This window comes from Spermophilus citellus (assembly GCF_964194105.1).
Source record: "Spermophilus citellus genome assembly, chromosome: 1".
NCBI classification, from domain to species: domain Eukaryota; kingdom Metazoa; phylum Chordata; class Mammalia; order Rodentia; family Sciuridae; genus Spermophilus; species Spermophilus citellus.
In genome coordinates, this window is record NC_138182.1 from 245,140,253 (window position 1) to 245,284,431 (window position 144,179).

The window sequence follows — 144,179 nt, forward strand, 5'->3', positions numbered from 1 at the left end:
GGGGGCTGAGACTTGGTCCGTGGAGCCCTCCCATCCATCAGAGAGAACCCACCCTGTTTGTGCTCTGGATGAAGTTCACGGCTCCTTCTGTTGGTGTCCAGTGAGGGCATAGCTCTTACCAAGGAATCACCAACGAGGTGATGAAGCAAGGCCTGAGCCAGGCCCCCAGCGTGCCAAGCTCTCTAGTGAAAATGGTCTCTTTCCCTAGGATACTCACAAGCTCACAGACAATGGGGGGACTAGACATGTAGTGAAGGTGCTGCTGGTGAGGAAGGACCCACGTGTGTACTTGATGGGACAAACTGAACAAACCTGAGAAGCTACATGTCCTGATATCCTCAGATGCTGCCCTTCTCTGCTCAGAGCTCCATCCTCCTCTTGTTATCCTTGGAGCTGGAAGCTGCCTCCTAAGGAGGTAAGAAGAGCTGGAAGCTACCAGGTTTTCATGTCCTCCTTCAGTCCAGGCCTCTCATCCCATCTCCAAATGACACCCTCCTTGAAGTCCAGCTTAAAAACCAAAAGAGAGGCTCTTGCTCTCTTCCTGATCATCACGTATGGACTTTAGTTCCAGGTGAGGCCCTTTCAGTGGGGTTCTGTTTCTTGCAAGCAAACTAATGTGGTGAAGTAATATTTTTAAGTGAAACATACCCCCGTCTCTCCCCACACCCAACGATTCCCTTTCCTTCTTGGTCTTGGCATGTCTTTCAGTGATAATCTTCAAGGAACTACTATCTTACTTTGCTTAAAGGCAACAGTAGGTTAATAGTCAAAATGCTGGCTACTGTCATGGGTTAAGCATATTCTATAGGTGATCTTATTTAGCCATGCAATGCCCCTGTGGAGGGAAATACTTACACTATGCCTGTTTTTCAGATGATGAAACTGAGGCACAAAAGTGAAGCAACTTGCCTTGCCCAGTGGTGGAGCTGGGATTTGAATCTCCCACCATTCACACAATCAGGGCTTATAGAGCTTCCATGAAAAAGTGCATCCTTAAATAATGCGGCTATTACCCCAACTGCTCTCCAGCTGCATTAGTCCCTCCTCCTTGCAGTTTTTAAACTTGGTCTTGGGAACTTTCTGGTCTCAGAGGAAAAAGGAGGGCTGTATGTGCTCAGGTTTCTGCCCTTTCTTTATTGACTTACCAGGAGAATGAAAGCCTCCCAAGGTATTCTTTCAAAAACTGATATTTCTTTTTTTTAAAATTTTTTATTGATGCATTATAATTATACATACTAGTGGGATTCATGATTCATACATGCACATAACATAATTTGGCCAATTTTGTTCCCCAGTACTCCCCCCTTTTCCTCCCTCCTCCTTCCCCTGGTTACCTTGTGTTATGGTTCTCACATGAGGCCCGGGCCCCAAAGCTCCTGTTCTTGCAGGAATGTTCAAAGGTGAAGTGATTGGATTGTGAGATCTGAGACCTAATCAGTGCATCTAACTTTGAATGGACGAGCTGAGTGGTAACAGAAGATGGGTGGGTCACTGAGGACCTGCCCTGGGAGTCCTGTTCTTCCCTGCAGCCCCTTTCTCTGGGTCCTGGCAGGCCAGGAGCAGAGCAGTGCTTCTCCACCCTGCCCTTCTGTCTGTGATGTCCTGCCTTACCTCGCACCCAGAGCAATGGAATCAGTCATCCCAGGACTGGACCTCTGCTCCCATGAATCAAAATTAACTTTTCCTCCTCTAAGTTGTCTTGGTCACAGTGACAAAAGCTCACTAAAACATCTTCCTCGACTCTATTGGTCTGCCTTCTATTTTCATGAGAAATCTACTCCCTCCCCCCTTTCTTTGAGAGAAAACACTAGACCTTTGACTTTCTGAATTGGCTTATTTTGTGTAACATAAAGTTCATTCTCAAGTTTCACTCGTTTCCTTGCAAATGACATGTTAGCTCTTCCTTATGACTGACTAAAACTCCACTGTACACATACACCACATTTTCCTTATCCATTCATCTATTGATGGCAGCTAGACTAGTTCCATAATTGTGAATTGTGCTGTTATAAACATGGGTATGTTTGAATTGCTGTAGTAGGCTGACTTTAATTTTTCTGGATAAATGCTGAGAAGCAGTATTTTGGGGTCATATGGTGATCCCATTCCTAGTTTTTTGAGGAAGCCCCATACTCACCTCCATAATGGTTGTGCTAATTTACAATCCCACCAATAGTGTATAAGTGTTTTTTTCTTTCTTCACCAACATTCATTATTATTTGTATTCTTGATGATTGCCATTCTAACTGGAGTAGTTTGTGTTGTTTTAATTTTCATTTTCCTGTTTGCTAAAGATATTGAACATTATTTTCATGTATTTGCTGTCCATTTGGATTTCTTCTTTGGAGAAATATCTGTTTAGTTCAACTGCCCATTTATTGATTGGATTATTTATTGTTTGGTGGTATTTTTTTGCATCATTTAAAAATATATTTTGGTTATTAATCTTCTGGTAGAAGAGTAGCTGGGAAAAGATTTTCTCCTATTCTGTAGGTTCTCCATTCTCTCTTTTTTAAATTTTTTTTTAGATTGTTTTCCTTTTGTTGTAGATGAACACAATGACTTTACTTTATTTATTTATTTTTATTTGGTGCTGAGGATCAAACCCAGTGCCTTACACATGCTAGGTGAGCTCTCTATTGCTGAGCCACAACCCCAGCCCTCTCCATTCTCTTTTAAAAATTTTTGGTTTGTTCTTTTTAGTTTACACATGACAGTAGAATGTATTTTGACACATTAGATATACATGGAGTATAACTTCCCATTTTTGTGGTTGCACATGATATGGAGTATCATATGGTTGTTAATTCATATATGAATATAAGAAAGTTATATCCAATTTATTCTACTCTTTCCCATTTAGATCCTTCCTCCATTCCCCTATCCAATCTAGTGAACCTCCCCCACAACCATCCCCACCCAACACCACCCCACCTACTGTGAGTTAGCATTCATATATCAGAGAGAACATTCAGACTTTGGTTTTTGGGATTGGCATATGTCACTTAGCATGATAGTCTCTAGTTCCATCCATTTATCTGTGCATGCCATAGTTTCATTCTTCTTTATGGCTGAGTAATACTCCATTGTGTATATATACCACATTTTCTTTATCTATTCATCTGTTAAGGGAACCTACATTGGTTCCATAGCTTAGCTATTGTGAATTGAGCTGCTAACACTGATGTGGCTATATCATTATAATATGCTGATTTTAAGTCCTTTGGGTATATATTGAGGAGTGGGATAACTGGGTCAAATGGTGGTTCTATTTCAAGTTTTCTGAAATAATGCTTTCCAGAGCAGTTGCACCAATTTGCAGTCCCACCAGCAATGTATGAATGAATATTTTTTTCCCACATCCTTGCCAACATTTATTGTTACTTGTATTCTTGATAATTTTCATTCTGACTAGGTTCTCCATTCTTTTAATCATTTTCTTTGCTCTGCAGAAGCTTTTTAATTTAATGCTATCTATTTATTAATTATTGGTATTATTGCTTGAGGAGTAAGACTGGTATTTCTGACTTCTGACAGTTCATCTCATTTTTCATTGAGCTCACAGCCATTGACTCAAAGACATTGGCTCCAACTCAAACATTTGTTAATGAGTCTGGGAGTAGGGTAGGGAGAATTCTTAGCATTTCTGGACAGACCTCTTACCATGGCGAATACAAATCCCCATCCATAACTCAGATCTATGTGAATGATAACATTATTTTTCAACAATCAATCTGATGACTCTATGCCTTGCTCTGCTGAGTGTCTACAACTTCATCTTGGTCTCTTCAGTGTTTCCCCTTCTCATCTTCCAACAGGCTGAAAAGTAAAGGATTTCCTGTTTTGGGGGACAGGACAACTTGGGGGAAGTGGGTTCAACGATGACAGGCTCTAAAAAAAGTCGGAGCTCATGAAAGTATTCCAAATGCCCACATCCAGATTAATGAGCTCCAGGAAGACAGTAAGACCCAGAAGAGAAAACACCTCTGTGGTGAGTGTTGGTATCCAGGCTCAGAGAGTGTTCCCATGTTGGGGTGGGATTCAAAGGTTAGGGTTAGAGTTAGCATTTAAAGTGGTTTGGGAGAAGTGGAAAAGGTTGCTGGCATCTGAGGGGTCACTCAGAGAGAGATGAGGCATGGACAGACTCTCAAAGACCAAATGGGCGAGAGATATCTCATTGGATACCTGAGGGTGAATGTGTCCTACAGCAGAGAATTGGCGCATCCCTTCTCCAGTCCCCCCTATTGTCTTGACACCACCTAAATTCCACTGAATTTCAACATAACTTGGCAGAGGGGATGCAGGAGAGAAACCCTCAGTTTACTGGCATGTAGATTTGTATTCATAGCAGATTTAGAGAAATCAAGTTGAGTTTTGGAAAAACAGAGAAAGTCATACTTTGTGCACACCTGAATCTGTACACTAGAGTTGCATACTAACTCTAGTAAAGTGTGGTTATTGAAAGAACCCAGAAGAATCTCAAGGAAACAAATTTGTAAGGTGCATCTGAGAAAGAGAGCCAACAAGAAGCTCCTGTCTGCTGCTCTGTCTCTTGCAATCAGTTTTTCTCTCAGATGTGATGCCAATCTCCTCCTGCTAAAGGCCGAGACAGTAGCCAGTAGATTTCTTTGCTGATGCATGGTCCTTGGTGGACATGGGTCTCAGCTGGTGCTCATGAAGGGGTCATCTCCACCTCACTTATTGGTCCTGTGACTACCACCAAATAATGCCATTCCTTGGTTTTTGGTTGAAAGTTTTGAGAAGGGATCAACTTTGACACTCTTGATCTGCAGAGTCATGCTCCTTTAGATCTAGAATCCACATTGGCCTGATCATGTAGGACCAGAGAGTGGGAGGTCATGTAAATCTGATGTGATTGCTCAAGTTCGTGACATTCATCAATGTACATGTTTTGGATAGTTCCGTGACAGAGTTTTGGGCTTAAAGACATGACTTGATTTCTAAATCACCTTTGGTAAAATTACTCTTGTACCTGGCTTATACTCCTCTACATATTGTAATTCTTTGAAAGCAGAGGATTTAATTGATCTCTGTATGCACTGTGACATCTTTTGTGTACCTTTTGCATTTAGAATAGTTCAATGAGAATTTGTGGAATAATGAACATCCTTATTTTGTTCTGTGTTCTCACCATTTCTGGGGTGAACAGTAATTCAGGCCAGTAGCTAAACAGAATAATTGCTGTTGTTAGTGCCAGTCAAAATGACTAGAGTGTGATCATTATGTGGGTGGGTTTCCTGACCAGACATTATAATAAAAAGCCTTGAAGTCACCATGAACAAAGGATTTTCTTAACAAGTGAGCATCTTAATTTCTCATTTATTCTACGGTCATCTTAAATGCCATGGAAAATGGCCAGAGACCACATTCAATCTTTGAAGCATTTACATGATAAATTAGAAGTAATTTTAAAAAAAGGAGAAAATGGTGCTCCACAGGGCAATAATTCCTAGTCTTCTCTTTTTGACACTTTGAACTATTTTTCTAATTAAAAACTTCAAGTATATTAGCAATCACTGCCTTGGTTTATGTAAAGAAATCCAAACATTTAAAATCTCTCTATGTGCTAATTAAAAGGGCACTTTTAAAATGGGGGAGTTATCCTGATACCAATGATAATTAAAATCATAAAATGTTGAGTCTGAAATGAATTTATGCATCATCTTATCCACCCCTTTCATTTTACAGGGCAAAAAACAGGCTAGTGCAGGGTGTGTAACTCATACATCTAGGACCAGAACAACAGCTCCCTCCTAGCTCTAACCCCAGAAAACCAATACTACTGTGGGCAGCTGGAGGATGCTACAGATTACTAACACGGATAACTTGGTAAGTTTCAGTAGGTATGGCTAAGTCCATGAAAGGAAAATAAAACAGTTCTTCTCTGTCCTTCAGGATAGAGAAGAACCTGTCCACTGGCTTTGCATCTCAGACATACCTCAGTGTCTGAGGTGAGGTCAAATCCCTTAGCTTCTCTGGGCCTCAATACCATGCCTGCTGCATAATTTCTTTTCTTTTTTTTTTTTTTTTTCAAAATGGACATAATGACGGCTCCATCCTCAAAGGTTGGGGGGGTTAGTTAAGATTTTTTTGAATGGAGCCCAAAAGATAACCAAAAGGGTACAGAAACTTCATTTTTAGAAGTGTGTGTCTAAGGATGTCTAGGGTGTCTAGGGAAGCTGAGAGGCTGGCAGAGGATCCCCATAGGCCTGTCAGGGCTCTCAGGTACAATAGTGCCCAGAACATTCTTTCCATGAGTCAGGTACCATGTTCAATACTTAATCCTCATGAGTTTGCTAAACCACATAACCCACATTATGAAGTTAGCACAATTTTCTTCATTCTATGCATAGAGAATAATTGGGACATTTAAGTGATATGTGCAAGGTCATATACCAGTGTCACTTGTTAGGATCTGCACTAGGATCTGAGATAGGATTTGCACTAGGTTTTTAGGACACTAAGCCCATTTTCTTAGCCCTAGATGATATTTGAATAGAAGCCCCTTTGGGAGACATTGGTGACAGGCTGGGCCTCTCCAGGAATCTTGTTCTATGTTGCCTGTGCTTTTAGATTTATGTGGACACCTGATCTTGCCAGGAGGAATTCCTCATGCCTAGATCAGCATGAGCTGAACTGGCCTCTTTTCCCTGGGCTGACCTTATCACAATCTGTACCTCCAGTGATTGGTAGGACAGAGTCAGCCTGGGGTGGGGCCAGCTTCTGTGCTTAATTCTAAATATAAACTTTAAAATGCTAAAACTGGAAGGACTCTAGAGATCTGGTGTGATCACTATGTTTTAAGAAGGAAGAAACAGAAGCTCAGTTTGTGTTTGCTCTATGTTGAGCTATAAATGGTGGGAAACCACAGTAGCTAAGAGTAACAGATTTGCATGGAGCCTGGAAAATCTAATTTGTCTTGCGTGGTGGTTCTCCTTTTAACTGCTTATTGGCCAGCTGATTACTCATTTCTTGCCTTTTGGTCAAGAAATGAGTAATCAGCTGGCCAATAAGATGACACTGATAAAGTACACAACCTTTGGAGGTAGGGGAAAGGACTCAAAGGAATTAGAAGACAACAGCGAGCATGGGAAGGATAGGGTAGAATTCCAGCTGTCCTGAAAATGTTAAGGATTCTTGCCAGGGGTCTAGGGACCCCTAGGTAGATTCTTTAATAAAGTTACTCTGAAATCCTGTTATACTTTGGTTTGAAGCTCTTTAGCTGCTATGACTGTCCTTGAAACCCAGAGAAGAAAAAGGAGTTATATAATTTGAGGGAGCTGGACTTACCTACATTAGACACAAAATCATCAAAGATCTTAATAGGATTTCTCTACCTTTTTGGCTCCATTCAAAAAAATCTAACTAACCCTCACAACTTTTGAGGAAAGAGCCATCATTATGTCCATTTTGAAAAAAGAAAAGAAATCTTGTGGTAAGCATGGTATTGAGGCCCAGAGAAGCCAAGGGACTTGACCTCACCTTAGGAACTGAGTATGTGTGGGATGCAAAGCCAGGGGCCAGGTTCTTAATCACCACACTGCTGCTTCCAGATCAGTCCCAGAGGCTCCTTCCAAACCCAATGGTTTCTGGTTTGTTAACTGAGTAAGGAAGTGATTCCGCTAGGCACCCACATTGATAAGCAGATTACTGCTATGGGCAATTAGAGCTCCATCCTCTAAGAGACTGTTTAGAACCCGCTTTGGAGTTGTCCAATCCCAGGGTGAGGAAGCTTAGATATTTATGCATCAACTCTCTTCACTGGTAGTCAGGGGCTGCTCCTGTATTTATTTCTGCTATGCATTGGGTATATATGGGTCAAGCAAGCCTTGCAGGGAACTGAAGTTGCTTGCAGGAGAAAGTAAACAACATGTAAGTGCCACAGGGGTCTGGACTAGGGATACAGTGTCCACAACATGCACGCTAGAGTCTTCAGATTTGACATCTGTTCCTTTGTTTCAGGGCTTGCAAATGTGTGGCCTGCAGAACACAAACCAGAGTGAGCAAACTTTAAATCATGCTTGGATTAAAGTTGAGAGGGTTCTTTGGAGACACATAGGGAACCCAATCTGAATTAGCTTAAGTTAAGAGGTAACTTGACTGACTCATGTAAACAATCCCAGAAAAGATGAGGGTACATGGGGTCTCTGGGATGAATGGAGATGATAGATCCCAGGACAGCACTGCAAACTTGTATTTCTGCTCTCTTCTAATTGTGTGTTAACTTCTTTGAAAAGGCAGAGAGCTTGCATACTATAGCTTCCCTGCACCTTCTCCAGACAGGAGTGGATCCTATTCCCTTAGAAGCCTTTTCTGAAATTCTTCAGGTTGGAACTGACTGGCCCTGCTTGGGTCAATTGTATACTCCCTGACCCACCACTGTGACTGGAAAGGTCATGAAGGAGGATGCCAGCCTCCATTTCCCCCTTATGATGGGGTTGGGAGTGTTTCCTAAAAGAGGAAGGGTGAGGTTCCCATGAGAATAGAGGGCTGCTGGGTAGAAAAAAACACATCTGCTCAGAACTAAAACAGTGGTTTGCAGATTATCTGCAGGGCAAAAGTTGAATATATGACTATGTGCTTAAAGAGCACTTTATTACAGAACTGAAAAAAGAAATGAAGGGAAATGAAGTCAACACTTATTTTATTAGGAACTAAGTACCACTAGCAGTGATTGTCTTGGTAGCATATTAATTGATATTTTGACTAAGACCAAAGTTGCAGAGAATAGAGCTGAAGAAATGCAGCTGGGAAGATAGTTTTAGACAGTCTTGAGTTTCTCTTCTTAAAACTACCTCTTTAGGCCCTGCTTAAGTCAGTTTTTACCAGAAGTCCAGGATATGGATAAAGGCTTTTCTTCTCCATGATCTGTGGTCATGCATCCAAAAGCAGGAGGTGACAACCACCACCCTTTGATTCTTAGGACTTGATTAATTCTTCCCATACATAGTTCAAAAACTCAGTGATCTAATTTTTAGGGACTGTATTTTTTTTAAAAAAGTTTCACATTTAAGAAGGAATGATTAGGTTGCCCTCTTCTCTCTCCCATTCTCATTCATCTAACACATTTACAAACGTTTGTGTACAAGGCATACCTGGGGAAAACAGCAAACAGAAAAGCCACCCTCTCTCCTCCTGTAGCACAACCTGCTCAAGGAAACCAGCTCCTTCAAGCCTGGGCTAGGATCCCACCTCCTGCAGGAATCCTTCTCCCTCCCACTAACTCCTCCAGCTGGCGCCTCCTCCTCACTCTGTCACCTGTTGACACAAGCACACTTAACTCCGTGGCAGAACCGCGGGCTGGGCGAGGGGCCACCTACTCTCTGCCCCCTTTGCCATGGATCCCACCCAGCCGCGTTAGATTTAACCAATCGTGGAGGGGGAAGGACCCCGCCCGGCCCGCAGAGCCTGGAGTTGGGGCCCGCGCGCTGATGGGGCTCAGCGGCTGCGGGTGGCAGGAGGCTCTCCCCGCCCCCGTCCAGCCCCCGCGCGGTAGGAGGCGGGTCCCCAAGCCAGGCTCCGCTCGCAGGGGCCGGCGGGGAGGGGTCGTGCAGGTAGCTTGGCCTCTGCCTGGGAGTGAGCGCCGGCCGCCGCGGCGGGATGGGGCGGCTCCGGGCCCGCCGCCTTGTCCTGCTCGCCGCCTGCCTGGGGCTCTGCGGGGCGCACGGGGCACTCGGAGGTACGCGCCCCCACTTCCCTTCCCGCTGCGCGCGTGAGCCCGTGCGGAGAGGGTGGCGGAGCAGGGGGCGGCGCGGGGCAGAGAGCCCGCTGCGGTGCTCGGGAGCCCCGGGAAGCGCCGGGCCGCAATGTCCCTCAGCAACCCCGACTTCGACTCTCGGGCCGCATTCCAGAGCTGGGCGGCTCGGGGAGGAGACTGCTGGGCCCCGCTTTGTGGCCTCGGCGCCACCGCGGAAAACTTTCAGCTCCGCGGCCCTCACTGCTGGGCCGGTTCAGGGCGATCCCAGTCGGGGTCTGTTCCTCACCTCCCCGAGGTCGACCCCTAGGATTTGGGTTTTAGAGTGGGCCTCCGGGTGCACTTGAACAAGCAGAATGAGCAACTCCTGCAGTCCTCCCTTCTGATCCTTTTTAGTTCTGCCCTTCTCCAGCGCTGGCCAGAGTGACTGGGCTGCACGTGACCCTCGGGGCTTTGTGGGCCTTGAAACTTCCCAGAATTCTTTGTTCACTGGGTCATTGTCCCAGAAGCCCCCCCATATAGAGCTTAAACTTTGGGGGCCAATGAGGCAGACCGGCCTTATATTTCTATGGCGCTTCTAATAAGAACATATTTAATTTTTTTTTTTTTTAATGTGATTGCGCCTCTGTACTTGGGCCTTCTTGCCCTCCACTAATCTTTGAAATCGAATTCAGTTCAACTAAAGACCCTGGACTTTTTATTTAAAGAGAACACTTTCAAAAAAAAAAAAAAAAAAAAAAAAAAGACTTGTATCTCTGTAGTATTTGGATTAAAACCTGAAGACTTACACTGTATTTTAGGCTTAGCCAAATAGTATCCTTGCTGCCCACAATTGCTTGATAGTTTTCTAAGTAGCTTTAGAGAAGTGTTCCAGCCATGACCCAAGTAGAGGACTCCTCACCCTTCTTGTTGAGGGACGATTCTTTCCCCAGTTCTGCTCCTTCCTTTCCAGGTCTCCTTTTCCCCTTCTTCTGCTCTTTCCTGCCTGGTTCCCAGGGTAGATAGGCCAAGGGACTTGGAGCTGATGTGACTGTGGCTTTGGTGGGAAAGATTTGGTTATAGGAAATCCCATAGGAGATCCTGGAGGGCAGTTAGTGACCTCTGGGGACAGATTGGTGGGTGGGGAGTGTAGGGTGATGGGAAGGCCATGGTGTTGGAGTCACATGGTCTTGGATTTTAATCCTGGTGTTGTCTTATATTTTTGGTGACTTTGGGCGAGTTACTGTACTTCTCCAGGTCTTGATTTTGCCTCTATAAAATTGAGATGATAATAGCTTCTTGAGAGAGGCTTGAATATAATACTATGAAAGATGGACTGACAGCCTGAGAACATTCAATAAACACTCATTTCCATTCTTTCTTACTCATTAGCCTCCATTCCTGCCTTTCCATGCACTTAAACTGAGGAAGAGCCAATAGGTTAGAGATCCAGTTAGAGGGAAAGAATGTAGATTAGGAGCTTTACTGAATAAAGAATTTGACAGTATAAACTTTAGCATATATGTTCTTCATCTATGGCTCTGATCACATGACAAATATATGCCAAAGTCTTACCAACATCTGCTTTGGGGTACTTGGAAGAATATTTTCTTGAGTAGGCAGATGTGTGGTCTGAATTTAGTTTTCTTGCTTATTCCATAGCTTTGATGAGCTCTGCTGTCAGTCTTTGAAGGACACAAACTGCTCTATCTTCAGCTTGGCAAGTCTCTACGTCAGGAAGCCACCTGTCTGGCAAATAGATGTCTCAGTAAAAATATCTGTATCACAAACCCACTGTATGTCTGTTTGTAAATCAATACATCGTCACTAGCCACTTTCTGAAGGTACAGTATACACAGAGTGCTGGATCCATATTACCAGTAGTTCAGTAATTTCTGATTTTGACTACTTTCCTATCAGATCTCATTAGGATATTACTACTTTTGCTTTGTAACAGGCTGAAAAGTATTTTGACCAGGAAGAAACTGCCAGTACTGCCCATTCTTTTGCATTACTGTTCCTTATGTTATTTGAATATAAAGATTTGTATGCAGGAATTTTAAAAGCACCTTGTATTAGTCTGTTTTTGCTATAACAGAATATACAAGGCTGGATACTTTATAAAGAAAAGAGATTTGTTTAGCTCATAGTTTTGGAGGCTGAAATTTCAAAGATTGTGGTGCTGACTCTGATGAGGGCTTCATGGCAGTTGGCATCATGGGAGAGCATGTCCGAGAGTAAGAGATTATATGGTAAGAGAGGAAATCAGAGAGAAATTGGTGAGGGGCCTGTCTTGTTCTTTCATAACAATTCTCTCTCCACAACTAACTGGGGTCCCACAAAGACTACCTTTATCTCTTCTGATGGTCATGCCTTAAATGACCTAATGACCTCTTTTTAGGCCCCACTTCTGAGGACACAGCTTCTAAACCATGAAACCTTGGGGACAAATACACCCAGACCATAGCAAACCTGAGCATTTTTGTGCAGAGTGGTTTAGTCACAGGGAGATAATGTAGTTGTGAGTCCCAGGTAACCAGGCAAGCATGCAGGTTTTGTGTCACCTTGCTTTGTGGAGCTCCGTCTTCCCTTGGGAGACTTGCATTACTGCAGGTGAGACAGATGGTCACTTCACATGCCAGACTAGCTGGGACACTAATTTGTTTGTAAATTAGAGATTTAAAAAAACTTAAGTTCTTGGTTATTTATTTATTTATTGAACTCAGAGGCACTTTATAACTGAGCTACATCCCCAGCCCTTTTTAATTTATTTTTATTTTTTTATTTTTATTTTTATTTATTTATTTTTTTTGAGTCAGGGTCTCTTCTAGTTGCTGAAGATCTCACTAAGTTGCTGAAGCTGGCCTTGAACTTGTGATCCTTCTACCTCAGCCTCCTGAGCTACTGGGATGACAGATGTGCACCACTGTGCCTGGCCAAGTTCTTGTGTGTGTTAGTTGTTTGTTTGTTTTTTAATGATAACCACCCTAGAAGTCCTAATGATTTCTTTTGGCTCTGAAGTAAATATATCGTCACCTCCTTTATCATCTGTGCCCTAAAGCTGTGAGTGCCCAAATCCAAATGCTTGCAGGAGCCAGTGAGTTATAGTGAGCATGTGAGCTGGTGTGGCAGAGGTGACACAGAGGGGTGGGGACTTGTGGTTAGAGCATCCACAGCACATTTGTGGCTGCTGTGCCTTGAAGCTTAATGAGTCCTAGAGTGGCCTGACTGATTTTTCTAGCCAAAATGTTCAGATTTTTATTTTAAATATGGTTTAATTATTTTCCTTTTAAACAGGGTTGTATAGGGCATACAAAACAGAAAACCCCACAACCTTTGGTCCTGTGGCCCTTTACCAACACTCCTGCCCTACTGATATCTGTATTCCCAGCACTTACTCCAGTAACCTACAAAAAATAGTGACCTCAATAAAATAGGTGACTGGCAGAATGCCTCTAGGGAGTGTGGGAGGCCCAAACCTCCCTGCCCTGCCACAGATGTTCATTTCCTAATTCCCAAAGTGTGTGAATGTGCTGTATTATGTGGCAAAGGGACTTTGCGTATGTAAATGAAACACAGATTCTGAGATGGAGAGATTTTCGTAGGATTATCTGGAAGGGACTTAAATGTAATTAGAGGAGTGGAGACAAGGAAAGCGGAGGTTGGAGGTTGGAGTGGTGTGATTGCTAATGGGAGACTGCAAACCAAGACATGCAGGTGCCTTCTAGGAGCTGGAAAAGAGGAAACAACAGATTCTCCTCAAGAGCTTTCAGAAGGAAGGCAGACTGTGTGCTGTTAGCTTAGTGAGACCTATCCCAGACTTTAGGACCTTGTACAATTGTAAATGTGTACTTTTTAAAAAACTTTTATTTATTTATTTATTTATTTATTTTTATGTGGTGCTGAGGCTTGAATGCAGCACCTTGCGCATGCTAGGCAAGCGCTCTACTGCTGAGCCACAACCCCAGCCCCATAAATGTGTATTCTTTTGAATTACTAAATTTGCAGTTATTTATTATAGCAATAGGAAACTTACTCAGGGAGTTTTTGTACTAGTCAAAGATAATATAGGGGCCATGTAACTCTGACAGGGGCCTACGATGGCAGTTGCCATCAGAAATGAATCAGGGGTGGGAAGATTTGTCAGCTTCAGTCTGAGTACTTCAGGGAAGTTTCTCTCCCTAAAGAGTCTGGCTCCAGCACTGACATCCATGCTTGAGCCTGGAACCTGAAAAACTCCCATCCTATCAGGGGAATCAACATAGAGACATACAAACACTGCACATGGAGCATCCAGGATAGGACACTGGCTCTGCAGCTCTAAGGGAGAAGTTCAAGCAGGATAGGCTGGGCACCAGGACTGCTTCCCTGACAACCCCAGCGGGTGCTGCTAGCATCAGACTATAGGAATAGTGCCCCCTGGAGTTGTGCTGGGAACAGTCTGCATGGCCATTCACAGTGCGCTGGGGAATCCTCCATTGAGAGAGGGTAAGGAATGGGTGACTGCTACCTTTACAACCTGAGGTCCTAACCCAGAGCAGTTGGGTGGAGGTTTTTATTTGGATAATGAAGGGATAATTGAGAGCCTGGTGGGTTGTTCTTTAGTAGCAGGACGTCCAGGGCTATAGATTGCTCTGGTTCTATCTGGAAACTCAAGATTTGCATCCTCAAAGTGGGCCTTGGCCTGCTATCCTCCACATTCTGCCCTCCTTCAGTAAAGGGATGTGGTGCCAGAGCTGCCCCTCACTCCAGCCCACTGAACCTCTGGCCAACTACTTGCCCTGTGGCCATGGAGCAAATACATCTTGGTTCACTGACTTTCTACCCTGACTTAAATGTAAAGGACCCAAGTTTTGGGGCAAGGACTTTAAGAAATTTTCTTTTTGCAGTTAACTTTTGATGAATAAAGGAGGGTGAGTCTCCCAGAGCATATTGAATGTTTGTGCTAAGTTATTTCTTCCATGTAGGTTTCTGCTTTCTTGGAGGTTCAGGATAATGTTAATAATCTCTTGAGTAAATACTCAACTTCAGTTGGTTAGCATACAATCCTGACACCATAATAAAACACTCTGCCAGTTGTGAATCTCAACTGCTTGTGTGAGAGCTGTTTTCTAAGTAAGTTCTCCTCTTAAGACTTTGCATAATGCAAATAGTGTAGCAGAGAAGTTTTGTTCTTGTTCTTTTTTATTTTAAAAGTAAGCTTTTATACTTGTAATATCCCTATAACATATTTGGAAGATTGAGAATGCATAAAGAGGCACAATATAAATTTTATAATATAAATATTATATTATCTTTTTCCATGAAAGCAAATTGTTCTGAAATATTTTTCAAAAAAAACTTCCTGAATTGTTTTCTTCCCACTCCTTTTTTTCCCCCTTGAGCAACCACCAGACAGATTTTTCTAAAACCTACAACTGACTTGTCTCTCTCCAGTTGAAAGCTATTTAATGCTTTCAGTTATGTGCATAGCAGGATTCAGCCTCCTTAAGGCCCTCTGTGAGTAGCCCTCTGCCCATAGGAATCTTGTTGGTGAATGAGTAGGTAGTTTCCCAAACTTTCATTGAGAATTTCTTGTCATATATGCATTGAAAATCAAATAAAAACAGAACCAAAGCTTCTCTTCCCAGCTTCCCCATCTTGTAAGTGGATATCAAGCCTGAAATTTGGAAATCAGTTTGGATTGCCCCCTTTCCCTCCTCTACAGTCCTACTTTCTACATATCTCTTGATCTTACCCTGTTCTGCTCTGTTTCCTTGCAACCTGTCACTCCTTTGAGTCTGGTTTTAGCCACAGTCATCTCCTAACTTGTGATCTGATTGTGGCATTTACCTATTGGTTCCTTCCTGGACCTCTTTGCAGAGTCCACACTCTTTCACCTAATTTCCAAGGCCATATTTATTGACATGTGCAGAACACTGTTTTAGATAGAGAATTAAGTGGTGACCAAGACTGGCGAGATCCTGCCGACCTCGGGATCTTACATTCACTTTGGGGTGAGGTGGTACTGAGGCTGGATATTAAACAAGAAAGCCAATAAAGAAAACAGGGATTATAAGGGCTGTGAATTGAGTAGCCAGCTGCTGCATTTGTGTGTGTGTGTGTGTGTGTGTGTATGTGTGTGTGTGTAAGCGCCCCCTCCTCATACTGTGTTCTGTGGACCAGACCTTCATTCAGTTCCTCCTGTTCACCTGTCTCTCTTCTCTCTTTTCTCTCTCCTCTCCTATCTGCTCCACCCACCTAGGTCTTCTCAGTAGCCACTGTCCTGCTGACATCCCCTCATTCCACCCCCCTTGACTAGGTAGGCCTAGTACTTCTGCTGCTGTCTACATTTCCCAATTAATTACCAAGCAGCTGTAATTGCTGGATTAACAGTCTCTTGTGTTCACTTTTAAACCCTTAGTACAAACTGCTCAGCCTCATTTGTGGACAGAATAACCTGTACCTGGGAGGGAGTACTTCAGCCTGCCTGGGAGAGCTGCTAGACATTTCCATTGCTCCTTGCCTGATACCCTAGCTGGCCCCAAATGAGCTCCTCTTATCAACTCCCTGACTTTACTTAGGTGCAACTCTTCTTTCTGAGCAGCGTTCTCTGATAGAAAGCAAGCCTCTTTGTTTGATTAATTCTGTACCTGAGTTCCTGACAATACCTACACATAGTAAGTGCTCAATGAATAGTAAATCAAAAGCCAAAACAAATGTAAAACTTGAACCAAACAAAAACCCAGAGAGATCTAGTTTGGAAGAAGGAATGAGAAGCAATTCTAAGGTGAATATAATGAACAAAAGAACCACCCTCCTGGGAGAAACTGCAGGTCAATATGAACGTTCACCTTCCTGTAAAAGTATTTTACCTACCTTGCTACAAACTCTAGTTTCCATCCAGCCATTCCACCTTTTGTTTCAGCACAGTACCAGGATGCCATCTCTGATTTCTGTTCAGCCTGATTTGTTCCACTGGTACTGAAGCTACACTCTTTCCTTCATTGGAGGTGGGGATCACCTTTCTTTTCCCAGGAGCCAATTTCACCTGTGTTTGTATTTCTCCTTTATTATTTTGAGATACATATTAGAGGCTGCAAATTAGGGTCAACTTGGAAGTATTGTGAGTGGAGTGACTTCAGGCTGTCAAACCAGAAGTTTTTAATCTACTTCCTTGTTTTTCTCCTGAAGCAATGGAAATTTCTGGCCACCAGCTGGGACTGGAATTGATTTAGTGCCAGAGAGGTGAAACGTGGGAAAATATAGGGATATTGTTTATTAATGTTACTTATTCGTTCTCAGCAGTAGGTTTTATGATTTAGAAAACATTTCCTGGTTTTGAACACTTAACAATACAGCCTCTAAGCATGTCAAACATTGAGGTGGGGAGATTTGCTATGGGAAGGCCAAGAGGATAAACTCAGATGGTGGGTTTGTAATTGCTTGCTTTTTTCTTTAATGATCTTAGCTTTTCATTCTAACTTTAATGAGCTTAATCATTAATGGTTTTATTTATTTATTTAAGATTGACTTTTAAATTTTTGTTGACTATTCTAGGTTAATTGCACATTAATAGGGTTCAATATATTTTAATACATGCATACAGCATACACTGATGAAATTCAGCCTCCTTCATCCACCCTCCTCCCCTCTTCTGAGTGTCTAGTCATCATTATTCTACATTCAGGTTGACTTTTTTTTTTTTAACTTCTATATATGAGAGAGAACATGTGATACTTATCTTTCTGTGTCTTCCTTCACATGATGTCCTCCAATTTCACCCATTTTGCTGCAAAATAATATTCCATCCTTTCTGTCTGAATAATATTTCACATTTTTCTTTATCCATCTGTTGATGAGCACCTAGGTTGATTCCATATCTTAGCTATTGTGAACAATGCTGCAATAAACGTGGATGTGCAGGTATCTCTTTGGTGTGCCCATTTCGTTTTCTTTCTATATAAGTGGGATAGTTGGATAACATGGTAGATCTATTTTTAGTTTTTTTGAGAAATTTCATACTGTTCTTCATAATGGTTGTACTAATTTATATCCCCACTAACAGTCCTCACCAGCATTTGTTAGTTTTTGATAATAACCTTTCCAACGGGGATGAGATGAGGTATATCATTGTAATTTTGATTTGCATTTCCCTGTTGGCTAATGATTTTGAGAATTTTTTCATCTATTTATTGGCCATTTGTATTTCTTCTGAATAATAGAATAAAGTGTCTATTCAGATCATTTGCTCATTTTTTGATTGGGTTACTAGTTGTTTCGTTGCTAAGGTTTTTGAGTTTCTTGTATTCTAGATAGTAATTCTTGGTCAGATTGCCAAATAGTTGGCAAATATTTTTTTCCCAATCTGTGGATTGTCTCTTCCCTCTGTTAATTGTTTCCTTTGTACAGAAGCTTTTTAGTTTGGTATAATCCTACTAGTCTATTTTTGTTTTGGTTTCCTATGATTTTAGGGTCAAAATTTTATTGCCTATATCAATGTCTTGAAGAAGTGTTTCCCCAATGTTTTCTTCTAGTAGTTTCAAACTTACATTTAGGTCTTTTATCCATATAAGCTTATTTTTCTACAGGGTGAGAGATAGGGGGTCAAATCTCAATATTCTGTGTATGGGCATCCAGTTTTTCCAGCACCTTTCCTCAGAGACAGTCCTTTGTCCAATGTATGATTTTGGTGATATTTTAAAAAATCAGTTGGTTGTAGATGCCTACATTTAGTCCTGGGTTCTCCTTTCTGTTCCACTGAGTCTGTGTCATGGTATTTATGTGAATACTATGCTGTTTTGGGTTACTATAGACCATAGTATGTTTTGAAATCAGGTATGGTAGCACTTCTAGCTTTTTTCTTTTTGTTCAAGATTGCTTTGGCTATTTGGGATCTTTTTTTCTCCCTTATGAATTTCAAGACTTCTTCTTTTTTTAGTTCTGTGAAGAATACCATTGGTATTTTGAAGGGGATTGCATTGAATTGGTAAATAGCTTTGGATAGTATGGACATTTTAACAATATGGTTTATTCCAATCCATGAACATGGGAGATGATTCCTTTCCTCTTCAACTTCTCACATTAGTGTTTTGTGGTTAAAATTACAGGGGTCTTTCACTCCCTTAGTTAAAGTCATTTATAGTGTGTGTGTGTGTGTGTGTGTGTGTGTGTGTGTGTGTGTAGCTATTTTGAGTGGGATGGCTTTCATGATTTCTTTCTTAGAAAATTTGTTGTTGTTTTACAAAAATGCTACTGAATTTCTTTGTATGTTGATTTTGTATCCTGCAACATTACTGAGTTCATTTGTCAATTCTAATACTCTTTTGGTGAAATTTTGTAGATTTTTAAATATATAATATCATATCATTTGCAAACAAGATTGTTTGAATTCCTCTTTTCCCAATCATATGCCCTTTAATTCTCTCTCTTATCTAATTGCTCTGGTTAAAACTTCCATCACTATATTGAATAAGAGCAGTGAGAGTGCATGCCCTTAGCTTATTCTAGATCTTAGAGAAAACACATCCAGTTTTCCCCATTCTGTATGATGTTGACTGTGGATTTGTTATATATAGCATTTATTATATGGGGTGTGGTCCTCTATACCTAATCTGTTCAGGATTTTTATCATGAAGGAATGTGAACTTTATCAAATGCTTTTACCGCATCTAAAGATGGTGATTGTATGATTCTCATCTTTTATTTTGTGATATGATGTATTACATTTGTTGGTTTGAATATGTTGAATAATCCTTGCAGCCCTGGGATAAACAGCTGGGTCATTTTGATATGTTGCTGGATCTGGCTTGCTAGTACTTTGTTGAGATTTTTTTGCATTTTTGTTCTTGGAATATTGGTTTATAGTTTTCTTTTGCTGCTGTTGTTATATCCTTACCTGGTGTGATATCAGGGTAATGCTTGCCTTATAGAATAAGTGTGCAAGGCTCCCCTCCTTTCAATGCTTTGAATAGAAAGGCAAACATATACCTAGGATATGTGTCTGTTTTTGTCAAAATGAACCACTGGCCATGCCAAGGAGAAAGGTTTGATTGCAGTGAACTTGCCACCCAGTGAACAATTGATCTCCTCAAGAACTGGAGACATCTTGGGAACTCAGTGTTAGTCTTTGTGGAGGTACATTGGATATTCAGCAGTAGCAGTAGGTAGGAAAGCTTTGACAAGAGGGAGCCCATAAAGCAGGGTGCATATATAGACCCCACTGTTGCCTCCACTACGGCTACTTCATTATGCATCCATTGCACCTACTTTGGGGTGGCATAATGGCTGGGTGATGTCGACAGACCAGGTCACTTTTTCTGCCTGGTTGTTCAATACAAATTGTGTAGTAGGCATTTTCTGGTGGGCATTACCATGCAATATAAAACTCTTCCTGCATCATGCTCATATCTATTTCAGCCCTTCTTGTTCCTGATCTTTCACTCTTTCTCATTTTAGGCTCCTGACCATGTGGCTGGTTCAGTTGCCACTATTGATGAGTCTGTATATTCTAACTTCTGAACCTTTCTTGTTCCGTAGTAAATGGACACTTAGGTGTACCATTCACTTCTATTTATTTGGAGGAATTTTCCTACTAGAAGTTTTCATGGCTGCTCTGAAAGGAGCTATAGTGCAGCTAGAGCCCATTTTTTGCTTTTGTCTGTAAGATGAAGCTGACTCATTCAAAGCCAAGTGTTTTGCTCCTTTGTTAGCTGGTAGTGAGGAATCTTTCTATGCAGCTATGTGAGAGGAGAGAAGGGTACAGGCACAAAACTGGTGGATGACATAAGATCTGGGGAACCATCTGGTGTGATTTGCTTATGACTTCTGGTCCTCTACATGCTTGATCTAGGATGTACCACTTTCATCCCTACAATCTCTTCTCCCACCATATGCCCTGACAATGCTATGTCTATCTCATTTATAATGGTCCACTGCATTTTTCATGCTTCTAGGAGCCATCTTAGCATGAGTTCACATCATTTCAAGGAGACTTTGCCAGGGTGTTATATGTTGTACCTCATGTCTGTCAAGAGTGCTTCAAAATCTAAAAACTTTCCCTTATCAACCTTATACTCCTGTTCCTTGTCAGATACATTCAGCGCCATGTGTATTCCACCCTCCTCTACTCCTACCCCCATACTAGAAGTTCATTTTGAGTAGGTCTTGCATCTCCTTTAGGAGCTCACCTATTGTGCATCAAGTCTAACATGTCCCCACCCAGGTTGCATTGCAAATTCACCTATCCCTGGTGTTTGGTCTAGTGGCCAGGAGGAGAGAAATGGGTTATTATCTTTGCAGGTCACATGTTGTTTTGTGAAGAGAGTCTTCTGTATCCTCTTTAAGTAGGGAGTACTGGCCCCAGTAGGGAAATGGGCCACTTCTTCAGACTCAAAGGGTACAAGAGGGCCTAGGGACTCAAAAGGATTGAATGCAGAAACCCATATGTTCCCATTCCTTGTGTCAGGGTCCCATTTCTTCCTAACTAGTGACTTGCCTTGTCAGAACAAGCCTGTCCCATTTGGGACTTTAACTGTATCTGGTGTCAATTCCTGGGTCTGAGTTTCCCCTTTCTCTGCCCTCCTGCTGTAGATGAGAAGGACATTGCATTTTCCCATCGACACCTTCTGGATTTCACACTTAACTAGTAATTGTAACTAATCTGTTTTAGCTTTTCCTTATCTTTCCCCAAAGTTTTATTCAAATTTGTTGGGAAGCAACCACTTCCATTGTCCTCATAGTTATTATTTGCTCTATATTTTTCATAGCTTGACATTTTATAGCTGGGCTAACGTGTTCCCTTGCACTCTTACACCATACCAGTATAATTGCCACCAGTGAAACTATATCATTGCCAGGGCTCTCTGTGATTCACCTGTCCCTGGTGATAGAGTCCTAATCACCATTTGGGTGTGGGTGCTTCAGCTCCAAATCCCATTCCAGCATCTGCTTTCTCTGGCTACTTCCAATCCCAATGGCCACAAGTCAGGTTCCTGGAGAAGAAGAATCTGAGATGGAACTTAGTATGTGGGAAGTTTATTAGCCAGAGCTCTTAGAATCCATCTTCATGGAGGGGAAGCTTCTTGGATAGAGGGAGAAGCTGAATTACAGTTTATTCACAGTGGAAGCTTTGGCTGCTCCTCTTGAGAGTTCTGAAGAAGAAATGACCTTTAGCACTGTCCTGAGTTAGGGTGAGAGAATAATAAGTAATGAACACTTTATACACCCATGTTGGGTCTGTGGGCCACCCCAGAAAACCCTGGTGGCCTTGGGCAAGGCAGCTTTCTTTAGGGATGATTGCGTACTGTAAAATAGTCATTGTGTAATAAATTTACTAACTTATGTTTTTTTCCCCCATAGCATCTTTTTATGGTGAAAGCTATGTGGAGCTCAACATCCTAGAAGTTTCCTCTGAGCTATCTCTTGAATTAAAATTTCAAACCAGCAAGCCACAGGGGTTACTTTTTCTTGCAGCTGGAAAAAATGACTATTGTGTAATAGAACTTCTAGCAGGAACCTTACGGGTATGGTTTAAAAAATATATCCTTAAAATATAGATTACTGGAGAGAGAGAAAAGTGAAAGAGAAAGAGAAAAATCTATCTATATTTGTCGATTAATTGCTATCAACTCACTAGAACAAAGTGAGATATTTGTATAGAGGGAAATCTTCTTCAGTGTTGCCAGTATGTCCTAAATATTCTGAGTCTAAAATTTTCAAACTTCAATATGAAATCTACAAGTGTAGGAAGAGTTTTCAAATCTCTCTCTCCTTCTCTCTCTCTCTCTCTCTCTCTTTCTCTTGGTGTGAGGACCCTTAGTTCATTTCCTGTTGCTATATCAAAATACCTGCACTTTTGGCTCATGGTTCTAGAGGTGCAAGACGGGGTTCTGGCATCTGCTCTGCTTCTGGTGAGGGCCTCATGGTGAAAGGGATACATGGTGAGAGGGAAAGCAAGAGATCCAGCTGAGGAGTTGAGCTTGCTTTTTAACAACTGCCCCCCCACCCCCAATTTGCAACTTGTTCTAACAATCTGTTTTTACAATACCTAATCCAGTTCCATAACAGTGAGGACTCATTCCCTTGAGAAAAGCATTAATCCCTCTTCATGACTTAATCACTTCTTAAAATCCCCAACAACTTTCTCTACTGCTGCATTGGGGACTTAAACTCCATGAGTTTTGGTGGAGACAAACCATATTCAAACCATAGCAGTCCCATTCTCTTTTCTGTTTTTTTTTCTTTTGTTTTAATGTGTTTTTATTTATTAGAATTGTGTGAAGTTGTGTTCCATCACCCATGGAACACACAGTAACAAATATATGATACAAAAATAACTAATTCTAATATTGAACACAGAATAGTTCTATTTCTATTAATAATAAAAACCCAAACTAAGTTTTTATTGGAAATTTTAAATTCAGGCCATTATTTCACAATTTCTAAATCAGAGTAATCCAATTTCAAGATGATTTTCTCATGGTTGAAATTTGCTTTGTCAATGTGTGATTTGGGACTTCCTGTTGTCTCAAGCCATTCCTGCATGTGACGCACCTTAAAGATAGGACCTTGCAATTGTCCTTGCACTGTGCTCCAGTCAGTGTTCTGGACCCAGCCTGCCAATCCTAGCTTTTTACCCTCAGCCTGAGTGTACTTGTGGAAAACCACCCCTTGCACCTTCCTCAAAATTTTGTAATCCACTGATACCAAGGTGTCCCCTTCTGCCATGCTCAACCCCTCTTAGTCTTCCCCACAAGGGGCTGAATCACACCAGCAACCACAAAGCCAACTGCCCCCAGCCACACAAATGACTACTCCCGGAAGTTTAGGGTGCCAGTCCCATTTTCATAATAAAATACTTTGGAGAAATGAGATGAGATTTATTAATCATGATTCTTTCTCTTTCAGGTGAGAATGCATTTGGGTGCAGGTGAACAAGTGCTCCTTTCTGAGCAAAGAGTTCATATGGACAACTTGGTTTGGCATTTGGTGGAACTGTACTATGTTAAGGATCATGTTTTCTTGGTTATTGACAAACATTATGAGACAACTAGCCAAATGTCTGGTGGGGTGCATAATTTGAATTTTCACCATGGAATCTACATAGGAGGCCGCGGGGGACTCAATGTGCCTTACCTAGATGGAAATATTCCTAACTTCCGCGGATGTATGGAGGATGTCATATTTAACCAGCGGGAGATCCTTATGTCCCTTAGATCTTATCCTGGTTTTAAGAAGGTTTATGAGGTCTCACTAGGATGCAATGATGAGTTTTTTGCAGGAGAGGATGAAGCCATCAATTTCTTTAGCTCTAGATCCTATGTCACCTTTTCAGAATGGAAGGTTCAAGGGGAAGGGCTATTAGAATTTGCTTTGCAAACTGGAACCCAACAAGCCTTGCTTTTATTTCAGCCAGGTAGAGAAGGGGATTTTGTCGCCTTGGAAATACATGAGGGTCTACTGAAGGCATATGGAGGAAGAAATGAAAGCAAAATTCAGCTTTCTTCTTTTAACTTAGTTAGTGACAACAAGTGGCATGTTATTCAACTCAAACTCAGGGAAAGGTATATGGACTTAGTGGTAGATGCACAAAGGGTGAGGACTTTGCTGCCTTTTCAAAGCAAACCATTTGTGTCCAAAGGCCCCCTCTTGGTGGGGGGTCTTGATACTCGAATGTGGGAAAAAGTGAAGAGGTTAGAACTGGCCTCTGTGCCTAGAAAATCTGCTCGAGGAATCTCTTTGAAAGGGTGCATAAGAGACTTGAAAACCAACTCAGAAAAGAGAGCATTAAGGGACGCCCTTATTTCCAAAGATATTTCTGCTGGGTGCAAAATCAAGAGTATTGATAATGCTAATCCTTCTACAACAGTGACGGAAACCCTGCTTCAGTCAGAAGTTTCCCATTCCACTGCAGTGCCTGGGACTAACTTCCAAGATGAAAGTAGCCATTTTTTGGTTGTGAATAACTTGGAGGTCCAAGAAGGTGGACGAGCCCTTTTGGAACCACGGCATGTAGACGTAAATGAAGAATTTAAGGATTTGGACATCAATTATTCTCAATTACTATTTAAAATAGAAGAAATGCCTGTTCATGGATTCATTCAATTAGATGTTTCCCCTGAACCAGAAATGGAGAAGACTTTTACTCTGTTAGATTTGTGGCAAGAAAAAGTGTGGTATGTGCATGATGGTTCAGAGCAACCTACGGATCATTTCACATTTTTCATCTCTTTCCATAGCAAGAAGGAAATTCCGTCATACCTGCAGAACCATGTTCCACGTGTGTTTAACATTATTGTCATTCCAGTGAATGATCCCCCATACCTGAACCTCCAGGAAGGAAATCTGCTGGTCCTGTTTGAGAACTCGAAGAAACAACTGACCCCAAATGTAATACAGGTGTCAGACCCTGACACAGTGTCTTCAAGTCTTAGTTTTTCAGTTCTTGGCAGCTTCAATTCAGATGCTGGATTTTTAGAAAATGCCAATGATCCTGGGAGACCCATTAATAGCTTTACACATGAGGATTTAAGAGATGGCAACATTTTCTATGTGCACAGGGGTCACCGCAACTCGCGGATTGTTCTGAGAGCAAGTGATGGTGAGCTGGTTAGCAATACAGCTGTGTTACGGGTCATGGCTGTTCCTTGGGACTTTGAAGTGGCCAATAGGACTGGTGTGATTGTATCACAAGGGGGCTCTGTTCTGATCACAGGGAGTAACTTGTCAGTGGAAGTTAATGGTGAACGACATGAGATGGAGGCTCGCTATGACATCACTCACCCACCTCAGTTTGGCCAGATTCAGCGTAGAGGGTTGAGTGGAGAATGGAAACAAGTTAGGACCTTTTCTCAGCGTTCCATAGATCGGGGTAGGGTCCGGTACCAGAGTACATTCCAAGAACTGCAGCAAGAAAATATTACCGATCACTTTAAATTTAAAGTTAGCATAGAAGGAAAAGTCAGCAAAGAGCTCATATTTCCTGTGACCATACAATGGCTGAAAATTGTACTTTTGAAAAATCTTCCCCTAGAGGTCAGTAACATAAACCAGCAAATATTGAATTCTGATCATTTGCAGGCTGCAGCACGGGGTGTGGAAGTAGCCAAGAGGGAGCTACTTTTTAAGTTACTGACCCCACCTAAGAAAGGAAAATTGCTACATGGAGATAAAGTTCTCAAAACAAACTCAACCTTCAGCCAAAAAGATATTACTGACTCCAAGATAAGTTATGAACCTCAGGAGAGGCCAAGGGAAGACTCCCAGGATAGTTTTAGGTTTTTGATTATTGCAAAACACATAGAATCAAATGACTATACTTTCAGAATAAACTTTAAAACAGATAGGACACACATTATTTTAACAAACAAGGGATTGCTTGTAAAAGAAGGAGAAGGCAAGTTAATCACGAAATCTGAATTATTTGTTCGAACCTTGAACAATCAGATCTTCCAATACAAAGTTACCAAGGGTCCTCAACATGGAAAGCTGAAATTGATTAGCTTTCCAGATTCTCTGGAAAGTAATGACAGTATCACTACATTCACTGATCAAGACATAGTGGGTGAACGGCTGGTGTATATTCATGATGACTCTGAGACCCAGTATGACGAATTCTTTCTTGTGGCCTCTGCCAAAGGTTCAGGCCAAGAGGGAGTAGCCAGGGATCTTGACTCAGAGCAAATGTCTACAGAAATCAAAGTCACTGTTTCAGTGGAGTTAAAGAATGATGAGAGGCCAGTGCGCATGGTAGATAAGGTCTTCCATGTCATGCGGAATGGCCAGCGCTTGTTGACCTTGGAAGATCTCTGTTACCATGACCCTGACTTAGATTTTGATGATGGGCAGTTGCTCTACACCCGGCGGGGCATCCCAAATGGGGATTTGGTACGAACCAATGACCCCACTCAGAAACTCTACCAGTTCAGGCAGGAAGACCTGCGGGAAAGACGTGTGCTCTTCAGGCACAGGGGAGCGGACTCTGCCCGCTTCGTGCTGTTTGTAACTGATGGTGTCCATTACACGTCGTCCCTTCTTGAGGTCAGTGTGTCAGACCCCTATGTCCAGATAGCCAACAACACAGGGCTGCTTGTACAGAGAGGAAAGGACAGCTGCCTCACCACAGCCAACCTGAGTGTCACCACAAACCAAGATGTCAGAACAGATCTCGAGGTTGAATTCCATATTGTGCGGCCCCCAAAACATGGCAGAGTCCTGGTCAACAATTCTGTGTCCTACTCGTTTTCCCAGCATGACCTGAAGCGAGGACAAGTGGTTTACAGGCATAATGGCACTGGCAACTTTGACATGTTCAACCTGACAGTGAAAGTGAAAGATACACACTTAGAAGTGGGTGTCTGTGTTCAGGTGTGCTCAGAAGGTCAGCAGCCTCACACCCAGGTCCTGCACAGAAACACCCTTGTAGTTGAAGAAGGAAAACCAGTGAAACTGAGTAGAAGAGGGCTCCAGGTGGGTGTCATCTAAACACCAAGTATTTTTTTTTTTAAGAGAGAGGGAGAGAGTGGGAGAGAGAGAGAATTTTAATATTTATTTTTTAGTATTTGGCGGACACAACATCTTAGTTTGTATGTGGTGCTGAGGATCGAACCCGGGCCGCACGCAAGCTAGGCGAGCGCGCTACCGCTTGAGCCACATCCCCAGCCCCAACACCAAGTATTCTTATTCTCCTAGGACCACAGGGGTAGATATTCTGTTTACTTCTGAAAGCTATTTTTATGTAGATTTATCTCCTGTTAATGAAGGGAAATTAATTATAAAATCTGAGTTATTTTTCAGAACTTGGGCAATCAGATCTTTCAATGCAAAAATCACCAAGAGTCCTCAACATGGGAAGTTGAAATTGATTAACTTTACAGATTCTATGGAAAGTAATGACACGTCACTATATTTGCAGATTGAGACATAGTGGGTGGGTGACCTTAAAAAAATACAAAGAAGCCGTTAAGAAGAAAAGCTGAGTGGTTTCATGACTTTGATGCTGCCAATTTCCTTTAGTTGGAAATGGGACATAAGCTTATTTTGAAGCTACGTACACATGTATTCATGTGCTTGTGTAAATTTAGTATAGTATGAACTGGGAATAAGGGAGGGATGTATATATTATGGCCAACTACCTTTGTTTAATTTGACCTGAGTAATTTTATGATATAGTAATTAAAAAAATATAAAAAGGAGTCCTAAAACAGCAGAGGATATTATATTACACAATTTATTTCCTTAGTTTGGAATGTGGCCTTGTTTAGATTCTGAAGATGAATAGATAAAACTGGCTAAGACCAGTGGAATACCAGGGCTCAGGCCACAGCCTTCCCATTTCTTCAGGCTCCTATTTGGAAACTTCCAGGGGGGGCCCGCCCTGTTCATCAGAGTTAGAGGAAGTGTTCTTCTGAAGGTGTCCTGTATAAAGTGTATGGGAGAATGAGCTGTGATTAATGATAATTGGCCAAAAGTGCAGGCTACTCTTAATCTGACTTCAGGACTGTAAAAAAATTACAAATGCAACCAATAATACAAAATAGAAGTGAGTTGAAGTGAAAAATCAGTTTTCTTCATAAGATGTTCTGACTAAGGGAATATAGGGCCCCTCCTAGCTTTTCTCAAATTTTTATCAAGAGCTCAGGGTGTTAATATATGTTCCACCACAAGGGGTCATGTGCACTTCAGTGACTGTAAATAAGTTGCAGTCATAGTATTAAGATGGATTTTGCTGAATCAATAAATTAAAAATGTATGGAAAATGCTGAGCTGGTTAAAGTGGGGTAGGAAAAAAAAACTTTTCTCTAAGGTCTTGCAATTTTAGTGATCCCACTACTGTTTCTTCCATAGTCATTTATTCTTTCTCATAGAATTTATTTCTTTCACTTAAGCCTTCTAAATCCTGTTTTTTTTTTCCTGCTATGTGTAATGATCTGTTAGTACATTTGTAGATACTCTAGATTGTTCACTATTATTTTTCTTTGTGATCAGGGCTGATATTCAAAATATTGGCATAGGTAATAGATCAGATTTAGGTTTAACTGTGTATGAACCCTGAATGTAACTTAAACCATTTGTGGACATGAATAGAAAATGATTAGGGTCATCAATAGTCTTGACTCTTACATACAGTAACATGGTTTTTTTTTTTTTTTTTTGGTGTGTGTTTGTGTGTGGTGTGTTGACTCAAGGCTGGAAATGAAGCCAATATTCCTCCAGAGGCAGAGTTCATAGTCAGTTCTCCATCAAGGCATGGATACCTCCAAATATCTGAACCAGAAGGTGGCAGCTTGGGTGCATATGAAAAGTCCGCTTTGAGATTCACACACCGGGATCTTGATGATGGCAGGGTTCTTTATGTGCAGACAGCGCCCGACCAACAGCAGGATCGTTTTTCCCTAGACGTGATAAATGATTCCCAAGTGGTGAGTGCAGTGGAAATTCTGTTGGATATCATCCCTAAGTGGATTCCTCTGGAGGTACAGAATTTCACAGTTCAAGAAGGTGGATCCAAAGCACTTCTGGAGGATGACCTCAAAATTCCAAGCAAGTATTTTGAGGGACTTGACTGTGAATTTATTCTACTCGAATCACCAAAACATGGTTATGTTCAAAATTCTGATTTTCCAAGAGTAAAGCTAATGAAATTTACCAGGAAACAGGTAATAACTCTAATATATTTGGTCATGTTAGATAAAATTTGACTGTTTATCATTGATACACATGGGCTTTGGAGGATGATGGGACCTTGGAGGGGCTCTGGTCTGACCTCCCATCAGATGCTAGGGACTTTTCTACAGTATCCCCCATAGAGAGGGGTCCAACTGGTACTTGAACATCTTCAGTGATGGAGAACTTAATACTTCCTGAGATGGGTTCTTCTACTCTAAAAGCTTGCCAACTTTAGTTCTTTGGATTGAGCTGAAATCTGCCACTTAGAAACTTCCTGGATCCTGATTCCAGTATCCTACAGAATAAATCATAACTCTCTTCATGAAAGTTCTTTGACTATTTGAAAGAAACATTAATCAAATTCCCTTGAATTTTATCTTCTTTAGGTTAAACATCTCTATTCCTCCAACTTGTGCTTATATGCCCTGAGTTTCCTGCATCACCCTGGCTTCCCAGTTCTAAATGAGAAAAATACTTCTGTCCCTCTCAGGATATCAGGGCAACACAGAGGTTCTAAGCCTGGGCAGATATTTTGGAGTCATTGTTCCTTTGTTCAACCAACAGATGCTTTCAGAGTACATACTCAGTGCTGTGCTCTGTGCCAAGCCCAAGACTATCATGTTCAAAGTTCCCAGTCCTTGCAATCAGGGAACTGGACCTAACTATCAATCTGGCATCCAGTCAGGATAAAATAACCAAGGTCAACTCCCGGCTGCTATCAGGTTTCTTTGCTTTGAGCTCAAATGGTGTTATTGTCAGATTTGCTTTCTCTTCCTGCCTCTCCCGTTGCATCTTCACAGTGGTGCGATGGGAGGACAGAACTGGTACATTTGATTCTAAGTGAAGGGCATAGGGAAGAGCATAAGAAAGCCTTCAGGAAGGAGTGATGTTTCACCTAGACTTTGAGGAGAGGAAGAGTGAGGAGATAACAGAGGATGAACCAGAGGCTGGCACTGCAACAAGGTAGCCTTGTGGCACAGGGCATGGAGGCCTTGAAGGGAAGGGTGATCTGGGAGCACAAGAAGTCTTCCACAGGCTGAGGAGTGGCAGAGGTTTCTTGGGGATGGAGTGTGGAGGAGCCCTCACCCCTGTCCATAGGAGATGTAACCTAAATTGCATGTCAGGAGGGCTAGATTTTTCAGGTGGCATTAGGAAGCCCTGGGGGAATCAGAGAATGCTGAGGGCTGTAAAAAGCTCTTATACATCAGATCAGGGAGGGCAATTCTTCAGTGACCTCCTCAGGGGTCTCTCAATCATGGCTTCCCTTTCGAAGGCTAGACCAACCCCCTGCATACTAACCACCTGCTCTAGGATGAATTGAATTAATACTTTGCACTTCATGTACTCTAGATGAGAGCCCAAGCACTATATTTTGGTACCATTTTGGTCAATTCAGTTATGGACTGTGCTTCACAGGAGGTGTGTTTTTAAGGATTGTTGATTGAAATCTGTGTACTGAGATATAAGCATTCCCTGAGGCACCTATGTCATCATGCAGCTTGTTCACAGTGGAGAGTCAAGGTCACGAGTCTGTGTGTCCAGATGACCGCTTCATCCAGTCCCTTTCTCTGTGACTCCTGAGTTCTCCAGCTTTTGAGATCATCATTTCCTCTTAAAGTGACACTAATCCCTGACTCTAGCTGTTAATGGCTTGGATAAGGAGTTCCTGCTCAAATTTGCCCTTTCTTCATTCAGAAAGTATTTTTGAGTTTGTTATGAGTCTGGGATGCCAGGACTAGGTACTGAGGATAAAGTGGTGAACTAAGGCAGCAATCCTACTCCAATGGAACTTTGTTCCAATTCGGGGGGGGGGGAAGTGGGAGGCAGGGAGAGACAATAAATAAAATAAATGTGAGACAAATGGCATGTCGAATGAAAGTTAGTACTCTAGAGAAAAATAAAGCAGGAAAGGAGCTGGGAAGTGCTGGGGCATTTACTGATGTGTGGGTTGTGAGTATGCATGTTTGGGCATGTTGATGTTCAATTTCTAATACAGTCAAGGAAGGCCCGTTGAGAGGGTGGCACATGGCAGACACCTGGAGGAGATGAGTCAGAGAAGCCTAATGTATCAGAGAGAGCTTTCAGGCAGAGGGAGGAGCAAGTGCATGGACTCCCAGGTGAGGAGCAGTGTGTGGTCCAGCACCGTGGGAGCCACGTGCTGGTGGGGAAGAGATTTGACTTTTGACCTGAAGTGAGAAGCGAGATCTGGAGCAATAGGGGATAGGAAGGTGTGAGCAGAGGAAAAACTCAATATACCCCTGAACAGGATGGGTGACAGGGGACCATAGACTCTCAATATTTTCTGGAAATTTGTTGCATCCTTTAATTTTAGGTCACATTTTTCTAGTTTTCAGTCTAGGAACTTACAAATCCCTAACACATCCCATCCTGGATTTCAGATTAATATTATGAAATGACATGTAATTTGGGGAAGTGATACTCCACTGAAGAAATGATGTATTTCTCTAGGAAGAATACCTCAGAGATGATTGTTATGTAAATGCTGGGATCCTGAAATGCCTTAAGTTGAGACTTCTCATCTTGTGATCAGTGTCACCTTCCATGTTTGTTTTAAAGTAACTTAAAACAGCATGTTCCAGGAACCCACGGTCAGGCCTGTGATCTGGAATTCCTCTGCTCACGGAGCTCCAAAGAAATTCTTATAGCACCTGTGTATGAGTGGCCACAACTCTCCCTTGAGACCCTTCCTGAACTTTTCAACCCATGTCAGAAACACCTCTGAGAGATCAAAAGACTTTGCTCAAAGGAAGTGCGCCACAGGAATGGGCGAAGTTGAACTGCTAAAAATTTTGGCTTTATTTTATCAAAACAAACACAACCTTAGAGACCTTTTCAGAAGTTTAACAACTCCATTTGGGATTTGGAAGTTCTCTGCCATTGTCTGTTTGGGTCACAGACTCATTGAAGCTTTAAAATTCTCTTGGTCTCTAATCTTGATCCTGGGCTTTTTATCGTCTTCTACCTGAATCTTAGATACATGAGAGGCATTCTGATCAAAATTTTGGTTATTATAAATTGAAAAGGGAAAACTAAGTCATTGGATGACTGCCTCAGAATTAATTAAAAATATGTAATCTTATAGGATAAAAGTAAATATTTGCAATTTGATAGAATAATTTGACTCCAATGTATTTCATGATAGGAGATGAATTTTAGCTCATCATTGGTAGCACCCCTTAAGAGATGAACACACACACACAAAAATTATTCTGAAGGAGAAGGAATAGGATTAGGAGGTAGCAGGTATAACCTCACATACAAAGAATAATTAAAGGACCAATGCATACTTGGCTTACAAATGAGAAATTTGAGAGAACTTAATAGTTGCCCTGGTCCATATGTCTCCAAAGAGGAAATATCTGGCCAATGGGGAGAAATTTCATTGTTTTATGAAACAATAAGCAACTTCAGAAATTAGTCATTCTAAATATGCAAGTATTGTCTGTATTTGATTGTGTTTTTCTACTGGTGGGAAGGCTGTATATGTCCCTCCCACCACACTTGGGTATTAGAAATAGCATTTGAATTCAGGGTTTCTGATTACCAGTCCAGAATTCTCTTTGTATATCACATTATTCAATTGCTCTTTTTCTCCTTAAACTTATTTCTAGGATAAAGTATTAATTTAGAAAATATATCATCTAGCACAATTTGCTGATTGTTGGACTTAAACTTCATGGGATGAGGACATGTTTTTGTGCTTTAGCAAGATATTTAAAATCAGAATTTCTTTTATAGCAATTTATTCATATTTTGAAAGTCACATTTGAGCAAGTTAGTGATTTTGTTGTTTGTTGGTTATAGGTGGAAAAGGAACTGATTTACTATGTTCATGATGATAGTGAGGAGCTTCTTGATAATTTCACCATCTTTGCAAATAGCTCAGAGCTTGGAAAACGGAGTTTGCCCAAAACCCTTTTTGTGACTGTTGAATCTGTAAATGACAAAGCTCCAGTAATAACAGCCAATAAGATCCTCCAGGTAAGTGCTACATGCTTTTGACTTAACATGAGAACCTTAGGGCTTCCCAATTGTTTTTCTATTTTATTATTTCTAATGTTAAATAAGAAGGCATATGAATACACACACACACACACACACACACACACACATATTTGATATAATCCCATGGTTTTAAATAAATATTAGTTATTACCAGGACATTCTGTTGGGTGCCATTCGGAAAATATAAATAATCCCAATGAATCTGGTGTGATGCTCCCTGAGGCTTGGTCTTTGGAGGCAGGTTAGGAAGGTGTCTGCCCATGGACAGCCACTGCTAGGTGGGTAGTGGGTTTTGTAGCCAACATATCTGGGAGGAAGCCCTGGCTGCCCACTACTAGCTATGTGACCTTGAGCAAGTTATTTGGTTCCCTAGTTTGTCCTCATTAGGATGGAGGATTAAATAAGAGTGAGAGGATTAAATAAGATGATATTAGGTTCTCACACAGTGCTTCCATGTAGTTAGCACTCAATAAACAGTAGCTATTATTTCTAAAAATTAGTTCACACCAGTTGGGTAAAAGAAGTCATGTGACAGTATTTTGCTGATCTGGGAACTTTGCTCCCTTTCACTGTCCTGGAAAATCCCCCAGGGGTAGCTCTCAATCACTCTCAGGTATTTCATCTCTCAGCTGGTGGGGTGTTAGCCATTTTGTTTCTGTTCTTTTGTGGAGATTGCCCTGAGGTAGCATCTCTATGTGGTTTCTGCTGCCTACACAAAGGGGCTGATGTGCCAGAAGTCTCCTGGCATGGACCGCACATTTCCTGCCACACAGCAACATAGGTGCTGGTGAACTCATTGATGCCAGTTTATACTGAAGCATCTCAAAAATTCCATTTAATAGATTCTCTCAGGTTTAACTTGTACTTTCTTTATATTCCTTCTTCTAAGGATTTTATTATATGTACACGTGCATATAAACATGTAAATATTGTATACATGTCAATGTATCTAAACATATAAATATTGTATCCCTTACTTACCTGGTTCTACAGGGGAGAAAACTAAAGCCCAGGGAGCAATCAGGGGCCTCAGAAGAGTAGCTTGTAGGTTCTTTTGATTTCTATTCCAAGAATTCTTCCATCCTACTTTCTTCATCATGCTTTTTTTAGAGGGGTATTTAAAAAAAAATAAACCACTTTAACTAACAAAATTGTGGTTGTTGTTGATGCTAGTCTAACCCAATATATCTTAAAGGATTTTTGAGGAGAGGGGGTGGTGCTGGTGATCGATCCCACATATGCCAGGCAAGCACTCTACCACTGAGCTACACCCTCAGCTCTAAAGCTTATTTTCTAAGTGGTCTAAAGACCACCAAGCCACAGAATGGTGCAGCAGATGCAGCATCAATGGAAGTTGACACAAATAGGAAAAGGGTCTTTGGTGAGTGTGGAGGCCAGCTAGGTCTCAGGGAGGGATAGGAAGAAAGTAAGGCAAATAGCAGTGAAACATAAAGCATTAACCTTTGCCCTTAATTTATGAAACACCCTAGGGCTAATTAAATGATAGTGCAGGCATACCCAGGAGCCCACCGAGGGCTAATCTAATGAACAAATGTTACATTGTAAAAGATCACTGGGGTTTTAATGTTTATCTATTCAAAATAATTAGATCTAGGAATAGACTTTTGAGCTCTTTTAGTGATCTTAAAACTCGATTCATTTTTCTATGTCTCCATTTTATGTGAAAAATTAATAGTGTTAATTAAAATTAATAATATGCCTTTGGAACTTGTGGCTTTGGAGTTTGCTTCACAGACATGACCCAGGTAGCCCAGGAATGGTATGTGCCAACTGGTTAAGCTCCTCTGTTTCAGTCACTTTTCTTATGCTTTCCACACAACTTTGGCTATGATTCCTACTGAGGTCACTCTCTGCAAAGTCATCTGAGAAGCAGGCTGTTGGCTAGAGTGAGGAATCTTAGCTGTCAATCACCAGTGAACAATTATAAAAGTTTATATCTCATGTGTTTTTACAGAGGACTGGGGGTCTTCAGTAAGTAGTGTCATTTCCATAGCCCTTCAGAGGAACTGCTGAGATTATTAACCTTATTTGTAAAGTGGGAACATGGAGGCGCAGAGTGGTCACAAGGGAGGGGAGTGGACTTGAAACTAATCTGTCCACATCCCACACTCTCATCATCAATGCTCTGCCACATTCCCCTGTTACTTTTGTCTCACTCTGGCTCTTTTAATACATCATGTTATCAAGGGATAGTTTTTTGTTTTGTTTTGTTTTGTTTTCGGTAAGGAAAAAAAAGCTGCAGAGCTGCTCTTGCTCTTACTGCAGTGGTTTTTATGCCACCACCTCTACAGCAGTTGTATTGACAAGAGTGGGTTTACCTAGGAAAAGTAGTAGAGGTTTGGTCGTGTTGCTGCATGGTGCAGAACTGTAGAAAGTAAAAGATCCAGAGGAGGCAATAGGGCGGTCAGGATCTAGAAAGCTATGGGAGAAGGGCTGGAGTCAACTGCAGAAAGGGAGAACCAAGGAAGGAGATGGTCAATGCTTAGGCCTTCTTATGAAAAGGAATTGAAACCTCATGTGCAGCTCAGCTTTGAGCTCCAAGTTGCCCTCAGTTATAAGATGCAATATCAACTTAATCACATCTTTGTCATACCAAATGCATCTGTCAATTTAAGATGTTCAGAAATAATAAAATGTGAGGGAGAAAAAGCATACCCTAGACTTTGTTTCTGTCCTCCTCTAAAATTAGGGAAATACAGTCTGTGAGGTTGTTCTAGTGGTCTGCCCACACTGCCTCCCCCAACCTTGACTCAAAAGTGTTTTATCTCAAGGGGTTGGGGGCGGGGAGAATGAGGAGTAGCAGGGGCAAGGATCATTTTCTTCATTCTTACCTTATCCCTGGTAGTCTGGATCCAGGCCAGTTTTGACTGATATGCCATTCGACTCCAGTTCTTTCTGAGTTTATTCATTTATTTACCTGTAAAAGAAACTTGTTCTGTGTTTTGAAGTTTTCATATTAAAATTAGGAGACTGGAGTTGAAGGTTTGTAAAATGGCACTTGAACTTCAGGAATACTTACTAGCAAAACTGTAGGGAGAAGTTGTTTTGCTTGGTGATCTCAGTTCCTCCCAATTTGAATCCTCTGATCGTGTGACTGTAAAACTTGCATGAGGTGCTCTGGTCTTGTTTGGCTGGACTTGGAAGGATGGAGAAACTGTAGCATTGCAATTTTATATTGGTTTGGTTCAATCTAGTCTGGACTAAGAGGACATTTTACATTTTAAAACCACTAAACCATTTCTCCTTTTTTTGGCTGAGAAACATAAAGAGTTTTGGATTTAAAGTCAGTGTTTCTACCATCTGATAGTGACCAGGTACACTGTTGGATATGCTAACTAATTATTTAAAGATGTAGAAATAGCTTGGCTTAAAATGGAAGAAACCCCAAGAATTTGTTTTCTTTACTTGTAGTCAGTAATCTTGGTGCACTGTTCAATGAAAGTTATTCTATATCAAAGGGCTTTGGTTCATTTGTCAAATAAGATTTTTCCTTTGTTTGAATTATAACTATTACAAATAGTTGGGATTTTGTTGATTTCCAGCTATGTGATACAGAATTTAGTTAAAGGGCTTCTCTGTAATGGTTTTATCTATGAAAAGGATATGTTACTGCTCCCAGGAATCTGATTGGACTATGGCAACCCAGGCTTCTAGCTGGGAATGTTCTCAAAGAGACCTTTCCTAATCATCACAGGCAAAATAGCACTGGGCTGTTTTCTGTTTTGGGACCCCACTTTTTTCTTATTTTTAGTACCCATTACTCTCTGATAGTAAACAAATAAACCAATCCATTGTCTGTCTCCTCACATAAATCTAATCTCCCTTTGGAAGGGACTTCACCTGTATTTGTCCTGTTTTTTTTAAAATTTTTTTTTATTGGTTGTTCACAACATTACAAAGCTCTTGACATATCATATTTCATACATTAGATTCAAGTGGGTTATGAACTCCCATTTTTAACCCAAATACAGATTGCAGAATCACATTGGTTACACATCCACATTTTGTATTTGTCCTGTTGTATCCTCAGAGTATGATACAGCATCTGGCACATTATAGGGGCAATAAATATTAAATGGGTGAATGCCTTCATGAAGCTTAGAGCCAGTGGAAAAGTCAATTAAATAATTATAAATGGAGTGATGATCTACTGTATATATATTATATGTATATAATATAACACACACACACACACACATATATATATATATATATATATATATATATATATATATATATATATATCTCAAAGTATTTAAGGAGATAGAGAATGGTTTGGGGTTGGAGAATACTGATATTTCAGAAAGGATGGTCTGGGAAGGTCTCTCTGTGCAGGGAACATTTGTTGTGAGGCTTGTATGTCAGGGGCCCCAAGACCTCCCTAAGGTTCATTGACTTGCAGGACTTGGTATACTAATAACTATCATTTATCGCAGTGAAAAATATAAAGCAAAATCAGCAAAGGAAAAAGGCACATGGGGTGAAGTCCAGAGGAAACTAGGTCGAGCTCTGAGTGGTTTTCCAGTGAAGTCACACAGGATGCACTTAATTGCTCCAGTAAGTTGTAACAACACTTAAGTGTTTTCTACCAGGGAAGCTCAATGGATACTGAATGCCCAAGATTTTTACAGAAGGCTGGTCAGGTAGGCGCCCTCTGCCTACTATGTACCCAAATCCCGGACTCTAGGAGGAAAGCCAGTGTCCAGAATAAACCACATTGTTTGTACAAACAGTTTAGACACATTGACCCCCGTTGTCCCTCAGGGAAAATTTACTATCAGTGTAGAACACTGCTCAACTGTCAAGTTCCCAGATGCCAGCTGAGGGCCAACCTTACATGCAGACTGTCCTAGAGAAAGGCAATCTTTTAAATTTTTTTAAATTTGTTCTTTTTAGTTATATATAACATTCAGATACATCTGACATCATCAGTCCCCAGCACCCTCCCCACGTCCCCCTTCTCCATTTCACCCTCTTCAATCCATTTACAGTTTACTTTTTTTTTTTTTAATTAGTGTCCTATGGATACACCTGATGCCAGGACCCACCATACCACATCCACACATGCACATAGGAAAATTCGGTCAGATTCATTCTACTATTCTTCCCTTTTCCAATCCTTAAAGGAAGGCAGTCTTAAGCCTGCTATTAACTATTTTTTAAATAAAAGTGGGGGTGGGGGATTGGGGTGTTTAGATGATTCATTTATATGAATATTATAGGGGAGAGTATTCCTGGAAAAGGATTATCCCAGAACAAAGGTAGCAGGTCCATAGTGAGCCTGCCATTTCTGAAGGCATGAAAAACTTGGAGCAAGTAGAGCAGATGGAGAGAAAAGGAGAGTGAGAGATATTAGGCTCCCTGGTGAGAGTTGATTTCTGGCCAGAAGGACCTCCCAGTGTCTCCCTGAACCACACAATTTTGTTCCATCAAGTTTCCAGGGATGATAAACGGGAAGCAGCCATCATCTTTCGAGTCCCTGCTTGAGTCAAGCTGAGTTCTAAAAGGATCACATAAATGATGAAATGAATTCTCATTTAATTCTCTTGATGACTCTTGAATCAAATGAGATTGCAGTTGATTTGGGACACAGAAATGACTAAGTCACTTGGCCAAGATTGTGCAGTTAATAGAAAAGTGGAATTTAAGCCCAGGTGGTCTGAGCAGAACAGCCACACTCTGCAATCCATAGTGGGAGTATTCTTAAACTGTGTTTTACAAGTGCAGGTTACAACCTATGAGTCAGGACCAATATTTTAAAAACAAATTACATAGAACAAAATAGGGCAGGTAGCTTCAAAATGCACTGTGATTACTGAAAGTAAGTATTATTTTGTGACACTTTTGCTACAATTATAGATAAAACACACACACACAAATATACGTGTATGTACTAGGTTGCTGCATAAATATATTCCTTACTTTGGATGTTAATTAAAAATCATGTGAGCCATTGATCCAGCAAACCTAGATAATTTTATATTGATGAATCTTTTGTTTCCCCCATCCCTTTTCCTGTTTCTGGGATAACCTCTCCTTTCATGGATTGAATCAAATCCACTGAACTCCTTGTATTTACCAGGACACCTAGAAACTGGTTCTCTAAGGCTATAATGGAGTTGATAGAACCTTGAACAACCCACACCTGGCTCCTCAAATACTCCATCAGGGTAGTTTACAGCATGTAAGGAGTCTTTGTGTTCTAGGCAGGGGTCAGATTGTTGCCTTTAGTTTTGAGGTCTTCCTGCAACTTCCCATCACCATAGCCCTGCCTGCAGCTTAACCCTGCCTGCCCATTACCTGCACAGCTGCTGTATTCTCTTCAGCAGTAAAGGAGGTTGGGATGGAAGGGACAGGTACATTGTCTACACACCTGGATGATTCACTTTATGGACTGCTGTCATGGTCCAAAAATCATGGTAATGAAGGAAAAAAATAAATAATAAAAGTTTTAAATATTCTAAGACAAAGGAATATATATGAGGACTTATAATCATATCACTTTTCTATTATATATCATGTCATGTGAATGAATTTGCCTTGAGGATTTTCAAATAATGTCATCTGTGCACTGAAATTTTATAAAATAGGCATTGTGATTATGCTATAATCAACATAATTTTGACTTGATGGAAAAGAGCTCAGAAGCAGCTAGGAATTGGTCTTGCTAATTTTGAAAGGCTGTGTAGGAAATGGATGACATGTAAGATATCCTTTTATTTTCTTCCCTTAGTATTATTGTTTTTTTTTTACATTGGAGTTTCATATCTCTGTCTTAACCACCAGACTATAGAATAATAACGGCAAATAAGCATAGACAACTTCCTGGAAAACTGTGTGTATTTGTTATATTTCAGGGAGTTTTCATGAATTGATATCCTTGAATACGACAAAAGTGGTCAGATTTGTTAACATTTTACTGAAAGCTGATGCATAAAGCATATGCATTTTTTTCACCAAAATAGTAGAACTGTGAGAGTACATTTTTCCAATAACCAATAGTCTCTCCAAAGCTATGGTTACTAGTTACTTCTATCCAGGCAAAGTTTCTATCCAGTGGCATTTCTTATTGTAGAGCAATTTGTCAGTGATAATAAAATCATCTGCAAAGTCACATTGGTAGCTAATACTGACTCAGTACATACCCTGGGCTTGCCATTGTTCTTAGCACTTCATGTGAATCCTCAACATCTCTATGTATATTATTTTTTATTTTAAAGATGAGGAGTCTGTAGCACTGGGAGGGTTAGACACTTGGCCAAAGTCAAAAGAGTGAGAGCTTCTGGGAGTAAGCAGCAATTAGAATGGGAGTCTGAACTCAGCCACAGTGCTCTGCTCCTTCCTCCTTCACAGTTACAGTGAAGGAGCCCAAGGACCAGAGGAAGCAGATAAAGCCAGTGTTGCTCTTATTCCCATTTTAAGAAGTCAGAATTAAAGCTCAAGAGATTGACAGAGGCTGGAGATGTTGCTCAGTGGTAGAACACCTGCCTAGCATGTGCAAAACCTTGGGGGGGGGGGCGGAGAGAGAGAGAGAGATATCTTAAAAGATTTGCCTAAATAGCAGAATTAGAGAGTTAAACAGAGGCAGGCAGAATCTGAGGCAAAGGCCATTTCGCAAATGCAGATCCCATAAAGCCTCTAGATACTGTGCTGTCCCTGACTTGGACCCAGTAAAGCCTCTAGATACTGTGCTGTCCCTGACTTGGACCCAGCATTTTCTCAAGTTCATCATATGATCTTTCACGGCCATTTGCTCTCCTTGCTTATCATGAGGACCTGGGGGAGGTTGTGTGAAAGTCAACCTGCAGTCTACCTGAGGGTAGGAGATAGCAGTGTAGGGGATAGAGCCCCTGATGGCATCTCAGACTCTGATGGGAGTTCAAAACCAGACCTGAGTGTGAACTTATCAGTTCCAGAGTTTCATTTCTACTTCTCCTGAAGTAGAAAACAACATTTCCTTAAACCACAGAACTGTCTGCTGATCTGTAAGGCCATTCAGTGAGACAGGGAATCCTCTGTGTCCTGACAAACTGAAATTAGGAAATGAAGTTAGGCCATCTTGTGTGAATCCTTTGCCTTTTACTCTGAAATATATTTTACTAAATACTTTTGTATTCAAATGTGATCAGTGATTTTTTTAAGCATATTTGATAGAAGATATGTGTGTCCACAAGGGGGCTTCATTTTCCTATTTTTCAAGTTTCTCTTCCTATGATAAATACTATGTATTTTGTCTTTTTGTTTATACACTGAAACTAGAACCATTGCTTTTTCTTGTTTCTTTCTTTCTTTCTTTCTTTCTCTCTCTCTCTCTCTCTCTCTCTCTCTCTCTCTCTCTCTCTCTTTCTTTCTTTCTTTCTGTTGCTGGGGATTAAACCCCAGGGCCTGGCACAGGCTAGGCATGAGTTCTACTACTGAGCTGCACTCCCAAGCCCTACTTGCTTTTGATAAATACTAAAAAGAGCCTCAAGAACTAAGCATAGTTGAAAAATTGGAGCTGCAAAATTTGAAATGACAGCTGAAGTCCTGAGGGGGTCAAATGGTGGGATAATGAATTCAGGAACATTTTACATCCTTCATATGAAACTCAAAAGAAAGGTCTGAGTCTTTAAATATTAAGATCATAATTTGGATTAAATTAATAAATCCCACTAACCTTCTCTGGGAGCTATGTTTAAAAATTTTTTTTCCCAAGTTGATTATTTCATGGGCTTCAGATTGTTTTTAAATTTGAGCTCAAGTTCGGATTCATTGTTGTTCTTCTCCCCACCTAACTGAAGTTTCTGTTACCAAGCATGGGGCACTAATCAGGCCTTCCCTGAAACAATGGTACTGTTAGTTAAAGATAATTTGATTTTATAAGCAAAGACATGAGGGTGCTAGCTCTCCTTCTGAGTGGCAGGTTTTCCATTTGTTTTGCAAAATGGTATATTCCAGAGCCGGGAGGAGAAAGCAGCTTTCCCCTGTAGAGGAACTGCTGTGGAAAACATGCTTCCTCCTGCTCTTCTGCGCCTGGTGTTGGAAACGAGTGTTTACAAGTTACAGAGGAGAAGTGGTAGTACATTGCCAAGTCAGTTTGAGTTCCTAAACAAATGAGAATAAGACATATAAAAATATTTTTTTAAGTGTAAAAAGTGAAAAAGTGGAATGAGTGGGTTTGGCATTTTGTTAAACAAGCCAACTTGTATATTTTATACAGACTATAGCCTTTCAAAGGGTAAAATGAAGGCTAAAACCTTATAATTTGAACATTAAGTTGATTAGCATTTCTGGTAGCTGTTAAAAAATTGATGTCCTAGAGCTAAATGCTGAAAATCTTCAGTGGTCATATTCTAAAAGGCAAGGTATAAGAGCATCTGCTGATAGCACAGTCATTAAAAAGATAAACTAATTATCTTATTGTGGATGCTATAGAATTAAACAAAATCTTCAGACAGTGTTCTAGAATAGCCTCCGTGGTAGTAATCTTCACAATCAGAAGGACTTTTAAATAACATTGGTATTGATATTAAATGATATTCAAAAAATCACATCTGGGCTGGGGTCATAGCTAAATGGTATAGCATTTGGCTAGCATTCAAGAGACCCTGGAAACAAAACAAAACAAAACAAACCCATTAACATCTATCCTCAGAGCCAAATCTGATGTAGAAGATGGGTAACAACATAAAGCTGACATTTATTGAAGGCTTACTATGTGCCAGAAAATGTTGTTCTAATACATCATTTAGATCAAATCGCTCAGGATACATAATAGCTCCAATCATTCCTACTTTGCTGATGAGGAAAAGAAGACACAGAGAAATGAATAAATATGGCTAAGTTTACATAGCTGATAAGTAACTGGAACCCCATCAGTCACTAGACAAAACAAAATAACATGTTCTTGAACCACCTGAAAATAATTTCAAAATATTCTGAGCAGTGCCCTTGTTATTGACATGTGTTGTTTTTCTACACAGTCACCTTGAAGAGGGAAACACTCATTTGGATGTGTAAATTACAGTGTCTATGCACACGTGTGTGCGTGTGTATGCCTGCATGCATATGTGGAGAGTGCGAATATTTATTTATACACAACTACTTTGTATATACTTTTGAAAGCTCAGCTATTAGCTTTCAAAAATGTTAGGGACAATTCACAAAGTAGTTTTTCTGTGCCATCAGTAGCTGGAGCATTAGAAAGAATCAGTAAGGGTTTTTATCTTTTAGCTCCATCATGCCTGATATAAAACATGGGGATCTAATATACTTTCTGATCTCCATGTCTCAAATTTTGCTTAAATAGTTACAAGGTGATTAGTGAGCATGGACTGAGTTATTTCATAAACTGCTTGCTTAACCGAGGAAAATGCTTCCCTTTAACCAGGGAGCTTATCCATTAAATGGGTTAGGACTGAAGTTTTAAACATGTTGGTAAAAAGCGTAGAAGAAGATTAAGTTCTAGTCAGAGAGCAAAGAATGCTCAGGAATGTGCTCATAGTGTTTCTGTGGGTAAGAAAAAAAATGCACTTTAGTGATAAAACTACTTGTTTTTAGTCTTAGTGAAATATGGAATGCAGGATTGCGGAAACCCAGAACAGCCTGATTCCATCAGATGTGATCCAGGGTCCAAATTAAGCATCTTAAACTCCACACATTCAAAACTGAACTCCTGATCTTACTCCCCAAGTCCACTCCACCTGCAGTCTTCTCATTTCAGGGCTGGGAACTCCTCCTCCTAGCTGTTGCCACCCTAACCATGCGTCATTCCGTCTTCCCCACCTCCCCACTTGTAGCTCCTCAGACCCTGTTGGCCTTACCCTCAGTGGACACCCAGAACTGGACTACTTCCCACCACTTCTGCAATGTCTTTCATCCCTCTGTGCGATTATCGTAGTCACCCACTGCCAGGTCTCCCTGCTTCTCCAGTGCCCAGTCTGTTCTTGACCCAGAAGCCAAAGGTTTGCATATTTTCTATACTAGGTCCCTCCTTGCCAAGGGCCCTAGATGGATTTACCATTGCACTCAGGGACAAGCTGATCCATCCCCTTTTACTCCTCATCTTGCTTATTCTGCTCCTGTCTCATTGACCTCTTCCTGCTTCTCTTAGAAAGGAGGCCACTCCCACCCCAGGGCTGTTTGTCCTGCCTGGAGGGACCTTCCCTGAGTATTCACATGTTGACAGGCCCCCTCCTTCACCTCCTTCCAGTATTTTCTCCAAGAAGCCTCCTATTTACCATTTCTCCATTCCTGAACCTTTTATCTCATTTATTTTTTCCATAAAGTTGTGAAATTCTAAAACAATTCATAATTTATTTTCTTATGCCCATTATTTCTTCTCTGTGTCCCTTTTTCTCCTCCATTGAAATGTAGACTCCAAGAGGTCAGGACCCGTTTGTTTATCAATATTTTATATGCAGCCCCATGTTTGTATGATATGTCAAAATCCATTCTACTGTCATATATAACTAAAAAGAACAAATAAAAAAAGAAAAGAAAACATTTTATATGTTCCCAGAATATTGCCTGGGACATAGTAGATGCTCAATAAATGTTTGATGACTTGTTGAATTAAAATGTTTGGGAAATGAAAATAGTTTTAAATATAAGTGCAAAACAGCAAGTTATTCACATATAGTTGTAGATATGAGCTATCAGTACAACAAACATTACAAGGACAAAGGAACCAGATATTTGTTTTCCTATAAAATATGTAGAATCAAGGGGAATTTGAATTGTTCAGGGGTTTGTTTTCCCCTCAACAATTTAAAAGCAGACTAAATAATTTGCTTCTTAAAGTGATGAAGAGAAACCTTTAAACCAGCCTGATGAGGTAGGTTCTGTATTATCTGAGATGACACATACAGTATTTAGCATATGCTTGGCACTCGAAAGCTGCTTAGTAACTATCAGCTTTTATGATCATTACATTTTATGTAAGTTCATATGCATTTTAAATAATCAACTTTGAATAATTCCGAATACTATTTTTATTAAAACCTCATAAATTTCATGCCTTGAATGTCATCTGGCTTTATATGTCTGTTTTGAATTAAGAACACTCATTCTTTAAAAACTCTGGCGAATGGGTATAGTTTTTAAATCCTTGTACAGGGGCCTGAGTGTCCTGCCTATCCTGTTTACTAATGTGATAAGATCAGAATGAATCCTCAAAAGCTTGTGGGCATCTTCTTTTTCAGGTATGGGTGAATTCTGTCACAGAGGTGACCAGAGGTGAACTCTGTGCAGAAGATGAGGACTCCTCCCCCCAGGACCTGGTCTACTGGGTCACTCCACCCAGCAGTGGCCATCTGGCTGACAAGTCCTTTCCTGGAAGAAGCATCCAGAACTTCACCCAGGCTCAAATCAACAAGGGCCAGCTAGTGTTTGTACACTCTGGTAAGTCACAGAGCAGAGCAGGGTAAAGCTGAAATGTGTTTCAATCAGTGGTTAATATGGTAGTCAGAGTCATTGGCTGAAAACCACAGATCTGGGAGTTTTCTAAACTCTGCAACTTTTTTTTTAAGTGACAAATTTAATAAGGCTAACAATAGCAAACATGAGAGAGTAACCCTGACTCCTCCTACATGGCTTATTTCAATGTCATATTACATCTATAACCTTCTTAACCACTCACTAACATAGCATGTCTTCTCTGTCACTCTCCATCCTCTTCCCTCACTGTCTGGCATAATGTGGGTTAATTTGGACATTTATTTGTTGCTGTCTTCCTTATATAATCATGGTAAGGGCAGGACCTCTTGAATCCACACTTCCTAGAACAGTAACACATAGTAGGTGTTCAATAAATAAAAAATTGCTGAAAGAATGAAATAATATTGAACACCTATTATATACCAGAAATAATATTCTGGATGCTAAGGATGCACTGGCAAGCAAAGCAGATATTTGTTCAAGGAACAAATGAATGAATGAATGTAACTGATTTCTAAAAGGCCCTCATACTGAAAGACCTTTTCTGCTTCTCCTTATTCATCAATCAATCAATATGCCAATGGATCCTGGAAGTCTGCAGAAAGGGTGGCCCAAGCACTTTGCAAGGGCATCCTGGCTTTGTTTCCAGGCTGCTGCGTCAGTGGACTGAGAGAGGCAACAGAGGACAGGGTGGGGCTGGGGGGGTGGCTTTGTGGTTTGTGAGGAAGCATGAGCCAGGAGGACACAATCAGAAAGCTAAGATGTCATATTTATTCGGTTATTTTGAATTATCTTCTTTGAAGATGCAGTAAAGAAAATAAAGATAAGACACCTTTTAAATATAAATGTAGTAATATCTTGGTTACTTTTGAATTTAATGCAAAAGATTCCCAAAGAATCTGAAAATAAGCTGGGCATGGTGGTGCATGCCTGTAATCCCAGCGGTTTGGGAGCTGAGGCAGGAGGATCTAGAGTTCAAAGCCAGCCTCAGCAACAGTGAAGCACTAAGCAACTCAGTGAGACCTTGTCTCTAAATAAAAAATACAACATAAAGGACTGGGGATGAGGCTCAATGGTCGAGTGCCCCTGAGTTCAATCCCCACTATCCCTCTCTCCAAAAAGAGAATCTGAAAATAATTTACTCTGTGAATTATTACTCTCTCACCTAGTGCTTCCAAACTTAAGCCTGGGATGCTTTGGTGTTAGCTTTATTGACTATGCCAGGTCCACCCACATTCATGGCAAAACATTGCTTCTAGACTGGATGATGTTTTTCCAAATATGTATTTCCATTTTTAAAATATGTACAGATGTGCTGTTTAATAAAATACAATTCATTTAAAGAGGCACTGAGTTGGTAGGAGGTTTCTTCCAGTGACATATGTTTTTTGAGAGTGGATACCAAAAGTCCAAATATTATTATGTAAGGGCTTAGAAATATTTTTTTCTTTTTATGAAAGGATTGCCGTATTTTTGGAATGGAGAGAACTTCTCTAGAGACTTGTGGGTGGGGGGCGGGGTTGAATTTCTAAAGTTTTCCAGTCTACACTGGGAAGCAGTCGGTGATTCTCTACCACGAGTCAGGCACTTCAGAAGCCCTCTGAGCAGTAGAGAGTAATGACCTCATTCATTTTCAGGATGAAGAAACTGAAGTTTAGGAAGATTAAATTGGTCTCACCCTAAAACTGGGCTCTCTCTGCCAGCTCCAACCCACTGAAGAACAGAGTGGGTTGAAGAACTGAAGTTACTATCTGCAATGAAGGATTAAAACAAAATTTAGCTCTCTGGGCTAATTGAGTTGTCATTTACTGGGTCAATATTTGCTTTTGAGAGTAGAGAAAATAATTTCTCCTAGATAAGCAGGAAGCAGAATTAAAGGCAAAGTTGATGTGAGAGCCATTACATTTCCTAAATGGACTTTGAGGCAAGCTAATAACTCTCAAAATGTCCAGAGCCCAGCTACAGATGAATCTGTTGCTGAAACCAGCTGGCTCTCTCTAGCACATCTGTCCATCATCAGTCCCAAACAAAGACTTAGGTTTAATTAGTCTCTCTTAGCATTTTATATGTGCAAAGTGCTCCACCATTAATCTAATTACCTATTCCACATAACAACCTAAGTAGGTTGACAAAACCAAGATGTGAGAGGCTAAGTGATTCACTTAAGGTTGACCTTCTGGAAGTACTGTCTGGAAAAATCTGAGCTCATACAATAGTAGATCCACAGTTCAACCCTGTTTCCACGTCTCTTTCTTTATCTTTCCTTGGTCTTAATTAGTCTATTAGGGCACCCCTCATATGTTATTTCACATTTATTTTGGCATACATCCTTTGATTCCATCTTCATTTTGTTTCGGATTCATGAAATATTTGAAGTACCCCCATTCTCTCCTTAATTTTGTGTTTCATTTCAAAGTGCTGTTTCTAGAAAAAAAAATGCAAAACAACATTTGGTTGTGGACTTTGATTATGAATTAGGCAGATTCAGAATCTGCCCCCCTGTCCATGGTGACTTTTGAGTGTTTGGGGAAATTTTTAACAATCTGCAGCCATTTTTTTTTTTTTTTTTTTTGGTGAGGAACTCTCATTGATTGCTTAGATAACAGAGACCCCCAAGCCTGTCAAACGAACCACCTATCTTTTATTAAATTGCGTTATAAAGGCAGCACTGGTACCTAATTGCAGAGTCTGACCATGTCTCCTTTGTTCCTTACCACATGTCCCTAAGGATGATAAAGATACATTTTTCCTCGGTACATGATGTAAAGACCTGTGGGTCTCCAAATTTACTGCAGGATAAATATTTTCAAAGAGTGATAGGGATATGGATATCGGGCTCTCCATGGTGATCTTGCCTGGTGCTTTGTGAGTCAGATTAGTAAATCACTCCTGGGATCTGGATCGATGAGAGTCCATCTCAATTTCACTTATGCACATAAGTTAATTTTTAACTTTACTCATATCACTCATCCCTTGACAGACGTGTCAGAGTGTAATTCTCTCCTTTCAGAAATTTAACGAAAGCAAGGCTGGGTCTTTCCTTTCCCTCCCCTTCCCACTCTTGGCAGAATACAGCTAACTTGACATAGATACATAATTAAAAGTGTAATGGGGCAATAAGTGTTATTTAATTAACCCCAGTTTTGATTTTCAGTATTATCAATTAAGTATGATACATATTTACTAGGGTGTGTTTGTGTAGGGGTGTGTGTGTGTGTGTGTGTGTGTGTGTGTGTGTGTGTGTAGGGGCATGGGTGTGATGTTGCAGCCTTGCATCACTTTACTGGTATAAACTGATTCCAAAATAATAAAATGCAAGTGATGAATTACTTTTAAATTCAAAAAATTTCTCCGAGATAATATCTTTGCTTTGTTTCAGTGTGTTATGGGGTGGGAGAGTCCGCATTTTAGACCTTCATTGATACATTTTAACTCTATGTCTTTGGCAACACAGTCATGCATCACTTAACAACGGGGACATGGGCTGAGAAATGAGTGCTCGGGAGGTTTTGTCCCTGTGCAAACATCTTATATTGTCCTTACACAACTAAGATGGCTACACCGCCTCTGGTGATCTAATCTCATGGCACCACTGTTCTCTATGCAGTCTCTTGTCTGAAGCATTGTTAGGTGACACATGATGCGTTTGATTTGGTGAAGTCAGTGGCTGTATTAGCTTACTTACAAATTGATAGGTTGTTTTTTTTTTTTTCAGGATCCCTTGGGGGGTGAGGGTGAAACTGGGTGGCTTTTGCAGCACAACAAAGTTGACCAGACTGTCATTTCTTCTTTTGAAGGAGCAATGTCAGGAGGCTTTAGTTTTCAGGTTACCGATGGTCTGAACTTTGCACCTCGGCAAATCTTTAGTATCACTGCTCGTGCTTTGGTCATTAGCTTAGAAGTCATCAGAGGACTGAACATCTTTCCAGGTAAGATTTCATCTTGGGCAAGTGTTGTTTTGGTTTAAGTGTTTTGCTATTTGTTTAGAAAGTTTCACCAGCATGGTATAAAGTATCATCTTTACCTGTAGATTGCTATAACAACATTTATAAAGTTCTAGAAACAATTCTCTGCAGAAATTTAGCTGAAGCATACACAGCCCTTCTGTCTTTCCCCTTTCTTTTTCCTGAGAAGAGGGTACGCTGGTGAAGGGCAGTGGGGAGGAGTCATAGAAGCAGCCATCTTTATGGTCCCTGTATATTTTTCCTACTCTATTATTAGAGTCCTTACAGAAGCATGGAGAGCCAAGTTGTGCAGTGCTCATCTGGTTTTATTTTCCTGGGATTTTTGTATTTTGGTTTTGGTTTTGGTTTTGCAGTACCAGGGATTGAACCCAGGGTCCTGCACATGCTAGGCAAGCACTCTATCACTGAACTACACCTCCAGTGGAATTTTCGTATTTTGAATATAACAACCCTTGCAGCAGGAAGAGACTGTCAGTGGTTTCAGAGAGCCCTTGCTTTGGGTCCTGCAGCCTCTGAATGGCTGTTTGCCAGGAGTCTCAGCCTGCCTGGCCTAGCAGGAGCTAAGAAGCCCTCTCTGGCCCAACACCCTCATTACAGGGAGGAGGAAAGTTTTACCCAATGGCAGCAGCAATAAAAAAAGGAGAAAAAAGTTGAATTTGTTATTTCCAAAAATAAAAAGCACCAAGGTGGAAATATAGGAGATAATAAAATTTTAATATCTAGAATATTGAAGAAGAAAAAAAAACCAAAGCAACTGTACACATTATGGCTTATTTAAATAACATGCATTACCAGTGAAACATAAATATTCAAGAAAGATAGGAATAATTTTATTAGTTATGGTCATCCTAGCCAGTTGTTTTAACTACTGTTAAGATTTTGAAAACAGTGATGCCTGGGCTTCATCTCACACCAGTTGAAAGGGTCTCTGGAATGGGTTTGGCATCATTTTTAAAGAACCATTTGGTCCTAAGTGGAGCCAGGAATCTGGTCCTTAAATTCCTACAATGACACAAGATAGATGACATTCTCCTGGGAAACTGGCAGGGTTTGGGGCTTAAGGGAAGACTCTATCTTGGCCTGTAAGGCAGTAAGGGGTGGAGGGAGCTCACATACTTCTGTAGTAGACTTAAAGGAAAATGTCTTTTAGTTTATAATTATTTAAAAATACAACCAAATACTTTTAGGAAAAAAATTTTGAAATTTTTAGTTTTGTCTTCAGCATTTGAATCCATAAAAACAAACCCTTTCAAAATGCAACAAAAGATATGTTAACCAAGATTCTTCTATTCTAAAACATTTTCTAATTTTTCTCTGAGAATAAGTAAAATGCTTTGATCATTTTTTTCAAGGTTGCCATTTAGTGTTTTCAAAAACAGGCATTCTGAAAAATATTACATTTCCCAGTAATCTGAAAAACATGGCAATATATTTCTAAAAAGTTCAAAAATCAAGGTAAATCTGGTTGCTGTAAAAGATTAAGTATCTTTCATCTATTCAGGGTAAACGGATTCTGGTTTAATAATTGAAGACAGTTATATTAAGAGAGACAGAATCATTATAGTTTAGAAATGAAAAAGTTCCTGGTGCCTGTTTTACTGAATATTAGTTTGACAGGAAAAATATATTTAAAATGTACAGAATGCCCTTCTCTTCTTTATAGAATTATGCAAAACATTCAGTTGCATAATTCTCTGTTTAATATTTGGGCACAGCCCTGAGCGGCTGTCTTCTTTCCTTTTCCAACAAGCCTCACATCTTCCCGGCCTTTGCTTCTGTGTGTTGGAGAACTCACTCCTTGTATATTATCCTCAAATCCCAAAGTGTGTTGCTCCTTTCTCCAAGCTCCTCCTAACACATTAGCTCTGTGCATGTTCTTGGTTTCTGTGTCAGCCCCTGTCCCCACACTGTGACTTATTTCCTGCTCCAACTCCTGTTCAGAGGGAAGGAAGATGAATTTTCACACCCATTTCCACTGGCTGCTCTTTTATTTGATAAAATCTCCACTTGGAAGAACTTGGAAATGAGAACTATGGAATCACAGATCTTAGAGTTGGGTAGATTTACGGATCATTCAGTTCACTTTTCTTGGTGTTTTTCTACCCTAAAATCCTTGAGTAACAGTGACCCACCCCCTTCTGTATCAGAATCCCCTAGTGTGAGCATCCAGGTGAGTCTTGCTGCCACACTAGTAGCCACTCAAGGACTGTGGGTCCCTGATGCTGTGTCAGCATCATGGAGTGATGATGACAGATACCCCACTGCTTCTTCCCTAGGCCTCCCCAGCACCCACCTCTTCAAATTGTCATGCTAAGGGAAGGAAAGCAAGCTGTGTCTCACCTCAGCATGTGATTTAAGATGTCATTTGTCAGTTGTTGCTGATCTATGTGTTCAGCACCTATATGTTCTAAAATATCAGGGAAAATCTATTCTTTTTATAGGACTATCATTTTTTCAGAACTATTATAGGAGTAGAAAATCTATTCCAATTATATGTTGGACATTTGGATTTGTCGATGCTTTGTGTTTTTATACTATTTGTGTCTTTAATCTACTACTTGGGTTATTTTAAGGATTTAAATGAAATAATGTTTGTAAATACAACTTTTGATCCATCTCTGTTTGGCAGAGAAAAAAACCTTTTTAAAAGTCTATGTTCACACCAAGCAGCCCGCTTCCTTTCCCTTTATGTGGCCTGTGTTCCCTGGGCTGTCCTTATGTAGAGTGTCAGATCCCTGAGAATGGAGCCACTGTGGTAAATGTTTGTTTTGCCTCTTTCTCAATGTTATTGATGTGTTGACATGCACAACCAGGAAAACATGCATAGCAATTTAATAAAAAGCAACAATTATGTAGAAATGTATATTTCACTCTCTTTGGTTAGGGAAATATTTCAAGATAGCATTAGTTAACAAGAAAAAAAATTAAATTTACATTGGTCCCATACCATTTGGACTTTTTCTGCTAGCTCATCAGACTCCGGCTATTTCTGTTTTGGCTCTTTTATACACTCAGTTTTAAAAAATGGCCTTGGCTTGAGACTTGTAGGAATTTGCATGGTAAGCCAAAATAATTATTAGAATATGTAGCATGGTGAATGCTTTAAGGTTAATCATGACTTCTTTCCCTTGCCAAATTGGAAAATCAGTTTTTGACTCAATTATTTTAAAGTAGGAAGGACACTAGTTCTTAATGAAATTATTTTTCTGTGAAGTAAAGAAAGAAATCTACCCAGAGTATATTTCCATTGTGTTATTTTTAGTTTATATCACTTTATATATATTTGTGTATTATTGATAATACATGCAGATATTTATATGTATTACACGTGTAATACATATACATACATATACATTTTTCTCTTTCCTTCCTTCCTTCCTTCCTCCCTCCCTCCCTCCCTCCCTCCCTCCCTCCTTCCTTCCTTCCTTCCTTCCTTCCTTCCTTTCTTTCTTTCTTCATCAGAGATTGAACCCAGGGCACCTAACCACTGAGTTACATCCCTAGCCCTTTTTATTTTTTATTTTGAGACAGGATCTTGCTAAGTTGCTTAGGGCTTTGATAAATTGTTGAATCTGACTTTGAACTTGAGATTCTCCTGCCTCAGCTTCCTGAGCACTGGGATTACAGCATGCACCATCTTGTCTAACTTATTATATATATTTTGAATATGAATGTGCAGGAATTTCTGTACAATATATGTACATATATGTTTGTACAATATGTTCAATATATGTACATATAGTGTGCATGCATACATGTGTACATATTTTGTACATATGTGTATATATATACATATATATGTGTGTATATATATATATATATATATATATTTAAAACAAGTTCTGTTTCTTTGTGAAAAGTTTGTTTCCCAGAAAAAAAAATTTATAACCATTTTTTTCACATTGAATACTGCCACTGAGTTTATCTTTAGTGGTGGCATGTTGGAATATACTCTGACCTTAGAATCTAGTTTTTCTGGGTATCCAAAAAAAGAAAAAAAAAAAAAGAAGAAGACAATGAGAGGTTGACGTGCCCTGGCTGAGAGAAAGCCATCTTGGTTTGAAACAGCACCGGTGAGTCTTCTACTCCAAAAGGCTACGATGAGTGAAATAATGCTTTTTAAATTGATTTGTTAGTGAACGGATCATAATTATACATTTTTATGGGGTACAGTGTGATGCCTTGGCACGTTTACACATTATATAATGATCAACGCAGGATACTTTGGTTATCTATCATCTAAAATGTGTACCATTTTTTTTTTTTGTGATGAAAACATCCAAAATCATCTCTTCTAGGGATTTTTAATTATATAACATCAAATTATTTTCTTTAATCACCCTCTGTGTAATAATATACCAGAACTTATTCTTGTACCTGGCTCTAACCATTCTGTCCCCATCTCCCCATCCTTCCCTTCTTCTCTTAGGGCTGAATAGTATTCTGTTGTGTATATGTACCACACTTTCTTCAAGTGATGGGCAATTATGTTAATTCCATATCTTGACATATTTTGAAGAGCAATAAACATGGGGTGTAAATACCTTTTGCCATATTTATTTCATTTCTTCTTGTACGGAAAAATAACTTTTTTCAGAAAAAAGATTATTGTTAACTTTGCCCCTGCTTCAGAGGTAACCCTGGGGGTAAAGGAACAAGGGAATTATAAGCTGAGATCCTTTATAAGAAGAAAGTAATGAAGAAGGCATCGTGGGAAATTTTTGCAAGGAAAAACTGAGGATGGAGAAGTTGGATATTGGATTGCGCAGAACCCATACATGTAGGGACATAAATCCATTTGTTAGGAAGGACCCCACCTTGACAGGAAACAGAGGAAGGGCCCCAGTAGAGCTTTATAGCACTGACCAGAGACACGGAGACTCCTCTTGGCTTGCCTGATCTTGGCTCCAGAAACCAGGAAGTGGCAATGACTGCAAAACTGTCAGCAGCATGAAGTACGAGGGATGTGGGAGACAGTTACAAACATCACATGATGCTTTCTGTAACAACCGAACTTGTGCCAAGGCCTGAACTTGTGGTGGAACTGTGTTCCTGAGGCTGGCTTCCACAGACTCACCTACCCTCATCCCTCACCTACCCTCAGGACCCCCATGACCTAGTGCTTATCTCAAGGGGCTGAGGTAATTTAAATGGAGCCTCCAGGGCTGAGATCATGGCTCAGCAATACAGCGATTGCCTTGCAGGTGCAAGGCCCTGGGTTCGATCCTCAGCACCACGTAAAAATAAATAAAATAAAGGTATTATGTCCAACTACAACTAAAAAAATAAATATTTTTTAAAAATTAAAAAAAGAAAAAAGAAATAAATGGACCCTCCAAACTGAGGGCTCAAAACAATCCTTGAAAGTTTGGAAGCTGTCCTGACTCTGAACTGACTTCCTGCAAATGCCTAATGTGGTTTAAACACTACATTTGATGGCCCTTGTCTCTAAGATTATAAAGGCTAAATAAAGAAAGCAAAAAAAAAAAAAGATGTCATTCAGGAAGCTTGGTTACTACTGGAAGATCGATTCAACTTCATAAATTATAAAGGGCCTTCTCAGAGGGCTAATGCTAAAAAAAACCCTTTAGCAAGGGCTAAAACAGAAGAGATGAGGTAAGATTCTGGCCAGAAGAATGATGTAAATCTGGTTTATACCTCTTCTCCTATAAGGTTGGGATGTTCTCTAAATCACTGCAAAGTAATGGGAAATACACTCAGACTCTGCTCTTCCAAGTGTGGTCCGTGGATGTTCTAGTCTGTGAGCAAATAAGAATGAAAAGCAAAAGGAAGTGTTTAGAAATTTTTATAGCAATGTGACATTTTTTTATTGTATTTTATAAAATTATTGGAATGGGAAGAAAATGTTGATCCTTTACCACAGAGCATTAGAAAAACCACTGTTGTAGCCTGAGTGTCCCCAAGCCTCTCTGGCCAATGGTTACCAATGAGGTATAATAGCATCAAAACCCATGTGTCACTAGTTCTTCCCAGTTGGCGTTCACACAGCCCTTTGCTCATGCATGGTGTTTAATCCGGAGCCAACTCCTCCTTCTGGTATCAGCAGATGGAGGGCACTCCATTGAGCACCTGCAGCTCCATCAGACTGGGACCCCTCCACTCTGCAAGGGGAGGTGCTGTCTCTTATGTTCTCAGCACCACACAATCTGATTTTCCTTCACATATGCTGAGCCAAGGGGCCATCCGGGCCCTGGCATTGATTTCTCTCTCTAGGGATCAGTTGGACACCGAGGCTGGGCTGAGGGAGGGGAGAGGAGAAGCTGATTTCTCCTGGGTCCCCAGTAGCCACTCATGCCCATGAATAGATGCCTCAAGGATCACTAGCCCCTTGCAACTCAATTTCAAGCTGAATTCCTCAGTCCTTCTTTTATAATCATATGCTCTTGAAAGAGATGTCAGGGGTCTGTAAAGACTATTTCATTATTCCTATGTTTTATACTTGCACTCACGTTTTAATCTTTATTTAGGTTCTGTGAAGCCTCTTTCACCTCGTGACCTGAAAGCTGTGACCAATGATGTAGACAATGCAGGAAACAGATCTATTACTTTCACAGTTGTAAGTTCCCCTAGACTTGGGAGGTTGCTGAGAATGAACTCTGACAACAGCACAGAGAAGGTTTCCATTTTTACCCAATATCTGGTGAGTTCTGAAGTCTGTGCTGGGAGCAGGGCTTAGCGTGGATGCAGGGTGGGCCTCTCATTTGTCTTCATCCCACTAATCCAAGCAGACATGCCCTTCTGCCCAGGCCATTACTCATTGTAGCTGTGAAACCAGACACTTTGTAAAGAGTACAAGAAGAGACATAATTGTCAGAAAACACTACTCACTACTCTGAGTCTAATAAATAAAAAGGAATCCTTTTGGGGCAGAGGTTGTGGCTCAGTGGTAGAAAGTTCGCCTAGCATGGGTAAGGCACTGGGTTCAATCCTCAGCACCACATAAAAATAAATAAATAAAAATAAAGGCATTGTGTCTACCTACAACTAAAAAAAAATTTTTTAAAAGGGGATCCTTTTATCATTAAAGACTAACTTAAAAGGAAATTCAAAGTGTTGTTACTGGAGTAAATCCTAGAGGATATATGTATGTGTACATTTATAATTAATATATGATATTACATACATTACATAATTTAATGTGTACATGGGCATATAAATATGTGTGTTTTTTATTTTTAGTTATATATGACATAGAATGTATTTTGACATATCATACATACATGGAGTGTAACTTCCCTTTCTTGTGTTTGTACACAACATGGAGTTTCACTGGTCATGTATTCATATATGAACATAGGAAAGTTATGTCTGATTCATTCCACTGTCTTTCCTCTTCCCATTTCCCCTCCCTTCCCTTCATTCCCCTTTGTCTAATCCAATGGGAGTGTTGTTTGTAATCTGCATCTAGAGCTATTTCGAACTTTACTGCACTTTATCACCAGTATTAGCATCCACATATCTTCTTTACCTTCTTATTAAAATGGATAAGCCTTCAAATGCTTGTTTTTTTTTCTTTCATATTCCATCCAGGAACTGGATTGACCAGACATATTTTCTTTATGTTAATTCATTCTCTGAAAGTCTATGTTTCCAAAATAGAATTCTTGACTATAACCATTCCCCTTGTTTGTTCTTCAACTTTCTTTTCCCATTCTGAAACAGTGTACACATGGATCTGACAGTCGATTTGGCTATAGATTTACATGATTAAAGAATAAAAATATCCACAATCCAGTTTAGAGGAAACAGCAAGAGTAAAGTGTAGGTCTTTTGTTAACCTTTGAGCCTTTTCTCTCCAACACAATGTGGCAGGATTGAATTTGGCTTTTGCTTTGCAGTTGCCTTTGTCTGGGATGCATTTAAAGGAACAGGTCATGAGGCTAGCAAAAGCTCTGAATGTGCTGCTAAAAAGAGGAAGTATGATTTCTCTGGTTCACAGATGCACTCTGGGAGAGGGAAAAAAAGGATTAGGATGAAAATTACACTGTGTAGGGGACCTGAATGTGCCCAGAGGCATCAAAACATGCCCCATGCCCGAGGTCAGTTTGCATTTTGAATACTAATAAGAATTATATCAATTATGTAGAGATGCCTTGGCTCTGGTCCTGATTTCTTTTTTTTTAATTTTGATTATGAGCATTGCAAGCATTATTTTCAATGACTTCTGATTGCAAAAATATACTATTTTTGATTTAATATATGGTATTTTAGTCAAAATAGGCTTTAGTAGATATAGTAGCCAGAATCCACTAGATTTTGCTATAATACCGAACAACTTCCAAATCTTATTGACTTACAATAATAAAAATATATTTCCTACTTGTATTATGGTTGGTTGTGGGTCTGCTGTACTATCTTTTTTTTTGTTCCAGGACCTGAGTTAAAGGAACAGCTTGTCTCTTGAACATTACTGTACTTGTGGCAGAGAGAAAAAAGTAATGGTGGAACCATGTGATGATTTACAGCTTGTGACCGAAAGTGTCAGCTGTTCTCACGTTTCATTGGCTAAAGAAAGCCACATGAGCTAACCTGATGTCAACGGGATGTAGAAATTTAATCTTATAGAGAAGGGGCACTGAATGATTGGGATAGTAAGACAATCTCCCTCAGTAGACTAGCCTGGTAATCCGAAACTGTTTATAATAATGGAAGTCAGAGTACATTTTCCTGTGAAAATAAACCACCTTTAACAATACAACATATTGGTACACAGGAAATTAATACCTCAAGCTAGATAGAAGGCCTCAGGATAAGCAAACTTTTGATTGATTAAAATGTCATTACATGAAGGTCTCATATTTTTCCCCTTGTAATTTCTTCTCCTTTACGAACAAAGAGGCAAGTAACCAGAAAAACACAGCAAGGACAGGTGTTGGCCAGAACTGTTGAAGCGTCCTGCTGGGGCTCCTGAAATGAAGGGCCCTTTGTCCCTGTGGAGACAGGAGCAGGCTCCAGCTCAAAGCACAACTTGACCACCCTGCAAGTCAGGGGTGGTGAGAGAGGAGTTCTACCCTCCTTCCCTAATAAACCGGCTTCTGACTGCACAGCCCTTTCCTCTTCTGAGCAGACACAGCCACACAGTGCCTGGTCCAGTGTTTTGACTCAAAAGACAAAGGAGAGATTGTTGTGTTGTATGCAGGGTTGGGTACAAAGACTGTGTATCAGGCTTTTTACACAAGGCACACTCTGGATATGACAATTCCTTTTTCCCTAAAACAATATATCATATATATTTGCAGTCTATAGAAATACAGCCCAGCAGCTCATGCTTTCTGCATTTTGGGCACGTGGTATGTAGAGAGAGCTTTTAATTTCAAAATCTGGCACCTATTAGATGTTTACTGCTGACAACTAATGACTGAGCACTATGAGTGACTGACCTTTAAAGTCAGAAAATCTAGATTAGCTCTTGACGTAGGGCAAATTACATATCTCTTAAACCTCAGTTTTCTCATCTGTAAAATGGGAAATATAATAGTAATGATCATTGAAACCATTTTGATCATTCACTATGCACTAAGCAATGTTCTAAGCTTTCTAATGTATTGCTTCCCCATTTAAAGACTCAGATTGTAAACCACTAGAAGTTTACACAACTTGCCCACAGGTACACAGTTTTTAAGCAGCAGAGACAGGATTTGAACTCAGGGACCCAACTCTAAGTCAAGCTCCTGTCAACAAAGCTCTGCTTTCCTCCTGGTGTTTAAGTGTGGAATAAGACAGGTAATAGATGTGTTAGGGTCTTTAAATGGAGAGCACCTCTCCCATGATTAGGAGAGATACTAGATGGAAATAGAAATTTTATTACTTATAGGTCCTGGGGAGTATATGGCACACCCAGAAGCTATATATGCAAAAAACTCACGAAGAAGGAAAAGGACCCCAATGCTTCTGCTATGTTCAGAGTCCTCCAGACAGGTTTCCTAAGGGAATTTTGATTGGTGGGTTTAAAGCAGGCAGATGTAAATTCTAAGAGGTCACAGAGTGACTGAAAAGTGGTTACCGTGGCATATTTTCTCAGTCTATGTGGGGCATAAGGACCAGTGGGGTAGTCATGCAGGCTGCATTAAAGGAACAGCCTGTCTCTTGGTTACCAGCGAGCATTTGTATAAGGTGGATAGCTAGATTGACCACACGGATCAGCTGGGGCAGCGGGTAAAACTAGAGACTCTGTCTATGGTGTCGAAGCCCTGCTTCTGGTATGAGAAAGTCCAACTGATAATAAAAATGAATGGTAATAGAAAATTATGAGAATTGCAAACACTAATTAAATGGTAGCTAAGGCTGATGTTATTATCTTTTTGTTCTTGGAAACATGAAAAGTCCCTTTTTTCTCCTAGTAGCTAAAAGCCTAATTTCCCAAGGGAAGGCAATTTTCTGGGACGCTGGATTGGCCAGTGTGTTTACTTTAATGTGCTACAGTAATTTAATGAATGGAAATGAGGTTGTCAGAGGAGAATGACATTTGCTTCACCTTATAACCCATTTATTGTTCCCTTTTGGGGAGAGTACCTGGTTGTTCTTGAACTCATGTCCCCAAGGGATGATGAGAGGAGAGGGCTCAGAAATACCTAAGAGGCCCCGTGCAGGGATTATACACTCCATCTTTGCATGGTGCACAGGCTGGAGGAGGAATAAGGCCTGGGTCCACAGTGGTGGTCAGAGAAAAAAAAGACATGGTGGAAGGACTCTTCATAGGAGCAACCAAGAGCTGCTGCTGCCAAGTTGAGTCATTTTAACAGGATGTGTTTTGTTAACTCTCTCTGCATGTCACTGGAAAACCCTGTCTCTCTTCCCACTTCGGCCATCCTAAAAAACATAGGTAATGTGGGTAGGGGAGAGAATATGCAGAGAGAATTGTGGAGGGATAGAAAATAAAATGTAAACTCTGACTCCTTCAGGGTAGTGGCTCATTTTGATGTTTCAGTATGTGCATTGTTTTCTGAATATAAAAATATAATACATGCTTATTGTTAAAAATAAAATGAGAAAGTATTAAAACATTAAGTTCCTGAGCAAAAGCAGATCATCACCTGAAAATATAGCACAACGAGTGCTGATCTGAAGGCATTCCAGTTCTGATTGGCTGGTGTGGTCAAAAATGGACATTTTTATTTGTGACTTGGGAAGAGGAAGAAATTTCTTGTCTTCCTGGTGTTGCCCTTTCCAGATCCTGTCTCCATTTTCACAGGCATATGGAACGTGTTATCTTTTCCTAAAGTCTGCAATTTTATGTCTTCTGTCAATATGACCCAGATTAGCTCCCAACCATTTTATGATGACTCAGATTTATTACCCAGACAATTTTGGGAAATAAAAGAAGGGATGTAGGCTGGGCACTGTGGTGCACACATGTAATGCCAGTGGCTCTGGAGCATGAGGCAGAAGGATCATGAGTTCAAAGCCAACCTCAGCAAAAGTGAGGCACTAAGAAACTCAGTGAGAGTCTCTAAATAAAATACAAAATAGGGCTGGGGATGCAGCTCAGTGGGCAAGTGCCCCTATGTTCAATCCCTGGTATTCACCGCCCCCCCCCCCCAAAAAAAAAAAAAAAAAGAATTGATGGAGACAGGTTATGGAGGTAGTGAAGAGGATCAAATGCTTTTTTCTTGAGTTGGAGACCATAGCTCAGAGGTAGATCACTGGCCCAGGATGTATGAGGCCCTAGGTTCCATCCTCAGCCCTGGAGGTGGTAAAAAATATTTAATGAAGATACTTATTAACACACATTAATGTACTATGCACTTTCATAACTTCTTCAGGCTTTTTGGCAAAAAAAGGGAGTGCTTGGGAACCAATTAAATATATGATAAGTTCAGCTCTGAAAGTGTTATCAAATGGATTTGATTTAGGTTTGGCTTCCTAGGCCAGTTTTTCTAATCACAAGAGCCAATTGCAGGAGTGTTTTAGGCGACTGATGATTGCATGCTCTTTCACACCTGTCCCTGAGACTTTAAATTGTTCCCATTTCTCCATGTGTCCCCTCCAGTAGGGGAGGCAAAACTACTCTATCATAAAACACACCCTCTTTCTTGCTTATGATGGATAATTGAAAATGAACATTTTAATCAGTGACTTTGGATAAAAATAACTTATGAAAGAAATTTTGGCTCTCATGTGCTTTACTTTGGCAAAACAATCAGGAGGAAAAATTTTGTTATGTTATTGCTCAAAAATATTTTCTTATTCCAGAATAAATTCACCATTTTTTAAAAAACCATACCATGTCAGCCTACCAAGATATATAAGTAACCTTCCTGCTATTTGCCATATTATATCTGTCTAGATGGAAAAAAGATAAACCACAGAAACTTTTGCTGAAAATCTGCTGCTGAAGGATTAAACATGAGCATTCCAAGAGAGTAAATCATCAGATTTTAAAATTAAATGACAGCTTTTTAAAAAAACAGATTTAGAGAAATGATTGTTCCTTTTAAAGGGTATATGGACAAAATAAGAATCTAATTTTATAAAGCACTGAGCTCTTCCAAGTAGAGCTATAAGCTAATTGAGTGATTTTCATTCCAGTGCTTGTTGAGATAATTTAGAGTCATTAAAAAGCAAAGTGTTCCGGGGTTGACGTTTATGATGCCTGGCCTCTTTCCACAAAGCCAGTAATTGCATTTTGGTTATTGTGCTGTTGTGGATGGGAGCTCATCCATCTTAGTCTCTGCCTACTGTTGCCACACAGATACAGGTTCCCAGAGCCACATTTAGAAAATTATACAATCATTTCTGGGTTATGAATATGTCTAAATTACTTCTCCCAGAACCTGGGTTTATTGCTCCAGACAACACTTAAAATTTTTAAGAAATGGTGAACACCTTCCCCATGGGATAGAAATTAATTTATTACTACTTAATGGTGAATACAATCAACTTAATGGCTTATTAAGATTTGGTCCCTGAATTTGCTTATCGGGGAGGGATCAGTGTCTCCTGTTATTAATTAATCTACCTCACCCCTACCTCTGCTTAATTGGGACCCCTAGCTCAATGGCGCTAGACTCAGTAGTCATTGTGGACATTTTCTGCCAATTTTTTGTTGTAGTTGTTGTTTCAGTAATCTTGTTTTTGCCATTACAAGTCACTGAATTACACAGAGAGTGTTTTTCCATGTGTAATAATTATTGTGCTGTTACCTAGTCACCTGCTCATTGTTCGAACTGGAAATAACTGCTGGGTCTTGGCCCAAAGACTTTGAATAACCAGAGATGATTCTGTCTGTTAGAATTGTTGGCTCTTTCTTTGAGAAGACAGATAGAACCATTTAGGAACTCAGGTTTCCTGAAATGGCTTCTACCCATTCCCAGTGGGGTAATCACTCCTGGGTCTTAACCCAGCCTGAGTTATTTAACCTGATACCTGGGAACTCTCTAACCCTTGGCACCCTGAGCTGTCCTGGACTTCTGATCTCTTCTGAAAACTTTGTGACTAGGCTGTTTTCTGCAGCCACATGGGGCCAGTCCTGGTGGGAAAGAGAAAGAGCACACAGAGGGGAGTCATCCTCTGAGCTCACCTTTCAGGAGCACAGAATCTTTTTTTTTTTTTTTTTTTTTTTAAAGAGAGAGAGTGGGGGGGGGAGAGAGAGAGAGAGAGAGAGAGAGAGAGAGAGAGAGAGAGAGAATTTTTAATATTTATTTTTCAGTTCTCGGCGGTCACAACATCTTTGTTGGTATGTGGTGCTGAGGATCGAACCCGGGCCGCACGCATGCCAGGCGAGCGCGCCACCGCTTGAGCCACATCCCCAGCCCAGGAGCACAGAATCTTGGTGCCTTCAGGAGGATAGCTTTTAGGGTTTTCTTTTGTTAATCCTCATTGAACCTTAGAGGCATTATCTTCTTGAATTGGTTGGCTTTCTTTTCCCTATGAACACCTGCCCAAGGGACTGGGGTTGTGGCTCAGCGGTTAGAGCACTCACCTAGCACAAGCAGGGCACTGGGTTTGATACTCAGCACCACATAAAAATAAAATAAAAGTATTGTGTCCAACTACAACATTAAAAAAAATAAAAGAAAGAAAACCTGCCCAAGATAGAAATTTGGGGATCAGTCCTCTTTCCTTTGCTTCTTCTGGCCAGACACTATCCTACCCAGAGACATGGACTTTGGGTAAAGCCGTTGTGTTGTGGAACCAAGTGGGTTGATTCTGTCTCCATCTCTCCCTCCCCATCCCCAGACTGACCCTGAGATAATTTGGTTACTCTGTTTGCCAATTGGAATTTCAAAGCTATGTTTGACATTTAAGCCCCACTATGGGAAGAATCAGTATAAAAGACTGTGCTCTGGTTTTCTTATCAGGATCCTGAGGAGCTATATTTAGAAAGACCCTCAGAGTGAAGATATTCTCTTGAGTATTCCAGCCCTGTCTTTTGGCCATGTTTGACTATTCCATTCTTCTACACTCAGTCCTGTCCACGTGTACTTATTACGGACCTATAAAATGTCTTTAAGAAAAAAGAAAAACATTGTCAAGCAGGGTGCTAGAAGCCCAGCACCTCAGGGGGCTGGGGCAGAAGGATCACAAGTTTGAGGCTGCTCCCACAACTTAGTGAGACCTTGTCTAAAAATAAAAGTTAGGGGCTGGGGATATAGCTCAGGGGTAGAGCATCTCTGGGTTCAATCCCCAGTATCACCCAAAAGAAAAGAAATTGTCAGATTCCATGACACGATGACTCCATCACGCATAGTGTATCTGAGCTCCTGTTGCTCACTGGATTCACCCAAGGACAATCACATGACCTTAGCTCTCTGGATTCAGGCTTAAAACACTTAGCCTCCTGCACACAGGTATCTGCTAGGTACCTAGATGGCCTTGAAACAGGAATGATCCCCAGTGAAAAAAATCCTTTTCCTTCCATCCCACCCTTTTCCTCCTTGTGTCTTATGATTTAAAAAATGGCCCTCTTGTAGAAGAACTGGAATGCTACCTTTCTTTAATTTTGCCACTTATAACAAACACAGTCTATAGAATGAACTATTTCTTTGAATCTTTACAAGTCTGGACAACCTCTGGCTGATACTGACTGTTCTGGCCAGGCCAGACCACAAAGTAGTATTTGTCTGCTTTCGTCATCTTTACCCACTGACTTTCCCAATTACTAGTCTCCTTGAAGTCGGAGAGCTTATCTTGGGAAGTTCTTTTTTGCCTAAAAGCTCACTGACTGTGAATGCAACTCTTAGTGGGAAAAGCATGAACTCTGGAGTTACACAGGACTAGGTTCAAAACTAGGCTGTCCCATTTATTTTATTTACATTTTCTGAGCCTTGTTTTTTCCAATCTGTGAAGTGGTCCCTAATAAATAAAATTTAGAAAGAGGCTGGGGATATAGCTCAGTGGTAGAGTATCTCTGGGCTCAATCCCCAGTATCACCCAAAAGAAAAGAAATAAATAAAATGAGTTATGTTAAGTGCCTTGTAGAATGCCTGGACTTTGTATTTAGGGTTCAATAAAACTTAGGTATTTTCATGTGTTTTTGTTAATTTTTCCATGTGTAAGAAATATCCTGGATTGCCTTATTTCCACTGCTTAATGATTATAAATATACATACTTTCTAATTAAATTTTGTAAAATGTTATTAAAAGTAGTTTATTTTTTTCATTAAACAAATATTTATTGAAATGCCCAGTACTAGAATGGTAAACAAGTACTTAATTACAAAGGACCTAGAACTAAGCTTCCAGATATGTGCCAACAACTTCAGCCTACAAATTCTACAAATTCTCATTATTATGAGAAAAAATATTTATTTTATTAGACATGTTTTAGGACTTTCAGATCACCTAATATCTTCATGCAGGGATTCACTACAAAAAATGAGTATAGCCTTCCATCTTTTTTTTTTAAATTTTTTTTATTGATTGTTCAAAACATTACATAGCTCATGATATATCATCTTTCATACATTTGACTCAAATTGGGTTTTGAACTCCCATTTTTACCCCAAATACAGATTGCAGAATCACATCTGTTACATATTCACATTTTTACATAATGGCATATTAGTGACTGTTGTATTCTGCTACCTTTCCTATTCCCTACTATCCCCCCTCCCCTCCCCTCCCCTCCCATCTTCCCTCTCTACCTCCTCTGCTGTTGTTCAATTCTCTCCCTTTTTTTCCTTCCCCCTTGCCCCTCATAACCTCTTATAATTTTATGTATCATTGAAGGTCTCCTACCATTTCCATATGCTTTCCCTTCTCTCTCCCTTTCTCTCCCCCCATTCATCTTTGTTTACTATTAGTCTTTTCCTCATGCTCTTCCTTCCTGTTCTGTTCTTAGTTGCTCTCTTTATATCAAAGCAGACATTTGGCATTTGTTTTTTAGGGCTTGGCTAGCTTCACTTAGCATAATCTGCTCTAATGCCATCCATTTCCCTGCAAATTCTATGATTTTGTCATTTCTTAGTGCTGCATAATACTCCATTGTGTATAGATGCCACATTTTTTTTATCCATTCATCTATTGAGGGGCATCTAGGTTGGTTCCACAGTCTAGCTAGTGTGAATTGTGCCGCTATAATCATTGATGCGACCATATCCCTATAGTGCGCTCTTTTAAGGTCCTCAGGGAATAGTCCGAGAAGGGCGATAGCTGGGTCAAATGGTGGATCCATTCCCAGCTTTCCCAGGAATCTCCATACTGCTTTCCAAATTGGCCTCACCATTTTGCAGTCCCACCAGCAGTGTACAAGTGTACCCTTTTCCCCACATCCCCACCAACACTTATTGTTGTTTGACTTCATAATGGCTGCCAAATTACTGGAGTGAGACGGTATCTTAGGGTGGTTTTGATTTGCATTTCTCTGATTGCTAGAGATGGTGAGCATTTTTTCATGTACTTGTTGATTGATTGTATGTCCTCCTCTGAGAAGTGTCTGTTCAGGTCCTTGGCCCATTTGTTGATTGGGTTATTTGTTATCTTATTGTTTAATTTTTTGAGTTCTTTGTACATTCTGGATATTAGGGCTCTATCTGAGGTGTGGGGGGTAAAAATTTGTTCCCAGGATGTAGGCTCTCTATTTACCTCTTTTATTGTTTCTCTTGCTGAGAAAAAAACTTTTTAGTTTAAGTAAGTCCCATTTGTTTATTCTTGTTATTAACTCTTGGGCTATGGGCGTCCTATTAAGGAATTTGGAGCCCGACCCCACAATATGTAGATCGTAGCCAACTTTTTCTTCTATCAGATGCAGAGTCTCTGATTTGATATCTAGCTCCTTGATCCATTTTGAGTTAATTTTTGTGGATGGCGAGAGAAAGGGATTCAATTTCATTTTGTTGCATATGGATTTCCAATTTTCCCAGCACCATTTGTTGAAGATGCTATCCTTCCTCCATTGCATGTTTTTAGCCCCTTTATCAAATATAAGATAGTTGTAACTTTGTGGATTAGTCTCTGTGTCCTCTATTCTGTACCATTGGTCCACCTGCCTGTTTTGGTACCAGTACCATGCTGTTTTTGTTACTATTGCTTTGTAGTACAGTTTGAACTCTGGTATCGCTATACCTCCAGATTCACACTTCCTGCTTAGAATTGCTTTTGCTATTCTGGGTCTTTTGTTTTTCCATATGAATTTCATGATTGCTTTATCTATTTCTACAAGAAATGCCGTTGGGATTTTGATTGGCATCGCATTAAACCTGTAGAGAACTTTGGGTAATATCGCCATTTTGATGATGTTAGTTCTGCCTATCCATGAACAGGGTACATTTTTCCATCTTCTGAGATCTTCTTCTATCTCTCTCTTTAGGGTTCTGTAGTTTTCATTGTATAAATCTTTCACCTCTTTTGTTAGGTTGATTCCCAAGTATCTTATTTTCTTTGAGGATATTGTGAATGGAGTGTTTTTCCTTATTTCCATTTCAGAGGTTTTGTTGCTGATATACAGGAATGCCTTTGATTTATGCGTGTTGATTTTATAACCTGCCACTTTGCTGAATTCATTTATTAACTCTAGCAGCTTCTTTGTAGACTCTTTTGGGTCTGTTAAGTATATTATCATGTCATCCGCAAATAGCGATAATTTAATTTCTTCTTTTCCTATTTTTATGCCTTTAATTTCTTTTGTCTGTCTAATTGCTCTGGCTAGTACTTTGAGAACTAAATTGAATAGAAGTGGTGATAGAGGGCATCCCTGTCTTGTTCCAGATTTTAGAGGGAATGCCTTCAGTTTTTCTCCGTTTAGGATGATGCTAGCCTGAGGTTTAGCGTATATAGCTTTTACAATGTTGAGGTAAGTTCCTGTTATCCCTAGTTTTTCTAGTGTTTTGAACATAAAGGGATGCTGTACTTTGTCAAATGCTTTTTCTGCATCTATCGAGATGATCATATGGTTCTTGTCTTTAAGTCTATTGATGTGGTGAATAGCATTTATTGATTTCCGTATTTTGAACCAGCCTTGCATCCCAGGGATGAATCCTACTTGATCATGGTGCACAAGTTTTCTGATATGTTTTTGTATTTGATTCGCCAAAATTTTATTGAGAATTTTTGCATCCAAGTTCATTAGAGATATTGGTCTGTAGTTTTCTTTCTTTGAAGTATCTTTGTCTGGTTTTGGGATCAAAGTGATGTTGGCCTCATAGAATGAATTTGGAAGAGCTCCTTCTTTTTCTATTTCTTGAATTAGCTTGAAAAGTATTGGTATTAATTCTTCTTTGAAGGTTTTGTAGAACTCCGCTGTATACCCATCCGGTCCAGGGCTTTTCTTGGTTGGTAGTCTTTTGATGGCTTCTTCTATTTCTTCCTTTGTTATTGGTCTGTTTAAATTGTGTGTGTCTTCCTGTCTCAATCTGGGCAAATCATATGCCTTAAGAAATTTATTGATATCTTCACTATCTTCTATTTTATTGGAATATAGGGTTTCAAAATACTTTCTACTTATCTTCTGTATTTCTGTAGTGTCTGTTGTGATATTGCCTTTTTCATCCCGTATGTTAGTAATTTGAGTTCTCTCTCTTCTTCTTTTTGTTAGCATGGCTAAGGGCTTGTCTATCTTATTTATTTTTTCAAAGAACCAACTTTTAGTTTTATCAATTTTTTCAATGGTTTCTTTTGTTTCAATTTCATTGATTTCTGCTCTAATTTTAATTATTTCTTGTCTTCTACTACATTTGCTGTTGTTTTGCTCTTCCTTTTCTAGGTTTTTGAGGTGTTGTGTGAGTTCATTTATTTGTTGGTTTTTTCTTTTTTTGAGGTAAGAACTCCAAGAAATGAATTTCCCTCTTAAAACTGCTTTCATTGTGTCCCATAGATTCTGGTATGTTGTGTCTGTATTATCATTTGACTCTAAGAATTTTTTCATCTCCTCCTTTATGTCTTCTATAACCCATTGATCATTCAATAACATACTGTTCATTTTCCATGTGATGTAGGATTTTTCCTTCCTTCTTTTATCATTGATTTCCAATTTCATTCCATTATGATCAGATATGGTGCATGGTAATATCTCCACGCCTTTATATTTACTAAGAGTTGCCTTATGGCATAATATATGGTCTATCTTTGAGTAGGATCCATGTGCTGCTGAGAAGAACGTATATCCACTTGATCATGGTTGATATATTCTATATATGTCGGTTAAGTCTAGGTTATTGATTGTGCTGTTGAGTTCTATAGTTTCTTTATTCAGTTTTTGTCTAGAGGATCTGTCTAATGACGAGAGCGGTGTGTTGAAGTCACCCATAATTATTGTGTTGTGGTCTATTTGACTCTTGAACTTGAGGAGAGTTTGTTTTATGAACGTTGCAGCTCCATTGTTTGGTGCATACAAATTGATAATTGTTATGTCTTGTTGGTGGATGGTTCCTTTTAACAGTATATAGTGTCCTTCTTTATCCTTCTTGATTAACTTAGGTTTGAAGTTGATTTTATTCAATATGAGTATGGCCACTCCTGCTTGCTTCCGAGGGCCATGTGAGTGGTATGATTTTTCCCAACCTTTTACCTTCAGCCTGTGTATGTCTTTTCCTATCATATGAGTCTCCTGAAGGCAGCATATTGTTGGATTTGTTTTTTTGATCCAGGTTACTAGCCTATGTCTCTTGATTGGTGAGTTTAGGCCATTAACATTTAAGGTTACAATTGAGATATGATTTGTACTTCCAGTCATGCTTCTTTATTTATTTATTTTAGTTTGGCTAGTTTTACTTTTTGGTTATTTTCATCCCCCTTTACTGAGATACCTCCTGATGTTAGTTTTGGGCACTATTTTTCAATTCCTCTTCTTGTAGTGTTTTGCTCAAAATGCTTTGCAGTGCTGGTTTTCTTGCTGCAAATTCTTTTAGCTTTTGTTTATCGTGGAAGATTTTAATTTCATTGTCAAATTTGAAGCTCAGTTTTGCTGGATACAGTATTCTTGGTTGGAATCCATTATTTTTTAGCATTTGAAATACATTGTTCCAGGATCTTCTCGCTTTCAAAGTCTGTAATGAGAAATCGGTCGTTAACCTAATTGGTTTACCCCTGAATGTAATCTGCCTCTTTTCTCTCGTAGCTTTTAATATTCTCTCCTTGTTCTGTACGTTGGCTATCTTCATAATTATATGTCTTGGAGTTGGTCTATTATGGTTTTGAATGTTTGGGGTCCTGTAGGCTTCCAGGATTTGGCAATCCATTCCATCTTTCATCTCTGGGAAGTTTTCTAGAATTATTTCATTTAATATGCTGTCCATTCCTTTGGTTTGAATCTCTGTGCCTTCTTCTATCCCTATGACTCTCAAATTTGGTTTTTTTATGACATCCCATATCTCTTGAATAGATTGCTCGTGGGATTTAAGCATCTTTTCTGTGTTGACTATATTCTTTTCAAGTTGATAAACCTTGTCTTCATTATCTGATGTTCTGACTTCTACTTGATCAAGTCTATTTGTAATATTCTCGTTTGAGTTTTTAATTTGGTTTATAGTTTCCTGCAATTCTAGGATTATTGTTTGATTTTTTTTAAGATCTCTATCTCCTGGTAGAGCTCGTTCTTTTCCATTTGAATTTGTTTGTTTAATTCATTTTCAAAATATACTTTTATTGCTTGGACTTGCTGTCTCATGTCTTCTCTAATATTCCTTTCCATTCGAGTTAGGTATGCCTTGAGTTCTTTCCCTATCCCTGCTTCTGATGTTTCTATGTCCTCCTGTAGAATTGAGTTGTCTTGCATTGTTTGTAATCCTTTTTTCCCTTGTTTTCTCATGTTGTCCACATTACTTTCCAGCTCTATTTGATTGTCGTGTTTCTGCTCTCTTCTATAGATTAGTTTTATTTCTGTATTACTCTGATTTCTCTCCTTTGTGTTGTTAAACTATGCCTGCTAATGTGGATTCCGCTGGGAAGGAATTCCGACGTCCAAGCTCCAGTGACGACACTACTCTGCTATGACGGGACCCAGGCTCCTTGCCGGGGTGTCCTAATGGGGGGATGTGACTGGACTGTCTCTGTTTGGTTTCAGCTCCTGGTCGCGGCAGGCGGGCGGTCTCCAGCAGCCCAGTATCACAGGCTGCGGGCAGGTGATCAGTCGCCAGCGGGTGGGCGTTTTCCTACCGCCCAGTTACGCGGGCAGTGGGTGAACTGTCACCGGCGGGCCTGCAGTTTCCAGCCGCCCAGTCGCGAGGGCCTTGCCTCTAGTCCCCTGGTTTCTCCTGCTAGTCTTGGTTTCTCCTGTTTTGTTGTTGCAATCTGTCGGAGAGTGGCGGTGGATACTTCAGCTCTCCAAGATGGTGGCCGCTGATTCATGAAATTATTCTTTATGAAAATACAGTAGTGGGTACATGACTATGCTAGTCAGTTTTCCTCTACTATAATAAAGACCTGCCGTGCCGTGCTGCTCCGATCGGCCAGCCCACAGCGCCGCAGTCGCCTCTACCCGACTTCCATTTTCTCTAGCCTTAAAGGAAAACCAGATCAGCTGTTTTGCTTGCGCTCCGGCTCCGCGGCCCCCTCCCCAGCTGCTGCTCCTGATCCCGGGGGCCTCTCCTCTAGCCTTCCATCTTAACTAGAATCTCCCCCATGTCCCAGTGAGCAACTAACTGGTCAGTGAGGACTTAGACACTCTTTAGAAAGACCTAGAAGGCCCAAGGCCTGCCATTTTGAGCACTGATATTGTTATAAGCCCATTAGATTAAATGCACATCTAAAAGACATTATTCTGTATTTTAATGCACAGATGCAGGTCCAGAGAGGTTAAATGAGTGGCATGCAGACCACAAAGCTGAAAATTGCTTGCGTTTACATTTGAATTCAACTCTCATTGATCCAAGGCTCAAAATCTACTACACTCTTCTGCTTTCATTTTCATATTAAGTGTCCTTTTCTTCCTTAGAGGAATAAGAGCAGTAATTCAAGCAGTTGGAGCCAAAGAGTTCCTCTCAGTAAAGTACTATACAAGAAAGCTCTCATGAGTGCCTGGAGATGTGGGAGATGTGGGTTCTGTCCCCAGCTGTGCTACCAACCAGCCCTGCAATGGGGCGAGGGCAAGGGTGCATCCATTCCCAACTTCTCTAAACTTTCAGCAGCCTCTCAGATGTAAACTTTAACGCATCACAGAAAGGTCAGTAGGGCCCTGTCCTTAGAGCCAAATCCCTTTTTAGTATCTGACAAAAGTTCTTTGTAGTTCCTTGGAAATCAACAATCTGAGATACAGAAGGTTTAGATCTCTGCCATCGGTGGATGTTGTAATATTGTCCCTTCAAATAAAAGCATTACTCTGAGAAGTTCTAAGATTTGAAACCACATCTACCCATTCCTGGGTGACACAGGATGACAGCCTTGTTAAAGGCCCAAGTTTGAAGCTGTGGGAGTGGGAGGTAGTTTTGGGAGGAGGGGGATAGACTAACTCAGAATAGGAAAAAAATCACTTCTTGATTTTAGAGTCCCCAAGACATTGTGGGTTGGTCCCTGTCCCTCTGCATATGTGGGTCATCAGAGAATAGGGATTATTGGTCCCTTCTTGAAGCTGATATAGTAAAACACTACAGGAGTTCCTTTAGAAATTACTTCTAAAAACAAGGTTTTCTCTGATATAACCACAGTATAATTTTCACAATTGTAAAATTAACATTGCTATAAATCTATTGTACAATTTATAGATCTTATTCAAATTTCCCAAATTGTATTAGTAAGTGTCCTTTATAGCAAAAGAGAAATTACACACAGCATGAAACATAGCATTTAGTTGTCAAGTTTCTTTAGTCTCCTTTAATAAGTAGAAACACTTCTCAGTTCTATTATATTGTCTTTTATGATCTTGCCTTTTTAAAATTTTTTTAAAGGCTACAGGCCAGTTCTCTGCAGAATGCCCTTGAGTTTGATATTATCTGATATTTTATCTGATGTTTCCTTGTGATCACATTCAGCATGTGCATTCTGGGCAGGAGTGCCATGGGAGCTGGTTGGTTCTTCTCAGAGTTTCCTATCAGCAGGCTTTGATGTTGGCTCTGTCAGGGAGTGAAGACATTTATTCATTGCTTGGTGGAGCACCACCTTTTGGGTTTCTCCATTGAGCAAGTGCTTTTCTCCCTATTGTGATAAATCAGTGTCTTGAGGAGACACTTTGTAACCATTTAAAAATCCTCTTTCTCATCATGCTTTAGCCTGTTTTAGCAATCATTTTAGGATCTTGCCTAAAACATTATGGCTGTTATAGTTGTCAAATGGTGATTTTTCTCATATTGTTTTCCTACTATGTTTCTTAGTTGGAATTCTAAATTGGTTTTAATGTTATTCCAGAAAGACCTTTTCTCTAAAAGAGGAAAATATCTGGGCTAATGTAAATTCAGAGGATAAAAACCTCCCCTCCCTTCTTAATCCTAGAGCTCAGGTATTCAGCTAAGTGGCTTATCCATCCATTTTTAATACAGTGGACATATGTAGAGCTGTTGGAAGCTGTTCCTAAGGCCATTTTTCCATTTGAGGTGACAAAATCCCCAACCTTCTCTGAGATCCTTCTCTCCTCGGGTTCACTCCATACTTTTTGTCTCATCAAGTCCTGGCCTCCTTCTCTCTTTCTGGGCCCTTTCCAGGAACTGCTGTGGGGCTGAGTTGCTATTAGTACCACACACACGCATACCCACCTGCAAACCCGCATGCTCACATACATAGCCCTTAGAATCCGGCTCCTGAATCTGGAGAGGCTAAAACCCTCTTCTCAACATTAAAGACTCTATTCCCCTGCAGTCCTCCTTCAGGGTGTGACTGGCAAGTGGGAATCCCACAGTCACTCTTATTCCTCTTCACTTCAGCACTTTCTATCCAGTCTTAAAATCCAGATGCTCAAGATCCCTCTGATTCAATTCTCTCACTCTCCAGTGCAAAATGAGTCAACATTTCATTTCTCACTCTTGAAATGCTTCTTCAAAAATGGAATTTCGATGAGACTTCTCCTCCACTAGACTCCTGAAATATAAACCATATCTAGGACTCTTCTCCAGTTATTTTTCCTTGGAACATTTTATTATTTCAATAAAAAAGTATATATATATATATATATATATATATATATATATATATATACACACACACACACACACACACACACACACACACACATATATGTGTGTGTGTGTGTGTGTGTGTGTGTGTGTGTGTATTTAGGAAAGCTAATTGTTACTTACATCTAAGTACTAATGGACAAGAGTGACCAATTTTCAAGAAAATCTTTCCTCCTGGTTAAAATACTAGTTTACTTACAGTTATAAGAAATTGGACTTCTTGGGTTGGGATTGTGGCTCAGTGGTAGAGTGCTTGCCTAGCATGTGTGAGGCACTGGGTTCAATCCTCAGCACCACATAAAATAAATAAATAAAGGTATTGTGTCAATCTACAACTAAAAATATTTTTAAAAATAAAGAAATTGGATTTCTTTTGCTTTATGAAGCAGAGCAGGGACCTTTTAGGAACATCCTCAGGTCCAAAATTCATGGCACAATCTCCTGTTTCTGCGAGGAGGAATATGTTTATGACCTTTTGTCACAAATCTGAAGCTAGGAATAAAAATGGTAGGACTGTTAAATAAAGAAGTCTCATTTTCCAGGAACTTCTGTGGAGCTGAGTTGCTATTAGTACCAGAAATGACCATCTCTGAAGAAGATAATAGAGTTTCCAATTTCCAATCCAAATTGGATTTCTTTTAATCAGAGTAATTCAATTTCTCATAAGCAATCTGTTCCTTTCTGAGGAAATGTGGAGAGATGGTGATTTCTCATCCCCATTTAAAATCCCCCAATGACACCATCCTTGCCTCATCCTTGAATAGTGTAAGGAACAAGAATCTCCTCACCAACAGTTTTGGGGCACTCTGGGACAAGGAGCTTACCTTCCATAGACACTCACTTCCTAGAACTTTGGTTCTGTATATATCCACTAAACTAGCACTGAGCCAGAGCAATACATATTCAGAGAGCCAGACTTCTGTACTTCATATATTGACTGATGCAGTAGACTCAATAGTTCTGTAAATTATATGATAGTTTATCCTGGGCAGTTTTGACCTGGGCACTAATGAGACCCACTTAAATTTAGAATCCCCTTGATTTGGAAAACAAGTTACTATCTTTTCTGTGTCCCTGCTTTACATGGATATGTGCAATTATTTGAGCCTGAATAGAGTAAGCCATGAGAAGATCTTATGTCCTCCAGGTAGGGTACATATTAATCCTTGCATCATCCTGGAAGCTAGGGGATAATTTTTCTTACTGTTTGTCTAGGTCAGTGAAGGCCTGATATTATACGAGCATGTGGATCGAGTGAACACAGGCTGGACTGCAGAAGACTCTTTCACATTCATAGCATCCTCCCCACCAGCAGCAGCTCTAGGCCCCAAGGAGTTCCGCATTAGCATTTCATATGAAGTTCATGAGCCTGGTCGGCAGAGTTGCCTGCTCGCAAACACAGGTAATGCTACAGGATATGGTCAGTACCTTACCTATATTAAAATAGGAACAATTGGAAAAGAAATCTTTCACTTTTGTCAATGCTATGATGCCAACCTTTGAAATAAAACTAATACAGTTATAACAATCTGTTATTTTGTTATATGTCCTCTTTCTCTGAGCCTCTTCAATTTCCTCTCATAACCTTAATGGCTGTATTGGGGAAAGGATGGCAACTTGGCTTTAAAGAATTTTATTTATACCTCTGAAAGGGGACTTCACAATGCCCGTGACTGAAAACTGTTGATAGGAAATGAAAATGACAATTTAGGTAAGTTTTTGAAAGGAAAGAGGTATTGAAAGCTGCATTTGTTTCCATAGCAAGAGAAAGTCCAGTAGTAGATAAGTTAGGAAATTACCACTTAGTAAGTGAATCTAAAGTTTTAGGGCATATTACTTGCCTGAAATGTTTTCCTAATTGTGTACCTGTGAGTTTGTATTTAAAATTCATTTTTTTTCACATGCCTTGGGTAGAAATGTTAATTTAGGTACATAAACAACCAAGTGTTTAGAATAATCTAGTAGGAGAAAGTGATTTAGAGCCATCATCTGAATGTTCTAATGAGATGTCACTTTGTTCTTTATGTTTTAACAGGAGCTGCTGTAAAAGAGGGAGACAGAGTTCTAATTGACCAATCTAAGTTAGATGCTTCCAACCTCTTATTTAAATTACCTGAATCTCAGCGTTCTTCCTATGAAATTTGGTTCCAGATTATATCTCTTCCTTATCATGGAACCATTATGGTTGGAGAAAGAAATCTTACCAAAGGAAAACCTAATTTCTCCCAGTCTCTAATTAATAAACTTAGAATCACATACCTTCACGATGACTCTGAAACACTGGCTGATAGTTTCACCTTTGCTGTTTGGTCAAATGAAAACCAGAAGTCTGTCACCAAGCCGGAGGCTGACTTTATTGAGGAGATGTTTAACATCACCATCACTCCTGTGAATGACCAGGCACCAGAATTAAAGACAAAAGGACTTCGGTTGAAAGTTCTGCAAGGCAGTAGGGTGGTTGTGGGACCTGAAGTCCTAAAAGTGGAAGATCTAGACAGCCCTCCAGATGAGATCAGATATACAATCATCCGTAACCCCAATAATGGCTTTTTGGCAATGACTTACCCTCCAGACACACTTGTTTGTCAATTCACCCAAGCTGACATTGATAACTCTCAGGTGTGGTTTACACAAGATGGAAGCCTATCCCCTGGAGTGTTTTACTTCAGTGTGACTGATGGTGAACACCACCCTCTCTACAAGCTCTTCCACCTGGACGTCATTCCCATTGCCATCACCCTCATGAACCTCACAGACCTTCTTGTCCTACAAGGGCAGACAACGGTCCCCATCACCAATGCTCACCTGTCAGCAGTGACAAATGGAAGGAGCCCTCAGATCATTTACCGAATAACATGGCCTCTCCAACATGGGCACCTGCTGATTGGAAATCAGGTGGTCAGCAGCTTTGGACAGGAGGATTTGGATTCAGGAAGACTCTCCTACCACATGACAAACCTCACGGCCTCAGAGGACCAGTTACGGTTTTCACTGTTTACATCAGAATGCAACCTGACAGGACAAACCCTGGGTATCAGAGTGCAGCCGTTATTGAGGGTTACATCAAATCTGAAAATTGCCAACAGGGTGGCTCATCAGCTGAGAAGAAAGGACCTTGATGCTACTGAGCTTGCTAACATGACTAACAGTGATCCCAAATTTGAAGTGACAGAACCCCCTGTCCACGGAAGACTTATACGAAGAGTGATTCACAGCACTGTAATGGAAGATGCAACTCTATTCACTCAGAGGGACATTGACCAAGGGCTATTGATGCTCGATCCACATGCCAATCTATCAGGCACTGATATGCTGAATGATTCCTTCACTTTCTTGCTCAGGGCAGATCATGTACAGCCAGCAATCGGTCACCTCCCCTTCACCATCATGCCACTTGACCCCTGGCTTTTGCAGACTCTTACATCAGATGTTCCTTTACTAGTCACTGGTGATAACCTCGTGACCTCAGTTCTCTTGCAGAAAAAGCCTGTGGTTTCTTCAGGACCCGTGGCACTGAAACAGATGGAAACTCTGGGGAAGCTGACCCAGGCTAGATTGCACAGAGCAGACCCCTGGGGACCCTTCAGTGGTGAAGAGCCAAGTTTGGATGACAAGGTCTCTCCTACCACTAGCATTTGGCCACCAGCTGCTACCAAAGCCAGCTCTGGGGCACCCACTCGGCTCAGAGAAAGCAGTTACCCACTGATCGTCATTATACCCTTGGCTGCAGTATTCCTTCTGCTAATGGTGACTGTGGTGGCCTTGTGTGTCTGGCTGCTGGGCCAGAGGAAAGAAAAGGCAAAACCTCTTATCGAGCCCCAGGCCAACCTAGAACCCACAACCCCAAGTTGTAGGCCAGAAAGGAGTATAACAGTTCCTGCCGTCACAGTGACACCCCTCATGAAAAGCTCCAGCAGTCCCCCAGCCAGTCTTTTCAGGGCTCCTCCATGTGAACAAATGGCCTCTCCAGTGGCTGAACCAACAGAAAGATGTGCTCCTTGGGAGACGTGGATGAACCTGGATCCCGACATGATCAAGCTCTGCCGACAAACCAACCCAACGCTGAAGCACAACCAGTATTGGGTCTAGATTGGGGGCTGTGTTTCTTATTGACCACCTACATGTACCAGGTACTAGGATAGGCACAAAAGAAAGAAAGAAAGAGAGAGGAAGGCAGGGAGGAAGGAAGGAAGGAAGAAGGAAGAAAACCAACCTGACCTTGCTAGCCACTCACTGTCATGACCCTAGGGTTGGTGGGTGTTTATTGGAACTTCTGAACAGCACTCATAGGCTTTCCATGGCAGGTTTTGTATGACCTCTGCTGGACATGATTCACCCAGTATTCATAAGCTTTTGTCAATATTTAAACCTTTTACCAAGATGTTACTGAATGTATTGGCCCCACTGAAAAGCAGCAGTCTTAATGGGACATGGAGTTAAAGCTTTGAATATTTTTCATTGAGGATTCGCTCTGAGTGAGTCAGCAGGAAGTGCAAGAACCGCCTCAGCAGTAGGAGAGACAATTTATCACCCCAGTGAGTCTGTTTATGTGGTGTTTTTCTGCAGTGCCTTCTCCATGGGGTCCCTAGTTTTGTTTTCCTATTGCAGAAAATGCGGTGATGATCCAGATAATGGATCTTCCTTTGAAGATATTCACTGCATGCTTTATATTTCACCAAAGATTTTATCTTTTCTGACTTGTGAAATCAAGCCTAACAGTAGTAGAAATACTATTAGAAGCTCTAAGAGAAAAAAGTTTGTTAAATGCTTTTGTGACCTTCAATTTGGCTTTACTTTTTAATGAATAGAAATAATGACAAATTTGTATTTGAATTCTCTAATTGCACTGACCAAATATTAGTTTCTGCAATTGTAAAATGAAGATATTAGTACTTGTATGAGTACTTGCTTTGGATTTCCAATCACAAGACCTTCAATATAAGTGGTTTATGTTGGGGATTGGCAAATTTTTTTCTGTAGAGTAACTTAATAAACATTTTGGTTTTGTGGGCCCCAATCAGTCTCTGTTATTCATTCACATTTTTTTTTTAAATCAGCCTTTGAAAAATGTAAAAATAATCCTTAGTTCTTGAATTTTCCCTGTAGACCATAATATGCCAATATCTCAATTAGCATTCTGGAAGTGTGTGGTCCAAGGCTGGCTCAGCAATTCAAGGGTGTTATCAAGGATGGAAGCTCTTTTGTTCCCTCTGCCCTACCTTCCTCAGCATCATTCCTTCCTTAGCATCTCACTCTTTTGTGCAGTTCTTTGTGCTTGTCAGATGGCTGCCAAAACTCCAAGCAATACAGTCACATTCAAGACAAATCACAGTGGATAAGAGAAAGGACAAAATGACTTTTTCTCAGAGGCTCTTATTTTTCTTTAAATTTATTTATTTATTCTAATTTGTTATACATGACAGCAGAATGCATTTCAATTCATAGTACACATATAGAGCACAATTTTTCATGACTCTGATTGTACACAGAGTCACACCATTTGTGTCTTCATACATGTACTTGGGATAATAATGTCCATCTCATTTCACCATCTTTTAGAGAGACTCCTATTTTACTTGTATTATTATTTTAATCTTACAAGGAGAATTCCTCCCTAATCATTTATTATTCTTTTTGTGGCTCATTGCCTAGAATTCAGCAACATGATTTCCAACTCTCCACCAATCGTCCAAATACCAGCAAAAGGAAGTGAGATTCTCATGACTGATCATCTCTGCTGGGCCTGAGAGAAGATCCACCACATCTGAGATCAGTGAATCACTAGCTCAGTCCATGGTGTAATTAGAGAAGGATGAAGGGGATCACAATTAGATTGGCAGTGAATTATGTCTATTAAAATACTTCTGGGGTATTAAAATACCCGAGAAACGGGCTGGGGATGTGGCTCAAGCGGTAGCGCGCTCGCCTGGCATGCGTGCGGCCCGGGTTCGATCCTCAGCACCACATACCAACAAAGATGTTGTGTCTGCCGAGAACTGAAAAATAAATATTGAAAATTCTCTCTCTCTCTCTCCCCTCTCTCACTCTCTCTAAAAAAAAAAAAATACCCGAGAAACAAAAACTTTGATCATTCAAATTGGATTCTAATATTACCTTTTCATTTAATAATTTTCTTGAAGCCAGAGGCTGGTATTCCAGGTGTGGGGCTGGAGGTGGAGTGGGCTATGATGGGGGTGAGTGTGAAGGAAGATATGTTCCCAAGGGTCATTTGGCAATGGCTGGGGACAATTTTGATTTCCAAAACTGCTGGGAAAGGGAACTTCTTGCATCTACTGGTTAGTGGCTCTAAATATCCAACAATGCACAAGACAGCAAAGAATGATCTGGCCCCAAGGGTCAAGGATGCCAAAACAAGAGATGCTGGCTTAAGTCATACTGAAGAGTTTCTTGCATACCCAGGGAAGGTTTAATAAGCTCATTATAGACTCTAGGCAAAAATTTTGCTTTAAAAACAATGAAGTGTGAAAATTCCACAGTAGGTTTTAAACTCTGGCTCATGGTACACATGAACATTTTTTTTTTTTTAAAGAGGATGTCTTAAAAACCAAACAAAACCTGACAGCAGATTCATTTCTATATATCCTTTGTCCAAGGAAAAGATTTTGCCTATGTTAACAGGTCTGGAACACATCAGGAGGGGGAAAAAAAATCGAGATAGGATGTTTCCAAAAGATGAGGTCAAATTGTCCCCAGAAGTCTGATGCTTCTGATCTGTTTCATACAGAAAGTTCATTCTTTCACCATCTTTATTTTCTGCTTCTCTAAGTAGTATTTCCTTCCCAACCCAGTTTTAACTTCTCTTGTGAAAACAGATTTCACAATATAGAGAATAGGCATAGTATGTTTGAGCCTAGAGATAGCCCCCCACATCTTAGATCCACGTCCCTGGCCATGGACATCTGAGGCTGAAGAAAACTTCTCTACTCTTCTTCCAAAAGTGTTCCTCTCCTGTGTGTTTGAACTTCTGAATTCTAAGTTCAGTATCCCCAATATTTTTGTTTTTAGAAAAGAGGAAGAAATAGAGTATTAAATCAAGATTACTTTATCTGTGTGCAACTCAGAATTGTTCTTGAGCCTGTTCTAATCCAGGCCCACAGAGGACAAAGATTGGCTGTGTGCTGGCTTCTGCACACAATATGGGAAGGCCTAAGAGTATCTTAGCATTCAGTGCATGGGTTGTGCTCCCTCTTGACTGGATTAGGAGAATGCCTTATCTTTGTGGAAGAGCCAGTCATCCTTGGCTCTGTGAGCATGTTGTTTTCTTTCTTGCTTCAGTCATAAGATATTTGGAACTAGGAGTATAAGGCTGGCCAAACAAAAATGTCTGATTTCTTCACCTCTTTTTCCCCCTGTTGATTTTTTGCAACTCCAGACAGATAACATTATTGCTCACATTGGAAGGAGACATATACAAACACTTTAAGACAGTCATTCACATTCTTGTTTCTGAGTGTTCCTACAGCAAGAACAGTGTGAGATCCAGATGTCAAACTTCAGTGATTAATCAAGTAATTAATAGAGAGTTTGGAAAGTTTTTTTTTTTTTCCAGAGACTCTGGAATATTCTACGGGTTTGCAGATGGGTTCAATTAAAAGGAAACAATGTCTACCATTTGGTGCTGGCTCAAAGAAAGCATAAAATGAAAAGTTTTGGCATAGCCTTGTGCAGTATTAAAAATTCAAGTTTGGAAATTGAAAAATCAGTCTGAGATGGTTTCTCCCATATGCAGAACTGTGACTGAATAGTTTCAATTCTTTGTCATAATGAATTCACTGATGCTTGACAAATGACTGGTAAATTAATATGTGCATACCAGAAGTTAGAATCAGAAGAGTGGCTAATTTTGCATAGGAGACTTTTGTTTGAGGTGGGCTTGGAGTGGAGGATTTCTTATTTTTTTTCCAACCTCCAAAATTTTAATATTTTTAATATTGGGGGTTTTGGCAAATTCTTTTAGGGTTCCTCCTTGAACACCTGGATGCATTTCCTCATATTCTTGCATTAATTAGGTGGGATGGGGGTGACACATCCTACCCTCTGGTTCTTTCGATTTCTGGGGCTGAAATAGACACATTGGAAGGAATAGGAGGTGATAATACATATCGGGTAACAATCCCTGAATTTGGGGATGGAAGTGGGCTATTCATCTTCTCCATCTTTCAAAGGCATTGTAATTATCATTGAGGTCCAGCCCTGTATACGGAGAGGCATGAGAGATGAAAGTGGGCACAGATCCCACTGTTTGGCACACTGACTGATGGGTCGTTTGGTTTGGATGCTTTCTTTAGAGCACCATTGGCTGTTTAATGGAGTCCTGGAAGAGGCCACCTTTTCCAAGAGATCCACAAACATTTATTAGGCACAAAATGCACTTGAGACACTACTAGATTCTCCCCCTGGGCTGAACTGCAAGATGCTGTGTTGTAAGAAGCTTTTTGGTGATTTTTCAAGAATCACATGGGGCATACCAGGAAGATGAGTGTACAGGAGAAACAGAACAAAAAGAAACAGAACTTAGAAAAGGGTTTTGTGATTGCACCCAAAGTGCTCAGAGGTGTGTGCTGCCCATTCAATGGTGCAGTAAGAATTAGGGTGCACGCTGGCCCACTGTGGCATGTCTCCCAACCTGTACTTTTCTCCACCTAACCTTGTACTACCTGTCCCTTGGTTTCTGCCACTGGTGACAGGCCAGAGTGGTTAAATAATGGATTCTGGGTCTGTTTGGGATCCTGGCTCTTCACTTCCTAGCAACAAATAATTACTTAATTTCCTTGAGGTTTCTTCTCCTCAGCCAAAATGAGGATAATAATTATATTGGCACCCACACCTTGAGGTTTTGTGATATAATCACCTGATGTTCATGGGATGATAACATTTTTAAAGCATTTTCAGTGCATCAGGCACTATACCAACTATTACAAAGTGGAGTTTCCTGTGGGTGATTTAGGAATAGATGAGGTGTTTTAAAGAAGGAAAATTCCCAGATGCTCAAAATACCTGGCATGGATGGCCTTTTCCTTGGTCCTTGGATGGAGACTTGGTAAGAAACAGGATGAAGGGAAGAACTCCAGGAACACTTTCAAGCAGCAGACTGAAGCTCAGAGGGATTGACAGTTCTCTATCTCATGGGAAATGATGAGACACTGGTACAAGGCCCAGCACCATTCCCTTCATCTGGCAGGGATTTAATGCATATATGTCAGGCTCTGGACTTGGAAACTTAACCTGCTTGTATTTCTCTCCTCCCAACCCAGCAAATTCTCAGGCATTCATGGATTAATTTTTTAGTTTATTTGTTTTGTTTTGTTTTTTGAGACAGGAGGTCATTAAGTTGCTCAGGATGTCCTCAAATTTGCAATTCTTACCACCATGCCTGGCTTCTTTTTAATTGTAGAGTTGACAAAAGACTACCATTCCAAAAATTTTAAAATATCCTTAACAAAATAAAAAAGACTACCAACCATCACCATACTTTCATTTTCAAAGTGAAGGCAGGTCTTAGAATAAAAAACTTATGGAGGGGGAAAAAAGAACCCTATATGCCCATATGCAAATTTTTCTCTTTTGCCTCAATTTGACCTTGGCCAGGGAAATCCCTGGCACCCACAAATTCGAGGCGGAGGAGGGCAAGGGGGAGGGTGGGGACAGGTGGGGGGCTCTGGAGGTTGTATTTGTGGGTGTTTTTGTTAGAACAGAGGCAGAGGTTGGAGAAGAGTGGAACTCATCCTCCTCAGTGCTGATACTCCCTGAGAAGATGTGGTCTGGAGCCCTGGCATGTTCTTGTGTGTGTGTGTGTGTGTGTGTGTGTGTGTGTGTGTGTTGTATTAGGAAAGATATGGGGATGGGGTAAGTTGGCTACTTAAGTGTCCAAATGAGGCCAACTTTGTGGGCATGCTACCTGTGCAGTCACACAGGACCTGTTCTCAGAAGTTCCTTGGATTTGGTGTCACCATCTTGAAAGTCCAAAAATTTTGAACAGCAGGCCCTACCTTTTCTTTTTCACTGGACTCCATAAATGATGTAGCCAGTTGAGTCCTGACAGAATTCAGTTGATAGTTGCATCAGACACATTTTAAGCATTGTTTCAACTTCAACTTTGCTTCTTATTCTAGCTATAGCTTGACTACCATTACCAAGCATGTTTGCAGCTAAAACTGAGTGTGTAGCATGCCACCCAAGTGACATCCCGGGACTCCTCTGACTCCAGAGCCTGCCTGCGGAAACTTGTGCTTGCACAATGCTTGAGGAGGGAGAGTTCATTCCCCGTGGAACAGCAGGTGGATCCTATGGATAGGATAAATGCTTCCTCATTCATCTCTCATGTAAACAGTTCTAAAATGCCGTCTATGAAGGTCTCAGAAAGATCTGAAGGTTTTTGAGCATGTGGACTCTTCCTAACCTATTTATTGTCCCTTACAGATGACTCTTTGCTTTTAAGGATATCTGGACTAAGGCAATAGCTCATATTTTCTCTGTGTTATGTGCCCAGGGCCTAAAGGCCCTGTGGTCAGGAGTCCATTGCCTCCTGGCTCTTGTATGTCCCTTAGCATCACTTGCCTTCAGGGTCCCCACCCCATAGGCCTTTTATCTCCTGCAGCTCAAATCTGCTGAGGCATTGCCCTCTGTCTGCAGTTGAAGCAAGGCAGGCTAGTGTTCCTGGGAGGCTCTGACCCAAGGCTGCTTCTGGAGTCACTCTGAGTAACCTGGCTTCCACAGTACCCCTTCTGGTTGAACATTTCTTTACTGTTCACTGTAGTTTCTCTGCTGGTCATGGCAGGTCCCTGAAAGAGCAACCCTTTTACCACAACTTTTAGCAGGACCAAGATTTGCTGCATTTTGTAGTATTCTAGAAAGTCTTCTCTGCATTTTATTTCAGTGTGGCACATGTCTCTACAAAGCAAAGGTTATGTCAGCATTTTTTAAAAATATCAGCTTTACTGAGATATTTATATCCCATGAAATTTACCCAGTTAAAATACAGTTTTTAGTATATTCATCGAGTTGTGAAACCATTGCCACAATAAATTTTAGAACATTTCTATCACTCCTAAAATAACACTACACCTTAATAGTCACTTTCTGTTTACCCCAGACCTCAGAGCCTTAAGCAACTACTAATCTAACTTTCTACCTTGATGGATGTGCCTATTCTGGATATTTCATATGCATAGTATCATACAACTTATGATCACTTACAACTGGATTCTTTCACTCAGCATAATATTTTCAAGGTTTACCCAGGTTGTAGCACGAATATTTCTTTTATGGCCAAATAATGTCTTATATGGATATGCCACATTTTATTCATCTATTCATCATTTAATGGAAATTTGATCTCCCTTCCTTTTTTGGTCTAATGTGAATAATTCTGCTGTGAACATTTATGTACATATTGATTTCTTTTAGATATATGCCTAGGAATGGAATTGCTGATTCATATGGTAACTCTGTTTGATCACCTAAGCAACTGCCAGGCTGATTTCCAAATGGCTGCCACATTTTGCATTCTCAACAGAAGTTTACAGGGGTTTCAATTTCTTCACATCCCTGCCAATACTTGCTATTGTTTGTCTTTTCTATTTTCTTCATTCTAGTGGGTGTGAAGTCGTATCTGAATGTGGTTTTGATGTGCATTTTCCTGGTGACTAATGGTGATGATGTGTCCTCATGTATTTATGGGCTATTTGCATATCTTTGGAAACTGTTCAGATCCTTTGATCGTTTAAAAAAGTTGGACCATTTCTTTTTCTATTTTGAGGTTATAGGAGACATCTATATGTTCTAGATACTAACTCTTATCAGACATGTGATATACAAATTTTTTCTTCCACTATTTGTGTCTTTTCACTTTCTTGCTATTCTTGAAAGCCCAGAAGCTTCAAATTTTGATGATGTCCAATTTACCTGTTATTTCCTTTTCTTGCATGCACTTATGTTATTGTATCTAATCTAAAATTATGAAAATTTATGTTCATGTTTCTTTAAAGCATTTTCTTATTTTAGCTCTTTCAATTAAATAAGTGATACATTTCAAGTTAATTTTCATATGCGGTGTGAGGTGGAAGTACAACTTCATTCTGTTGCAGGTGGATATGTAGTTATTCTGGTGCCATTTGTTGAGGAAAATAGTTTCTACCATCTAATTGTTTTGTAACTGTCAAAAATCAGGGGACCGGGGTTGTGGCTCATTGGTAGAGCACTTGCCTAGCATGTGTGAGGTACTGCATTCGATCGCTGACACCATGTAAAAAACCCAAACAAATAAAAAATAAAGGCATTGTGTCCAACTAAAAAAATATTTTTAAAAAATGAGCTCAGAAATGTGAGTTTTTTTCCCCCTGCACTCTCAATTCTAATCCATTCACCCAAATGTCTGCTCTTATGCCAGGACCATCCTGTTTCATTACTGTAAGTTTGAAATGAAGGAGAACTCATTGTTTAGCTTTGTTCAAGCTGTTTTGGCTATTCTGGTTTCCTTTAATTTCCACATGAATTTTAGACAGCTTGTCAATTTCTTAAAAGAAGGTAGCTGAAACTTTGGTAGGAATTGCATTGAATCTGTAGATAAATTTTAACAATATTGAGTCTTCTGATCCATGAGCATGGAATGCCTTTCTGTATTTTAGATCTTCCATTTCTTTCAACAACGTTTTTGTCATTTTCAATATACAAGTCTAGCACTTCTCTAAGTATTTTATTCTTTTTTGATGCTATTGTAAATCTATTGTTTTCTTCAATTAATTTTTGTTTAGTACAGAAATAGAACTGATTTTTGTTTATAGATCTTGTAACCTGAAAACTCACTGAAACCTTCTTTACTTTTGTTTTATAGTGGATTGGTTAGGATTTTCTATATATGAGGTCATGTCCTCTGCAAATAAAGATATTTTTACTTCTTCCTTTCCAGCCTTTTATTTCATTTTCTCTTTTCATTATATAGAATGTGTGTATGTATATTTATATCATATATAATGGTGCATTGTAGTTCTACATAATAGTGGGACTTCTTACTTTCTCATATGCATACACAATATAACAACATACTTTCTTGCCTAATTACCCATTAGAACCTTCAGTATAATGTTGAATAGAACTAGTGAGAGTACACTTCCTTCTCTCATTTTTATCTTAAGAGATAAGACTTTCACTATTTGTAGCTATAGGTTTTCCTTAGATACCCCTTATCAGGTTGAGGAAATTCTCTTTCATTCCAAGTTGGTTGAGTGTTCTGTTTTGAATGAAGCAATGATGAGTTTTTGGAACTATTAAAATGGTCAGGTGTTTTTTTGTCCTTTATTCTGTTGGTATGGTGTTTACACTAATTGATTTTTGAATATTAAACCAACCAATTCCTCTTGGTCATGGTGTTTTATACTTTTTATATATTGCTGGATTTGGTTTGCTAGTGTTTTAAGGAAATTTTCCTTGTTGATAATCTTTTTTTTAAATTTTATTTATTTTTTTTTTATTGTTGGTTGTTCAAAACATTACATAGTTCTTGACATATCATATTTCACACTTTGATTCAAGTGGGTTAACCCACTTGTTGATAATCTTGATATTCAAGTCTCTCATTTCAGGGGCATGAGCTCAAGCAAAGAATGTGTGCTGGACAGATATCAAAGACTTTTTATTTAGGAAGGTTGGTTTTATTGTGGAACAGAAATAGAATGGATTTGGACTCTAAAATTGTGGATTTTATGAAGGGGAGCTGAGATATTTTGTCTTGGTTTAGTACACAGATCATACTTGGTAGGGTTGCAGGCTTTTCAATAGGTTTCTGGGGCAGAAATATCTACCAGGACTATACTGAGGGAGTCCACTGTGTAATGTTCTACATCAGGTGGCTGTGTCTGCTGCTCCCCTACCCCAGCACATGCTATATTAGAGTTGAAAGTTAGGTTGTTTTAGCAAGTTGGAAGAACCAGGATGGACTACACAAGTTTGTGTGTTTTCCTTGAGTATGGAATATCCAAACATCACAGGAAGTGAAATGAGCAAAAACAAAGAAAATTGACATCACAGTTCAAAGTCAAGAACTTTTTCATGATAGACTATTTTCAAAGGAAATGATAGAAAACAAGCTGATAACTCTTAAATACCTCACTCACATATTGGGTAGAAAAAAATTAGGATTTGGAAATTGATCAAGGAAAATTTTAGAGAAGGCCATTAGTTTCTGCCATTAGTACTATTCCACCTCTACCTTCAAGGTAAAGGATGAGAATGCAAGAACTTTAACTTAAGCTTAAGTATGAAAGCTTCAAGCGGCCATTGTAGAAAGCTTAATGCATGCCCCTTGCATCTCAGGAAAATAGAATCATCTGAAGGGTGTGAGAGAGAGACCTACTGCTTGTTTCAATGGTGTACAATGGACAGGAGGCCAGTTCTGCTAGGGTCTGTCAGGCCAGTGAGTGAACACATGAGTGTGACCTGTGGATCCAGAAAGCAATCTGATAGGGGTCACTTAGGTCTCATCCAAGAGGTGGTCTAGGGGATCATAGAGACCTAGGACCTAAGTAGAGAAGAGCTAGTGGACTGCCAGATTTCTAGGGGGTGAGCACAAAGGAAGTGACCAGCCAGACAAGGGTTATATTTGCCTTGATTTGTGGATGAGAGGTCTCCAAAATCCCCAAAGAACTGTGTTAGAACTTATAAGAAAGTCATCCTTAAATATCTGCAAAAACAGAGATCACACATTCTAAACCTGGGGCAGTGGTGCTGAAGTTGAAACGTTTTTGCTCCCCAACCTGTTCTCTTGTGCTTAAGTCCTGAGGGAGCTGAAGCCATTATTAGCCAGAGGAGAAAGGACAAACATGAGGAAAGAGAGACCTTTTCCTTCCGCAACTTCAGGCCCAAACTCTATGAGGGGGAGGTGCATCAAATCAAAAACAAGTTCGAAATTTTGAGAACGACATGAGGCTGGACATTTTAAGGCTAACCTGAGATTATTATTACTTAAAGTAATCCTAGAACAATATTACCCAAGAGTGACCAGAAAGTTCGTAAGGATTTCCCCTGCCCTTGATGGAAAACAGGAAGCGTGGCCCTACCGCTGACTGAAGGGACAGCAGGAGAAAAAGGTAATTTTCTGTTTACACTCCATGTCTTGCTTATTCAACATAATGTTTACGTGAGAATGATGCATTTCTGTTTCTCATAATCTTACCTCTTCTGAAGGGTTGAGTGCCAGAGGCCGTTGCCTTTTTTATTTCAAATTTGTTTTCACAAAACAAATCTATCTATATTCTCCTTCCTTAAGGAGTCTTTGTCTGACTAACCCAGTTAGATGCAGCCTCATTCACCAGAATGGACATTTTTCCTTTTTGGCCTCTAAATATCAGAACCACCTCCTCGATGTCTGGGAAATCTCTTCTGTATGAGTCAGAGCCCACATTCAGGGATAGAAACTGAAATGTCAGGCACTCGTATCCCAACCTCCCTGAAGCTAATGTGCAAATCTGTAGCCAAGTTTGGTGACAAGTGGTAATAGCAGAAGCTACATCCAGTTTCCAGGGGCAGCAATGATAGAGAATGCTGCAAGGTGGTGGTGGGGAAGCCTACAACAACGTCAGTGCCCAGTAGAAGCCATGGAATCTCTGTTGGACCAGTTCTGCAGAATGAACTTAGCAACAGTTCCTGGCTTTGTTCAAAACTGATTCTTCAGTGCTTCTGGAGATTCAGTGAGCTCCTAAGTTGTCTTTTTTCCTTATCTTTTTTTTTATATTTTATTTTTTAGCTGTAGTTGGACACAATATCTTTAATTAATTAATTTATTTTTATGCGGTGCTGAGAGTCAAACCCAGGGCCTCACCTGTGCTAGGTGAACACTCTACCACAGAGCCACAACCCCAGCCCCCTAAGCTGTCTTTTTTTCTAAAAATAATTTTAATCTTACAAAGAAGTTGCAAAAGTAGTATAGAGTCCTTATGTACACTTACCCAGCTTCCTTTAAGTCGACATTTTATATAATCACAGTACATTTATGAAAACTAACAAACTGTCACTGGTATAATACTATTTAAACTGCACAGTCTATTTGGATTTCCTCAATTTTTCCACCACTGTCCTTTTTCTGTTCCAGAATCTAATTCAGGCTACCACTTTATTTTTGTTTGCCATTTCTTAGTCTGCTCTAATTTGTGATGATTTCTTACAGTCTTTGTATATTTTAACGAGTACTGATTGGCTATTTTGTTTTCTCTTTATTAGACTGGAGTTATGGATTTTAGGGGGAGATACCACAGAGGCAAGTATCCTTATCACATTATATCAGGGAGTAAATGGTATCCACCTGACTTATCAATGGTGATGTTAACCTTGATCAGTTGGTTAAAGTAGTTTTTCTGCTATAAACTTGCTATTCTTTCTTTTCCATTTTCTCTTATTAGAAGCAAGTCACTAAGTCCAGCCCACATTCAAGGGCCTTCAGGGGACCTAGGTTCCATCTCCTAGAGTGGGCATATCTATATACATACTCAAAATTTTCCTCAAGAAAGACTTGTCCTTTTCCCCCACTGATTCATTTATTCAATTCTCAGTGTGGCACAAGGAAAGGACATTGGAACCCAATGGCATTAAAGATAACCAGCACGGTGGGACCTGAGTGATATTAGAAACTGAGACAAGAGACTATGTGGGTAAAATAAGAGAGGCACTCTCTGTGGCAGACTTTTCTGCCACAAAGTTCTTAGTTTCAGTTTCCTCCTACCTTGAAGCTTCTAGGTAGCCTGAGCATCTCTTCTGTCCCATGCTTCATGACTCTGTCCCTCCAGGACATAACATCATCCAACTACAAGTATGGGTTACTTAGTGCAAATTCTTCAGAGAAAGCAAGTCATTTTCTCAGCTTCAACTACAGATTCATTCTTTCTGGGCCAGTTATCAACTTGAGTCCAATTACTGTGACCAGAAGTAGAATGGAATTACATTGTGAAACGTATGATGGCCTTATCCCCACCTTGTCAGAACTCTAAGATGGTGTCATTCTAAAGAGGAGCATGGTGGGTCAGCACATTAGAATGTCCTGTTGTACAGAGTGTTTGCTTCAGTTCTTCCTAGGATAATAAAGTAACATCGAGATTATGTTTATTTCAAAGTCCACATATGGATTCTACTGCTCAGTACACTCTTCAGTATCTTCTTCATTCTCTAAAATTTTGGAGTATAACCTATAATTTTGTTAAGTAGATAAAGTAAAGCTGAAGTAGTTGTTATAGTTTGAATGTGAGGTGTCCCCCATTGTCTCATGTATGAGACAATGTAAGAAGGCTCAGAGGAGAGATGATTGGATTGTGGGAGTCTTAACCCAATCAGTGAATTAATCCCCCGATGGGATTACCTGAGTGGTAACTGAAGGCAGATGGGGTATGGAGGGAGGAGATGGGCATTGGGGGCATGGCTTTGGGTATATATTTTATCTGGAAAGTGGGGAATCTCTCTCTCTCTCTCTCTCTCTCTCTCTCTCTCTCTCTCTCTCTCTCTCTCTTTCTTTCCCTCTCTCCCCCCACTTCTTCCTGATCATCATGTGAGCTGCTTCTCCACTACCACACTCTTTTTGCCATGATGTTCTGCCTCATCTCAAGCCCCAAGGAATGGAGCCTGCTGTCTGTAGATTGAGACTTCTGAAACTGTGAGTCTCCAAATAAACTTTTCCTCTTCTAAAAGTGTTCTTGTCAGATCCTTCAGTCACAGCAGTGAAAAAGCTGACTAAAATACTAGTTGAATGAAGCATGGGTAGGGGGCTTATCATGTCAACCTCTCTGCCTCACTACCCACTCTGCAGAGGCTGCCAAGATCTCCTCCATGGGTGGACCAGGTAAATGGTTTACTTCTCTTCAACTTGGTTTCCAAGTTGAAGAATGAACAGTTGGAGATTTCACACATCATCTTCCTCTACAAGAATCACTCAGAGCCCCTACCCTAAGAATATCATAAAGATGAATATAGTAGCAGGAAACAGAAGGCACATCCAAACTGGGTAGTTGAGATCCATTTACTTACCAAGTCTATAGAGATGTGAGCAGATGTGAGCAGTTCAGGAAAAGTAAGTATTTCAGGCTACCCCTTCTGCTAGCAATAGCAGGGAGAACTTGAATCAAAAAAAAGACAAAAGAAAGGACTGGTTCCTGAATTTGGAAAGGGTGGCTGAATGGCCAGAGCCACCTGATGGTATCCATAGCCTTTAGTAGCTAGAGGTAGACAACCTAGAGAGCAGAGGACAGGGAGGTGGGGAGCCAACACTCCTATCTCACTCTCTTCCTTTCCACTGATCTCCTGCCAGTGGCTTTCATTGACTGAATCCAGTCAGAAGCCAGAGGGCTGGCTTGCTCTTGACTCAGTCCAGAGAGAGCAGCCCCCCAGAGAAGGCAGCACGGGGAAGGGTGGTTGGTGGGACACATAACAGGGGTCCAGCACAAGTGTGACTAAGGCTGCCTCATCACCCACTTTCCTGACTTGGGCCACCATGCTCTTTTCACCTTCTCACACTGCCACCTTCTTATTTTCTCCTACTCCAAGCTGCCTTTTCCATGTTCCGATGAAGGGGAGCTCAGTTTGCACACCATGAGGATCCCATTCTGGCTTGCACTTTACACAACACTACACGAGAGAAATACCTGAATGTTTTCTGCTTTTCTTGGGTTACCTTCCAGTTCTGGAAGCCTGAAGTCTATTTTGCTTCCCTTTCATCCTGATCCCTGGTGGCCCTGCTTCTAGATAGAGAGCTTTGCCAAGCAATTCCTCCTAATGAGCACAGGAAAGTCCTCCAAAGATATATATTTGGTGCAATGGAAAAAGAAGACTCAAATTGCTTTCAGAGTGAGGTTTGCATTCTTCCTGGAAAGAGTTTTCTTCTCTGAGGCTGCTATTGCCATGGTCAATTGAAAACTAGGAAGCCGCTTTCAGAAATTCTCTCCTATGCTTTGGAATGTAATTGAAAACAACTGTTCTGCTTCTACTGAAATATGTAGGGAGTTGGAACCAGCCTTGGCAACTAATCAAGGAGCGGGTAGAGAGAAATAGTTTTGGTAAAGGGAAGGGAAGACAGTAGTTGGGCCAAGGCAAGGGAAAAACAAGGTTTATAGGTTAGAAGAAATGAAAATAAGTTGAGGTTTCCATTGAAAGTAAATTTCCATCTGAAATGCCTTGATGACAATATAGGCTGTGGACTAGAAAAGCTGGGGGTGAATTTTTAAAATAACGACATAGTCTGAGATCCAGGCAGTAAGGAGGCTAGTCCAGAGCAGGACTGGAACCTCCTACCCTAGGAAAAAGTCACTTAGATATAGGCATTGCCTTCTTTAAAAGAGGAGGCAAAAGGGAAAATAAAGGAAGGTACAGGCGATTTGCTCTGAGCTTTCGGAAGGAAATCTCTATTTTGACTTTCCAGTCATCATCCTCTTCGACAGGGAAGATTAGAGCAGTCATCTCAACATACCCTTCCTTTTGTTTCTTTGGGCCCCATATTCTCTAGCCTTAGACTTTCTTCATGATTCATAATTTTGTTTCTAGGCAAATAGCCCATCCCAAGTGCAGATGCCGGCCGGCCGAGTCACTGCCTGCTAGGCCCATGCTTGGACTGTGTCCCTCCCTGAGCAATATACTTTCTAGCCCTGCAGACAGAGGGGCTGGAGATTCTTCCAGATTATACTTTTTTGGGGTTTTTTTTGGTGCCTTGAAGAATATGGAGAATTTGTGGGCTAATTTCAGAAGATAGGGCTCTAGTGACTTTCATTGAAAATATCAGAATTGATCACCATCAGAAGCATTAAAAATGACATTTTTAGATAAAATTACATTTCTCCCGGGGATTTATTTATTTATTTATTTGTTTACTTGTTTGTTTGTTTGTTTTTGATATTAGACATGAGTGTGAACTGATGTGAAGCCCTTTCTGCTGGGTAATTTGGCCTCTGGGCAACAAGTCCACCCTGGCTAGGCCACGGCCAGGCAGGCATCTGAAGGGCATATCCTCCTTTTCTGGTTTCCCATAATACTCCACAGTACCAATCAATCCCCAAACAGTCCTGTTCTCGAGGAACTTATAAGAGGCCTATAATAACTAGCCCGCACAACAGTGACAGGCATTTAGTACTTAATAAATACTTTATGGGTGTTAACTCATTTCTTGATCACAAACATTCTGTGAAGTAGATACTGCCCAGTAGACCTCAGTTTTCTCCTCTGTCAAATTTAGATAAAGAGGCTAAGTATCTTTTTCCCTTTCTGGAAGGAAGAGCTCCTGTTGTAGGGAGTGTGGCTGGAAGACAGACCTCAGCTGTCAGCTCTCCTTGGTAATGGCCTTGGCTGCAGATTGCTGTCTAGCCCAGGCTATGCTCATTTTCAAGGGCAGCTCACATCCAACAATTGATTCACCTAGAAGTGCAAACGTTCAGCCCCATCATTCCATCTCAGGATAATTCTGAAGATCCATCTCAGCCTCAGAGTACCCGAGGGATCTTTGCAAGAGATCACATTGCAACTCAGCTTTTCCCTCTGTCCCATCTTATGTCTTTCTTTTTCTTTCCATAGCAGCGAATCCCTTGAGTATTCCCTAGTAAATCTCCCGTACTCTAAACCACAACTCAGAGTCTGCTTCCTAGGAACATGAGCCTTGACAGTGCTGGAGCTGCAATTTGAGCTTGGACCATCTGGCTCTACAAACCAGGCGTTTCTCCAGTGAATTCTGCTGACTCTCAAGAGAGGGATAATTGTTCAAGTTGGAAGGGACCTTAACAGTCAGGTAGTGCAACCTCATGTTAGTACCTAAAAGTCATAATACTCTTTGAAAAAGATAATCTTGCCCATAACAGATACTCTGTGAACAGAGAGGCCGCATATATGTGTGTAAAGTCTAGGAAATGAGAAGTTTCTCTCTCTAGTCTCATCTGTTTTCACAAGGAGAGATTTATTGCTGTTCTGACCCGAAGAATTGAGATCCTCTATGATTTTCCAATGAGTTTAAGCTCAGTGAAGGTCAGGCTCCTGTGAAGGGAGAGTCTCCTAAGTGATTCAACAAAGGGCAGACACTAGAAGCATGGAAGCCACCACTTCTTGGTCTATCAGGGCTTTCTAGGTGTGGAATCCTTGGGGAAAATGCTGAGAGATCATTAATATTGTCTTCACAGGCCACAGGCTCAGAGAACTATGTCTTTTTGAACTGGAAAGAGCACTGTGGGTGACACCACCCCACTTTGTCTTCTGCAGTTGAGGACACTGGAGTATGAAGTCGCAGAGGATTTCCAATCAGTGACAGAGGTAGCTCTGAAACCCTGTGCCTGGACTGCCATTCAAGGGATAATTCTATAGCTCTATTCTCCTGTTTTAAAATTTCATAAAGCATTTCTAGTACATGAATGTGCCATGCCACAGCAACTATTCCATGTGTTCCTGACACTTCCTAGCTTCCTTTGCATCTCGATTGGAATCCCATTACTGTCCTGCCATTCATTGGATAGTGAATAATAGAAACGAAGTGCATGCCTCTTCCAGGCCAGTGAGTAAAGTCTGGTGTTCCTCCTCACTCTCTCACAGGCCCTGCAGTGGCATCCGTGGATCTGATGGAGCACATGTTAAAGCTACAAGATGGATGAAGGCCTCCCAAACCACGTGAGGCTTTAAACAAGCAGGAAATAGGCTACTGTATTCTTAAGCTGCAGAGGTTCCAGGAGTTTGACCTTCAAGACAACTAGTATTTGCTAACCCAAGTTGACAGGATTCTACTTCTGAACCAGTTTGCTTAAACTAGATCTAATGAGCAAGTCTTGGCAATGGCAGTCTGCCATTTGTAAAAAGTCAAAGGAATGTGGCACTCATCCTTGGATCCTTGTTGCTCAACTCAGAGGCAGAAGAGCTGAGAGAAGGCAGAGACGGAAACAAGGATGGTGGTTTCTGGTTGAGTATACCTTTTCATTCTTCTTTAGAAAGTAAGATCCCCCATGGATCAGGCAGCTGTCGGGTGCTGTATCTCAGTTCTCTTTCTATATCCAGGGAGGGGTTGTGGTCACATTGCCTTTTCAGTCTGTGCACAGCTGCTTCCCCTCTATCAGGTGTTCTAGGAACTGATAGGAGGAACTGACACCCATGACACTTCTCTATGAAACCTCTGCTCCAGACCCCACTTCATGTCCCCACCTACAGAGGGCCTTCAGGATCTGGTTCGGAACTGAGAACTCACACCACTTTCCCCGGCTGAGCACAGCTGTAGCTCCAGACAGCACTCTGAAATAAGACAGAGGAAAGGCAGCACATCCTCTCTGCTGGGTTGTTGATTTGTGGCTATCAGTGTGTGACTTCTGGGTCTGGGGCCTCAAATTAATATGTGGATTGCTGGCCTAATGTTGAATTCTATTCAGCTGACCTGGATGTCATTATATTTCCTGGCAATGAGCCTGGCATGCCCACTGTGGAATGGTGCATTGATGGAGACTGGGTGTCATGTCTTTCTCCTGCTGCTGGTGTCTGATTTCAGAGAGACTCCCAGTAGATTGTCACTGACATACGTCCTGGGTGTCATGCCCATACTTGATGTAGTTTCAGCTAAAGACAAGTACTCATAGTTGTAGTTAGTGGTTTCATTGCATGTAGACTCTTCAGAAGACAGGACGTGATACAGCTGAATGGTGGTTCTGTGGTCATTGTAGACACAGATAACACAAGAAATTCCGATAATAGGGCTGACCTTTTCCATTGTCACCAGTAATAACACAGTTTCCGCTGCGTTCTTATAGATGTCTTAACACACGATGAGATTAGGAAAGCTACCAAGGCTTGACTTTTTATATATAAAACAAAAGCAATATTGTGGCAAACCTTTATTTTCCTGATATTTCCCTTTTTAAAAAATCTAATGTATTTAGTTGTAAAAATTAAAGCAATAGGAGAGAAAATAAGCCATTTTTAATTCCAGATCTAACAGATGAACAGTTTGACATATAGTCTTCCACATTTTTATGCTTCCATACATCTACATATTTCTTACAATGTAGGATCATACTATATATATGTGTGTGTGTGTGTGTGTGTGTGTGTGTGTATACACATATGTATGCATTTATATATATTTCTGTAGCTTCCATTTTTATTTCATTTTAAGATATTAGAACATTTTGTATGCCAGCAGGATCAATCTCATCTTTTCCAATATCTGTATAGTGTACAACTATGGGCATGACCCATGGTTTTTGTCTTAGTTTTCCACTGTTAGACATTAGGATATTTTTTATTATGACCAATGTTCTTATGAATATCTTTATATAGTATATGTTTGCATACCTGTCCTGTGTTTGGAATAAATAGAATTAGAAATATTAACTCAAAACATATGCACAATAAAATTTCCAAACTAAAATTGTCTTCCAGAAACGACACAAGAATTAATATTCTTGCCAATTAACATGTGCCTGTCTTGTCACACCCTTATTAGCATATTTTATTACCATTCCTGTTGCTTTGAAAACTTAAAATAAATTTTGCTTTACAAAATTTGCATTTCTTTGGTTGTTACTGAATTTAAACAGCATCTTTTCAGATAATAGCAATTATTTGTATTTTAATTTAATTTTAATCAATTAGAAAAATCTAATTGATTTTTCTCCATTATCATTTGTTTTATTTAACATATGTGTGTGTATATATAATTCTTTAAAAATGTATTTCTTATTTTTTATATATATATCTTTATTTTATTTATTTATTTTTATGTGGTGCTGAGGATCAAACCCAGGGCCTTCAATGGGCTAGGCGAGCGCTCTACAGCTGAGCCACAATCCTAGCCCCTATATTTCTTTATATATTACAAATATCAGCCCTTATGATATATGCTGAAAATATATCATAACACTTTTTTTATTGAAAGATTTGATTTAAAGTCTTACATTAATAAACAAACTATTTATAATAACATAAAAACTATTTTTGGAACTTCTTAAGATAACTATAAATTTGTAAATTATTGCCAATATGCATCTGTATAAAAATATTAGATTACTACTTATCTTTTATATGAACATATGCCTAAACTTTTCCTTGTTAGTTCTAATTGTTTTTGAGACATAATCATATTTCAAATAATGATCACCTGTCCGTTTTCTCACAATAGTTATAACTATTTTATTGAATTTGCCATATACTCTAGAAAAATGTTAGATAATGTATATATTATGATATAGATAAGGTATAAATAATAGTATTATATTGTTCATTAGATAATGTATATACTATGATATAGATCAAGTTTAAATAATAGTACTATATTGTTCATATTTACCCTTTTCTATTGAAATGTACAAATACTTGAGGTATCTTCACTTAAGTATGTGTTATTTGTTTGATAATTCTTTTTCAAAACAGACAAATCTACTTCTGTATCTATTTTTAAATTTTTATGTAATGTATGTGTATGTGTGTGTTATCAGAAATGGATGTTGAAAACTTCACTAACATCTTTGACATCTATCTGATAATCATACAATTTCTTTAGTAATAAAAAGTAATACATTTAATTAATTAATTCGTCAAAAAATGTATTGAACAAATAAATAGATAAATTAAAATGCCTTTGCATTCCTGGAGCAAACCCTAGTTGATTATGATTGTTATACATTATTAGATTCTACTTTTTGATATCATATTCACTATATTTTTTTATATTCTTTTTTTTTTTTTTTTTGGTACCAGGGATTGAACCCAGGAGTGCTTAACCACTGAGCCACATCCCCAGCCCTTTTTATTTTTTAATTTCGATAGGATCTTGCTAAGTTGCTTATGGCCTTGATAAGTTGTAGAGGCTGGCTTTGAATTTGAGATACTCCTACCTCAGCCTCCTAAGCCACTGGGATTACAGGATTGCTCCACTGTACCTGGTTTGGATATTCTTAAATGAGACTTTTCTATATTTGGTTGTGTTATTTTTGTTGGATTTTAGTATAAGAGATATGCTGACTTCTAAATAACCTTCCAAATCATATTTCTTTTTTTTCAAATCCCTAGCAGATAGGTCCCTCACTATCTGGCCACGGAGCTCCTCTGTATTGGTTATCTATTGTGTGCAACAAATCAGCCCAAATTTTAGCGGCTTCAAACTATAAAAATCTATTACCTCAGTTTCTGTATGTCAAAAATTTAGGACCCATTTAGCTAGATGTTAGGGGTCATGATGTCTCATGAGATTAGAATCAAGATGTTGACCTGGGATGTAGTCATCTGAAGACTAGGACTAGAATAATCTTCTTCCAAGATCACTCCTGTGGCTGTTAGCTGAAGGCCTCAGCTTCTTACCACATATGTCTCTCCATAGTGTTCTGGAGTGTCCTCATGATGTGGCAGTTGGCTTCTCCCAGCAAAGTAATCCAAGGGAGAATGAAACCACATGACTGTTATGGCCTAGTCTCAGAAGTCACATTCTATTGCTTGCATTATATATTCTATTACTAGAATATTACATAGTCTATTGATTGCAAAGACAAACTATAATACAGTATAGGAGAGACTACCCAAGGATGTGGATACCAGAAATGATGGATCAGCTTGGAGAGTACCATCTTGAAGGCTGGGTACCACGCCTCCATCTCTCCTCTCTATAATTTTGGTTCCCTTCTCTGAAACACTGCTCCTGGTACTCAGAAAAATACTATCCACCAGGCTCTTCTAGCTAAGACTTGACAGCTAAGATGATTCTCAGTCTTCATTTTAGATGTTGCTATGAGGATTATGTGCAAATACCTCCATATGGGCAGCTCCAGTGTCTAGAGGCAGCTTTCTCCTTATTGAGTATGTATGGATTATTATTTGTGAGGCTTTCCATGCAAACACTTTAAAATGACCCCTACCTTCTGTTCAAGAGTTATTTGGAAATGCTGTTTGGAAAGGCTTGTGCCTCTGGCAAGGGGGGATTTCCTCCCAGATTCTGCTTTGCTACCCTTTTCTCTCTTTAAGGGGAACACAGAGTTAAACATCAAACCGGGACCTCCTTTGGGGACGATGTTAATTCAGGTCAGGTATGTATAATGCTGGCCCATTTTTGAAAAATTTCCCTGTGGACATCCTCATTGGGAACACAGAAGAAAAGCATTTACTCTGGGGGAGGGGAGAGAGGAGGAGAAGTGTCATCTTATTTTACTTGAACTCTTTTCTGCTCTCCACGGAGAATATCACAACATAAAAGAAATTTTTAATGTGATAATAAAAGTGGAGTTATCCCTCCTTCTAGTCATTCTCTGTTTATGCCTTTTTAAAAATTATGCAAACAATCTCTAGGACATTATCTATATAGCTTCTTGCATCAGTTTGTGTGCCTGAAACAACTTAAAAGATTACCATGTAAAGTACATCAACCAATTTTGTTATTTTTTAATGGTGCTGAGAAAGTTTACTTTCTTCAAATGCTTTGATCTGATACATTTTATATCTTCATCTTATCCCAAATTTTGATAACTCCTTCTGGATTTTTTCCTTTTGTCTACATCCTGAAATATTTCTCTGAATTTTTTTTTTTTTTTCTGTTGTAGCCAGAGCCTTATTTTATCTTCTCTCACCTGGAAGTTTCTTTGTTCATTTTGGTGTCTCATTCTTTTATTTTGCCAAATCTGTTTCCACACCCACCTTTGAAACTTTTTTAACCCCATATCTGGGCATTAATCAAAATTAGAATCACAGAAAAAAAATGTGAAAGAACTTCAAGGCTAAGTGAATAAGAGTTACAGGGGAAAGATTTGGGGGAAATTTTCTGATTTGACTAAAATGTCTCCAGTCATTTACAATGGCCCCTTCTGTTTGATATCCTTGGATTCTGTAATCTTCATTTGCTTTTCTTTGGCTTAAAAAACATTTCTTCATATGAAATCTTTTAAAGCAGATTTTAAAGTAAGTTACTTCCATTGATAACAAATATAGAATGTAGATTCTTCCATACTGGACCTCTCCCTACCCTAACTCTTCACCTGCCTTCACATGACCTTGGGTTTGAAAGAGGATGTTCCATGGAACTCCCAGTGATCTGCAGAATGAAGTTTAATAATCACTGGATTGGGAAAAACTCTGAACTTTCTTCCTGCTTTAAAATTCTGTGCACCTGTAACTTCTCTTTTCTTTCCACCTTTCTAAATCATAGTCATCTGTTATACCCATTTCCCCTTCATATGCCGAAGCCCTAAGCTCCCTTTGTGATGATAGTTGGAGATAAGGCCTTTGGGAGGGGGGGTGATTAGGGTTAGATGAGATCATGATAGGGCTATCAGGTAGGATTAGCGTCCTTTTAAAAAAGACATTCAGAGGGCTGTCTTTTTGCTTGCTTTCTCTCTTTCTCTCTGCCAAGTAAGGACACAGCAAAAAGATTACATGCCAGGAAAAGAGCTCTCCAACCATGCTGTATCCTGATTTCAGACCGATAGCTTCCAGAATTTTGAAAAAAAAATAAATTTCTGTTTTTTAAACAATCTGATTTGTGGTATTTTGTTATGGCAATCAGAGAAGTCCCATTCCTACAGTCCACACCCCTCACCTCACATGAATATATATGTATCATCCTCTTCTCTCTGACCTTTCTTGATCCTAGCGAAGTATTGACTTTTCAAGAAATAGGCTTTATTTCAGTTTGACTGTAGCATAGGACTGGTGAGGAAAATGATAAGAAAATTGGCTTCAGATGACGAAAGGTAGAAATTATCTGGGGTAGCCACTGGTGTATGGAGAGAGTGTTAGCAGTGTGCCCCCAAATCGACCAGCTTACCTAGGAAGTGATTTCACAGATGTCTTTCAGTCTAGAATTCCTGACTTCTAGAATCAGAATTGTTTCTGGTTTGATGCAGGGAACAGAGCAAATTGGAGCAAAGGAGACCCAGACTCAGAGAAGGAGTGCTATATTCTCCTGTCTATGAGCTGCGTAAAGTAAAAGTCATTATAAAAAAAAAAAAACAAGTGATGCCCATCCTAACACCTTTCCTTTCCCTTCTACAGCAGGTCTAATTGGCCTTCCACTTCTCTGCAGGTTCAAGGAGTCTGAAAGCATGTTTCTGTAGGGAACATGTATTTAGCAGATGGTGCTTTTGAACTCCTGACTTTTCTTGGAATTTTCCTCATGATCTCCATTTGTCCATCCCTGAATACTTTTAAACATTTGTCTAGCATGTTTAACTTTCATAGATCATGTTCACACCCACAATAACGTCTTACATTTACAACAACCTGGTCATGGAAAAGAAATTATCATCTTCATTGTGTAAATGAGAAAATTGAGTTTCTAAAAGTTTAAATGACTTGCTAAGTTTAGATACAGTAACTAATATTAGTGGCAGAACTGTTAACAGATGAATTGGGAACTAACAGAACAGGATGAGAAATGTATGCTTATACTGTGATTCTGGGGGTACAGTCTCCTCCTTACCACTATGCATGCTGCCAAGTTAGAATTACATTATCCCAGTAAACTCACAATTTACCTGCTATGAAAATCTTCACTTGAAATGAGATGTTTCTGGTCTAATCAACTTTGCATCTTTTGGGAAAGTAGACCTTTGGGTGGCCTACAAACTGGCACAATTAGAACAAAGTAGATTTTCGAAGTTGTGTTGGAAGCAATAGGGCCAAGAGAATATGGTAACCAGATTTTACACATCTAAAATACATTCCTATTTAAGAAAGAGAAACTTTCTAAATCAGCTCAAAGAAAAGATGGAAACAAAAGTCTTATGCCAAAACTCCAGCCACCACAGAGTCTGTTCGTCTTTTTCAAAGTCTGCTCAGCAACGTGAACCAGTGTGCCTCTCTTCCAGGCCCAAATGCCATGCCCCACCCTGTAGTGCAATGGTTTCTTTTTCATAAGCAGAACTCTGGCGCCTTCTAGAAGGTTCCATGTCTGGAAACAAGAAGCCAGGGTGGAGTGGGAGGGGGCTCTGTGAGTCCTGGAAGAGGTTGGGGACTTGTCTCCATGCTCAGAGGCACTGCTGATGTCCAGCTGCCCCCCCCCCCCACAACCTCAGCCTAGAGTAAGCACCCAGAAAACTCCCATTTGCAGCTTTGCAAACTGCCCCTGAAGCACTGCGGCATGCCCACTTCCCTCTACAGCAGCACTAGACCCACAGTTCCCTTGGCCATATTCAGAGGGGAAAAAAAGTCTATTTCCTACTTGGCTCTTTTTCAGTCCCCACAAAATAAAAGGAAGTCTAAAGTTTAATTTTAAAGTTTAAATGAAATGCCCTTTCTGCTTTTGCTCTGGACTCTCCATGATTCTTCTACCTCAGCCTGGTTAGAGCAGAGTTGGCCAGCTAAGGGGTTTTCCTCTGGTGTCCTAAGAAACAACCCTGGAAAGTTGGTTTCTCGCTATTTCTGCCTAATATGTATTTGCTTCAGGCTTTGGTTGTGCCTCCTCACCCCCTTGGTGGAATGTGGAATATTAGGTATCTAGCGTAAAGGCTCACTCTGGAAAGGGAAGAGGAAAGGAAGAAGTATAATCATATTTGCACCAGGTTTTAGGAGAGCCCATTGTCCCCACTGGTCAGAAATATACAAACTTCTCAGGGGAACATCTCCAAGAGACTCCCAGCCCAGACCTGTGGGAGATGATGGAGGCCATCTTCCTTGGGATGAAGGATGGCAGCTGTACACGAGTGTAGAGGTTTGAGAATGGGGCAATTGTAGACCCCATGGTCAACAAGTAATCTGTACTTCTAATCCCAAGTATCCTGTAATCCCAGTGGTTCTTGGCAATGTACTGAAATAACCTATGGAACTTTTTATAAATACAAACACTGTATGTCAAATATTCTAATTCTGTAGGAAGGGCATCAAGGACCCTCATTTTATGCAATTCAAACAAAGTGATTTTCATGCAGGGGATTCATATTTTGCCAGTTTTCTCAGCTGGGATATGTATGTGTCAGAACTACCCTTAAGGATGAAATTTAAGATCCCAGGAACATAAATTGTTTTAGGTGGAAATCTGCAGCACAAAGGTAGAGATGGCCATTCTAAAAAGACTAGTAGATGTAAAACAGAAAGGCTAGATAGGTAATATTAGGCCCAAGGAGCAGGGATATATGTGGACAAAGAGAACATGCCCACGAAAAGGAACACAGATTAATAATCACTGCCAGTATTTTGAGTTCTCACTTTAAATGATATTACCCACATTCGAATGTATTCCAGTTATTAAGATTTTCATTTATTTATTTAGTAAATACTGTTCATCACTTACTAAGTCACTGTGCCAGATGCTGAAGATAATGCTCCAGATTTTTCTCTTGAACCATTTCTCATCTCAACTTCTTTTTCTTTGGTCTGTGGTCTGTATTTAGATTCTTTATATATGGTAGAGAAGCTGGATCTACACCCTTCAGCTTAGAAATGCTAAAAACAGTGAAAGTAAGGGGGGTGGCGGGGGAGGGAGAGAGAGTGCGGTGTGCACACGCTTGTGTCACGTGTTCAACTATGGCAGATGGTGTCTTCCAAAGACAGCCTATCGATATATTTATTCCTGTCCATATGTTCTTCCTACAGGGTGACTAACACGTTTCTCTCCAAGAGATGTTCTTTCCCCTTGACTCTGGGACCGTGATGACCACAACCAAAGTATCAAAGAAATTGGGGATATTTGAGGCCAGGACATAAAAAGGAGACAATGTCATGCACACTTTTTCTCTTGAGATCATCCTCTTTTTGTCCAAGTCTCCTGGTTGTGAGGAACACCAGGCCACAGAGAGGTAATGAATGTGTGGGTGACCCTGCCAATGACCAGCAGGCATGTGAGTGATGGAGCTTTCACATGATGTCATCCCCTGGTCTTTGCTATTTCCAGCTGGGGCCTCCCCATTGTGAAATAGGGGCAAGCCATGCTGCTCTGCCCTGGCTGAATTCTTGACTCACAGCACCCATGAATGAAAATAAATCATTTATGATTTAAGTCATAAAATTTAAATAATTTGCTATGCAGCAGTAGTAAACAATATTTCCATAGGGCAGGGGAACAAGTGTGTTAATGAAGAAGAAGAAAAATGTGAAATATTGCTAGGTAGATAAGATGAATAGACACTAAAATCCACTATAATTACCCTAAGATAAGTTGATTTCCCATGAATGTCACCAAGAGGAAATAGATTGTATATAAGAAGATGCATATATACATGTATGCATACATAAAATATATTTTCAAATATATACACATTTTTACTTATATGTATAAAAACAAGCCAGAGTCATTATTATGAACAGAAAATGGGAAAAGATCTTCCTATGTCATTCTTTTTTCTACATCATGAACAAGTTCATTATTGTTGAGGTAATATACATTCCTTTCTCAGATTTATTGTCTAGGCATTGATTCTAGACGATAAATGAAATTTCAGAAGTGTTACAAAGAAAGTTTTAGGGACAGGTGGAATTTCAGGTTTATAACCTAGGAGGCTCTGAGCATGAGTACTGCTTTGGGACAGGGGTTCCATGATGGTCTTCAAGGAAAGGCCCTCCATGAGCAGGGTTGAGAGACCACTTTCAAGACTTGATTCCTGGCAAAATTCTCCACTGCTTGCTCCAATTTGAAGCAATCCAGGAAACACGTTCATTTTTCTGCACTGTGTCATGATGAGTTTGCATAATTACAGACTGGACCTTAATTCCTCGTTAACAACAGAAAGTATGCCCTCTGGAAATTCCCAGAATGTTTTTGAGTTTTGATATTTTTTTAAAAGATAGTTATCCCAAATATTTCTCAAAGTTTATTGTGGTTAATTGTTTCCATAAATGTCTGATGAACATTCCCCTATGTATTAGATCAATTGGGAAAACTGTAAAACACAAAGGGAAGCACTGTAAATTAAGCAATAATGAAAATGTGCTCTACCCCACATTTCAAAAAAAAAAAAAAGTTCTCTCTGCAGTCAATTTAAATGACAGCTGCCAGAGAGACCACAGACTGTTTTTAGGAGCTGAGTTATGAAATAAAAAAGCCACCTGCATCAGGACTCAACTGTGGAAAAGAAGTAAGAAAGTGGGCATTGAAATATTGTGCCTCTGAGAAAGCAGGATTTGGGAAAGAGAGAAAAGGTGAAGTTCACTGACCTCCAGCTCTCTGGTTGGAGGGAGGACAAGAATTGAAAGTGTTCCCTGCCTCTCTTTCCTGGCAAACAAAGCGCTGCCAACAAAGTGCAAACAGGCTCTGCTCTGTCCCTCTTTTAAGGGAAATTTCTCATCTAAATCTATAGGAAAACAGAAGTGAGATGGCCCAGCCTATAACTCAGCAGGACTAAATGTGCTTTCTGAACTTGTGTTGAGAGTATTCTGCCATGTGAATCTTTTGCAAGTTTGGGGCTCATTTAAGTACTAGATTTTAAAAATAGCATAAAATTTACCTTTTTGACCAATTTTGTGTGCACCTTTCAGAGCACTGAGTAGATCAACACTGCTGTGCATCTACCAGCTCCATCCATCTCTGGAACTCTTCATCTTGCAACACTGACGTTCTGTATCTGTCAACCATATTCGCCATTCCCCCACCCCAGCCCCTGGCAACCACCATTCTGCTTTCCATTTCTATGAATTTGATTCCTCTTGTCACCCCACATAAGATGGAATCATATAGTATTTGAACTTTTGTGACTGGTTGATTGCACTTAGCATAATGTCACAGTGGCCTGCTGAACAAACTGGGATGGGAAAGGGGACAAGGTCCTACAGGGGTGCCAGATATTTTCCTGCTGGGACTGTGGCTTCTCCAAGAGACTGTTACACAGAGGACACCTGGGAGCTCCCTTTTCCTCAAAGTATGTTATGGTGTTCCACCAAGTGGCTCTGCTCCAGTTGGGGAAGGAGGTCTGCAGTCAGAAATAGTCGCTCCCTACCAAGTTGTCGTTTAACCATATCTTTGAATTAACCTGATTGCTTTTGAATAACTGATTTTTTTCTACATGGGATTGAACCCAGGGATACTTAAATACTGAACCACATCCCTAGCCCTTTTTATTTTTTATTTTAAGACAGTGTCTTGATAAGTTGCTTAGGGCCTCACTAAGTTGCTGAGGCTGGCTTTGAACTTTCAATCCTCCTGCTTTAACTTCCCAAAGCACTGTGATTACAGGTGTGCACCTGGCTTTAATAACTGATTTTTGAGCCAATGTTTCTGGCCAAAATTTTCTTCTAAATTGTTTGTCCTGTTTCTCCTTGACTCCCTCATTGACTAATCTATGAAAAAAAGATCACTCAAGACATCAATAAAAATATTAAGACAAACACCTCTTGTCTCCACCAACCTGCTCTTCAGTACTATTACTCAATACATTTTTGCTGATGGGTAAATAAAGTAACTTATGAAAATACCCAAATTCTAGTTTCAGATTTATCACAAGTGGAGACACTTTAAAAGAGAATCAGGGAAAAAGGGACCACATTTGTGCTTTGGTTATTAATCAGTATGGACTACCATCTATTCACATAGTTGGTAATCGGATGATAGGTTTTGCTAGCACCTCCTTAGTACCTCCTTCTAATATTTATCCTTCCTTGTCCTTATAAAATGTATCACCACATTTTACAGAAAAGATAGCAGAGGGTCAGAGGGATCAAAGGACATGGCACATCATTAGTGAGTTGTAGAGCTGGACTTCGGACTGCTCAGATCCACCACTCCATGAGCTCCAGCATTGTTCAAAGTGTGCTCGATGACTGCCTCTGATTCACAGGGCAGCACACACACATATTAAGTAGTTAGAAACTTTTTGGGGAATTCTTTCCTTTTTCCTATGTCTGTTCTGATTATAACTTTGAAAGATAACTTTATGTCTGTTGCAGCTAATATAATTTTTAAAAGTGAAGGTTTATTTTACATGTCAATTTTACTTCTTTTTAAAAAACAAATCAGTCTTAAAATATTTTTTAAAAAAATTTCAGCCAACCATGGATTGGAGAAGAAAAAAAAACTGGTTCATCTTCACCGACCCTTTGACAATTACCCCTCAGACCACAATGCCAAGATTATGAGTTGTGACAGAACCTCGCTTCTGTCTCTACTAATCCCCCCAAGTGGGCAGAAGTAGGAGGGCCTGGCCCACAGTTGCTCAGGGCCTTCCTGGCGATGGGGTGGGGAATGCAGGGCAGCCTGGTCCTGGAAACATCGTTTCCCTGGGGGGCAACACTTTTGAGTTCTGCTTCACAGTCACACTCCAAAGCCTTACCATTCCACCCTGCTCCTTTCAATAAAGGATTTTAGAGATTCATTTGAAGTCTGTCTCCTTTTGGTCAATTTTTTTTCCCTTTATGAGAGTGCATGCCCCCCACATATTTCACATGGCCTGCATTTTTATAAATCCAAGAATAAATGCATCTTTGGCGAACATTAAGAAGTATTTTTAGATTCGTAAGACTGCATTTTGGTTTTCTGGAATACATAATCAGAAGCAGATGCTGCTGCATGTGGCACTCTTTAATCTGCACCCGATTTCAGATGTTCTGCCGACAAACTGCATCCCTTCAGAAATATGTTAACACTCTACTGAAAACCCATGTGTTGTTGTGTGTCTCCATTTAGGGGGAGGAGCCAGCCCTCAGACAAGGAAGTTGAATCTTGCCTGTTTATTCAAACTGTTTGGGTGAGTTGTGTTTTGACCTTTGTTTTGCCAGGGAGAGAGGCTTTTGCAGTGGAATTGTTTAGCAAGCAAGTAAAGGAGAGGATGCAGACTGGTCAGAGTAGGGGACAGAGTTCAAAGCCCAAAATGACCACTGGGGACAGAAGAGAACATCCACACCAATCACTGCTGTTTCCCTACCATTTCCGCTTCCTAAGTAGAGAAAGACCACATCTCAGGGAAGCTTGCATGATGGAGAAAGAACACTCCCAACCTAATCCACTCAGGCACTCCTCCACTTCTCAAAAGTTAGACTGGGAAGCAATTTCTGTCATCAAAAAAAAGTTCTACGACTTTACTCAATGGCAACATTTGGGTCTAATTATGCTTTGGACCATTATTGTTGGTATAAGTGACAGATACATTTTCTTGAACAAGTGAGTAAGTGAGTGAATGAATAGATGAATGAAATTGAGACCCAGAAAAAGCAAATTCTTGTCCAAGATGCCAGAGTTCAGAATATAACAGTCATTTTTTTCAGACTTTCATGACAATACAGAAACTCCTAGAAATCTCCTGGTACAAGTCTAAGCTAGATGTTGGTTTTCTCCTGGTGAGCTGAGAATGAAACCTTAAAACATATGTGTTCAGTTAAACATGCTCATTAAGCAAGAATTCTATGTATTTTCATGAAGATGTCATAGATCTCAGGAGTTTTTTTTTTTAAATAGCATTATGTGACCAAAAGGGCCATTTTTGTGTGAGCATCATGCATTTTCTCACTTTACCCCAGGAAATAAAACCACTGTTAATATGCCCCAAGACAGAGGGTTATTTCAGCCCTGCTATAAAACCATGAACCAAAGTATAGAGTCAGGACCAACTTTAAAAATTTTGCAAGTGTTACAGATTTAAGTCCCTATTAGGCTTAAAATTAAGGAAATGTCAACAGCCTTTTGTGGCTAAAATCCAAGCCTTACTTTCTCTACAAAAATCATTCAAGGCTTGGGGAAAACTCCAGGAAAGTTCAGTGTGGTGACACATGCCTGTAGTCCCCATTACTAGAGAGGCTGAGGCGGGAGAATTGCTTGAGCTCAGGAATATTATCTCAAAAAGGAATGAGAAGGACATTATGGGACACTACACAGCAATAGAGGTGCATTGGTTATCTTTATTTTGTTCCCTTGAATGCTGTCTCCACACTTCCCTCTTCTCTCTGCCCAGTTGTGCCCAGGAAGGCTGACTTGCATGGGCTCCATCAAGATCCTCCCTCACCCTCTGGCTTTTGCTATGCTTAACTGATGCAGAGCCTGAGCAAAGAAGGAGAGAGGGAGGGAAGAAGGAGTAAAGGGAGGGAGGAGAGTGAGTCTGAGGAACTTATTCCCCAGCTGCTGCCCTGCAGGGTTCCTGTCTCCTTCTTCCTGTAATCCTTGATACGATCTTTTTCATTGTGGCTTGGGTTAGGCCTTCCTTGCTTAGCCCCTTCAGGCTAAGGATGGTGTCATAGTCTATTTTGTGCTGCTGTGACAGAATACCACAGACTGGGTAATTTCTAATGAACAGAAAGTTATTGGCTTATGGTTCTGTTTTTCTTGGTTGTTGTTGTTGGTGGTGGTGGTGATGGTGGTGGTAGTGGGCATTGAACTCAGGACCTTGTACATGCAAGGCAAACACCAACAGAGCTATATCCCCGTCCCAGGCTATTCTTGTGTATGTCAGCTAATGTTGGTTGTCAACTTGACTGAATTAAGAGAGGCCTAGAAAATTGTAAGGCATACTTCTAGGTGTGTCTGTAAGGGTATTTCCAGTGATAATTGGACTTGGATCAGCAAATTAAGTGTGGAAGACTCGCCCTGAATGGGAGCATCACCATCCAAGAGGCTTGGGATTCAGATGGAACAACAAACAAAACAAAACAAAACAAAAAACAAGAAAGAAGGGGGAAGCTGATGTTAAAGCTGCACAACGCTTGTTGAATGGGTTTTTGTTTCTGTTGTTTCCTTGCTGCTGAGGTTGCCCTTGGATGTTCGACTCCAGATTCTTCAGGCTTTGGATACAGATTCGTACCAGCTATTCTCCAGGGCCCTTCTAGGCCTTTGCTCTATCTGGGGCTGCACCACTGGTCTCTCTGGGTTTGAGGTTTTAGGATTCCTGGACTGAACAGCTACTGTTTTCCCCAGCTTTCCAGACTTCAGATAGCCATTGTGGGACTATTAGCCTTTGATCACACAAGTCAACCTGATAAATCCCCTCTTATATTTCCACCCATCTGTGTCTCTGGAAAACCCTAATTCACTAAGTCATCCCATGGCAGAAGGCAGAAGGGCAAGAGAGAGACCATAAGAGGGGCTGAGCCTGTCCTTTTAAAAGAGCCTACTCCGGTGATGACAGAATTAGTCCATTCTGCTCTGATGGCCACATGAGTTCTTAAAAGCCACTCCTCCAAACCTGAGATGTCCCTCCTACCATTGTCAGCTACTCAATGCCCAGTTCACTCCTTGATTCATTGTCCTCTTGGGACCCAGCTCATGGTCCTTTCAGCACCAGCTTGCACCTTCGTCCTCTTTGCTGATGTCAGGGGGGTCAAGGGGTGACTCATTCTTCATGTTTCCTTCCAGTTTCTGGACCTCCTCAAATACAGCAAATCATCCCTGCTCCACTTAACCCACCTGGTCCCACCCACACGTCCTGGCTCTTATCATCACCCAGAACCCTTCTACCTCAGTGTCTTACATTTTCAACTCTCTTCTCTCTTCACTTCCCCATTCCTTGATCTATAGCCTCATACAGGTCACTTAATCCTTTGATCTCTTTGATTTTCTTCCAGTCATGAAGACTTTCTGGGCTCATTCTCAGACTAGCTAGTCTAGATCACACTTTCCCTCATACCCCAAAGCCCTTGAGCCCTTGTGCTGTCCCTGCCCTTGACTAAAATCCTCTGAATGAAGTTTCAATCCTACAGCTATTTTTTTCTTCCCCTGTGAGAGGAGATAAGAAGGGGTACATGGGTGTAGATGGGTGAAATAAATCAATGTCAGAGGCAAGGAGACCAATTGGTATGTTATGATGTATGTTCCTCTGAAGTGAACCCTACTGGGTAATAGCACAGGGATGGCCTGACTACAGGGAAGCCTGGCAGAAGACTCGACAGTGGGTATGGAGACTGGTTATTAACATTTAGTGACTGAAGAAGGCTTCAAGTTTGGGCATCTGAAAAAGAGTGGCACATCCAGGTGATACTGCTTTGGGAAAAGGAAGGTAAGCATCGAACTATTTCAGAACAATGGGAATCTTGAGCTTGGGAGAGAAAGAGATCACAGCAGATGAATGTTTATGTGAGAGTTGACCCAAATCTCACCCCCACAAAATTTTACCTTGTCAGTAGAAATGTTTTCAGACCCATTTTTTGAGCTTTTGTGTAGACATGTTCACTTTTTATTTTTGCAAAATTTTTTTTTCCTGGTTTAACATCTATGGTTCAGTTCTTCAACAAAGAAGTAAGTCCTGCAAAATTATACAATCCAACTCTCACCATTCCCTTGAAAAATAAGAAGATACAAAGTGAAAGTGAGATCGAAGACATACAATGGGGTTCTACTTAATTTAACCATTAAAATATAGAGGGCTCTTTCACTTTGTTTTAACTCTAGAATCAATTTTTAATGTTTTACAAAGAAAAGAGTAGAAGTAAAAGGAATATTTAAAGCAATACTAATAAATTTCTTGAAGCGGATATAAGTCTTCTTTATTGCTCATTCTGTTGTTCATTCCCAACTTTTGGATTTTGCTTCTGAGAGAGGAACCCCAAGCCACCTTCTTAGAACCAATCACAGTACAGGAGCATTGTTCTTGAACGTAAAGAAGGTAAGATCCTGGTTCATGCTGCATGGTGGGATGGTTGTTTCCTCTTCTTTTCCATCTCTCCTAAATTTTCCCCCCACTACAGGGCACTCTACCTTTGGGCTACATCGCCAACCATATATATATATATTGTATATATACATATATAATATTATATAATACATATGTAATATATTAAAATTATATATGTGGAATATATATTACACAAATACATACATATATATCACCTCGTTGCTGGCTGAAATCCTGATGTACAGTTGATGCTCAAACATCCATCTTGTGCCATGAGACAGAAGGTATGCTAAGCATGATGGGACAATGAGATACCGGAGCCTGAGTCTCTGATCATTATGAAGCTTCCCTGTCAACTTTAAACCACTTAGCTGGACTCGGGTAAGCCATTGCTATTGGGAGTCTTTTGTACTTTCAGCTAAATCTATTCCTAACTAATCCAATACAAGATACGTGATGCTTATGTTCTATCTATTTACTCTCTGATGAGTTTTGGAAGCCCTTAGGGAGGAACTTACTTGCTAAGAGCTCATTTTTCATATATCTCATGGCATTTGCTCTCCCTCTTCTCTAGGTGTTGGTGCTCCTGGCTAGAAATCTTCGACCTCTACCAACTTACTTCCTCATAACAGTATCACCAATATTTGATGCTTCGATGAACAAAGGTCACTGTTCAGACTGTTCTCTGCTCTGTGGAGCACGACTTGGAGGCTGAGAGCTACACATCATCTGTATTGCTATGGGAGAGTAGCCTAACCTATTTCTTCCACCTATAAAATGAGAAAAATGATAGCATTCACCATATGGGGTCATTGTGAAGACTGAAAAAAGTAATAATAATAAAAGGCAATATTAATTGAGCACTTTCTATGGATTGTGTATAAATCCGTTCATTAAATATTTAATAGATGCCCACACCATGTTTCCAGGATCCTGTCCCGTTAGTGGTACCTGCAGAGGTGGTGACAGTGTTGTCCATGCAAGTCCCTGTAGCTTAACCCCTGGCCTCTTCTTCCTGGGACACATCTGATTCACAGGACATTCATCTCCTGGGACAACTCAAGTGAAAACAAACTCTTCTGTGCTCAAAATAGTTGTTTCGCTATCCTTAACCCTGACTTACTGTCCTTAAATCAAATAACAAGAAGCATTCCCAAGTGTCCTTAACCGTCATGTAAAGGGAAGACAGTATACCAGATATTCTCTGCAAGCCTGTGTATTCTCTCTTACTGACACCACAGGAAACCCTTGAAGTTAGACCAGAGTGCAAGTCTGTGAAGGGAAAATCAGAAACTGGGATGAGAATCACCCCTTTTTCCTTAGGAGGCATTAAAGAAATTAAAAAACCATGTCAAAAGACTAGGGACTTCTGCCCTCTAAACATGGGCCCTGGGCCATTTAATCTTGTAGGCCAGACTCACAGAGTTATTGGTAAGCCATAGAAATCAGCAGATCTGAATTCTCTACAGGAGGCTCCCTGCTGCAGAAGAGCAGGTAGCTCAGACTCATCCTGGTTTGGCACTGAATAGAGGCAGCTCTGGGTCAAAGCTGGGGTTCTTTTTCACAAGGCGCCTCTGGCCTGGAATCCCTAAGAGCAACCACCTGCCCAATGGCTCACGATAATCTTTGTAGAAAGAGAGCCAAACTCCACTACTTGCTTTTTCCTGACGCTCTGCTGCTTCAAAAGGGAGCTGGGGGGGGGGGGGGCGGGCAGCACTCAAGCCTGCCCTGACTCTGGACCTCTTACTCTGTGTTATGGTTTGGATCTGAAATGTTCCCCAAAAGTTTGTGTGTTGAAGGTTTGGCTCCAGTGCTGCAGTGTTGGGAGGTGGAGCGGAGGAGGGAGGGTGCAGTGTTGAGAGGTGATCAGATCATGAGGGCTCTGACCTCATCCGTACCTTGATCCATAGATGGATTCATCATAGCTTATTGGGAGGTAGTGGAAACTTTAGGAGAGAGGGCCTAGTTGGAAGAAATAGGTGTTAGGCAGTGTGACCTTGAGAGCTGTGTTATGACCCTGGCCCCTTCTCTCTTTCTGCCCCACCCCTGCTTCTAGCTGCCATAAGATGAGCAGTTTTGCTCTACCACAAGATCCCTGCCACGATGCCCTGCTTCACCACAGACCTAGAAACATTGGAGCCAAAGCGACCATGGAGTGAAACCTTCGAAACAATGAGCCAAAATCAAATCTTAATTTGATTGTCTCAGGTAGTTTGTCAGAGCAACAGAAAGCTATTACACTTTGTCAGGGAACAATATCCAAAGTAGGTTCACTGAAGGAAGCCTGGGGCTTAGCACAGCACATGATATCACTTGGGATGGGCGGGAGAGAAGGGAACTAACGACAGACATACTAATTTTGTGTCTATTTAATTTATTTTAATAGGTTGTTTTTGTTTTGTAAAAAAGGATTGAACCCAGGACACTTATGTCTGAGGCACATCCCCAGGGTCTCCTTGTAATTGAACTTGCAATCCTCCTGCTTCAGCTTCCCTAGTCACTGGGATTATGGACATACACATGCCTAGCTGGAGACAAAAATTTTGTGAGGAAGTAAGTGAAGCTCCTATTAAAGGACCTTCCTTTTTATTTCCTTTGCAGTTAAAAAATGTGTGTGTGTGTGTGTGTGTGTGTGTGTGTGTAGCATGTAGTGTGTGTATGTGAAAACATGTATATATAGTCTATATATTCCTCTCCCTTCCCATTCCCATGAAGTAAAATGACAACTTCTAGAAAAATAACATTACCAGAGATATTTTGTCCTGACATTTTTGAAATTTAGCTATTTTAGCTGTTTTGGGACAAAACATATTTTCTGATCTAGTCAACAGGGTATGTGATCTCTGTGCTTTATCATATGCCCAGTAGTCTCTAAAATAATCATCAGTCCCCACACCATGTTCTAGAATCACTCATTTAAAGTTTTTTTTTTTTTTTTTTTTTTTTTTTTTTTTTTTTACTTTTAGTTGTAGATGAACACAATAACTTTTTTTAATTTATTTTTATGTGGTTCTGAGGATCAAATCCAGTGCCTCACACATGCTAGGTAAGGGCTCTACCACTGAGCTACAACTCCAGCCCACTAAAGTTTATAAATACATACACATGTGTGTGTGTGTGTGTGTGTGAACATGCGCGTGCACTTGCATTACTTTGAACCCAGAGGTGCTCTACCATGGAACTAATACCCTTTTTATTTTTGGGGGGGGAACCCGAATTGAACTCAGGGGCACTTAACCACTGAGTCACATCCCCAGCCTTATTTTGTATTTTATTTAGAGACAGAGTCTCACTGAGTTTCATATTGCCTTGCTTTTGTTGAGATTGGCTTTGAACTTGCCATCCTCCTGCCTTAACCTTCCGAGCTGCTGGGTGTGCAACACTGAGCCTGGCCCCTTTATTTTTTATTTTGATATTGGATCTCATTACATTGTTTAGGCTGGCCTTGAACTTGCAATCCTCCTGCATCAGCCTCCCAAGTCCCTGTGATTACAGGTGAGTGACCCTGTGTCCAGATCAAAAAATATATTTTGGCCCTCTCCAAAATTATTTCTCAAGGTTCCCTACTTCACTCCATTTGGGTTAAGATGGCACTGTAGTTTGGATCTTGAACCCCCAAAAGCCCATGTGTTGAAGGCTTGGTCTCCAGTCAGTGGTGCTGTTGGGAGGTGTTGGGACTTTTTGAAAGTGGGGCCTGATGGCAAGAAATTAGATCATAGGGAATGTGTTCTTGAAAGGGATATTGGCACCCTGGCCCCTTCTCATCTATCTCTTCCATTTCTCTCTTTCACTTCCTGGCAGCCATGAAGCGAGCAGTTCCTCCTGCCACTGTGCCACCATAGGCTCAAAAACAGTACGACCCAGCAACCACGGCTTCATTCAGACTAAAACCATGAGCCAGAATAAATCTTTCCTCCTTATAAGTGGATTATCTCAGGTATTCCATCACAGCAACGGTAAGATGACTAACACAGGAAGCATTGCCATTTTTTTTCTTTTTTGCCACAAGTATTATGAAGTGATCAGGAAAAAGGGGGGGGGATATGAGATAAGGGTTGGGAGAATGGGAAGGCCAAGGGGGAAGGGACAGGTGGGCCATTATTCTTCAAACATACAGAAACCTTTTGATTTCCTGGTTCTTAGATTATAAGTTTTAACTAGAGTTATTTCTAGCTTTGTAGGCCTGGTCCCAGCTTTAGACAATTGGGTGATTTTTCACACCAGATGACCTGAAACCATAGAGTGGCAGGCCTTAGGATTATCTCCAATTTTTGCTACTCGAAGCATGGTCCAGGGATGGCAATGCATGAGAAGTTGTTACAAATGCAGAACCCCAGACCCTGAACTATCTCCACAGAGAAGAAGCTACATTTTACCAGATTCCTACATCATTTCTATGCACAATAGCTTTTTAGGGGGATAGTCTAGAGGACATCCATTGTACAGATGTGGAAACTGAGGTCCAGACAGGCTGAGGAATGTGGCCTTGATGTCTACTTTTGTGATGGGTTTGAAAAGATGCTCTTTATTTCCCTAGTTACTAAACCTGGCTTTTGAGCCCAGACCTGTGCTCTATAAGAGAAACCATATTCTTACTCAATCAGAGCAACTTGGCAGTTACGGATTTTTTTGTGGTCTTGTTTGGATAAATAGTTAATTCAGGATTGTCCCTTTCTTTTTTCTCCTTTGCTCTAAGCCAGAGCTTCCCAGGGCTGGGGTTCTAATCTGTGGTTCTGGAGTCAGAGAGGTGGGGCAGGGCACCATGGACCATAGTGCTACAAGCTCATCATCTGGATCATCTGGATCCTTCCTTACCTCTCCAAGCAAGCCCTACATGAGCATGAGGAGGCATCCACCTGTTAGAAGAGATATATTTTAGTACGCCACACAAAGGCTCTGGCAGGACAACCAGCCAGGGCTGGTTGATCCATGGTATTCCTCAGTAGAAGTCAACAACGACAGAGATAAGATTCCTCTCATGTGTGTTGGCTGAATGACTTTTCAGGAATTGACCGGTTAATCAGAGAAGTCATGAAGACTGCACATTTCCACCAAAGAACATTTTTATGTTCTTAGGGCTAAAGAACTTGACAAATAATGAAATAATATGAGTTCCTTGTTGGATTTCGTATGTCTTTGCTTCTTAAAATTCATAAATGTCTTTTTCAAGGGACTTTACCCAGGTGATAATCCTGAATATGGTCTTAATTTCTTCGAACAGATGGAAGAATTAGTTAATTTAAACCTCATCTTAAATGGGAGAGATCATCTCCTTAAAGTCAAGTGCTCTATTACATAGCAACCACAGGTGGGGTTCATGCATCCTCTCTACTCCTGCTCCTTTGTTATGAAGCTTCTCCAGGGAAGTCATAGATCTCACTGTTCATCAATTCTCTTCCAATCTAGACTTCATAGTTTGTGCTTTCTTCTTCAAGTTCTGGATAGTGACTGATTATATTTCCAAAATGGACACCATAATAGCTCTCATTTCACAAGGTCTTCTAACCATGTGATTCTCTCACTCCTTCGTCAAGAGGTGGAGACTGACTCTCCTCTTTTTGAATCTGGATAAGTTAGTGACATGTTTAGTGTAGGGGAAGTGATACTGGATAACTTCCCAAACTAAATCACAAAGGTGATGCTCACCCTCCTTGTTCACTGGAACATACACGTGCGTGAAGTGTTGAGCTGCCCTTGAAGAAGTCAATATACAGTGGGGCATGCCTTGCAATCCCAGAGGCAGATGCAGGAGCATCATGAGTTCAAAGCCAGTCTCAGCATCTCAGCCAGGCCCTAAGCAACATAGTGAGACCTTGTCTCAAAATAAAAAAATAAAAAGGGGTGGGGATATGGCTCAGTGTTAAAGTGCCCCTGGGTTCAATCCCAGTACCAAAATAATAATAATAATAAATAAAAAAGGAAGTCAGTACACCATGAAGCCAGAAATGTCAATGGAAAGATGAAAATCTACACAGGAAGTCCATGTGAAGATGCTGTGGTCTTCAAGTTGTCCCCACAGTATTACTTCTTTAGGGCTGCTATAATATGGTAAAGCTGTCCCCTCATATCTGCAGGGAATTGGGTCCAGAAACTCCTGCAGGTACCAAAATCCACAGATTACAAAGTTCCTTATGTGGAAGGATATAACATTGGGCTGGGGTTGTGGCTCACTGGTAGAGTGCTTGCCTAGCATGTGTGAGGTCCTGGGTTTGATTCTCAGCACTGCATATAAATAAATGAATAAAATAAAGGTCCATCAACAACTAAAATATATATTTGACAAAAGGATATAGCATTTACACATAACCTATGCACATCCTCCCACATATTTTAAATAATCTCTAGATTATTTATAATACTCAATACAATAGAAATACTATGTAAATAGTTATTATACTCTATTATTTAGGGAATGACAAGAAAAAAATCTTTGTGCATGTTCAGTACAGAAACAATTTTTCCCAAATATTTTCAGTTAGTGGTTGGTTGAATCTATTAATGCAGGACCCCCATTAGTAGATGGAGGGTGAACTGTAATGTGTACTGTGTGGCTTAAGTCATCAGAGTTGATTCCACTGAGGACTGGGAAATAGAACCTGTCCCCTGCCTCTGTCCTGGCTTCTGGGGGTTTGTTGGCATTCCTGGGCTTCTGCTCCATCACCAGTCTCTGCCTAGATTTTTAAATGGTATCCTATGTGTATGTGTGTGTATCCCGATTTCCCCTCCTCATGAGGACACCCATCATATTGGATTAAAGACAACACTGCTCCAGTAAGACCTTAATTCTTGTGATGGATATTGGATATGATTAGAATGTGCTAGAAGCTTTGTCCTCCTGTGGTGCTGTGGAAGTGGTAGAACCTTTAAGAGGTGGGCCTAGTGGAAGGTGTTTAGGTCATTAGGGGTGCTCCCCAGGTACGCTGGTGAACAACCTGGACCCTGAATTCCTCTGGCTTCCTATATTTTCATGTGAGCATGAAGCTGACTCCCTTTCCATTTCTCTGCAGTGTTATGACTCAGCAAAGGGGTCCCTTACCAGAGGCTGAAAGGATGGGGCTGCCATATCTTGGACTTTCAGTCTCCCAAACAGTGAGCTAAATAAACCTCTTTTCTCTATGAAGTACCCAGTGTCATAAATTTTGTTATGCAGCAGAAAAATGGACTAATACAATCCTAATTTAAGTAATGACACATGCCACAGTCTCATCCAAGACTGTAACGTTCTGTGACACTGAGGTTTACAGCATCAAGAAATGAGTTTGCGAGGAATATAATTCAGTCCTTAAAGTCAACTTGGGTATCAGACAAATGAATAAAAAACCTTCACCTGACTACAGAGAAAAATGGTCCCCATGGTGCTCTTTCCAAACTCCTGACCAGTGGGATCTATACTAGTTTCCTAAAAGTGCCATAACAAATTACCAGAGTCTGGGAGGCTTAAACAACAGAAATTTATTTTCTCAAAGTTCTGGAGGCTAGAAGCCCAAGATGCATGTGCAGGAAGAATTGGTTCCTTCTGCGAATTGCTCCTTGGCTTCTGGATGGCTGTCTTTTCCCTGAATTTTCACTCTGTAAGTGTCCTTGTTCAAATTTTTCCAAAAAGACACATGTTCTATGGGAATGAAGCCAGTCTTTCCTACTTTCCTCATGCATAGTATTTGGCTTCTTTTTGATGGTGCTAATCTCTTTAGCACCCACCCCTTATTGGCGCTAATTTCAAATATGCTCCTTTTTCTAGCGAAACCATAGGAGGTGAAGCTGCGATTTAGTCAGTGCCACGTTCTCAACCATTAAGAGCAAAGTCCTGAGTGAAGGCATTGCAGGACAGTACCATGCATTTGCTTGCTCAGCAAGCACTTATTAAGCACTTACTGCTGCTATGTGCTCTAGGGAGGAGGAGGATCTGAATCCAGCTCCTTCCCTCCTGTAGCTAAAGTTTGTTGGGGGGATCTGATACTTAATTATTCACTAAAATATGGTGTCATAAATGTTGCAGGAAGGAAGAGTATAGTGCTGTGGGAATGTCACATGCTTGAAAATCAGGAGAGGCTTTTCCAAGATAGAGAATAAACTCCATATGAAGGAGGTATGGAGTTGGCTTACAAACAAGTCAGAGGAAAAATCAAGTCCAGGATGATAGAGTAGCACATGTGTGGGTGGCCAGACAGGTCCAGGACTTGGATACTCTTTAAGATTTGAAGTTGCCAAGTTAGTAGGCAGGAGGTCACAGGGGGTGATGAGGGCCTGGTGGGTTAGGTAGAGAAACATTGAGAATGTGAGTGAAGGGTTCAAGACAGACCTCAAACCTGGAGCTGCTTCCCCTGGCAAGGATAAACCCCTGGACACAGGGAGCTCCCGACTCAACCAGGCCTCAACCCTGTTCCTGTAATGGCTTGAAACAATACTAACATAGTTTCTAACAGCTCAAGGCACGTCTCTAGGAGTCGCCTACCCCCCACCAAAGTGCTTGCTGGAAAGCTCAAGGCTGCCAGGGAAATGTACTGTTCAAACCGACGCCCAAAGCTGGGCTCTACCACCATTGTGTGTAGCTTTTACTAGAAAGGTCTTATGATTGTGAATCCTTTCCCTGTGACCTTTGCCATGCACATGTATCTCTTGCAATTCAGAGTGTCTTTCTCCAGGACATGAAAGCTACTCCTTTCAATGTAATCTTCAGTAGGGATGGAGCCCCTCTGGGGGAATAGAATCCTTACTTCCTTAAGGGCCAGCCAGCACCAGAGCTGGCCCAATCACATCCCCACAGACAACCTGCTGAGCCTCACTGTCTCTCCTCCCTGCTCCCTCATTTTCCCTTAAAAATTCCCAGTTGTGTCTGATAAGTCCGAGTTCAGTTCACACTGGACTCTTTTCCCTATTGTAATAGTTACCCCTGACGAAAATCTGACTTTACCACTTTAATGAGGGCCTGGCTTTGTTTATCTTTGACAACAGTCCTGCCAGTAACAAGCTCACTGGGCGGAATTCCTTTATTATGAACAGTTGCTTACAGTGTGAGAGCCCCCACAGTCCAGCACCCCGGGCCACTACAAAGCAGGCTGGAACTCCTGGGCCCAGCATGGCTTGCCATACCTCTGTGCAGAACAAGAAACTGCTGGCTCACTGAAAACAGAGCACATTTATAAACAGGAAGCTGAGTGTGTGACCACAGACATTTAGCATCTGATAGCAATTGCTGCATGTAGTGGGGGAAGAAAATTTGAATTAAACACACACACACACACACACACACACACACACACTCACACACACAAAAAAAAACTGCCACTAAATAAGAAGTCCCTAGCTCATGGAAACACAATCTTCCTATGGGTCATTTATTAAATGCTTAAATAAGGGGAGTTCTTATTTGGTTAAACCAAGTTGGTAAGTCAGGCAGGCTGAAGTATTTTATGATGTCCCTCAGTGTGTGTGGTTTTCTCTTTTTCTTTTTCTCTTCTCTCCCTAAGCAAAGTAAAAGGGCTCTTTGGTGAGATTTTGGTGTCCTGCGTAGAAGAGATTTGTTTACCTATGAGCTCTGATAGTCTGCCCACCCCACGCCCAGAGCTCTGTGATAGCACAAGCGATGGTCACTGCTGTACAAACACCAGCAGGGCCAACCTGGATGGGCAGCCGTGCCCTAACCTGGGCACAGACTGGACAGTGCGGGGTTCAAATGGAGACTTGCTTGGATCCAGCATGGTAAAGAGCGTGTGAGAAGACTGGACTCTCCTGAGTTTCAGCGGCCCTGGAAGAGGCTCAGTTTACTTAGCGATGGTTGGCAGTTGTGGGGTTGGTTTCTAGCAAGCTGACCCAAGGAAAGAATCCGATGATTATTTTCTAAAAATTTATCCTCTGGGAATTGACACCATTGCTGCTTTTGCCATCAGGATAGAGGTCTCAGCGATGTTTGGAATCTGTCCCCTTCCCTTCCATGGAGTCAGCCTATGGATGATAACAGCACGGTGCCTGATTCATAGCAAGTTCCCAGTGGGGTGTGACCATCAGTGTTATATGCACTGTTTATTTAACTTTCACAATAACCTCAGGAGATAGGTTTTGGCAACCTGACTGGATAAATATTGTAATGTCCTTATAGAATCAGAAAGTAGTGTGTCTAGGACTATGGCCCAGGTGTACCTGGTTCAGAGCACAGCCGTTTACCTAACTTGTCACTGAAGTTTCCATTCATGCTGTGTCTCTTACTTAATATTGACATTGTAATTAGTAGTGCTAATATTCAAGTATTATTACACAGGAGAAAACCCTGTTTGGCTATTGATCAGCACCTCACAGAGCAGCTGATAGTAATTGCTCCTATTATTTACAAAGAAAATGTTCTGCCAGAATTTGCAAACAGCAGTGATTGTGTCCTCCAAGTGCCATGGACAACATATTACTATTAATAGTGCTAATAAAAACTACCTTTTTAAAATATACATTTTGTTGTTGACAGATCTTTATTTTATTTAATGTGGTGCTGAGGATCGAACCCAGTGCCTCTCACATGCCTGGCAAGTGTTCTATCACTAATCCACAACCCCGGCCCCTAAAAGCTGTCTTTTATAGAATATTTATGATGTGCTGGATGTGTTTAGTGCTATAACATTCCATATAGATTCAAAACAACCTTTTGCCATAGATGTTATTATTAGCTCCATTGTACAGATGAGGAATCTTGAGGTTCAGAAATGCTAAACTAGATTTCCATCCAAGCCAAATGACACCAGAACTCCCTGTTTTCTCCAGGCATGCTATACCCTAGGACCCTGGGGTTTTATTTATTTAAGAGCAGGTTGCAATTTCTTTGTTTCATCAGAGACTGAAGAAAGGACTGAGCAACGACAGTTACTACAGACTTTCTTAAGATTTGCCAGAAGTAGTCTCTGACACAGGCTTCTGTCACTGATTTGTAAAGGAGGTGCTCATAGTAAAGAGGAGGAGAAATGGAACTGCAAGAGGAGGAAGCCAAGCCAGGGTGCAATGTCAGGCACAGTCCTGAAGAGGGAAGCTTCCACCCTACAAGGAGCTCTGGAGTTTAAATTCTGGCTGAGTTTGTCTACACAGAGAGCAAGAGAGTTGGGTATTGAGAGAGGTGAGTGTAGAGTCAGCCAAGACAGCCAAGCCCTCTACTGAAGTGCTGTCCTCAGGGCATATGCATTCTCATGCATTTCTAACTATTCATCCTGAGGCCAATAGCCTGAGGGAGATCCTCAAAGAGAATTCCAAATCTGAGCCTTAGGAGCAAGCCACAGAACCCTGGGAAGGCACACAGCCCTAGTACAGAACTGGTACAGGTTGCATCCACATACTGTAAGTAGGGCTGTTTCTGTGGATCACAGCAAGCGTTATCTACCAGAACAAGAGTGTCTTTCTCCTGTAAATAGAGCCCAAAGAAAAGCAATCTGTATGGAGGTCTCTAGTAGGGGCTGACAAATTTAGTCCTCAGCCTTCTTTCGCGCAGCTTTCCAGCTAAGAAGTACTTTTACATTTTTAAATGGTTTAAAATAAATCAATAGAAGCATATATTTTGTGATATGGGAAAATTATTGAAATTCATATTTTTAGGTCCATAAATAAAATCTTAGTGGAATATATTTCCTATGACTGTTTTCATTCTAAATGGCATCATTGACTAGTTATGTCAGAGACTCATATGCTCCACAAAGCTGAAAGCATCTTCTATCTGACCCTTTACTGAAAAAGGTTGGCCTGGTTCTTGTTCTTTAGTGTTAGAGAAGTAGGCTTTCATTCTGCTGCTGCTCTACCATTCTATTATTATTATTATTATTATTATTATTATTATTATTATTATTTTGTAGTTGTACATGGACAGCATGCCTTTGTTTTATTTATTTATTTTTTTAATATGGTACTGAGGATCGAACCCAGTGCCTCACATGTGCTAGGCAAGCACTCTACCCCTGAGCTATAGCCCCCTCCTGCTCTTAACATGTGCTTTCACCTCATGGCCCAAGACAGTTCCTTAAGCTCTAGCCATTGTCTGTATTCAAGCCACTGCAAAAGAGAACGAAGAATTCGATTTCTCCCTTCAAAAAACCTTCTGAAATGGAAGAAGACCCTCATCATTATACAAAATTACATATAAGAGGATGTGAGGGGAAAGGGAAAAAAAACAAGAGAGAGAAATGAATTACAGTAGATGGGGTAGAGAGAGAAGATGGGAGGGGAGGGGAGAGGAGTGGGGATAGTAGGAGATAGGAAAGGCAGCAAAATACAACAGACACTAGTATGGCAATATGTAAAAACGTGGATGTGTAACCAATGTGAATCTGCAATCTGTATACGTAGTAAAAATGGGAGTTCATAACCCACTTAAATCAAATGTATGAAATATGATATGTCAAGAGCATTGTAATGTTTTGAACAACCAATAAAAAAAAAACCTTCTGAGAATCACACTCTGTATCACACATTGTATCTGACCAGAAGTTAGTTTCCTTACCATATCTAGTAACCTTACCTATAAAACCTTGCTCCAAAATCTATGAGCTCAACAAAAAAATTAGTATCTCATTGTTAAGGATAAAAGAGGAATATATGTCTTGAGACTATTTGCAGTTCATAATATAAAGAATATTATGTAATAACACAAGGTAAAAGAAAAACCAAGTTGTCTAACTTTTTACATTTTGATTACAATGTTTCTTTTCACAGATCCAATCATTTCCCCTAGTCTTTAACAGCAGGATATCAAATTGAAACACCCTAGTTTCCTTCCTTCTTACCAGCATTTTGTTCCTACAAAAAGAAACAAGTGGCCACATAAAAAAGATTAAAAAGTAGACTTATCCAATATTACCACAAATAGACAGAGGAAGACTGCGGTCAGAGGCCCTTACAGTTCTCATTGAGACCACTGCAGCAGCCTCCTTTGCAACCATGCAACGGAGGGTCCAGACTTCTTGCCCAAACGTCTACCCTTGGCACATCTGCCCACATTCCTGTTTTTATCTGTCTACTCTGCATAGATCACCATATTGATTCCTGTTTGCTTCCAGCAGGTGAAAGCCCTTCTCTCCTGTGTGTCTTCTGAGGCCTTATGCCTAATCCTTGGGCATCAGAAATTGCTGTTTGCACCTTGCTCTCCATATTCCACAAACATCACACTCCTGGGAGGCCTAATGCATGGAATTGTTGCTCCTCTTCTTCTTCCTCCTCTTCCTCTTCCTCCTCCAACTCCTCTTCTTCTTCTAAATACATTTAGTTGTTAAAAGAACCTTTGTTTAATTAATTTATTTATATGTGGTGCTGAGAATCCAACCCAGTGCCTCACACATACCAGGCAAATGCTCTACCACTAAGCCACAACCCCAGCCCTGGAATTGCACTTCTATATTTAGATTCTAGGGGCTACATGAAGGATAGTTTCTGGGTTCCCTGGGCATCCTTATACCCAATTCTCACTTTAAACCAAAACCGGTGGTTCTCAAATCAGACCAATTTTTTTTGCCCCCAATGGACACTTGGCAACATCTGGAGATATTCTTTTAATTGTCATGAGTAAGGCAGGAGGAGTATATGATTGGCATCTAGTGGGTGGAGGCTGAGGTGCCATTGAACATTCTATGATGCACCAGATGGCTCTTCAAAGAACAATTATTCAGTCCAAAATGTCAAGAGTACTGAGGTCAACACTGTCCGGTACTAGGTCAAGAAAATCTGCGATTTTTAACAAATAATGCTTTACAAAGATAGCTGTGCACTGAAAATGTTTTTAGCTTAGTGAGAGACACAGGAGAGTAAACAGGGATGATTCACAGAGTGTGTGCATGACCTGGGGAAGCATAGGGTGGTGAGGACCTCAAAGCCACAATAATCAATTGGGGAGGAGTTGAGGTGAGCAAGGAAACGTGGCAAAGGAAGTGGAGATGCAGGCTGAGACGACTGGAAGAGCTGGAGTCAGCCAGGTGGAAAAGGAGGTGATCTGTTCCAGGCAGCTGGAAGCAATCCGTGCTCAGGGCCCAGAGACCAGGAATCTTCATTCCTTTGAGAAACTTAATTTAAGGAGTCTTAAGGCAGCACACAGGAAGTGACTGAGAAAGCAAAGCCAGGGTGAGAGGAAAGCAAAGAACAGACCATGAATAGTCTTCAAACCCAGTAGTGGAGTTAGAGCTTCCCTCCGGGGCAAGCAAGGGGGAGTCCCCGGAAGCCAGGTGCTTCTATCTGGGAGTCTGATGAAAGATAGGGACAGTGGGTGGAGTATGGACACAGAGGAAGTTGAGGCTTCCTTCTCAGGCAGCCCTTAGCCCTCACATCTGCTTTGTGAAGTTTGTGATTCTTGCTATTTAGACCTGTTGAGAGAACCCTAATTTCCCCCAGTGAATTTCCTTTCACTCTCTCTGATCATGATGGGGATTGAAAGTTGGGAGATTGGTCTGAAGTTGAGATTCCAATTACAGATGATACTCAGGGTCATTAGAAATGGAAAACATTCCTCTGAGAGAGGCTATGATGATAAGAGGGCTTGGATAGAACCCTGAGGACACTTCCATTTAAAGAACAGTGGGAAAAAGATCCCAAAGATACTAAGAGAAACAGAGAAGTAGGAGAAAAGTTCAGGCTCTCTATGCCATGGGTCAAGAAAAGAAAGTGGTTTTGGAAGAAAGAAGAAAGAATATAAAATGTTACAAAGAGGTTCGAGGGATGTCCTCCTGGGATTGGCGTTGGTGGCTTTGATGAGGATGCTGGGCGTGGAAGTCAGTTATCAGTGAGGTGAGGAGTGAGTGGAAGGGGACATGGCAAAGGAGTAGATGAGGGATGGTAATGGAGATAGAGGTGATATCTGTGTAGTAGGTTGCTATGACAAAGAACTGAAAGTTAATTGGTTCAATTAACATACTGGGGATGTCTGAGGTCAAGTAAACAGATGGTTCTTTCTGAGACATTAGCTCAATGCCTCCCCCAGCTACTATTGATTTTCTGTGAATTTTTGGTGTATCTTGGCTTATGGAAGCCCCACCCCAATCTTTGCTTCCTTCTTCACACAGCATTCTGTGCCATTACTTCCCCTCATATACAGACAACAGTTATATTGGATTAGGGAGCATCCTAATGACTTAATTTGAATCTGATTTCTTTTTGTCACATAGGATCACATTTAAAGATATGGGGAGGGGAGTTAGGGCTCAGATGTATCTCTTTGGGGAGACACAAATTCACAATTTTTTAGGATATAAATGTAATATATATATACATATATATATATATATATATATATATATTCACTATCAAATTTTAAATAATAGGTTGTGTCTAGAGTACAATTTTAAAATTAGGTTCAAAGAAAAAAGTATGCCTCTGAAGGATGAGAGAGGACAGAATCTAGAGAGGAGGGAGTCAATTGAAGGTCTTTGTTGTTTATTAGTTCAAGATGAAAGAGTATGTGGAAAGATGGAAGGAAGGAGCCAGTAGAAAGGGAGAAGTTGAGGACTGAGGATAATGTGTTTAGAATAGTGTAGTTTTTTTTTTTTTTTTTTTTTTTGTGTGTGTGTGTGTGTGTGTTGCTGGGGATAGAACCCAGGGCCTCATATATGCTAGAAAACTGCTATACCAGTGAACCACATTCTCAGCCCCTTAAAATGTTGTTCAGAAAAGCATTTACAAAAGAAAATGTACCACGTTTCCTAATATTTATATAAATATTTAAAGCACATAAAATTGGGGTGTTTATCACCTCTGGATATACTTGTAACATATAATAAAAGTTTGAACATACATACATGAAAAGAAGCACACTAACCTTAGGCTAGAGGTTACCTCTGGAGAATGAGGTAGGGGATTGGATGGGTGTATTGTATTTATCCTGAATGCTTTCCATTTGTTATTTAAAAAGAGACAAACTTGACTTTACAGCAAATAAAGCTAAATGTTGACATCTGTTAATATGGTAATAACCAGTACATGAATATCAGTTGATATTTTTGGTATTTTGCTATATTTGAAATGTCATCATTAAGCATTTAAAACATTTTAATAAAGACTATCACCGCATGTAAAAGCACAACAAAAGATATTCGTTTAATTACATCATTTTATTTTTATTAAGAGTGTGTAAATACAGCAGATATTTTAATACCAGTTTTACTACAACATAGAACATCATGTATCTGTTTTTGTGTGTATCTCTAGTTATAACTGTTTTCAATGCATCCTCCCAAAAGTGTTTTTCATAAACAGATATAGATGCCTTATTTCATTATAGATCTGTATTTTCATCAAGTGGGGTCATTTGGCTTCTACTTTTCTAAATTAGAATGACTGACAAAGCCAATTGACTGTTTCCTTAGGTCAGTAAATGCACTGGGCCAGCACACCATGAGGGGCCTTCCAGGAGTGCCAGGCACAGGTCTGAATGGTCCCAAGAACCCTGGCCTGGAGACAGGGCAGCCACAAGCCCTAGGCAGCTGAGAAGACTCCTCATCTTTCCAGTTTCTGAACAAGGCAACATGCCTGGGAACTGTCCCAACAATGCTTTCAGCATTCCTAATTCTGTTTCCAGTTTTGAAAGAACTTTAAAAAGGGGTCAAAAGGTAGTGGATTTTAGGAATAGCCTACAAGTTACAGGAGATGAGCCTTTGTCCCAATTGGTGTGTGTTTATATAAACTCTGTTATGGCCGAGTATGTGCTATCTAAAACCAGGGGGTTCTCTAATGACCTGACCATATTGTGCTACCCACTCTGCTCTTATGGATAAAGTCTCTCAGCTGAACAACCCTCTTGTTATCTTGGGAGTAGGCACAGTGTCTGTTTTCTGGAAGCCCACAGAATTATTAGAACAAACCAATCGTATCCTTCCATAGAAACCAGGGCTCACCCTGCCTCCTGCACTACAAAGCCCGCCCTCCCCTGGCCCTGCTTCTTTACTCAGGTCCAGCCCCATATGGGTCAGTTTCTCCTCCCCCAGACTGACACTCCTGCTCTCAGTCTTGGGTGCCATGTGTTTGGTCAATCCATAGATGAGGGGTGGAATCCTTTCTTCACAAATCAGTGGAAATCAACAGGACAATAAGAATGCAAATAGCAAGCTGGTGGATTTAAATCCAACCATGTGAATAACTGCATTGATTGTAAATGGCGTAAATATGCCAATTAAAATGGAGGTTTCCAGATTGGATTAAAAAGCAAAATTTAATTATGTTCTGTGCACAAAAAAATCCACTTTAATATAAAGATGTAAACTGGCTAAAAGTAAAAAGATAGGGAAAACATGCCACACTAACATAAATCAATAGAAAGCTAGAGAGACTGTATCAGAGTGGCAAAGATATTACCAGAGATAAAGAGGGCCAGTGATAATGGGGTCAGTTTGTCAAGATGACATTACAATCTTAGCTATTAGTGCATTAAATATTAGAGATTCAAAATTTATACAGCTAGTCTCTACTGGAGAGTCTAAGCAAGAAACTTAGGAGCCAGGTTAAAATCTTGAGCAAATGATTGACCAGATTTTCATGTCAAATGACTAATTTCTGAATCCCATATTAAGATTATAGGGTGGAATTCTGATAATTTCCACAATATCTTGCATGTAACCTCATTATAACATTTACTATATTGTATCTTAATTGATTGTCTAAATTGCATATGATTTGTTTTTGTTATCTGATGGTGACTTTTTAAAGGCAGAGATCCATGTCTTACTTAATTTTGCATTTCATGAAAATGACAGAGTCCCAGACACAAGGAGCTAAATAAATGCTTGTACTATTAGTGCTACAATAATATTCAGGGAAACCTTTTCAAATGTAATACCAATTTTCTAAGACAGCAGGTGTATGTATTCTTTATATTTTACAGATGATAAAGTGAGAGAGAATAAGTAATTTCCCAGATTTTATTTAAATATTGGGCTACTGAGTTATTCATTATATTATCTGCACTCAATTTAATCATAGTTTGAAGATGATTCAACTTCTAACATTAAGGTACTTGATGAGGCAGATGGCGCATCTTAAATATAACTTCTATTTTTAGGTGTGTGAATTCTGAATAATTTTCTAGGTAATCTTCTGGAATTGCTAATTTAAGAGTTATAAAATAAGGAAGTACACAGTAGTATGAAGTATTATTTCTAAGGACTATTTAGGCACTATTCCATGTGACCAAACTTTTGAACCTTGGGTCACTTCAAATGATATATTTTAAAATTCCCAAACTATTAATAATTCTATGTCCCTATCATCAAGTGTAATGATTAAGGAGTCATAACAGCATCTATAACAATTTAAACCACCATATTAGACCTAAGCATAAGAAACAATATACAATTTCCTTCCTCCCAAATGATCATGTATATTTTTTTTTCTTAAAGATTCCATTCTGAGAGAAGAATATCTCCATTCTCTACACTTGATTCCTAATGTGGAGTTTAATTATTGAAGTTCTCTTATGGCCAGGAGTTAGGAAAATTATGTTCTTAATCTTTGATCCTATAATCTGCTTTGAAAGCAAGAATAATACCAATGTGCCTTATGAATTCCAACTTGTGACTCAATGCTCTTTAGATTTAGATACTCAAATAGCCGTTGCCTGCCAACTCCCATTGAAATTTATGCTGCCAATGAAAGACATACCCCCAGGAAGCTCTGGTCTGGCCAAAGGTGCTGGCATCAGCAGCAGTGGGGGATATCTTTTGTGCTCATCTGAATTTTAATTCCTGAAGCCTCTGTAAGTCAAAAGGTACTGCTTGCTGGAGAGGAAATGTTCCTTCTTTTCACTCAATAAGAGGCAAGTTCCGTGACTTTTTTACAAACACTTTCTGGAGGAAAGGTAAGAATTTTTTCATGTTTAGGGTCATGTTCTTATAAGTCATATAAATGTGGCAAGTCCAGGGGCTGTGTATGTTTTGCTTTTTGGTTCTCAACAGAGAAAACTAATAATGGGAACAAAGACTGGAGACAGGAAACAGGGCTAATTTTAGAAAGAACTGAAACAGCTCTCCTACCCTCTGTAATGCCCCTTCCTGCTCCAAACAACCCTTCTGCTCACCCTTAAGGACCCCAGAAACTGTATGGGAATTGATCACTAATGACCTGTGGTTTTGACTACCTTCCCCTTTAAAAACCAATTACTTTGGAAAACCATCCCTTTAGAAAAGTGAATTCTCTCATCATAACTACCCAATTGTCCTCACAGTAAATGCACAAACTGGGGACTGCAAAATGCAAGTCAGAGACATGTTTGAGATCGACTCACATGTTTGGTTTGACAATTGCTTTATGACTGAACCAATTTGTATTTTCTTTCCAGATACCCTGCACCCATTGTCCTGCTTGGGGCATTATCTTCTAGACTTCTGTAGAAAATGGGAATTGTGATTGCTGAAGTTAATCTCCTCTAATGTGTAAAAAAATAAAGCTTTTCTGGCATGTTTAAATGTTTTGCTGAAGGGTCCCAAGAAACAACATGAATGGAATCATGCTAAGAAATTTCAGACTCTTGTGTCACATGCAGGAATGTGGTAGAAATAGCTCTGGCCAGACAAAGCTCAAGTTTATTAATATCCTTTCACATATGGCCAAATGGATTTGGGTAGCTTTATGCTCTTGATTCTAGAAATCAATTTAGTTTCAAAGAATAAAGACATAAATTTGCTCAGTGTTAGTGGTACAAACCTGTAATCCCAGGACTCAGGAGGCTGAGGCAGGAGGATGATAAGTTTGAGGCCCGCTTCAGCAACTTAGTGAGACCCAGTCTCAAAATAAAAGGGACTGGGGACATAGTTCAGTGGTAGAGAACACCCCTCTCCCCATTAATCCCCAGTACTAGAGAAGACAAAAAGACATAAGCTAGAAGAATTGTATTTTAAATGAATAAAGATGAATTATTGTTTAGAGTATTCACACTGGAGAGACCAATGAATGGTTTGTCTAAGTAAAGTGGTATATCAGAAAAAGTAAGAGGATAGAAGTGGTATGTGGCCTGTCGTGACTCAGCAGAACCTGTGACCAGGAGATTCCAGGCTCAGGGTTGAAGAGCCAATTTCTACAAAGGCTTTAGAGTGTGTGAAGACAGTATATTAATTATAAGTACTTCTTCCTTCTCTTCCCCTTATTATGATTATTTTTTAAACATTCTTCTGTGGATTTGGACAATTTAATAAAACTATTACGGACTGTTATGTAAGAAAAGAAACAGGACCAGGCAAATTGGTTAAAGTATAAATGCGTTTCTGGCAACTTTTTTCTTGCTCCTCCGTTATTCCTGGCTTGGCACATGGAGCACAGTGGGAAGACAGGTTGTCAGTTGCACATTCTCTGTTTTCTCACAGACAAAGATCCTGGAAAGACAAACTTTGCAGGTGTCTGCCCTGCACACAAATGAGGCAGGTGACCCAGTTGAAGTTTGGAACAAATGTTTCCCAGTAATATCCAGTATTAAGCTAACATTAAACAAAACAAAACAAACTCTGATTCAATTTGTCCCCATTAGGCTAAAACTCTGATCATCACAAAACAGATGGCTTAAAGCAATAGAGTAGGAGTTGGATTACTTTATAGCATAATTTAAATTACTAATAAGCCAATTCCTACGTAATAGGAGCTTAGAGAACATTGGCAATTAACTTGCCAACAAAAGTCTTAAAAAAAAAAAAAACCTGGGAGCAGTGGTACATGCCTGTAATCCCAGTTACTCAGAGGCTGAGGCAGACCTGCAAGTTCAAGGCCAACCTGGGCAATTTACAAAGGCCCTGCTTCAAAATAAAAAAAATTGTAAAAAGGTTGGGTGTAGCTCAGTGGTAGTGCATTTGCTTAGCATGTGCAAGACCCTGGGATCAATCACACAAGAGAAAAAAAATAGAGGAAAAGAAAAAAAATACAGTTACAGGAAGTGATGATGGTCTATGTGGTGAAATAAAAATAGACCCAAGAGTCAGAGGACCTGAACTCAAGTCCTGACTCTACTTACTATGTGCTTCCTGCCCACGAACCTTGATTTAGCCATTTAACCTCTTCAAGTATCAATTTTTTCATCTGCAAAAAGAAACAATAATTGTAAGTACTTCACTGGGTTATTGGGAAGACTTTACAACATTTTATTCTTTAACTTAAAAAAATAAAGCCTTTTTGTTGTTATTGTTGTAATATCAGAAGGAAGAACCCACACTAATATCTTTGCAACGTGTTAGACTTCCTGTCTTTAAGATTTTATGTTAGATTGTCTGACCTGAATTCTTAGGTTTGATTTCATCTCCATTTTGAAGAGAAAAATTCAGCCAGTCACATGATTATTCAGGTTGTCTTTAGTTTAACAAGCTCCCAGATGTTTTGGGCAATGACCACAACCAATGAGCTACTGCTTGTCCCTTATGTTCTGCATTCTGATGTTTTTAAGGTATCCTCCGTATGAATATGGGAAAAAGTGAGAGACAGTAGGCTTTTTTTGCAAATAAACTACATCCCCTGTAGTTGAATAGAAAGAGTCATGGCATTTGCAGGTAAATGGATGGCACTGGAGAAAATAATGCTAAGTGAAGTTAGCCAATCCCCAAAAAACAAACGCCAAATGTTTTATCTGATATAAGGTGACTGACCCACAATGGGGGCAGGGGAGCATGGGAGGAATAGATGAACTCTAGATAGGGCAGAGGGGTGGGAGGGGAAGGGAGGTGGCAGGGGGTTAGCAATGACGGTGGAATGTGATAGACATCATTATCCAAAGTACTTGTATGAAGACATGAATTGGTGTGAACATACTTTATATTCAAACAGAGATATGAAAAATTGTGCTCTATATGTGTAATATGAATTGTAATGCATTTCACTGTCATGTATTTAAATAAATAAAATCAATTAAATATTTTAAAAAATAAAATAATCCAGTCAAAATAAAAAGAATGAAAGAAAGAAAGTCAGTTATTAAGCAACAAAAATCCAAGTTGACATCATCACGGACCACCACTCTGATGTAGATGACCCTCTTCGCATCTACTTTCTAAGAGTCAAAGGTTTAGGATGTTCTGTTTCTCTCATGGAGCCAGAATAAGGTATACTTTTAACAAAATTTTCTTTTTTGTATCCTAGTGTATAACTTTCTGATGTATCTGTGTCCCTGAGACTGATTTGGGGGCCTTGTTATTAAAGACATGTGGGAAATATGGACAGGACTTGCAATCCCATCTTTTAAGAGACTGAAGCCCTTGAGTTTCATCACCCTTTTAGATTTGTTACCATCTGACATTAAAAATAGTTTCCAAAAAAGAGCTGAAATCATATTTATGACAAAGAATTTTTCAAATCCATCATCTCTTATTTAATGTTACAAGAATCATCCCTGGAGCATGTTCCTCTACATCAGGGAATAATTTCTGGGTCAGATAAACTTTTTCATGAAGGCCAGTTCATGATGCTTAATCCCTGAGCAGAAAGAGGATCAGGATATACAGGAAGAAAGAAAGGGCTCTCCCTTTGGCTCCAGGTGGCTATAGAAGAAAGGTTGACAATGCTCAGCTAGCAAAACTCTCAGACATGTGGGTCCTTAATTCTCTGTTCTGGGCTCTAATTTCACTTCCTGTTAGAAATCCTCATGAGGTCTTTGTGTAATCAACCCCAGCCAACAAGGAGAAGATCAGCAGAGTTGAGGGCAGTGGGGCCCAACAGAGAATCTAGATGGTACTTCCGGTCCCCCCTAATTCCTGTGTGACAGAAATACCCAACAGGTCATCCTTGAGGACACATGGATGAGATGATTGAATAATGAAGTCTGGGGACGAACAATTTGGAATGACAAAGACTCAGAGAAGTCTAGCCTATAGAGACAACAGGAAAAAAAAAAAAAAAAACTACAGGACCTTACTAAATCAAGAAAGAATCCAGCAACAGCCCACTGCAGATCAGGCTCTCCACAATCAAGACCACCTAGCACTGGAGGAATCTGGTGGGCCTGAGACCCTTTTACTCTACTGGTGTTCCCTTCACACTCTAGACACCATTCAAGAGAAAAACAAGTGAGTCTAGACAAGAGCAGTTATCCCCAAAGACTCAGCATTACCCAAAGAAGCATTTAAATTCTAGCAATATATATCCATATATCCCAACAGCAAAGCAAAAAAAGCATCATGAGAAATATCAGGTCTGAAAGTACATCTCTGCATTCTGACTTGTTATGTTAGTAAATCTGCAAGTTCATCACACAGTGTTTCCTAAGCAATACGCTTCATTCAAAATTTATCTATTGAAACCTTCCTGTGTGGCAAACATGAACTAGGGACTATAGATTGAATAAAGAATGAGGTGTAGTGAAGGCCTTGCCCTTCAAGAAGTTCATGGTGTAGTAGAAGAGCTATCTCAGATACATCGCCTGGGCTTAGTTAGCCCTTTCTCATCCACCAGTTCTCAGATCCATCAGGGCGACTAACCCCTGACATTTCCCAAGACGGTATCAGGTGACCACTCCCTACTATATGGTATGATGGACCTTTTCTTTGTAGTGCCGAACCCAGTGGTAATTTCATAGCTAGTCACACTTCTATCTGAATGGCATTCACATTCTGCTCTAGACTGTAAGAAGCATGAGGCTAGAAACTGTATAGTTTTCCCCTCCATCCTTCCTTCCCTTCTTCTCTCCCTTCCTCCCTCCCTTCCCTCCTTTCTTCCTTCCTTCCTTTCTTCCTTCTTTCCTTCTCCCTCTCTCCTTCTCTCTTTTTGCATCCTGGGTCATATTTACCTTGTTGACATTTTATCTCCGTTACCTGACACATAGAAGGTGCTCCATAAATTCTTGTCCAATAAATGAATGAGCAAACAGACTGTCACAAGGACAGGCAAGGACAGCTACCACAGCACATGTTTTAAAGTTTTCAAAGCCTCTTCACACACATTATCTCACTTGACAAATAAGCAGATGAGGGAGAGAGGGAGTTAGATTCCATTCTCAGGATGCTGTTCCAGCTGCTTTAAATAGAATCTGCCTTCAGGAGGGCGGTCCTAAAGCAAGCTTTTGGGGCCAGGTTTCAGTGGGCTTGTGATGAATGGGGCTTTGTGATACGCTTTCTGTGAAGCATGCCCCACAGGGAATGGGTTTTATATGTATAATACATATACATTTTTATGGGCACTGCACAAAATAGGGGTTAAGAAGTAAAATGACTGGAAAAGTGCCAAAGGGGACATATTTGGGAAGTTTGTAAACCAGCAATGGTGAGGAAAGAATAAGTAACTAAAATAAGCTAATGCAAGGAAGGAAGAAATAATATCTGGCAGTAAAATAGATAACCTCATGATTAGAGGGAAAACAGGAAGCATAATATTGGAGAAAAATTGCCCCCCAAAAGTGCAAACTCCAGAATGTCAGTGTCATTTGGAAGAAGGGGGTTAAGAGATCAAGGACCACAACCATGCCTTCCCCGCCACCGCTCTCCTGAGTACTTTGATTTGTGGATCTACTTAGGTGCCTGGGGGAAAGACAAAAACACAACACTCAGGAACATGCCCTTGCCTTATTTCTTCTTTGCATCTATCATTATTATTAAGGAGGCAGGGGTATGGAAAAGCTCTCAGAGAAATAAGAGATTTGAAGATGGAAAAGAATTAGGTCAGAGGGCCCCTCAACCTTTCCTTTTCAGGTCTCTGAGTAAACTCTGGTCTTTGGTAATGTTAACGTTCTCTTTACTGCTTCCTCAACTGCAGGCATTCTGCAACACTTCTTCTGTCTCTGGAATCTGAGGGAAGAGAGAGAGAGAGATAGACAGGCAGACAGACTATTAAGTGGTTCAATGGGAGATGCAGGTTCAATGGGAGATGCAGGTTCCATGCAAAAAGCATGCCCCTGATCATTTCATTACTGTTCCCACCTTCTTAACTCTCTATTCCTGTACTTACTGTATCTCAGTCCCACTTTGCTTCCACCAAAATTGCTGTCATTCCAAAGCACATTGTTAGGAGTCATTCATGGCATCTAGCACTTTCTACATGCATTATCATTTGTGCATGCATTTGATCTATTGTGTGTATAATAGATGCAAGGCAACTGAAGGCACAGATTCCCACCTATGGAGATTTATCATCTCATTTCTGACTCTTCAAGGCACTTCTCAGTGCCTGGAATGTAGTAGGCTGTCAATATTTGTTGATCCGAATTGTTAAAACCACATTACCTTAAACTACTTAGTGGCGTATGTCTTCTGTTTTTCCTTCTCTCTCAAATATGTCACAGGAAGAAGAAGGGAAAAAAAGGGGGGGGGGGGTTCATCTGACATAGCCTTCCAAGGATTTTATAGAAATTCAAAACACATACTGGATCCAAATCATGAACTCATCAACTTAGCATGTATCCAAGTATTTGGAGGAGACTGGTTAAAAAAAAAGAAATAAGCTAAAATAGAATATACTTTTTCTGTTTGATTTTCATGAGAATATTTCTAAATTTTATACAAGATATACTTTATATATAATACTTAGTGTTATACATACATTATGTATTAGTGCATATATATATATATATATATATATATATATATAACACAAATGTATTTAAAAGTGAAGTATGCTTGATTGAAAAGCCTCAGCCCAGAGACAAATTTTGAAAACTACAATGCTGCTCCTTAAGACTAAGACCTAGTTCCTGCTGATAATGGAGATGGAGAGGCTAAATTCCCTCAGCTTCGCCCTTGATGTTGTTCCAGCTAGCTCCCATTAACTGACCAGAGAGGAACACATTGGCAAGGCACATACATACTCACACAAGCAACACAGAGTCCTGCCTGGGTTCCTTGCAATCGTGTCACTGAAGCAATAAAGGCATGTTGGAGAACTGGCTCTGGCTTGGATCGGCTAGGACCTCAGCTCTTGGTGAAAAGATGGGGAGCCTGTGGTGGCCACTGCCAAGGTCAACTTGCACAGTGCTGTTCCTCCTCTTACAATCAGTAAGTCAACAGATCTTTGTTGAACACCTACTGTAGGTACCACATGTATAGTGCTACTATAGGCAGCAGACATGCAGGGTGAGACCCTCAGCTCAGGTTTCCTCAGATACCTGGAGGCTCAACCTACAGCAGGGTGCTCTGTCCTTCCTCCCCCCATCTCTTCCCAGCTCTCAGATGATCCCCAGCACTTTTAATTCTTTGTCCCTTCTGCTCAACCCAGGCAAGGAGGTGTCATAACATGCTGGAGTATGGCTCCTTTCAAAGCGAAACTAATAATGACCCTAGGATATCAAAGTAAACAACAAAGTGCACTACTGTGACCTAACAGCTTGCCAAAATGTGAGTGATTTTTAGATTTTTGGAGCGAAGAAAGAAGGAAGGAGAGCTAGGGAGGCAGATTATGGTTTGTTTTGACAAACAGAAAATTAAAATGAAGAGGATCAACCAAACCATTGTTATTTCCATCAGTGAAAGTGAAGAAAGGTTGGTGGGATAGGAAAACAAAAACAAAAACAAAACAGAGTGAGTGTGCTCATTTTTTTTTCAATATGCTTGTATGCCCCAGGCCCTCTGCCAGGTTTTTAGAAAAACAGTAGTTTTCCTGACATGAGACAAGTCTATCAGGATGCCAAGGTTTTGACCTGGCTTTTAGCAAATGGATCTCGTGACCCTGAGAAGACACTTGAAGTTTCTTCTTTCCTTCCTTCCTCCTCCTCGCTCCCTCCCTCCCTCCTTCTCTCTTTCTTTCTCTTTTTCTTTCTTTGACCAGGGATTGAACCTAGGGGCACTTAACCACTGAGCCACATCCCCAGCACTTCTTATATTTTATTTTGAGACAGGGTCTCTCTAGATCCTCCTGCCTCAGCCTCCTGAGCTGCTGGGATTTTAGGCATACGCCAGTACACCCAGCAACATATGACATTTCTTGTTCTGCGATAACATCTATAAAGTGGGACTGACATTGGAGGGAAGCCAACATTTTCTAGCTTTCTTCTAGTTTGATCACCTGGGGAGTCTAAGATCAGGAACCCAAACTCTTATCAAGAAAAGGGAGGTCTTGGTGTCTCCTATCGATCCGTGAAGGGCTGAGAGACTGTCCCTGGGGCCCCGTTGACTGTAGACAGTGAGGATCCAGATTCCTGAGGATCAAGCAGAGAAGCAATGATCTCCATTGTTCCATGCCAGGAAATGCCAACTAGGAGTCCCACATTCAGCTCCTTCCTCTGGGCAGCCCTAGGAAGGAGCCCCTGCCTCCTGCCACTCAGTGCTGATGTTCAAGCGGGCAGTCAGCACATTGCTTACATTCCTCTGCCTCAAGGTCACATGAGCATCAGGGTTGGCAGCTAGTTAAAAGAGCAGTTCTGACAGTGGATGAAAGGGGAAGGCCATGTCTGGTGCAAACCATGGGCCGAGGTTTCTAGGGAGGAGCGCAAGTTTGATGCAGAGGCCCCTCATCTCTTCCTGGGACCATTCCTTCATAGAGAAGGACCACTCAGACCACTGAGCTCCACAGATGGTGATCCCGAAGGCAATCAATAACACCAGCACTTGAATAATCCTGCTGTCCTGGTCTGTGCAGAACTTATTTATGTTTTGGGGAAGTTTTTTTTTTTTTTTGACCTCTGAACATCATCAGGAAGAACCATAACTTGCACATCCAGGGTTCTTCACCATTTTTGTGAAGTCTATGGACCACCTCTCAGAAGAATTTTTTAAATGCAAAAATCTAAATAGATACATAGAATTATAAAAAGATATCCATCATATTAAAATTCAGCTATCAATTTTGTGTGACAAAGTGATACACGCTCTACTTTATTAATATATGAAAAACAAGTTCAAAGTCGTGATGCCTACAAAAGATGTACTGGCTCCTTTGGCAACAGCTATAATTTGATATCTAAGTAGGGTGATTTATTGGTGACATAATCCCAGGTACTACTAATGCTACTGTGTTTGCTGTCTACTGTGTTACTTTTCTACTGCTGCACAACACAACTTAGCAACTTCGATCACTCAGTTTCTGAGGGTTGTCTTAGCTGGGTGTGTCTGCTCAAAGGCTCCCAGGAGGTTGCAGTCAAGCTGTTGGTCAGAACTGTGGTTATCTGAAGGCGGGAGGATGGACTTCCAAGCTCCCTCATGTGAATGTTGGCAGGATTCAGCTCCTTGCCGGTTCTTGGCCAGACGCCTGAGGTCCTTGTCACATGTCAGGACATGGCAGCTGGCTTTCCTCAGTAAGTGATGGAACAAGAGAACAAGAGCTAGAGATTGAAGTCACAGTCTTTCATAACTTAATCTCAGAAGTAACAGACCTCACTTCTTCTGTGTCCTACTGGTCACTCAAGACTATTGTGGGATGATGGGGAAGGGGGCTACTCTGGGCTGTGAGCATCGGGTGGTAGGGTCACGGGGGAATAGGGAAACTAACGAACAGAGTTACATTCATAATGGAATGATACGCTAAATTTCAGATAAATTTTAATAAAAATCCAAAGAAATTTTTCTCATTCAAGTTTCTGGATCCTGAATTCTATCCATAGACTCCAGGTTAACAGTCCCAGAGATTGAGAAGACTGAGAACATTGTTTTTTCCCAGGCAATTTGTGGCCTTTCTATTTCCCCCACTATTTTTTTCACTTTACTGAGATATAAATAACAAAAATTATTTGTATATATTTCTTGTACAATTTGATATTTTGAGATACATACTCATTATGAAATGATCACCACAAGCAAGCTAATTTACATATCATTATCTCACATAATCTATTAACGATAGTCACCTTGCTGTAGGTTAATTGTCCAGGACTTGTTCATCTTGCATAACTGAAACTTCATATGCTTTGATCAATATCTCCTCATTTTCTCTCTTCACACAGTCCCTGGCTATCCTGCACTGTACTGGCTCCTTCTATTAGTTTGACTATTTTAGATTTCACGTATCAGCTGGGATCATGCAGTATTGATCTGATTTTCTTGTGGCTTATTTCACTGAACATAATGTCCAGGTTCATTCGTGTTGCTGAAAATAGCAAGGTTTCCATGTTTTTTAAAGGATGAATATTATGAGAGAGAGAGAGAGAGAGATATTTAGGTTGTTTCTATATATTAGAAATACTGCTTCATTGAACAGAGGAGTATTGCTCTCTCTTTGAAATATTGATTTTACTCCCTTTGAATGTACACCCAGAAGTGGGATTGCTATATCATACAGTAGTTCCATTTTCTGAGGAGCCTCATGCTGTTTTCCATAAAGTTTGGACTCAGGGTACAAAGGTTTCCTTTTCTTCACATCCTCACCAGGACCTGCGTCTTTCTCTTTTTGATAGTAGTCTAACATGTAAGAGGTCATACATATCCACTATGGTTTTGATTTGCTTTTCCTTGATAATTAGTGATATTGAATATCCTTTTATATACCTGTTGCTCATTTATATTTCTTCCTTAGTGAAGCATTTATTCATGTCTTACCCATTTTAAAACTGGGCTGTTTGTTTTGTTGTTACTGCTTTTGCTGTTGAGTTGCATGAGTTCCTTATATATTTTGGCCTCTATTCACCTCCAGTTAGAACTATTATTAAAGTGAATCACTGTTAGTGACAACAATATGTAAGTTAGGAGATTCTAAGGAGTTATGGATCTAAGAAAGACAAATAACAGATTTTGGTTGAATTTTGGATATACAATATTAGCTTTAAGAACATTTTGGAAATAATGAATCCATGTGACTATGAAGTGACTATTACATAATGTGAAGGAATTATTAATTTCTTCAGATATGATAATGCATTATGGTTATAAAGGAGATTGTCTTCATTCTCAGGAAATGAATGTAATGTATTTAGGGGTAAAATGTCAGCTATGATTTTGGTAACCATAAATGGTTCAGTAAAAACTAAATATATACTCACATACAATCATAAAAATATGTGCTATCTGTAGTGAAAGGAGGGGAGGGGGTCTGGAAGTAGGAAGGATAGTAGAATGAATTGGACATTATTACCCTATGTGCACATATGATTACACAAGTCATGTAATTCTACATCATGTACAACCAGGAGAATGAGAAGTTATACTTTGTTTATGTATGATGGGTCAAAATGCATCCTACTGTCATGTATAACTAATTAGAACAAATAAAAAAAGACAAGCAAACAAGACAAATGTTAATAACCATTAAATATAAGTGATGAGTATATTGGTATTTACACACAGTTTTGATTGAGCCTGGAAAGCTCCAAATGGCATATTCCTCTGTCTCCAGCTCACTGACAGTCAGGAGTTTTTATCCATTTCGAACAGACCCACAGTTGATCAGTTAGTGTCCCTGGAGTCTATACACTTGTCATCACAAATGCGCTCTACGTGATTTAAGTCACTTAGCAGTAACAATAGAAGGATGTCCCTTCCGTTCTCATTGTCCAAGCCTTTAAAAGTAATAGAGATAAGCCTTCAACAGGAACGCAGTTCACACACTTCAGGCCTCTGCCAGAAGGTGACTTTCGCATCTGCTGCTTTTTTTCCTTCTTAGTTTGTTCTCACCTCCCAGTTATCCAAACCCTAATGTAGCAGACTCTAAGTATATGCAGTTTAGATTCAAAATTCAGCTCTAACATGTAGTTGTGTGACTTTGAGCATGGTGCTTGCTTCTCTGAACCTCAGTTTCATTATTTGTAAAATCTCTGCAATAGTAGTGTAGCAAGCAGGATAATGGCCTTAAAGGCACCCGTGCCCTTGATCCCTAGAACCTGTGAATATGTTACCTTACCCAGGAAACGGACCGTGTGCTTAAGGTTACAGACCTTGAGGTGGGAGATCATCTAAAAACAAGCAAAACAAAACAAGACAAAAACAAACAAAACCCCCCACAACTTTCCAATGATCTAAAAAGAAAGATGCTATAGTGGAAGAAGGACTTGCTGGGTAATTGTGGAAAAGACTTACATAGTCCTGCAAGGTGACTTTTTTTGGGATACCAGGGATTGAACTCAGGGTGTCTAGACCACCGTGAGCCATTCCCCAACCCCATTTTGTATTTTATTTAGAGACAGGGACTCACTGAGTTGCTTGGCACCTCACTTTTGCTGAGGCTCTGATAGAGCCCTCCACAAACTTCAGAATTTTCCTGGTAGCCATATTTTTTAAAAGAAAAAAGTAGGTGTAATTTTAATAATATCTCATTTAATCCAATGTGTCCCAAATAGTATAAATTGAATACACAATCAGTGAAAATTTGTTTATCAAGATCTTTTAACTTATTGTACTAAGTCTTTGAAGTTGTTGAGTGCTATAAACTTATGGCTGATCTCATTTGAACTAGCCACCTTTCAAGTGCTCCATATCTATCTGTGGCTCATTGCTACTATATTGACCAGTGCAGATTCTAGAGCATCAAATAAATGGCCTCTGGATTGAGGGACATCAGGTGCAATTGAAACAAAAGAACTCTACTGAAAAGTGGGAGTTCATAAAAGCTTAAATCCTAAATGTTTCCCCACTGCATTATCCCCCACAACATTGCTTCTTCAACTGGGTTTTCAAAGTTCATGGAGACCAAGTGTCCACCCTTAAGGCAGCTCTGAAGTGTG

The 144,179-nt window shown here is 40.3% G+C and overlaps 2 protein-coding genes across 2 annotated transcripts; one reads left to right on the forward strand and one right to left on the reverse strand.

Moving 5' to 3' along the window:
* Positions 1 to 9,612: 9,612 nt before the first annotated feature.
* LOC308653346 (chondroitin sulfate proteoglycan 4-like) lies at positions 9,613 to 79,261 on the forward strand. The gene is made up of 10 exons (XM_081301946.1): positions 9,613 to 9,700; positions 22,034 to 22,197; positions 23,582 to 27,142; positions 28,861 to 29,331; positions 33,167 to 33,343; positions 45,571 to 45,769; positions 49,603 to 49,734; positions 56,259 to 56,431; positions 75,483 to 75,669; positions 76,303 to 79,261. Exons 1-10 carry the CDS (start codon positions 9,622 to 9,624, stop codon positions 78,354 to 78,356), a joined length of 7,197 nt encoding a protein of 2,398 aa, XP_081158072.1. The 5' UTR covers positions 9,613 to 9,621; the 3' UTR covers positions 78,357 to 79,261.
* On the reverse strand, positions 23,102 to 23,401 carry LOC308655015 (acylphosphatase-1-like; the record flags this gene model as incomplete). Its single annotated transcript, XM_081304785.1, has 1 exon — positions 23,102 to 23,401. One exon carries the CDS (start codon positions 23,399 to 23,401, stop codon positions 23,102 to 23,104), a length of 300 nt encoding a protein of 99 aa, XP_081160911.1.
* Positions 79,262 to 144,179: the final 64,918 nt, after the last annotated feature.

Bases quoted from the DNA above. Each gene is read 5' to 3' on its own strand.
- LOC308653346 (XM_081301946.1), top strand. From the start codon at position 9,622: ATGGGGCGGCTCCGGGCCCGCCGCCTTGTCCTGCTCGCCGCCTGCCTG. The intron at 56,432-75,482 runs GTGAGTTCTGAA...CTGTTTGTCTAG, and splicing joins CCATTTTTACCCAATATCTG to GTCAGTGAAGGCCTGATATT. The intron at 75,670-76,302 runs GTAATGCTACAG...ATGTTTTAACAG, and splicing joins TTGCCTGCTCGCAAACACAG to GAGCTGCTGTAAAAGAGGGA.